This window comes from Ammodytes marinus (assembly GCF_949987685.1).
Source record: "Ammodytes marinus genome assembly, chromosome: 4".
Taxonomy (NCBI): domain Eukaryota; kingdom Metazoa; phylum Chordata; class Actinopteri; order Uranoscopiformes; family Ammodytidae; genus Ammodytes; species Ammodytes marinus.
Genome location: NC_137233.1, coordinates 16778443 through 16922621, shown reverse-complemented (window position 1 = coordinate 16922621; position 144179 = coordinate 16778443). Strand labels below are relative to the sequence as shown.

Below are 144179 nucleotides of genomic sequence, written 5' to 3'. Positions count from 1 at the left end.
TGCAAAGAAACAACAACATAATTCAAGTCGAGAAGAGAATGTGGTAGATTGGGATTTTGATTAAACCAAATTAGCCCAGTCCAATATCTGATGAGTGAATTTCGGATGTATGGCCCGATACTGATATTTGATCAGATCAGTCCCATCTCTATATTTAACTATTAATCCAAATAAGTTATCTAAAGAAATGAACACCAGACAGCGAGGATGGTTAATTAAAACGGGTTTATTACGCCTTTAATACAGGCAGCGCTCATAACCTACGGCTCTAACGTGATATATTTGCTAGTTATAAGATCTAAAGAATCCTACTGTTGAAAAAAATCAAAGTAAAACCAAATAATTTCTCTTTGCAGGCTGCAAGTGGTCCTTCTACATGGCCAGGCCTTCACATCCAAAACCTGGGAAGAACTCGGTACCATGGCTCTCCTGGCAATTAATGGATATCAGGCCTTAGCGATGGACCTGCCAGGTAGGCACATTAACACTTAAAACTAGATTATAAACAAACATTTCAGAATGTTATGTATGATCTGGTACAAAAATATGTTTCTCATAGTTGAGGACTGAAGAGGGCACATTGTATGCTAGTTTATTTACGATTTACACATCCTTACATTTAGCAATATTATGAAAACCGTCGTACCTTTTTATTGTTTTCGTAAACACTGCATTTTGTATACTTGCATTACAAAGCTTAAATTTGGTTTGACACAATCATCACAATTACTAAATGGACCCCACATCAATCTGAACAGAGGTCTAATGAGCCTGTGTCTTTTCGTCCTCAAATTCTTCTTCTCCTTCGAGGTTATGGAAAATCGCCGGACTCAGAGGCTCTGAAGACCGACCAGAATCGGGTGGACCTCCTTTCAAGGTTCATGGAGTCTTTGGGTGTCAGGGCAGCTGTGCTTCTCAGCCCCTCCATGAGTGGACACTACTCCATCCCCTTTCTAATGAAGAACAGCGCTCACCTAAATGGCTTCATCCCCATCGCACCTGTCGGCACTCGAAGTTACACTGCACAACAATACCAAAAGATTGAAGTGAGGGAGCTTAAGACTGTGGAGAATAATATGTTTCAATAGACATGAAGAAAATGTGCCATTAGTTGTGTGTTATCAGAGTTAAGAAGTTTTTGGTGAACTGTGTCCATTATGGGGATTACGCTCGACTGAGGCAGTGTTAATTTTGGCAGCAAATTCTGATTTAGTCTTAGTCTTTTGAATATCACACCATTTAGTCTTAGTCCTATTCTAGTCATCTAAAATATTTTAGTCTTAGTCTAGTCTAGTCTACTAAATATAAGCAGATTTTAGTTTGACTAAATCTACAGCGGACTTCGTCGACTAAGTGTTTTTCTTAATTGAATGGTATTAAGGTTTGAATATGCAATACAGACACAGATTTAATGGTTGTAATACAAAACATGTATTCTATTTCATTAGTAATAATCTCACATAAAATCAGTGTACCTGACTGGATAGGGGGGAGGGGGGGCTTTAAGAGCCTGTGCCCGGGGGCCCATTATCTCATGATCTGTCTATGAACCAACTGGATTCCACAATCTTTTTTCTTTTTGCGGGGAGCATGCACAAGCATTATTTATAAAATAAAGAAAATATTTTAAAAAAGTGGGGGGCCCCACACTAGGTCTTGAAACGGGCCCCGAGATCGCTAAGGCCGCCTCTGGGCAGCAGCACGCAGTTGAGGTGCTGATAAATTTGAGCAACTGCGCCTTCCTTTAAGCAACACTGCTGCCGCTGTGTGTGTTCGGACTTCTTTTGCATCAAAGCCTTTTAGATAATACAATTAGAGGTTTTAATTGAACGCTGTCCATGCGTCGGAGTTGATTGTAACTTAAAAACAGAAACTAACGGACGGAGGCGGCAGTTTCACATGGCTCTGTGTACTCAAACTCGAGACAGAGCCTACTACAAACAGATCGCGGAATTTAGCCGTTCCCCTAGACATCGTTAACGGGCAGGATATCCCTGACTATAATTTTTGTCCATCATACCGCAGAGTTTTTCAGCACAGCGGCTCACTCCACCCGCTCACACCTGCGCGGTCTCCCGTCGATTTTCACCGACACAGGGTTGAATTCGCTGCTTTGCACTGATTGGATTTCTTCCCAACTTGTCCCACAAAAAGAGTAGTTCTGATTGGATCTCTTCTCCATTCGTCCCGCCCTAACAGTTTCGTCTAGTTCCTATTCGTAGACTATAGTGTCAGTTAAATTAGTCTCAGTCTTCGTAATCACATCTGCCTTTTTATTTAGTTTTTATTTAGTTTACGTCCGTGAAAAAGGTTCGTAGACGAATATTTTTCGTCATAGTCTTAGTCTACGAAATTAACACTGGACTGAGGTATGACCAAATTAACCCACAAGGGGGCCCTAGGAGATAAATGAACAGTTGGCCTCTGTTAAACTGCTGATCTTGCTTATCTCTGTGCATTGTGAATGTTAAACACTTAAATGATTGTTTTCATGGTTGCTTTAATTAGAAAACATATATTTTCTATCTGCAACTAATGATTATTTCGATTTATCCTCTTTTTATTTTCTTGATTAATGGTTTGGTATATACAATGTCAGAAAAGTGCCTGTCCAACAAGACATGTTCACATTGCTTGTTTTTCAAGTCAGTAAAAACCAAAACACGTTCAGTTTACTTATTCTCTTAACATTTTATATGTGAGCTGAATGACTGATGAACCAGAGGGAAAGAAAACATGTAGATTAATCGAAAGTGGAAAAAAGTCAGTTGTATTTGCAAGTTGGCCCAAGGTAGTCTGTGCCCTTATTTACTTTTGGCCATATTTCCATCTTCAGCATGAGAAGGTTCTGCAGTAGTTTTACGAGAGCTACCAACTGCAGTCTATCCATTTACAGTTGATGTTATCTGATATTGATGTATGCATATGTGAAAACCGCTTACGCTTTAGTCTCACAGTCTTCTCACTCGTGTGTTTGTGTGTGTTTTTTTCAGACTCCAACTCTGATTGTGTTTGGAGCCCTGGATACAAATCTGGGTGCCCAGTCCCACAAGAACCTCATACAACTTCAGAATAACTTTGTGCTAAAGTTGGAAGGAGCTCGCCACGCCTGCTACATGGACAAACCCAGAGAATTTCACCAAGGATTGATCGACTTCCTGAGCAAACTGAAGTGAGATGTGTGGCTGAGGATGAAGAGGTTGCAAAAAGATGAAAACGAAAAGAAAGAAGAGAGAAAAAAAGATGGATGGACACTACAGTAGTCCCGTAATCACTGGTTGGGTGTAGTAACAGTTTTCCTCAAGATCGGCATTATTCTCATATCAGCTGAAACACAGAACAATGGCATCAGAGTAGTTTTTGATACATGGAAAATGGCAATTCAACCTTGTAGTGGCAGTTAACATTATGGTAGGTCAGATTTTTCCAAAATAAAGTTGTTGTTTTTTCAGTTTCCCATAGTGTCACCCAAATATCCAAGACCAGTTCACTTCAGCTACTTTTCATGTGTTTCATGTATCTCTCTGCATGTTAAAACATGGAATGTGTTTGCTTCACTGTTACCATTTTTGTAGGTGACTCGTAGATAACTGTAAATATGCCTATGTAGCAGGTGTCTGTGTTTTAAATAGCTTTTGTTCACTTCACATTTGACTAACAGGTTTGTAAATTAAGATAGGGTAACAAAGAACTGATTCCAAGAAAATCTCATGCTGTAGTAGGCCTACTCTACTCAACAAAATAAAACAGAGTTGATACACACTGTTATAGAAATTGTATATACCATATAAAAGGATTAAATAAAAAACAAACAAAAGCTTACGTTTGCTTATATTATTAAGTTATAACTTATATGGGTTAGGGTTTAAAACTAGAACTGTGGGTTTGGTGTGTTTCAGTTGATAAAATGCCATGTTTTGGGGAACTGATGGTATTTCTTGTACTTACAGTATATAACTAACTGAGGTACGATTGTAAAAATGTTCTTGTCTTGAGCCTTTCCATTTTAAGCTTAACACTTTAACTTGACAATTTCAGAGGCAAATATTAATTAATATTATTATTATTTTTTACTCCAGTACAATTTTCTAGCATTTATCTGCTATAGTTACTAGTTACCTTTCAGATTAAGAATTTATAAGTACACAACACTAATCAGTGTATGAAAATATGATGCATTGTTGCAAATCAAAGTACCTAGGTGTATAAAGTAATCAAAATTAGTTCCACAAAAATACACTGAAATGCTGCTTATGTGAATAATCATTCAAAATATTTTAACGCTAGTAGGCTACTTATAACATTTTGAATGCAGACCACAGCAGGACTGGTAGGTACTTTTACATTGTAAGAATAAGCAGGTAGAACAACCCGATGGTAATGCTATTGGTTGTTGTGATAATTCATTTGCACCTTTTTATAACAGCAGTTTTAACATTTGTGTTCAGTGATCTGAACAAACGGGTCAAGCAGATAAATACAATATTGACAGAGGAACAGTTGGAGTTAGATGAATAATGTGCCTGTCCGTTTCATGAGCAGGATTTTTTTTATTATTCCAACAGTTACATCATAGCCCACTACTACTAATATTAACACTAAATAATGGCTATTAAAAATAACATGGTTAACAGTTGAAGATGTTATTTATTTATTATAATATAACCTGCATGATGAAATCAAATAATTTTATTTTGTGTGGTCAGGCAACACACAGCCCAATTTCATGTATATTTCCCTGATGTACTGGTAATATATTTTTTTTAGACTCCTAAAAACAGTTTGGAAAATGTATAGTGTCACGTGCAGTTATTACGCAGCAGAGTAGGACCTTTATTTTGGAGAGCAGGAACAGGCCTACTCAGCAGTGCTGCTCTGCCGTCCACATGACAAGCCAATTGACCGCACAGGGTGAGTGCTGAGATTATAAACTCGCTATAAAAATCAATAATAAAACAAACCTACGCTGTCCGCCGCCCTATGATCCTTCCTTACTATCGTCAGTTTAGCTAGTTAGCTAGCTGTCAAGGCGTAGTCATTTTTTATTTTCTACAGATTAAGATAGAATAATAAATTGACTGAAAGGCTAGCTAGCTGTTTTAGCTTGTAAACGGTCAGTGCAGGTAACCTCAGTTAACTATCATCTGACAGGGCCTGACACACCTAATCGTATAGTGTGAGCACGTCGAGCGTAGGTGCTTAAATCTATAATGTTCATGTTATGTTTGTTGTAATATGATACTTTGTGTGTGTGTGTGTGTGTGTGTGTGTGTGTGTGTGTGTGTGTGTGTGTGTGTGTGTGTGTGTGTCTGTATTTTTTCATGGTTTTATGTTTGTGTCCTCAGAGGAGTAAATAAATATCTACCATGCTGCCAGACAAAGATGGTCCAGGTGTTGGAGGCGGACATAGCTCCCCTCACGGAGAAGACCCCTCTGTGAGTCTGTTCAGAGAGTATCTCCGCCTCAAAACTGTCCATCCAGACCCAGACTACGGTGAGATATATCACAGTATGCTGAAATATTTTCCAATGAGCTTCGCAAATGCCTAGTTGGATTTTTTTTAGCTATTTTGTTGGTATTTAAGATTAAGATCCATTTTCGATTAGGTCAAAGTCAAAACAGCTGTTGGAATATGCTTCTAAATTGGGAACACAATACAATACACAGTATATCTCTGTTGCGGTTTTTACTTAGAAAAATAATATAACTGTCAGCTTATATTACTTTACAGTGTTCTCCAATATACATCTGTGTTGAAGATAAGTTGAAAAGTAAATCCTCTAGCTGAGAAATAAGAAGGCCAGTGTAAAATGTATTTGCCTTTATCACTTGTTTCATCTTATGTGCTATGATTGATCAAAGTCCATTTCTTATCTGCATCTGTTAGACATTAGCGCTTACTTGTTATGTATTATGACGTTTTTGGTTCTTTGGTTCGCCTCTGGCCAATGCAATTGCATAGTTGAGCATCTGAGATGGTTTTGTGTTAAGATTGGCCAGCCTCACTATCTATGATAGAACACTGTTTCTCAGAAGCCATTTTTGTCAATGCAGGTTAAAGGTATAGTGTGTAACATTTTCACATGAATGAATGTCGGTTACATTCAAGCTATCGCAAAATGAGTTGACACAAAGTTGATTAGGCCTATCAGCTCTACAAAAAGATCTCTGCATTTCTCAGTATGGCATTGTTCCAATTTTGTCCCAAGAAGTGCCAATAAAATGTTTCAATTGTTGATTCTACTGCTAAGAAAGAACCTGGATATACAGCAGAAGCATTTGGGAGCCCATAGCAGTGAGAGCTGGGGATGGTAGCTGGTTTTAAGAACCTTTTTAGGTAAATTTTCACACACTGACCTGAAAATTAGTGTGAGACTTTCACCTATAAGTGAAAGCTTGATTTCAGCGACTAGCTGCAACAGGAACACTGACTGAAATTTTCCACAATTATTAACTTTTATAGCAACTGTTTTATTATTCTGTTTATTCATTCATAGATGCTGCTCTTCGGTTTCTGGACAGAATTGCGGAGGAGCTTGGGTTACCCATGAAAAAGATTGAGGTGTGCGTCAGTGTTGGTAATCTTATTTGTGTAGCTAACATTAAAGGTGAAGTAAGCGGAATGGTCAGTTTAGCTAACTTCCTGTCAGTTACTGCAGTTAGCAGTCCCCTCTGTCGTCCCTACGTCACCACATTAATGCACTGCGGTCTTCAAGCAGTGAGTTATCTAGCATCATCTCAGATCCATAAGTGTGATAAAACATGATAAAAATCATCAAAACAGACATTGGGAAGGATTTTTACCTACTCCGCCATTTTAGGCGCATACACATTCACCCATCTGTCGCTCTGCGTGTGCACCGTCAGTGAGACGGGTGCCGGTTTGTAGCATTCTCTCTTCTGATAGGATACCAGTTTCGGATCCCAGAAAAGTTTATTTGCCGATTACATGCATAGCGAGTGACTGAGAGATCGGCTTTATGAAACGTGCACACTATATAAGTGATCACTGTATGAATAAAGAGCGATCTAACACTTATACTAACGTAAAGAAATCGCTTACTTCACCTTTTAATGTTCATACTATAAATACCCTACAGAAATTAGTAATACTTCCTCTGTTGTCCTCAAATGCCATTCCCTCTCCTTTTTAGGTGTGTCCAGGCAGAGTTGTGTCTGTAATGACATGGGAAGGGACGGACCCATCCTTGAAATCTATCTTACTGAATTCCCACACAGATGTTGTACCTGTTTACCAGGTGAGACGTCAATCTCTGTTAATGGTGTTGCAATGGTGTTATTCTCTGTAATACACATGGGAAAAAAATAGATGTGATATCAATCTCTTCTCCAGGAACATTGGAAATACGATGCTTTCAGTGCTTTCAAAGATGCAGAGGGCAACATTTATGCCAGGGGATCACAGGACATGAAATGTGTAACTATACAGTGGGTATAAATGGCCTTGATAACTTGTTTTATTATAACAGGATTTGTGACCTTCACTTTTAATGATGTTCTCTGTCACCTGTTTTAAGATCCGCTCACTAAGCCTCTGTGTTTACTGTCAGGCCTTAACTTTGCCGTTTCTTTTTCTGCTCCCCTCAGGTACATCCAGGCAGTGAGAAGACTGAAGGCAGAGGGACGGAAACTGATGCGCACTGTGCACTTAATGTTTGTCCCCGGTGAGATATTTGATTGTTCCTCTATTTGTATTTTGTTTTCAGAGGATTTATATGCCATTGGTCAACCCGCACAGATGTATCCTCTAGTTAATTGAAATTGCCCGATAACGGCACAAACTGGTACCCGGGCTTTGCAATTTGTTATTTTCCAATATTAGCTCCACCCAACTTCAACCTAAGCAGATGTTCAATTCGAGGTTGAAATTATCTGTTTGGGTGTGCAGAGCCTTCAACAAGAATGTAATGTATTGTTCTTCAAGACTCCTGACTTAATTAGCAAAAGCCTAACTATGTGCTTGTCAACAACCACTGTGGCAAATTAAGATATTAACGAGTTAACTTAAATATATGTGTTTTATTTCATTTCAGATGAAGAAGTTGGAGGTCACAAGGGAATGGAAACATTTGTGAAGCACCCAGAGTTCCTAAAATTAAACATTGGCTTTGCACTTGATGAAGGTAAATAAATAACCTGTGTCAACATCTTTTAAAAGTTTCAGTGAACATGAATTTCACGCCCCCTAACCAAAGAGCACAATGTAAGTTACACAAGGACTAGTTCCAAGAAGCTCTCCAGTTCTTTGTTTTTTCATTATCTTTAAAAAAACAAACCTGATCATTCAGTAACAAGCAGTGATGTCTGTTATTTTGGCTCCATATAACACAATGGATTTGAAATGTTGAGGCAATATTATGTGCTTTGAGCATAGATTTTTATCTTTGAATTGAGATATGATTCATTTTACATCTAGCTTGGATGAATGGCTTCGAATTTAAAAATATTTATATTTGCTGTCCACACTTTGGTTTTTTATCTGTTTCTAGGACAGCTCTGTATCATTAATGCTCTACTCAGCTGATAAAAGGCACCACGTTGACTCTTAAGTGTGACGTTTCATTGAGAATCTGTTGCTTGTATCCATCAAGATTACAAACAAACAAGTGACCAGATCTAGTTCACTAATGAATGAGACAAAGATAAACCTCTACCGGATTAGTTGGAACCGCCCTATGCATACCACCTCCTCTGTAAAACGTGATTCTATAGGCTGGCATGGCTGCCAGTGATTTATATATCGATGACATGACTGTTCACAAGACCACATAGTGGATTGTTCTTGAAATCCAAGTCAATCATGTGAGCTGAAAGAGCTTTCATGATATGACTTTCTCAAATGAAATGAGGATCTTTCATGTCAGAAACATAGCCTTGGTACGGCCATCACTGTCCCAGTAAGACGTGGCAAAAATTATTCATGTTCTCATTTCAAGAAGGTTAGGACTATTGCACCGCGCGCACTGTTTACTCATCTTCCTAAAATCCACTCTGCTGGTAGACTGCTAACAAACAACACAAAGACGAGAACACATCTTTCCAGTTTCAGCTGCTATGCACTGGCTCGGGTTCCTCCTGAATTGATTTTAAAGTCCTTAAGCCCGTTTACAAAGCTCTCAAAGGCTTAAGACCGGCCTACATCACAGATTCTCTGTCGCCTTATGTTCCTTCACGAGCCCTTAGAACTTTTACTGCTGGGTTTCTCGATACTCAAGAACCCACCTAAAAGAAAATTGGAGAGGCAGCATTTTTTAGCTATTCTCCCAAACTGAACAGCCTTCATAAAAGATAATAGAGAGGCAGGCTCTGTTGAATAGTTTGAGAACATATCTTTTTAAACCAAGCCTTTCCCAGAAGCCCCTCGTCAAATGTGAATGCTGAACATGGAGACATACAAGTGGCTTAAAGAAGATTTTTGTAATCACTGATTTATTATTTTATGGCCCTTTCTTTCAATGATTGACACCTTTTTAATGCATTTAAATATAGCAATATAAAATATTGCTATATTTCAATGCAATCTTATCTTATTTTTTGCTATTACTGTTGTCATGTCTATGTTTCATGTAATTTGACACATCTAATGCATGTCATTTTTTAATTGTAAAGCTCTTTGAGGTGCATTTCCTGTATGAAAGGTGCTATACAAATACAGTTTATTATTATTATTTGTCCAATGGTTAGTGTGTTTTTGTTTATGTGTTCTGTAGGTCTGGCCAACCCTGGAGAGGCCTTCACTGTGTTCTATGGAGAGAGGAACCCCTGGTGTAAGTAAAAAACGCATACAGTTAAAGATTTGCAACATTTAATTAGATTCCAGGACCCTTTGAAGAACGATAAAGTACATCTTGAATCAAGCAGAATTACTTCTGCTTCTTTCCAGGGATTACAGTCCATTGCCCCGGTAGTCCAGGTCATGGGTCTAGGTTTGTGGAGAACACAGCTGCTGAGAAGCTGGTAAGTGTCAATGTCTTGCAACCAGTTAGTAAAACGGTTTAATTAAAAAAACCTGTTGATTGACCAAAAAGGACTGTCAGTGACCGTACTGTCTTTTCCTTCTCAGCGTCGAGTCATCAACTCCTTCCTGGACTTCAGAGAGACTGAGAAGCATAGGTGAGATTGCAAAACTTAAATTTATTACACAATGTTTTTATATGGCGAGACAGCTTTTTATTTTTTTTAACTTTGTACATGTTGAAGTCATTTTATGGTGTTTCATTTTGATCACAGCATATTTTTTACACTTGATCAGCAGTTATTCTTCAAATCTGAGCTTAAAGGCTTGAATCCCAACATGAGGTCCCAGTATGAAAGTTAAAATTTTCACTTTTCCTACTGTGCAAGAGTAGGAATCTTCCTCCAAGAGCAATGCCTCAGATGTTTTAATGAACCATTTTGAACAATTAAAATAGCATTTGTGTACAAAGCAACTAACTGCACTGAAAGCCATTTAACAGAATAATGAAACTAAATATTTTTTTGTGAAAATAAACACAAGTCACACGCCTAAAACAGTGATGGGAATATGCAGGTTATGTGTTAAACATGAATGGGAACTTTTGCCGATGTTCCACAAATACCTGGAAAAAATATGCCCTTAATTATCTTAATAAACCTTTTCAGAAAGAATGGTAAAATGTTCATTGAATTTGGCTCCTGGTCATTTGATAGAGATGTCGTTGTGTGTAGTGTTTGTGTCCCAGAGATAATGTCTATGGAGGAAATGTGAGTTGCTACAGAGAAACCACATATTAGTTCTTTGGTACATAGAAAAAAATATTGAATATAATTTTTTCTTCAACTTCTCAGTGTTGGCCTCGCAGAAATACACTTTTATTTCAGATGTTAATCCATCAGTATCGGCTGTGTATTTCAGGCTAAACACCAGTGAGTGTTTCACGCTCGGTGATGTGACAACAGTGAATATGACCATGGTGAAGGGTGGGGTGGCTTACAACGTCATCCCCGCTGAAATGGACGTCAGCTTTGACCTGAGGATACCACCGACAGTAAATCTACAGGTGTGCAAGCGTACATGTTTTTTTTTTTTTGTGTGTGAGACCTGCTAGTGTAGTCGTGCCGACATCTCATCAACAGGCGGATGCGTCTCTGTGGAATGACCTCCAGCGCAATCTTCTTAATACCACACTAACTTATACATTATTATCATTATACCAGGAGTTTGAAAAACAAATCAAAGAGTGGTGTAAAGAAGCAGGAGAAGGCATCACTTATGACTTTGCTCAGGTCAGTTCACTCACACTCCGACACACTCATATATAGAAGTGCTGTTGCTTTGTTCATGTTGTCAAATAGATTTGATTATTTGCCGTCCGTTGCAGAAACATATGAACCAGAACATGACTTCGACAGAGGAGAACGATCCTTGGTGGAGCGTCTTCAGTGGAACCTGCAAGGCAATGTGAGTAAGCTGTACACACTAGTACATCATATGTGTGCTTTCAGCTTTTCTTTCTCTTGATAAGGGGCAGAGGCCAGTACAAGGCAGTCAGATGCCAAAGCTATGTTAGGAACTCACAAATATAATGTTTAGCTTCCCTAAATAAAAGCTACAATATATTGTTAAAACTTTAATCTCAAGCGTGGCTCCATCTAAACATTACTAATTCATTACTGGTTTTATTGTCCTCAGTCAGTGTGTGAATGGATTTTGTGTTTAGCCTTGCTGGGTAATTTTACTGTCTAAACAACAGAAATTACAGGTTTAGTAGATCATAACGTAAGATTTTAGTATTGCCTATTTTTGCCTATGCAACCCTTTTTAATGCATTCGCTCCGTGACGTTTCACACCTTAACTGCAAACGATCACTCACCTCCCACAATCCTCTTCTCGTGTTTAGAGGGAACTGCATTGTCTGCTCTTTCTACAGTCACTCGTCTCAGTTTTTATCTTGTAATCATGTAAACTAAGTCTCATCTCCTATCTCCACTGTAGGAATGTGTCTCTGGAAAAGGAGATATTCCCAGCTGCCACAGATAGCCGTTTCATCCGAGCTGTGAGTACATTAACTGTATATGATAACCGGGATAGAAAAGGGAAAACTAGTAATTTTTAATATTAGACATTGTTGGGTTAAAGCTGCTCCATTTCTTTTTTTTTTCTATGGCTGGTCATTGTTCTGTCTGTTGATTGTAGGTGGGTATCCCTGCCATTGGCTTTTCCCCAATGAACCGGACACCAATCCTGCTGCATGATCACAACGAGTATCTGAATGAGCAAGTCTTCCTGAAAGGCATCAGCGTGTTCGAGAGGCTCATCCCAGCTCTGGCCAGCGTTCCTGCCTGTCCCAACGAGGCTTAGACAAGTCTTCATTCTTAATCCTCTCTAAAAATGTATTTCACTGATGATCTGAATATATAACTTGAAACATTTGCAGAGATTACCAAAGAATAATAACATGTATATCATGAGCCAAAACTGAGCACTTGACCTTTTTGGTATTTTTGATTTTTTTTTATGATTCTCAGGATATAGGCACAGGTAGCTTTGCATCACTCACGTTTTTTTTAATCAACATACTTACTATGTCAACATTGTTGACAGAGTATGCCGTTGTGTATGCAGTCTTAACGAAATATCAGTTATTGTAAAAGCAGTGTTTTCCATTAGTATGGAGGATCCAATTTATTAAAATGTAAAATTGGCTTGGATTGATAATCGGTTCAATCAAACATCACTTGTTGCCACTTTTGAGATTTAGCTTGATTTTACAAATAAGATTCCATATAATTTTATTTAATAAACTAGAATCGAATAAATATATGTGTGCATTTCTTTCATGGACATATTATCTAATGGACATTTGTGCCTGATCCCACATTGACATACAATTTAAAACCCCAAATGAATGAGCAACGGGGTAAATTCTTTTTTTATTGAGCAGAATTTCTGACTGCCTACTGCAAACGCATTTAACCTCCAAACAACCATCTGCTCCAAGGACAGGCGTTAAAATGTACTGTAACTACATCGATAAAAATGGCCAAACTTCAGTAAAGTGCACCCCATAATTACCAGTCCATCCTGGATGCCGCAAAGAGATGTATCATTATGTACGGAGTGCATTTTGACAGAATTAAAGCTGGCTTCACACAAATTGCCCTAAAGGAGGCAAAGAGGCTGAATACACACATTGCTTGCTACACAAGCGACATAGCTTTATTGAGGGAAATGTTGGTTGGTGTGTCCAGTTATTTGGTCGTGAAAAATATCAGTGACTATTTGATGGATTGCCAGGACATTTTGTGCAGACATTCATGCTTCCCAGAGGATGAAACCTACTGACGGGTCATACCTTCACTTTTTCTCCATGACCAGCAAGTTTATGCTAGCTAGATTACACCTTTTGGTGAAATATTATACATACAACACATCTAATCGATGGATTAACACAAGCTTCAGTACATACTCTTATTATAAGTTATTACTTTACTGATCCCCCAACTTTTCCTTTGGTCCACATTTTAATTTGTCCAACATGTATTTATTTATATAGTCCTTTCAGTGCTTATTAGCAAATGTGTTAACATGCTACTCTAAAGTAGAGTATTGGACATGTGAAAACATACTTGCTTTACATTGGCAAGTAAGCATGGTTATTGTTAACATGTAAGCATTAGCTTTAAGCTGTGCAGCTGTGCTTAAGTGCAGTTTGGCATACATTCTAAACATGGTTGTAGACTGTCTTGTTCTCATATTAATGCAGTCAAATATATGTATGTTTCGTAGAATAATTTTTGAATTCTTCAGACAGAAACACAAATAATTGCGTTTTAGCATCTATTGGAGCAAGACAAAGTGTAAAGATAGCCTCCAGTCACTTTCACTGCTTAACCATCCTATCTGAAAGTGTCATGTACAGTCATACAAGAGAACTTGAATAATGTAGATATTGTTGTACCGAAAGATGTTGTGAGATGGAGGCGCAATAAGGGAAATTAAATATGGAATCCTTTGCTAAGGTCGATCTCATCTGCTGTTCAGCTCCCTTTGGAGTCATCGTCCAATTAACAGTGCATGTCTCTCCAAGGGGGACTGGCAGGAAGACTGCACAGTCAGTAATTAGTCTTCTCTCTCCCCAGGACATGACAGCAGTATTAGCACATGGGGCCGTTAGGGAGAAGACTAATAAAAGCTCAACCCACATCCTTCCTCCCAGAGGGGCAGGAATATAGGTGCAGCCTTCCTGTCCAGCATCTAAATGGCTGCAAAAAAAAAAAAAAACATAGATGGTGTTCAAAAGTTCATCAAAGAAACCATCACGTTTCAAGCTTGTCATGGGTTTGCCACATCATCAACGTTTCACTGTCACACTGCTGCAAGGTTCTTCTGTTTTGGGGGTGTTTTTTTTTGCTTGTTATTTTTTAGAAAATAAAAACCCTCCTACAATGTTGCTCCCTCTTACGATCAGGGATCAGGATCAGATTTAATAACAGCAACTCTGAGGCGATGTGAGGTGGGCATTTCTCGGTTAAGGACTCCTGAGCAGGGAGCTCACCCACATGGTGAGATTGTACCTCTTGCAGTCTCTCCACACACATGCCCTGCAGTAGTCTTATCATCAAGTATATTATACTAACAAACAGCTCTCATAGATGTATTGCAGTTAAGGAACCGACCTTCGCTTGTGATGACTGTGGCCTGTACTAAAGGGAGGAATGAAAGGTTAAAAAACACCAAGGACTGAGAAAAAGGTACATTTGTGGAACTGTGAAATACAATATTGTGTGTGTGTGTATATACAGCTCTGGAAAGAAATTAAGAGACCACTCCAAATGTTCAGTGTCTCTCGTTTTACTATTTATAGGCATATGTTTGAGTAGAATTTGACATTTTGGTTTTGTAATATAAACTACTGACAACATTTCTATCAACTTCTAATACATTAATACATTTTTTTTGTCATTAAGAGCATTTTCAATAAGTTATGTAGAGATGAAGATATAAAGAAAAATCCAGATGGTCTCTTATTTTTTTCCGGAGCTGTAAATACATTTCTACATAGCTTTATTTTAGTCTTCTAGGGGAGAGCTGTCTATATTCAGAGATTATACAGAGTATGAAGGAACAAGCATACTAAAAAAAAGAATCTTCCAGCTGGATGGCTTCTCTCACTACTGCTTTTGTTAACTTCAACTTCAAAAATATGCAGCATAAAAAATGTATGATGATTGGATCCAGATTAATTACGGCATTTGGTTGGGTGGGTGGCTCGGGGGATATTCATATCTTTACCTCTAAAACAGCACTGACCGTATGCAGGAAACTGATTTAATTTAGACTGTGACTTCTGAGGATACAAGGTTACATAACTGTGTGTAAAGGGCTGACAGATGGGAGAGAGGCTCCAAGCTCCAACTATTGGTGTACAGTGTACCAGAAGTTACTCACTCTTAACTTTTGTCTAATGAGTCAATACTAAAATACATTTGCCGAGTAACTTCAATTATAAAATTGTTTGACGAATCAAATCAGGTTTATACTATATATTTAATTCCTTATTATTTCAAAGAAGAGAAGATTTATTTCTCATGTTTTTTTCTTCTTTTCAAAATAGCTTGGCTAGTACACCGTATTGCATACATTTGAGGTCTTATCTAAATGCTATTTGCCATTGTGTGTGACCATCAGAGCCATTATTACAGTAATATATTACAGTAATAACCAAAAGAGTTCAGCAGTATTATGATAGGCTCAATATGCAACTGAGTGCTGTCTTTCTCTTTAAACATTCCTGCAGATGCTCTGATCTATATAATGATGTACACAGGCTGGACATGACAGAAAATGCCTTCTTATTGAAATGTATATTAATAATATATTAGTATTGTGTAGAGATTACAATAGATTTTTTTCACACAGTTGTGGCAAAGAACAGTTTCCATGGCCTCTGTTCCGTTTAGTGCTGATGCTCTGTCACAACTAAATGGAATGCAGCCATTTTTGATGTTATTTTATGCATCATACCTGTGTTTAACCTGTCAAATTGTTTGCTGATATGATAGAGGAAAGTCTTTTGACTGCTAAGAAAATTAAGGAGGTGTAAAAAAGACAAATATATTTAATTGATAAAATAGTAAAGGGAGAAACGTATGCATCCTTTATAAAGGCTAGGCTATATATAAGCCTATTTTTTAATCTAAGGCTAAACTATTTATATGTATGTGTCTATATATATATAAGTCAAATGTGTGATTTTTTTTTAGATCAATTGTAAACCTCTTATATTATTTACTAAAATCTTATTGTGTAATATATGTTAGGCCTAAATGTAATGATGGGGATAAAAAAGTAGATGTGTTCACTTTTCCACATGGCATTTCCAGTGACCATTCACATGAGCAGCGGTCAGCCCTCTCTTATATAGACTATGGGTCAGCCTACTGTAGTATGATTGATGACTATATTTGTGCCGATGAAAAACCCCAAGTGGCTCTGCATAGAGATAAATAAAGCCAAACTAGATTCTTCCTCTGTTGCCTGGTGAGCGTGAACGCGCCTGGCTCCAGGAGCTGCTGCTGATGAGAGAGAGAGAGAAAGAGAGAGGGGAGCGGGGGGGCTTCGTGCACGCGCCGGCCCTGTGTGGTGGTGGTGGTGGTGAATGTGGGAGCAGGCGGAGAGACTCTGCAGTGTCTTACTCTTGGCAGCTGCATTTGAGCATCTCCCAGCGTCTGCGATGCCTTCACGGCCAATGCTTGCCTCATCCTCCGCGTCCACTTGACCGCCGACGTCGTTGGGAAACTGAGCCGGACGTTGACACCAGCTTGCTTTTATGCCCCGGAGACCGTCCGGAGCGCTTCTTTCAAGCACCGAAACGCTGTGACGAGAATTGTTAATGGAAAATGGCGATAGACAGAAGGTCTTGCAGCATCGTCTGCTTGGTATCAATCCAGATGATCTTGATTTTCAGCGCATCTTGGCCTGGAGCAGAGGGTCTCACGTTCCCCCAGCAGTATACGTAAGTGACGGTCACGCCGATTGAAAACATAGAGAGGGCTGAGGGGCTGCTCTGTGTTGATGATGGGTGTCAACTTTGGGCTTGTCCACTCAGCTGTGGTGTCAAGAGGAAGAGATGTAGGCTACTTCACTCATCCTGTTTTTATTTGTCCGATGTTATATCATTTGACAGTGTTGGCTGCGAGTACACCGATGTAAACGCTGTTTTTTTTTTTACAGCTCTGTGCTTTGTGAGGTGTAGCCTATAGTCCCCAGTAGCCTATGACTGAGCTTACACAATAACGCTATTAAAATCATCACAGGGTAGGGATATGCACGAGAACAATCACATTTCAGTGTCTCTGTCAGTCAGAACACCTCGATTTGTCTTCTCTTTTTTTTCTTTCCTTTAAAAAAAAAGTTCGCCTTTAGGCTATCTGATGAATTATTGATTAGGCTATCTGGACTATATGTATGTTAGCCTATCCATAGTTACCATGATATGATGAGTTCAACCTTATATTTAAACTATCTGTCACAAATCGAATGTTTGTTTATTTGTAGGCCTATGTAAAACTCTGAATTGTTTCCTTCACATCTGGGAAGCATCTGTTTGAAACAATTTTGTCTTCTGTTCTTGAAAGGACGGATAGATTTTTTCATGACAACACATTTACTTTAAAGTAAATCCAGTGAAAGTTCTAGGTGAGGCCAGCCATGGCTTTTATTGGTTAAAGCAGTTGGAGGCTCATTTAATTTGCCAGGCAACATTAAGTCTGTGCAGTTGTTGCAACAAAAACATAAAATGGCTTCTTTATTTTTTCCCTTGGCGTTCCCCTTGCTGCTCTTGTATGCCAGTACTAGATGTTTCCATGCAGTCTTTCTAGTCAAGACTCAAAACATCTCCTTACTCTCCTGAGAAAACCACTAGTACTGTTGCAGCTTCTAGTTGTACTGCATGCTCAGTGGTAGTTTGACTGAAGAAGGAGAAAGGAGTGGTTTCACAGTCAATGCCATCGAAGGAGATTCAAGAATTGAACATTATCTCTCCATCTTAATCGACCCTGTGTTTACTTCTTAATTCTTCACCTTTAACCCATTACTGTTAAGTACAGCTGGCACTTAACTTGAGACTACAGTTTTCTGGGCCCACCTCCAGGCTCTGCAATCAGGCTGCTCGGGAGGGAGGGAAGGGCCAGATGGTCCACTCATCTTCAGGGTGCAATGTGAGGGCTCTCCGACCAATCACAACTGCAGATCCGAGGTGTATTTACCAATTAGGAAAGGGGTCTATAAATCAGGGAGGTGTGGGCGTGTGTGTGTGTGTGTGTGTGTTTTATGATGAATTGGATTATTTCAAGTAGGGTATATAACAGTTGCCTTCTCCTCCTCCTCTTATTTTTCTGCTGAGTGCTCTGAAACAGCTACATAGCCCTCTGCCCTGGGTCTCTTCATGTAAGCTAAATGAAGCAGAGTCACTACGCCCAAGAACAGCATCTCATTCCAATTAAGAATTAATACTGCAGCAGTGAGGATTTATTCCCCTCTTCGCCCTCTCTCACTTCACCCTTTTCACTCCCTCCCCTTCTGTCGTGACTTAGTCTGTCTTTTGTTTTCTGTCTCGGCTAGATAGATATATGGATAGATATATAGATGGATGGATGGATGGGGATAGATACTCTGCCTTCCATAAAATTGCTGCCAAGATTACATTTCCTGGCTAGATAGATAGATAGATAGATAGATAGATAGATAGATAGATAGATAGATAGATAGATAGATAGATAGATAAAGGCTCTGACTTCTATAAGATTTTGATATTTTGTTTTTATCCTACCTACAGCATTTGCGCTCTAAGACTGCAGCGGAGGAAATGTTCTGCCTTTCCAATCCAGAATTGATAGCATCCTTATACAGACGCTTGAGTTTGGATCCAGCTTTTACTGATATGTTTAAGGCGTAGGTTTGAAAAGATTTACAATTTTAGGGCCAAGGCTAATGATAACGTTATTATAATTGTATTTTCCAATAAGTCGATGAATCTAGTGGTTCTCAAACAAACCGGGAGGGCAGGCGGCCCATGACCACGAGTGGAAAAGACTGTCTTTCTTTACTCAAACAAAACCAATTGTAAAGTGCGGAGTGCAAAAGAAAGCTGGCAATGCTCACCGAGCAGAAGCCTGTGATGCTCTCAAGTTCACTGTCAGTGGAGGGAAAGCCTTATGTCTCTCTTGTCTTTGCGTTTGAGAAAGTGTTTTACATTTGCATTTACATTTACTCTGGAGAAACACATAAAAAGAAAAAAAGACGTTCTAGATAGCGCTAAATCTAGAACATCTTTTAAATTCCATCTTTTCAATATGTTTGCCTTCCAAAGGGTCATGTAAAAGGAAACCAGTAGATCAATCTTTAAGTCGTATCCAGCATGTAAGCGTGCATACACTTGGTGATCAGCACAAAACACAGAGTACTACTGAGGCTGATTTCAATTCATTTTATTTAAGAAGGGGACAGTGCATATTAATAAAACACATGATCATACGTACATAATAAGCCAGAAAGCTACTTTTCATATGTGATCAAAAGCTAGATCAAAAGATAAATAGATAGAAAGATAATATACACACCCTTAGCTGTAAATCTTTCCTCTATCTGGTTCTTATTCTATAGTTCTCGGCTGCTCCACCCTCTCGCTCTCTCTGCCGTAAGTGAATATGGGTCACTTCACACAGTGCTTCTCTGCCTCTGGTCCCAGGGGCAGCGTGAGTGTAGCAGGTAACAGAGAAGAGGCAGAAGTGCGCCGTGCTGCTCAGCGGCATTGTTGGAGTGCTGCCAGAGCTTCCTCAAGTCCCACAGGTCACGAAATGGAGCGCACAGTGACACAACTTTGTATTGTGCTTCTTCTTCTTCTGACTCACACAGTTAAAAGCTGCTTTGAAGTTCTGTGGGCTTCGGACATGGGACACATTTATTAACACAGTTGGATTGTTACAGAGCTGTACAAGCGTATTTTTCAATTAATTTGTGAGGCAACTGGCATGTAATGTAATGTAATGTAATGTAATGTAACTTTATTTGAACAGGGACAGTGTACAAAAGAAACATTAACCTTGTTTAAAACAAGGAGAGATGCATTGTACCAGGTTTTAGCAAACTGCTATTTTCCACCTGTAGTCCCTGGGCAGGTAAGAACAATATACTAAATACTAATACTAAACTAAACAAGACACAATAATATAATAATGGATTGGATTTATATAGCGCTTTTCAAGGCACTCAAAGACGCTTTACAGGGTTCCAGGTTCCATTCATTCACACACAGTCATACTGGTGGTGGTAAACTACCATAGTAGCCACAGCTGCCCTGGGGCAGACTGACGGACCATATCTAGACATGGGATTAAACATTAAAAGGATAACAAGTTATAATGGTATAAATACATAGGATTAAAAAAGTTCACAAAAAACACTACCTTACGTATTTTATAAAAAAAACATACCCCTATCCTAGTTGCACAAAATTCTATATATGCATCATGAATCTAGCCTTTAAATAGGTGGAGTGATTATTTTTTAGTTAAGAATGGTCTGTTAGTTCACTTCATCAACTAATGAAAAAAATATAAATCACATACAATCCAACAAATCAGAGTACAGCAATATACAACTAAGTAAGCACTTTTAATGTGTGAAGCACAAACTGACCTTTTTTACATTTGAAGCAACAGAACTTGGTCTCCCATCGCTGCTTGCATATCTCATGAAATATTTACATCATATGGCTACGATTCTCCAGGCGTCGATCGCATTTGACATGCCTCAAAATAGGTTTCGTACAGTCTGATACAGACTGTGACAATTTGTTTATGGGAACCATCTTGTTTAGTCAGACATGCAATGCACAGAGTGCTGTTGTCCCACAGTGTAAAAGGGGCTTTTAAGCAACAGAAAGGAACACGTGTTGATTTTTTTCAGATTTTTGTGCTATTCAGTGGATTTGTGAAATCTCTCGTCCAACCCAATGGAGTCGCTCCTTTGTGAGGAACAATATTGGTATAATACAAATATAAATATTTTATTCCCATCTAACAAAAACAAATTGTGCGATAATCACAAGATGCTGACTCACCACGAGTGACGTATAATGACTGAAAATCTCTCTGTTCAGTTATAATTTTTATAAACATTTTCATTTGAGCAGCCACTGTGCTCTTAGTTTCAAGGTTGCTGGAATCACAGTAAAACAAATATTTTACTGATAGTTTCAGCCTTCACAGTTTTCAGTAGCTGCTGCTTTTTTTTAGAGCACTCCTCACATTTTTTCCTCCTGCTGCCTCGACTGCCTCAAGCTAAAATCATTTCACGTTGGAATAGTGCTGTGCTTGTCGAAGACCCTTTCAGGCATTCAATCATATCTTGAATGGGCCTTTTAAAGAGATAGTCTTGATGTTGCTGGGGTTAAAAAAAGCATCTTACTTTGTAACGTTGTTCCTTTAACTTGGCTCTTTTCTGCAACCTAGAAGAACATTTTATATCTGTCAGTGGTGTGTGAAGAGTATAGTAATGTACTGAGGCCTTTCTATTCATCATCAGGTCTAAAGTATTTAACTTTGTTTTTTCTGCTCATAATAAAACAAACAGCAAGTAAACATGGAATATTCAAGTATGAGAGTGGAGGTTTATGGCTCGTCCAAAACTAAAAACAAGCCCAACAAACTTAAATCTGCTATTTCTTTTAAACTTGTAACAGTAACAGAGCTTCCTGACTGGTGAATGAAACAACTCTCTGGGCACCCACAGGATTTTCTGGGAATTAAGATTTATTTCCTGGTTTGAATTTTATTTACGTGGAAAGATGGAGAGTTCAGCTTGCACAAAGTCCTCTTTGATCCATTGGGCTGAACAGCAGGATTACATGTTCAGCCAGTGAATAAAGATTGAACCAGAGAAGTGAGGTAGGTGAGAAGCGGGACAATCTTTTTTGAGACTGCTTTCATACAGTGATCTTTTGGGTCTCCTAATGGTATATAGTTGCAAAGTCTGGTCTTACCGTCATTCCATGATATAGCAACTATAGTATTTACTACAGTCTTTTTTCCCCCTTTTTTTAAGCATTCTATTCATCTCAAGCAATTATCTCACTGCAGATAGCACACACCTCAACATAGCATGGACTCAAAATGAAAGACACTAGTTCTTCTCTTCTCTGACATGTGTAGGATTGTGCGTCTCGCTATGTGGGATGAGAATATTCTGTTTCGAAAGGCAAAGATATTTTGGAAGAAAACATACTGACGTTGTGTTGCCAAGGCTACATATAATGACTGTTTTTCCCCATGCTGTACTTAAAAAAGATTCCACTGACTCTGTTCGTGAGGCCATTAAAAATAAGTGAAGCTTAAGGTTCATCACAATGAAAGGTTCTTAGTCAAGTTATCAGTAAGTGAAGTGTTAAAATAAAAAATAAAAAACAATGATGGGATGTTTGCTTTACATTAGCATTTTCATATATTCAAATGATTCTGTGCGCAGAAGCACGTTAATGAACACATTTATGAATATGTCTGCACCATATTCTAATGAGCCTCGAAAACAAGCATTCCATCTGCTGTGTGCTTTGTCCCACGGCCATCTGACCAATCTTGTCATTAACTAGAAATCATTTAGAGAAAGAGCCCTAGCCTATGGCTTATGGTCACTGGCAAAGAACAAAACATTCTTAAAGCTTGTTAATCGGCAACAGAATGTCTCCCAACAGCAGGTAAAACATGTTATTAGGGGGCCAAGCCCGAGTAGGGCCTGGGACCGCGTTTTGCAGAGCAACGCGGTTCCATAGCCCTGCTGGGCAGGGAACCCTATTGTTTTTGCTGGGATTATTATTCTTCTCCGCGTAAAAGTGGTGCTGCAGCCTAAACCGTAAAGGAAGACCAAATGGTAGCGCTTTAAAGATTCGCCGATTAGCTTCCTTGTAATACCTTGTACGTAAGTGATCATAGATCCAAAACTATACATCGTATCAAGACAACATTTTAGAAATATGGTTGTACTATCCTAACGAACATCCTCAAAAACAATTGGAAGATTTCGCCATAATGGGGTGCCAAAAACACAAAAAGTATACATCTCCTTATCCACTTGAGCATCTTTCTCTGCAATTTTTTTGCCTTTTGGTCTATAACTCCCAAACCGAACATCCCACATCCAAAAAGTTTAAATCCCCGGATTCCGTGAAGCGAGGGGCCGGCGCCGCGGACAACGACGCCCGTTCCCGAGTCGCGTGGGAGGCTTGGCCCCCGTTCACAACTGCTTGCAGTTCTAGTTCTTATTGAACAAGAGAAAAACTTCCACTGCAAATGGCTGTTTTCTTCCTCTTCATTCCCCCTTCCAGTAACTGGGTGAAATATTTTCTGTACAAATGAAAGCTACTTAAATAAAAACATGGTACTAATGTCGATCTTTGCTCCGTAACAAGTCTAGCTAACCGGATATCGACAACTAGTACAGCACTCCCGCTAGGTAACAGCGTCAAACTCCTCCCCTTCCTCTTCTCTGCTGAAGCGTACCGTTCACACTCTGCTCAGAATGGGAGACAACTGAATCTGGGTGCGTGTGTTTGATACGGTTTGATAGTATCCAGCTCATAATGTTGCTGCACACACCTGCGTGTGCACACACGGCGCACGTCATTAACGGTGTTGATCAACATCTTTTACAATAGGTCCATGGTCGGCACCAAATTGCACTATTTTCAAAGGACACGTTGCGGCTTCCTGGGCTTAGCAACGCCCAATTGGATCAAAGAAATTAAAACAGGCCAGCCCAGTTTTCCCCCTATACTCGAAACTATACAACTTGGTTCCAGACCATACAGCTAGCTGTAGTTTGGTCTGGCTGTGCGAGACTACTCCGTAAGTAGCTAATATGAAAAAAGGCAAATGTTTGCCAACAAAGTTGACACATAAACTTGAAATTTGAAGATATGTCAATTTTGTGTTCTCAACTTGTCTATGCTGCCCCCAAGTGGCCAAAAAATCTGTTATTGCAGGTAAAGCATTATGGTATGAGTGTGTGTGTGTGTGTGTGTGTGTGTGTGTGTGTGTGTGTGTGTGTGTGTGTGTGTGTGTGTGTGTGTGTGTGTGTGTGTGTGTGTGTGTGTGTGTGTGTGTGTGTGTGTGTGTGTGCTTGTGTGTGTGTGTGTGTGACATATAAAAGACAAATAAAATACACAGTAGGAGTCTACTGAGGTTACTAACCATGTAGTAGAATTTTATACAGCTAAATCTGGCTAAATGCTTTGTGGCACTGCATGTGACATGCTGCAAAATTAAAAAATTAGGACTCAAAACAATAACAGAACCTGTATTGACTGCAGTTCATCGTCTAAAAAGCAGCTTCACAACACAAGATCATCATTGAACATAGCCAACTTTAATTTCTAGTGGCCAGAGATTGTTAAATGACTGTCACTCTCTAGAGCCACCTGTATAGCTCAGCGTATGCTTTGTTTATCCTGGCTCATTAGTTGCTCTTGAGGGGGCTGCAAGAAATGTCATTTGCGTCAACTGATGCTGGCAGTCACAGCAGGTTTTAAAAGCTATTAGCGTACTGGTATAATAAGGATGGAGCAAGTAATAGTATATTTTTTTCTTTTGGAATTTAATTATGAGGATGAGTCAACAAAGCTGATTAAGTAGCATTACTCACATTTCATAGCTCACTTTCAACCTCAGTGATGGATGCAACTGTTGCCAATTTTCTCTCCTATTCCTCTAGTCATTTATTGAGAAGAAGAGTGTAGTCAGTGTTTGAAAGACAAATAGAAATATATATTTTTAGATATATTATTAATAGGGTATAAAATAAGTCCGCAAATCTGAGTTATTTTCCAAAAGCCTGTTCACACAGCTACACAGGAAATGAATGGATCATGGGGGGCTTTTTCATTGTTAGTTGCCATGTGGAAGCATACTTTTTAATATATCTTATAATGTATATTAAATCGTTTGAGTTTCAGAGTACACAGAGTAATTTTTTGAAGATCGTTTTATTATTTTTTTTTCTAAAGGAAGCACTTTTTCAATGCGTGCATGGCTAACCGCTATTGATTGACACACACACACACACACACACACACACACACACACACACACACACACAAACACTGATCTTTTTCATACGTTGTGCAGTGTGACAGTCAGCCTGTGATGTCTATCCACAGGATCATGCACTGGGCCAGGCGTATCGAGCAGGAGATTGACAGAGTCTTTCAGCAGATCACTGGAGCTCAGCAGTTGAAAGGGGTGAGTGTAAAGCCCTCTTTTATCGTATACAGGTCTTACTCATCATAGGGCTGCATACATTCATAAGTTTCTGAGTTTCTGCCTCTCAGAAACCTTTCTGTCTCTTTTTTCATGGTTTTCCCAGATTCCTTGCAGAGAAATGCACAGCCAAAAACACAATGTTTTAATTTTCCCTGGACAGACATAACACTCTCTGTTAGCTTTTATATTCAACACAGTCCGGAATGTTTAAAAAATATATATATTATATATATATAATGAAAGATATAAATATCTTTGAGTTTTGGACTGACAGGAAAACTAATGAAAGTAAACATTGGTTGTATCCCTAAAATAACTGAATCATCTGAAACTTAACTAATTTGTGGAAGATCTGCCAAAAAGCATGACCTGTAAACTTTTAGTATTTGGTCTAATACACCGACTATTACAAGGCAATAATAAGTGTCGGATTTAGATCTAGTTTAGTTATCAAGGATATTTGTAAATAATCACATCAGGTGTCTAGGAGTAAGGGGGTTGCCCCTGGCAAATCAAATGCCTTGAAACCGGACCAAAGATCATCTGTAAGGGACCAGCAAGCCTTGCTCTGTGAAGACATGGGGGGTGTTCCCTCAGCAGAAAGTGACGGCTCGTCGCCTCTCTGTTTGTGTCAGAGCAGAGCAGATGGTCAGCCTGCAGCCTGCAGTAATGCCTTGATGTGAGACTCACTTGTTCATTCAATCATTATTAATCCCTCAATACTCCAGAAACACTCTGGATCTGCAAAAAGCTTAGCTCAATCTTTTTTTCATTTACATGACATGTCATTTTTGATTCCTCAACCAACACAGACCCTGAGCCTCTGTGATAAAGCCTTATTTTGTTTGTTTCTTTACCACTAAAACTGTTTTTGTGTACTTTGGAAAGACTGCTCTATTTCAATGAAATCCCGAACCATGTTCTCCATTTCATTTTGGCGTTTGAGAAAGCCAACGTTATGAAGAAACACAAAGCACAGCTGATGATGATGATGGGATTTTCATTAGTTTTGGAAGTGTTTAGTCATAAACCAAATGGCTGTACCAGATTTAATGGCAATCCACCCAGTTGCTGTCAGGGGATGGCTGAAATCAGTTACTAGGTTTTATCCTCTGGAACCATAAATGTGTCAGTTGAAACGTATACATTTTCACCTACTGGTGGCAGCAGATCATAAATATATGTATCCAGCATCAGTACATCCTGATTCCGGAAATATATTACACAGGACCTGCTTTTTTTCAGACAGCACACAGTGAAACTACTTGTTGGTTACTGAATGTTCCCATCAGTGCAACATGGGCCAAAAAAGCATCAGGTCAGTGAACAACTTGTGGGATGTCAATTTGAGGGCACTCATAAAGTATGTATGCGGTTTGCCAAATGTATTCATTCAGGCCACTGTCTCCTCTCGTGTCTCGTCCTCATCTTCTTTCTGACATCAGGAGGTAGAGATTATAGTCTCTGCTGCACATGTGAAGTCACTTTGTTTCAACCTAAAGGGTACCAGACTTCCTCTACACCACCTGATCTTATTATGGTGTTAAAATTAAAATAAATTAATAATGTGAAATTCTCATTATATGCTGATGATTAATAGGGACAATATAAACTAAAAAGTGTGTGTCCGCTTCTACATGTCAATTCAAATGTACTGTATTGCATTACTCATTGACATCTTTTAATTCCACTGCAAACATTTTTATGCAGTTGTGATTTTTTCGCTTTAATTTTAAATTAGTTGGAAACAAAATAGTTATTCAGACCCTAGGGGTATACTACGAAGCAAACTTGACAGAGCCTGGCTCTCTTTTCTTGATCTGGTTCAACATAACACAAACCCTCCCAGCTCCGAGCTGACTGGTATCATGAAGGCGGTTATCAACCTCCTACGAAATTTCCCTGAGTTCAAATCCCCATACTTCCATACTATTTAGTATGCCAGAAAAAGATGTAGATGTCCCAATACATGCATGTCAATTGTAGTATGCTGAAAATACATAAATGCCCAACTAACTCCAATTTCATTTTGGAGTATGTGTCTTTATTCTTGACATTTCTCGACATAATGAAAAAAAAAATCTTCTTTATCTGATTTTTTTTTCTCCTGTGCCCCTTAAACTCTGCTGTACTCTAGTATGTAGTGTAGTAAAAAGAAAAAGTATGTGATTTGGAACGCAGGGTAGGTTTCAGTTTCAGGCTCTGTGCGCGTCCCCATGAAAGGGGGCGGTTGACCCGTCATTTGACTCTGCTTCTGCACAGAATGGACTGATCTTGTGCTGCTAACTTTACACAAACGGACTGATTGAGAGCAGCTGAGTAAAAAAAAAAAGTTGCTGACTTCAAGACGAAAAGTTTGTCAGTCTGAATTATCACAGAACAGCAGAAAACAGAGAGCCAAAAAAAACTTACTGTCAATAAAGAGAGAATGGAATGCTGTCAGGAAACCACTGAATTGATTAATTCATTTTACAGATCGTTCTCGCAGTGCGTAACGTGATCATATTAAGCAATTAAACGTTGAACTCAGCAGATTTAAACACTACACCATTTAGCCTAATTGATTTGCACAATGATTGTGAATAGGCTACTTTGCTATATTTATAGCACTAGGCCTATTGTCCTACACTTAAGAATGCCATTTAAGTCTGACACTGTCCCAAAATGAATTGACTTGTGGAAAATCACATTAGTTTTGGGCCACATCAAAATGAAGACAATTTTGATTTAGGCTAATAGCCTTTTATTTGCATTTTACAAATACCAATAAATTAAATAGCATATATACAAAACCTGTAGTCTGTATTTTTCGGACAAATATGAATCTACTGTGAGAAGCTTAACCTGCGAGTCTGGGGCGATGTCCAAACTGTCACAGCTGTCACCTGTCACGTCCAAAAAAGTGTATTCATAATTGAATCGCCCTTATCTACACTTGATGTTCCAGTAATATTCGGATGTGATGTAGGCTACTGTACCCATAAAGAGAAACTGAAGGATTGTAGGCTATAGGCCTTTCATATGGTAAACGTCATACGCTACTGATGAAAAGAAAGAAGTCACAGTGAAATAATGTTGCAACCTGTGATTTTATAGAACGCTTCATTAACAGCCAGTGTGTAGATCGCCAGGTAAAATCATTTGAGGTGAGAGCATTGAGTAGTGCTGCATGAAGTAGGCGTTCGTAGGCTATTTTAAATGTTTTACATCAATAACTGAATGCATGTGGTAAAAAGCCGCAGCGCGACGTTACAGTTTACTCTGCTGTAAACCTAAAGTCACGGCTTCAGTTCATTAACTTACTGATCAATAAGTGTACTGATTTAACTGGTTTCCTCAGTGAGAATGTATCGCTCAGACAATATTGTCAGGTCTGTGGGATTTCCAAAGGTTTAGTTTCCTTAGTTAAAGGGAAGCCCTCTAAGAGCCGAATTTAAACTGAAATTCTGGAACAAAAACTGGTCGGAGCAGGTTAGCCGTGCAGCCTCTGTTACCACGGTGATCTAGCCAGGTAAAAAGAGAGCCACCTTTCGTGATACTGAAAACTCTGGCTTTAGACTCAACAGACCTCGCTCAGCCCTTAATCTCTCTTCGTAGTACACCCCTCCTGACTCTGCTCATGCAGATTAAATCTGTCTTCACTTGTCATCCCAAAGTGTCATCCCAGATGTCTCCTGATGACCCATAAAGTTGTCTGGTGTAAGACATCACAAGAAATACTTATGTGAGGATGTGTGAGGATGTTGAAAAAGCCACACATAAGGTCTTCTGAGGTCTAACATTGATGCATTTCCATAATTTAACTTCAGGAACAGAAACTGGGTGAATCTGATTGGTTCAGTTGGCAGTGCGCTTTAAACCCAAGACATAATGTAATGAAAAAGGGCAAAGTTACAGTGACACAGTGCATAAGGCATGACTCACCTGCATGCAATAAAATATGCTGTTGCAGTCTTTTGGCTTAAATAGACCATAAGCTTTTAATTTATTTCAGAAATATTTGAAATTTGTAAGTTGAATTTAGTTTTGTTTTTTGGGACCGGAAAACAAAACTCTCATTATTTAACCCTTTATTAGAGGACATTATTTGGTAGTGGAAATAAAATAATACTTAAATACTTTTAAAATCAGATACTTTTGTACTTTTATATATGATATATGAATATGATGATGTGAAGCTTTTAGGTCGATGTGTTATCTAAATACTCCTTTATACGGTGGCCCTGAGAGCTCACGGCACTGCAAAATCAGAAAACACATGCAAGAAGACAAAACGCAAGCAAATTAACAAAACATCTTCATCAATTTGATAACACATGCGCACCATTTAGAAAACACATGCAAGAAGAGAAAACGCAAGCAAATTAAGAAAACACAACGGAAGTGTTTCCAGAGGACACTTAAAAGTGATGCACATGTCCTACTGCAGATCACTTCAATAGGCTAATATCTGAATCATGCGATCACAATGTTAAAATAAATCAAAAACACTTACTTTTTATGTAATTTTCCAACACCACTGACTGAAATCCGAAATCCGGTGCTTGCAACATGCCTGTCTGGATGTGTGCATCACTTTTAAGTGTCCTCTGGAAACACTTACAGAAGCACTTCCGTTGTGTTTTCTTAATTTGCTTGCGTTTTCTCTTCTTGCATGTGTTTTCTGATGTTGCAGTGCCGTGAGCTCTCAGGGCCACCGTACCTTTATCTGTTTTCAAGAGCAGTTTCATAAATTGTTGATTTCCAAAACCTTCTTTTTCTTGTCTGTAAATGATGAAGTAGATAACTTTGATATGAGTCAAATGCTTGTATTTCATGGTTAGCAAAATATATTGAGTCTGCGTCATTTACATATATAATTTTCCTGTTATATGATTCTTCAGGGAAAAAGGTCCTTCAAGGACATACACACAACGTGTCCATATTTAGATATAGGATGGAACACAACACAAACGCATGAAGCAATGTCTCCCCATTTCAGTATCTAAACACTTAACGAACGACTGCTCTGAAGCTGTGATTGCTCTGAAGTTTTTAACTTTGTCCATTAAAAATGTACAGATATACAATGAAGAAAGACGACGGTTTACTCTGGTGAAGAATCAGCCTCGGAAGATTGTGGAGAAGGTGGCTTCAGATATTGAGAAACTTCTGGCCAAGAAACGCAAAGCACTTGATGTGAGTTTGAAACAAATATCAAACACTAAGTGATACCACTAACTGTCCTGTTTATCTAAATTGATTCTTTAAAATGGATAAAAGTCCATGTTATAATAATATAGTATTACATTTATCCATTTTACTTTGTTTATAAGTGTTTTGGGAGATTCACCGGATGAAGGAGACAATTTGATTTTTTTCACCTTTTGGAGTGCAAAGATGAATTCTGCTGACAAAACAAACGTTTCTTGCAACAGTTGCTTTTTAAGTTAAGTGAAGACAAAGCCTAAGGATTTAAACAATACTTGCTCCAAGTCATTTCTGGAGTGTAAAAGGTCTGTCTTGTTTTTTCATTCCACAGACTTATTGCGTATCCAGTCGACATTTTTTTAAATTGCTGTTTTAATAGCTGGTATTAAACAGAGTTGCTTCAAGATTAAAGAGCAATAACTTTAATCAAATGCTGGTAAACCCTGGGTCTCGCTCATAGAAACCCTTTGTGCTTCAACCTATTCTTCCTTTCATGATTAGAGAAATTGGACTTATCATCGTACCTGCTCCTCTAACGTGAATGTATGTCTGTTTTCAACATGCAGAGGTTAGCCAGTGAAGCAGAGCGGCTCCAGCGAGAGCATCTGTGGCAGGATGGAATCAAGGTAAATCTTCAAATTTTAAATAACGTCTGATTTGAAGTTAAAATATTGTGTAAGTTTTGATGTGAGTGACTGTCACAGTTGATTTTTACAGGTATTATAGTCGGGATTACTTACTATATCTGATCAGTTTGAATGACAGCCCCTTATAGTGATGTTATGCATACATACAAACTCTCTTTAATCATTTGTTTTTATAAAGTCTAAAGCCTGGAAAGTATTTTCTGTCATTGCACTGTTTTAGTTGTTGACTGGTGTTCGGCTCTGTTTCCCTACAGGACCAAAATCAGCACAAGGGCAGATGCTGTTTTAATTCAATTTTACACTGCAAGTCAATTTCTTGCATCCTTGCCTGTTTGCTAATTACCAAACAAACAGATTGGAAAGCCTGTGAAAGCATTTTTATCCAATCAGTGACAACGCAGAAGAGTCCAACCTATATGCTGCAAGAATTAAACATTTTAGTGAACACATTTTAAAACAAGTTCACACAATTGAGGGTCAATATTTTTTCCTTTTATCTCCTGAATCGTGCACTGCAAACCAGTTTCCTCACAGCACTGGCAAAGCTCAACATGAACCCATCTCTTACCTGCAGTTATCTCTAAATCAATTTGGGCCCGACTGGCTGTGAGACCTTCCCTGACCCATAATTAAATAAAGGCTCAGAGTTGTGGCTGGGCAGTAAAGGCAAAAGCTCCGGCCACAGGTTACTGACATGGTGCACAATTGCAAGAGGTTATAAATAAATGATCTAAATAAATAATTAAAAAACAGACCAAGTGCGGATTGTGGATGCAGAAATGCCCTCCAGTTTTCAGCATATGAGTTCACTTATTCTTCCTTCTGCTCTGAACCAACTTCACGGCGTATACTTTTTTGCCTTTTCTCCACATCTGGGCCCCATTCAAAATAAAATAGGGGCCTTAGGATAAGTTTGACAGTGCACACTTTTTAACCACAGATGTAAGGACAGACCTTATGGCTATGTCTCTGGGCGCAGTGACTTCAAATGGTACGATGAAAGAACATTTAAATTGGTCAGCTGATCAGACCCCTCAGCACTCAGCTGTGTGAAACAGATGACTGAGTGCACTCGTCCGTGAGGGTCCCTCGAGTCCTACACACATTGATGCTCCACTTTTCCGCATGGTCTGCTTCATTTGCCCAACAACGTTACGGTTAACTTCATCCTCTCACATGGCCTCTTGCATCCTGCTCCCACGCTCTGAATCCATGTGTTCTTAAAATACACCGTTGGTTTTGCATTTTTTAGCCCATTCATTGAAAATGGCATAGACTTTGAATTAATTATTTTCACTGGCCTTTGTCTGCTTTTTTTCTGTAACTCAGACAATGACCCCTGCAAGACCATGTTAGCCTTACTGTCAGTACTGTTTTATTTGCCACTTTTTCGGCCAAGGATAGGCATCACTGGCTTGGTACACAATGCACCGGAGTAATAGCATAACTATAGAGCCCCCCTTTCTTTTTGATTCAAGATTTGCTGTGAATCGGGAATCAATTGTCAAACCAAATGTGAGATTGGAAACAGGACAAACTTTTGCCAAAGGATTAAACTACTGTTGTACTACAGCAAGAAGACAAACGCAAACATGTCATGTTTAATTGAATTGTAATGTAGGACAAGGTGCTCGATGGAGATAACATTTGGTAATCAGAGGGCCAAAAATAGGGACATAGCAGCCCCCGAGTAGATCTCATGCTCACACTGAAGTGTGTTAGGTCTCTACACAAAACTAACTGTAACAGATGGTGTTGCTCTACCAAAGCCTGACAGCCTGTCTACTGATTCATAATGTCACAGCACTGAGCAGAAAACAATAGCAACCATTTGGCGGCTACAGTTTTGCAAATGTAAGGATTTGTTGCTTTTCCCCACCTACTCTCCTTACTCCTGATGGGGATTTCTCATTATTGTTGCCATTTTACACAAAGAACAGAAAGTGAATGTTTATCCATATCATTTATGTGAGGTTTACGCATGCATCTAACTGTCCATCAACAAATTGATAGACATTGTTCTTGTGAGAAAAAGAGCTATGGTGCATGGTTGTAATCTCTGTTTGAGCGTTTCTATGGTGATTCAAGTGGCTGTAAAGAGTTAATTATCACCATTGTAAGAAGCAGCATGTGTTACTTATAGACAGATGATGATTTTGTTGATGTTGTTTTTTTAGTTGACATTGTCAAGTCAGCAGTGAAAAAAACACTCAAATCAAATATTTCATTGATTAATTTTGTAACTAGTCTGTAATGAGCTATCATCATAACAGACGAAACCTTCATTTACACACTAAACCTTAATTCTACATTCCTTTAATCCAATTCCTTTAATGTTATTTTTCTATTTTTTTTTGCAAATAGCCTTTGTTATCCTAAAATAAATTCACCTTTAATCCATATTTAAGATAATAAGAGCAAGATACATGAAAGAAGTACAACAGTGATTTGTTTTGGGGATTGCAATAGTTAATCTGTAGTAAAGATTAATAATAATCTTTATTTGCAGCCCTAACGTAGTACCCTCCTCCATGTGTCTATGACTTGTACGTACATAGTACTGGCCGTCCTCATTCTGTTTTCACAGTTTGCCATCATTACGTCCTCCTCATTCCGGCATCTGTTTTCTCCTAGGAGCTGGACATGGCTTATTATGACTCAAAGGCAGAGCTGGATTATGTGAGTAGGGGAAAAATAAACTGATTTATTTTCTTTGTTTGTGTTAACTGAGGCCATTCGGCAGAAGGAGAGTTCCTTCATGTTTCGCAAATCAAGAGTGTCTTTAAAAGAATGGAATTTAACAATTCAAAGAAAAGATAGTGTTCGTCATAATAGGGCCAATGAAGAGATGAGGGTTTGTGTGACACGCCTACTGTCTCGTGTTCTGGTAGTATTCCATGGACGGCGAGGGAGAGGTGGAAAATCCTTCGCACATCAAGCTGGAGTTTGTGTATGATCCAAACTTCAAAAACAACGTCAACTATTCCTACACAGCCGTTCAGATTCCCACAGATATTTACAAAGGAGGCAAGTAAAGCTCTTGGTTGATTGTTTGTTGCACAGCAGCATAGAAACATTTTCCATATTTGTGTTTTCATTTCATTAATATTTTACATATTTTAAGGAGCGTATCCAAGAAGTTTTCCCCCCTTTTTCTCCATCAGCTCCAATCATTCTGAATGAGTTAAACTGGACGCAGGCACTGGAGAAAGTGTTCATGGAGAACAGCCAAGAGGACCCGTCGCTGCTGTGGCAAGCGTTTGGGAGCGCGACGGGTGTCACTCGCTACTACCCAGGTAGGTTTGATCCACGCCTGCGCTTCCTAGACTAAAGTTGAATAAATGGATTGAGCAAGGTCTAAGTCAAATGTATTCATGTCATCTTTTCATTTCATCAGCCTCTCCATGGAAAGCCCCTGACAAAATTGACTTATACGACGTCCGGAGGAGGCCCTGGTACAGTATGATGCTTCAAAAGCACCTCACAATAGGTTTAAAGGGTTGAAGAGCTACATCCTCTCTTGTCCTTTGTCACAGGTACATCCAGGGAGCCTCGTCCCCCAAAGATATGGTCATTCTTGTCGACGTGTAAGTAATACATTGAGTTCCTCTGTAGCATCCTCTGTAGCAGCACTCTATTCATAACAACTACAGCTTGGTCTTCTGGGTTTCAGTAAATGCTCTGCTAAACTGAAACATACAGACCTGTATGCACTGTAGATATTTATGCTTGTGTTTGCCAGTATCTCTGTGTGTGTATCCATGCATTGTGACTGAGATGATATGGTTTTCCTCAGGAGCGGCAGTGTCAGTGGCCTCACCCTGAAACTGATCAAAGCGTCAGTGATGGAAATGCTGGACACTTTGTCTGATGATGATTATGTCAATGTGGCCAGGGTAAGTATCTGCTACACATACGGCCTCTCCATCATTTCACCTCTCTCTATCCTGGCTTTTGTTGTACTTGTACCATTGTAATTTCAGTATTTAAATATGTAAGCTCAAACTGTGTATCCTGTTGTGTTTCAGTTTAATGAGAAGGCGGAGGCCGTGGTTCCCTGCTTCAAACATCTCGTCCAAGCTAACGTGCGCAACAAAAAGATCTTCAAGGATGCAGTGATGCAGATGCAGGCTAAAGGCACCACTGACTACAAGTCTGGATTTCACTTCGCCTTTAACCAGCTTCTAAATGTAAGTCACATACTGTATTGACTGGGGATCATGTCAACACTAATGTGTCCACACACTGTTTCACTGTGTTGACAAACCCCACTGTTCTTCTCATGAATCTCCCTCTAATGTATTTTTCAGAAGACAAATGTCCCTCGGGCAAACTGCAATAAAATAATCATGCTGTTTACGGATGGAGGAGAGGACAGAGCTCAGGACGTCTTCATGCAATACAACTGGCCCAACAAAACGGTTGGTGTCTGCTGATTATGTAATCATAACAGACACCTCGCTGACAAAACCAGCTTTTTTAAAAGTAGGCACAGCTGTTTCTTAATCACCTTCTGCAAACTGAAACTGTATTTGTCCCTCCTAAAGGTTCGAGTTTTTACCTTTTCTGTGGGTCAACACAACTATGACGTCACACCTTTACAGTGGATTGCATGCACCAATAAAGGTGAGCCGAATTTCCTATGTAATCCTCTCGTTTTTTTCTGTTCACCATGCCACATCCTGTAGAGCAGTGGCTCTAGCAACGTTAAAGTTGCTTGGTTCAAATTTGCATTCATACTTGCTCTACTTTGAGTTGCAGAAGCTGTTCTTTTGAAACCATTTATCCATGACCTTAAGCTGACATTGTCAGATGTTTGTTTATTACTTTTACAAAACTGTTCTCTGCTGCTGTTTCTTTAATCTACTAAGGATCCTCATAAAAAAATGTGGATATATTTTATTAATCAAAGCATAATAACTTGTTTTGGTTGAGTTGGTAAAGTTTTGGTTCTTAATTGAGCTTTCCATATTCCTACAGAAATACCCTCTGGTTAGTTTAGGAATAGTAAATACAATTGGAACATACAGTACATTAATGCTATGGAATGTTTTCAGAAGTTAAGGCATGCAGTCTGTACCTTGCTTTTTGTGCTGTGACCAAACAAGATTATTGTTATAAATTGAACTATTTGGAGTTTTGGACATAATGGGCTGTGCCGTCCCACCACCAGACCAGCAACAACGGTAAATCGGGCAGATGTATTTTTTAGCCCCACTCAGTCCATTCTTTAGAAGAGCCTGCTGTATACTAATCAATGTTTAGACAATAAATACATACAGATAAATAAATCAGCTTAATGTACAGTTTAGTGCACTGATCCTGCTAATGGTCCTGCTGCCTTTCAGATGTGTGAGAAGAGCAGTGTTGCTTCTCACAAGTCTCTGTTCGCTCACGCACAGGGCACTTATAGGCTGGTGATTAGATGATCAGATTTGCTCGCGGCTGAGAGCTGACATTGATCTCTCCAGGAGAACTTGTGTCGGTGAGGAGGCTTTTTTGCTGGTGTAGTGAAATTGACCTAGCAGCACTGAGAACACATCTGCTTTTTGTTCACATGGAGCCGTTTTTTTTTGGTTGGGGGAAGCAGTCGTTATTATTCTGACGCGGTCTGGATCCAAACTGAGGGAGAACAAGTTGTATCTGATTGTGTCCATAGATTGTTGAATGAAAATTGGGAAAACCAGATCTTAGACGTCAGAAAAAGCTCACAAATAAGTTGTTTCCTAGGATTCCGATTCTGATGAGTCATAAATGTTTCAGGCTCTACAGGAGCTTTAAGGCTGTCGGCTAATTTAATGGTCTTGAACTGTGTATATATCGTACAAATAGAGAAAGTGTTCTTCCTATTTAAGCTTCCTATCTGTAGCAGGTAAGTGTCTGAGTCACTGTTCTAGTAACATCTAGTAAAATCTGGAATATTTATGATCACCAGTCCTGTGTTTCTTTCAGTTGGCATCGCTCACACATGCTCTTCCTCCCTTTCCCTATCTATCTTTCTTTTTTTCTCATCTCTCTCTCTCTCTCTGTCTCTCTCTCTCTCTCTCTGTTTGTCTTTTTTCTCTCTGTTGCTTGCCAGGTTACTATTTTGAGATCCGTTCCATCTGTGCTATAAGGATTAACACCCAGGTGGGTTTGTCTAGTGCCTCTGACACAGCTGATCCTCAATCTCTGTTTCTTATTCTCCGTATGGTGCTCCCTCTGTTGAAACAACCACTTCCATTTGTCCACAAAACCCATTTTCCCCCATGGCCTGATATTTTTTTCTGTTGGTTTTGAAGCCACAGCCGGTCATGTGTCTGGTTTTGTTCTGTCAGGAGTACCTGGACGTGCTGGGACGCCCCATGGTTCTGGCAGGAAGCGATGCCAAGCAGGTTCAGTGGACCAATGTGTATCAGGATGCTTTGGTGAGGCTCCATGACCCTGATCAAACATAGTACTGTAAAATGCAGAACACCATACAGTGTACAGTATACACACTGAGCAAATGAGCTCTGTTTACATGATTTGTCTTTGTAGGGTCTTGGCATGGTGGTAACTGGGACTATGCCCGTATTTAATCTCACTATGGATGGAAACTCACAGGTAACACAACTGAAAGGTTGAATTCATTTTCTATGGTTATGGCCACTTTCTCTTTTTGCTTGAGGTGATATGGCGGTTCAGAGGCAGAATTTAGCTCTGTTTAATGGCATTAAATACTAAATAATGCCTACCGTTTTTAAAGGCATAGTTTGACATTTTGGGGCATTTGCTTATTTGCTGCTTGGTTGATACCAATGACATGACCGTACGCTAAATAATACTACTGCTAGGAGAGGGAAGCTTAGCTTAGCATAACGACTGAAAACTTGCTTGCATGGCTCGGCCATAAGGAAACAAAATCTGCCTCCCTAAAAGCTTGTTCATTAATATGTTGCATCTTTTTACTGATGCATTTTGGTTTTACGGTATGATACATGCCATAACTATTTCTTGTCTGGGTGCAGTGACTATCTGGTGCTAAGCTAACCTGATGCTGGCTCCAGCTTTACATTTAGCAGACAGACATTATAGCAGTATTAATTGTCTCATCTTATCTAACTTAAATTAAAGTTTACTTTCGCAAAATGTCAAACTATAACTATATCAAACTCTTCCTTTAACTAACCAGACATGTTGTTGCTTTTGTCCGTCCAGAACCAACTGATATTGGGTGTCATGGGAGTCGACGTGCATCTTGATGAAATAAAGCGACTAACACCACGGTATAATGTATGTACCTCACATAAACACTATTATTAGTCAAATGTTCTACATTTGCATTTACCATGTACAGAACCGGCTGGCACCTCACTGTTCTTCCCTTCTTTTAAAACATGTTCTAATCAGCTTGGAGCCAATGGATACATATTCGCTATTGATCCAAATGGGTATCTTCTCCTTCACCCTAATCTTCAGCCAAAGGTGATGTATATTCAATCTGGCAAAAACTGTGGGTAGCAATGAGTTTGAGGCATATGGATTGAATGTTAGTGTAATGGTATTTTTTCTCGTTCGACTTCTCTCAGCTCGTGAACTTACCCGAGCCTGTGACACTGGACTTTTTGGATGCAGAGGTGGAGGACAGCAACAAAGAGGAGGTGAGCAGCACTAAGTGCCAAGTAGACCTGAAAAGGTTTTGTTTTCAGGCATTTTCTGCCCACGTGGAATGTTTTTGTAAAAATGTTTTCATTATCTAGATCCGTCGACAAATGATTGATGGTAGACCGGGTGAAATGCAGGTCAAAACTCTGATCTTGTCCAACGATGAGGCAAGTAAATTCCCTTTCTGAATAGCTTCACCTCTTTAGTCAGACTCTAGCTATCATATTGATTTCACTCAGACATGCTCACTTTTTTAATCTAGGGTACGATGAGTGATTTTAAAAACATTTTGTACATCAGTTATGATACAATTCAGCATTAAATTTGACCTGGTAACACACATACTCACAGATTTACAGATATAATGCTGTCCAGTCGGCCAATAAAGCATTCTGCTCAGTCGGTTCAAACAAGTTATCTGAACCATTTTTGGAATTTAAAAGTAAAATTTTAATAAAATGTATTCAAAATCTGAATTATAATAGGGGAGAATGGGGTAATCTGAGACACTTTTTACATGTGCTCCCCTCTAAGCAAGCTAAAATGATTTATCACTCACATTTACACATTTCCCATTAATTCAGGATGTTTCCTAGAAATGGGCATTAGCAGAATTTATTCAAGACAAAGGGCAGTGAAAATATGATTGTTATAAAAATTGTTATGTGTCTCACTTTACCCCAGCTGTGGGGTAAAGACAGACCAGAGAAATCAAGGGGGTAAACTGAATCACTTACTTTTTCAACTCTGAAACTACCATAACGACACAAATTGTAACAGTTCGAATCCTGAAAGCTAGCTTGAAAACCAAATATTACAAAACTAATGTCGGACTAGTAACATAATTATGGGGTTTGGTCAATTTGGCAAAACATTTTTCTAAACACTGGAATGTAACTCTGATCAAATACAACATATAATTCATATTCAATAATTAACATTCAATTGACAGATAGAACCAATTAGATTAAAACACAGTCTGGGGGTCAGAACACAGGACCCTTAGAGCCAGCTAGTGTCTGGGGGTCAGAGCAAAGGACAATCAGAACCAGAACAGTCTGGGACTCAGAACAGGACTAGACCCAGCTGTCATTTTCCATCTTTTGAGTCTTTTTTTCTGCATTTGTTATATTAAAGGTCACTCTCCTGTCCCTCACATACATACGTGCCATACCATGCCCTTGCTGACACCCCTTCAACCATCAACCCCCACCTCCAGCCCACATTGTCTTTTCAAACTAGTCTCCTTGCTACTTCAAATATAATGGATTCATTAAAAAAGGGTACAGACACTGTCTCACTTTACCCCACAGCATTTGTCTCACTTTACCCCACTGCCACAATTTGAGAAAAAACTACCTCTCTCAGCAATTCAGGCTAAGCTTCAGTTATCATCATCACATGGTTTCATATGTTGGTAGTTCATCAACATGTGTGATAGAAGTTTTTCTACCTGAATCAATTTGATTAGGCACAACAATCGATTAAGTTGACAGCAAGAACATTTACTTTTACATGCAAAAAAGACATTTTTGTGAAAAAAACATGCTTACAACATCACCATGAGGTCCTCTCTTTCATGGCCAAGGGGAAATGAGAGGGGCTTGAAAACATATATCTCACATGACCAAAAATGTGTTCCGTGTACTAGATAAAGGGGGTGTCTCACATTACCCGGTGTCTCACATTACCCCGTCCTCCCCTATAATATACAGTATATAATATGTATATAAATGTTAGTGTTGCAGCACATTTTTTAATTTTGATCAGAGATCAGGCTTTTATTGATCTCCCTAAGATTTGGGTTTTTTGGGTTGAGTATAATGCTGTGTCTTTAAACAAGTTTCAAGCGAGGTTTTATTTATGCGAGAGAAGGGTGAAACAAACACAGCCAAACCTCGAAAAAATTATATCACATACTATTTGCGCATAAAGTGAGAGAATGTAAACTGTATCCTGTTTGCTTTGGCTGACTGAAGTAAAGTCAAATGTCTCCTTAATTTTAGCAATATATTGATGAGGCCTTCAGAAGTTATACCTGGACTCCCATCAACGGTACAGATTACAGGTGAGCAGTTAACAATTTGAATTAAATTGCAATCAAAATCAACTGCACACACATATGGATAGATTTAAGACCCTTCCTCATTATGTCTTGTCATTCACGTTCTTCCGTATTGGGATGCCGCTACCTGCAGCCTTGGCCTGGTACTACCCACCTACAATGAATACTACATCCAGGCAGACCTGAGTGATGTGATGCTGCAGCTCCAGTGTGAGTACAGAAATAGTTTAAAAGATTTGTTTATACATGCATTTTATTTCTGTAATTTTAGGTTGCCTTTTACATATCTGGCAGGGGACAACAGATGAAAACTAGCCTCTTAGGCTAACTCTGGCTCACTTACATTTTGAATGTTGATTAGTGTGCAATGTCCCTGAACTAAACCAATAAAATAAAAAATAAAATAAAAATTTACTTTTATTGAGATGTTACACAAATATACGATCACATATCTCCACCTGTCTGTATTACAGATATGCAGTCGTTGCTGCCCAGCTCCTTTGAATCAGCAGGACACGTGTTTCTTGCTCCAAGGTGACCCCCGTCTCTATTTGCTCTTTTAATTAGACTCTTTCTTTGTCTGCTAGCATTAATCCTTTTCTCGTTTTTTTTTCAGGGAGTACTGCAAACGTCTGCATCTCTCTGACAACAACACCCAGTTTTTGCAGAACTTCCTCTCACTCATGCTTGAAATTTCCCCAGAATCTGATGAGTGTAAGTGTGTCAACAGCATTTAATAGTTCACTGCCTCTTCTAGGGATACACAGATTCAATCATTTACTTGTTTTAATGTCTCAGGTGACCAAGGCCTCATCCACAACCTGATTTTGGACTCAAGGATTATAGGGCAGCTGGCTTCTCGGGTTTGGAAAAACAAGGATCTGAATTCGTGAGTCAGCTTTTTGGTGCTGTAGAAAGCATTCTCACACACACACACACACACACACACACACACACACACACACACACACACACACACCACCCACCATGGTTGAAAAAATTGCCTTTCAGAAAGAGACACCTCCTGTATATGAACAGTGAGCTACTTTGTATGTACGGTATTATTTTTTTTTTTAATATTTTTTGGCATTTTTATGCTTTATTGATAGTGTAGAGACAGAGTTGAAATGGGGCAGAGAGGGGAGTGACATGCAGAGGATGACCGCGGGCTGGAACCGAACCCGGGTCCGCTGCTGGCCGAGGCCCATGGGGGGGACGCCCTACCAACTGAGCTAAGGGCGCCCCCGTATGTACGGTATTTGAGTTAAAACAGCTGGCAAAGTCTAAACTAAATGTTACAGGTACGGCTTCCTGGCTGTGTTTGCGTCAACTGATGGAGGAATAACACGTGTTTTTCCTAACATGTAAGTACTCATTTTACAGATTTGCTTTCTATAATAATTTTTTTCCCTTCAGAAAACATTTTGTGATTTATGATATTTTTGAACAGGGCTGCTGAATCATGGGATGAGGATCCTGAACCTTTTAATTCAAATTACTACAGAAGGAGCCTAGACAACAAAGGCTACATGTTCAGAGCTCCATCCAGATTGTGTGAGTAACTGCAAACATTTCTTAAAGATGAAAATAAAAATAAAGTGTGTGTGTGTGTGTGTGTGTGTGTGTGTGTGTGTGTGTGTGTGTGTGTGTGTGTGTGTGTGTGTGTGTGTGTGTGTGTGTGTGTGTGTGTGTGTGTGTGTGTGTGTGTGTGTGTGTGTGTGTGTGTGTGTGTGTGTGTGTGTGTGTGTGTGTGTGTGTGTGTGTGTGTGTGTGTGTGTGTGTGTGTGTGTGTGTGTGTGTGTGTGTAAATAGACATTCAGTAGCCGGTGGGGACCATAAATAGAGCTATTGACATTCAAATTAATGCAATTTTGCACAAGCTTGATCATGGCATGAGTATGTAGGACAAAATAATCTTGTGGCTTTAATCTGTGTGTGGACCACCTATCTCAGGTGACCACCGAGGTGTGATTGAAAGGTTTGAGTTGAAATAATTTTGTTCTGTATATTCATGCCAAGGTGAACAATGAAGTACAACCACAAAACGATGGTTAATTTCAGTTGAACATAACAAACAAAATTCATCATATTTGTGACATAAGACTGTGACTTTTTTTTTAATCATGTTTTGTTTGTGAACAGCCTTGGAAGACCCTATAGGTGCAGAAAATGGCACCGTTGGAATTCTGGTTAGTTCAGCTGTTGAGGTTAATTTAGGGGGCAAACTGCTCAAACCTTCAGGTAAGAAACATACTTTTACATAGAAAAAAAACATTTCTCTATTGTGTTATCATTTGTCATGTGGGAATGCTTTCTTTATTTAAATATTCATATTTAGGCTGCTTCTGTTTGTATTCTTTTCTTACCAAAACAATGCTTCCTGCTGTCTTCTTCCTGTATTTGCTCTGACCATGTGGATTATGTCGTCACTCAGTGGTTGGAGTGAAGCTGGATTTAGAAGCGTGGGTGGACAAGTTCAAGATCCTGGCCAGCAATGTATCAGACAGTCAACAGGGATCCCACAAGGTACAACACCATGCCTCTAGTTACTTATACTCACAAGTAATTACTTAATTTGAGTGTATTTACTGTAAAGGAAAAAAAAAAGTGTCTCATCATTGTCCTGTTACTCATTTTGCTGCACAGTGTGGACGCTCCAGAAGTTGTGAGATGGACTGTGAAGTTAACACTGATGTAAGAAAGTGTTTTATTTCATTGTCACATTAACACAACCACAAGTCTGTATCAGGGAATCACAATCACAATGTTCAGAAGTTAAATCATCCTGTCCTCCTGTCCTTAATAATCTTGTGTTTACTAAATTGTCACTAATAAGAAACAGATGTAGGACCAGAACAAGATTGTTGTTCCCACTTGTTTCTCTTTCAATCAGTCCACTGTATTCATATTCATGTATCCTGCTATTGAGTGATTAGGTAAAGAGTTTAAAACTGCTGCTGCTGCTGTATTTGTGAAGCCCTTTTGATGTGAACCGTGTCTTGTTATCTGTAGGACCTCCTCTGCTATCTTATTGATGACGGTGGGTTCCTGGTTATGTCCAATCAGAGAGATCACTGGAAAAAGGTGCGTATTTGGGTGTTAATTAGCTTTACATTTATCCTGTATGACCTTTCTAAGAGGAAAGCACACAGCATGCCATTTTCTCTACGTTTTAAAAGTAATGCAAAAACCAAAGGTATAAATATTAAAGTGTGTAAGTGAGCAGATTTCAAGTTTTAAAGGATTTGATTAACCATGTTGTAGAAAATTGTGTTATTGTTGTTGCACGTGTAACATCATATTTGTATACTCCCTGGTTTTAGAATAATATAAATATTTCTTGTTAGAAGATCTTTCAACTCGAATGAATTCAGCTTACGTCATCACATCACATTTACCTTCAGTTCTTGCCAGTTGAGTCCAGTTGTCACTGCATAGCCAACATATAGAGAGGAAATCAGATAGCATCAATACACTTTGTTAAACCACTGTGTGGTGCTGTTTCCTCTGATGCACTTCCATTACTTTCTTTTATCCGTCACAGATTGGTCTTTTCTTTGGTGATGTGGACCCTTACCTGATGCACGCACTCTACAACAACACAATCTTCAATCGGCGCCAGTCTTTCCACTTCCAGTCTGCCTGTGAGCCAATCAGCAGCAGCCACACTGGTGCAGCACCAAGGGGCATCTTTGTGGTAAGAGACCACCTGCAGATCAAATTAGAAGATTGTGGGACTTTTTATAACTTGTTTAAATATGTTTCAATACTCTCTGTGACTGCTCTCTGTTCATGCAGCCGTCCATCACTGACATCCTCAGCCTGGCCTGGTGGACGTCCTCCATGGCATGGTGAGACTTGGTTTGCTGGAAAATAAATCAAATTACACAGAAAGCATGTGAGCTGCCCTTTTCAAAACAATCTGGAAGGCCTTTTCTTTTTTCATGCTAAACAGCTGCAATTCTGCGCTCAGTTATTCTCAGCTTACTGTTACAGAGCTATGACATGTGTTAACATGTGTTTTACTTTCTCAGGTCTGTGACCCAGCAGCTGCTGTATGGACTGGCATACAACAGCTGGCTTTACCAAGGTGGATTTGTGCATCTTAACATCTTGTTCGCTCAAAAGAAATCTTGAATCAGTTCATTTGCATAGATATTTATAAAGCTCATTACTCTTTGAATTAATGTAAGAAAATAAATATTACAAATTTTACAGATACAGATTTTTTTAATGACTAACAAGTAGTTAATTTGCATTTATCATTTATTTTTGCCCTTATAGTTCTGATCTCGTTAAAAAAGGAAGATTTATTTTAACAATGAAATGTGTTGAATATGTCAGTGATCTTGAGAAGCAGGACAAAAGACTGTCTTCAATGCTGTTATGTTTAAAAATTAAAATATTTCAAATTGTAGATGTTATTAGGGATTAAGAATAGAATATCTGGAGCACAATTATCCCCTTAAATTTAATTTTATCATTATTATGTCAAATATATGACATCTGTTATCTTCTCACGACATCCAAAACAATGTGTCCACAGAGAAGGTTTCAATCTTTCATATGCAATTAAACCTATTCAAAATGTACTTTAATGATTAAAAAGAGCTTTTTTCATCAAAAGCAACACTAAATAATCACTTAAAACTGTTTTTCTACAACACATTCATGTTTTGTAAGATTTCGAAGTGGTGGGACACTTTTTGTCAACACTGTCATATAATCCATTAAAATGTAATAAAATCAGGGGCAGCTGTCACTATGAAGGACCTCTTGTCACATTCTACCTCTGCAGAGTACATTAGAGTCAGACCGGCTCTGATAAGTGTTGTAGTTTTAAAATATTTTAAATTCCAAATCTTGAAAGTCCTGTGTCACAACCATGAAATGTCAACACCGACTTACAATTTATGAAGAAGTTATTTGAAATGTTTTGATAATTTTATTTTCCTGAAGTAGTTCAACTAGCACCTAACATCAACAGAAAAACCAAATGGCACTAGATAAATTCCATTTGTTTTGTTTAAGAAACGTTAAATACATCAACACCGTCAGATGTCTACTCCGTCTGAATTCCTGTCTGACGGTGGTGACAGGCCAATGACGGAGTTGACATTCAAGGCATCATATTTGGGTGGTTTATAATAAGTTATTATAATTATATTAAAATATAGAAATACGGTTTAGTTTATCTAATACTCTATTTATGGAAACTCTCACAATCTTCTTTTGTCATGGATGATTCTTAAAAAAGTAAAGGATGATATACAAAATGAGGCGATTTGGTGTGAGGCTGTTAGAGCTAGTCTGATTGAAAGACTGCAATTTGAATCTTGAATTAATGCTCAACCAATAATATGCTGTTATAAAATCACTGTTATTGATTATTCTACGTATTTGATGGTTATCTGGGTTAAATCCATAACATATACTTGTCAACTCCGTTAGATATACTTGTCAACTCTGTCAGATATGTGTCAACTCAGTCAGATTTATATTATTTTGATAACAATACATAATGATATTTCATAGTTGTTGAGGAATGGTTGGTCATATGTGAAAATATAACCAGTCACCTAACATGAGAATGTGTTTCGAAATTTGAAACACATCTTGATTGCTGTTAATTTTAAAGTAAAAATTGTCTCGATAAGCCTTAGGCTTCTTCCGTCACCCTTCGGACAACACAAATTAAGATGTATGATGTGAAAGAGATAATTGTGTATTGTGTGGAATTGTCCGAAAGAATATTAATAAATAAATAAATAAATATTACACAGTTCAACAAAAGAACATAGAGGAAAATCAATACAAAAAATGCATATTCAAATACATTTTGAAAATATTTTTTGTGGCCTCTGTCAGTCTTGGTGAATATTTGTGATCACTATACATCTCATGGGTCTAGCATACATTGAGGGAAAATGTATTTGTGTTTTTGGTGTCTGGGGCTGTTGACACAAAATAAGGAATGGCAAGGTAAAAAGCCCATTTTGATAAAAAGGACAAAAGCTGGGAGGTTGTGTCAAAGCTTAGCTCAGTAGCTTAGTATGTTGGATACATATATGTAATTTAATTCGCCTAAACATAGGGTTTGTATTTTTCTCAACATTGCACCCTGTTTTGTCCCACTTCTCAAGAATCACTGATGTAAATTGCTCAATTACAACCAATTTGTTAAAAAGCAAAAATTCAAATGTTATGTACATGATATGAAATTCTAACTCTGAACTTTGTGTTGGTGTCCTAGATGATGTCCTGGTAGAGGGTTTTGAGACAAAGGAAAGCAGCTGTGTGACCATCCAGAGCCAGTTCTACTTTACAAACACAACCAACTCCTACAACGTGCTGCAGGACTGTGGAAACTGCTCTCGGTGGGTTTTTTGCACTCTCATAACTATTCTGTTCATACTGTGTGAGCTTGTTTAAAGCCATCACTGTCTCCCACAGGCTGTTCCATGCAAAGCGGATAGAGAACACCAACCTCCTCTTTGTGGTCGCTGAGACGCTCCCGTGCAGCTCATGTGAGATAGAGAGATTGACACTGGTCCGGACAGAGTGTATCCTTTAGCAACATTGTGCAGAAGCAAGAAATATCATTAACCTAGTGTGGCAGGTAGGTTCACTGCACACGTATAGTCCTTTACAAAAGACAAACAGTTCAGGAGGAGAATCCATGTGAAGTACTGAGTAACGCACGCTATCGTAAAGGCCCAGTTTCCTGCTTTGACTACAGTGCCTTAGTGAGTAAACACACTATAAGTATGGCATATTATATATTATATATGTGCGCCTCAATCATGAGTGTGTGATGAGACAATATGAGTACAAAAAATCTAAGAAATATTTTATAGAAACATTCAATTTTAACAAACAAAAAACATTTCCTATGTTCAACTAAATTATTTGCGTTTTTGCTGTCATCCACATAAGCAGATAAGGTTAAGTTTCCTCACTTTAGTTGTAGTCATGTGACCTCCCAACTCTATCTATCTAGTTGTCATGGTTTGTAGCTATCTTATCTCTTCCAGATTAACAGCATAGTTAGCTAACTTCCCAACTAATCTGTTTAGCTAACTTGATGATTCCAGATGCAAAGCCGAGGCATATTAATTAACGTAGCTATTCGAAAAAAAATCAACTTCCATAACGACTACAATTAAATAAACCTAAGACATGTTTCCTTAAACAGATTTGATTGCGTGTTTGTGCGAATAATAGAAAATTCGCAAATTAATTTACTGAGCTAAGAATAGATTCTTGTTTGTTTCAGCTTCAAATATAACTTTCATTTTGTGGTAATAATGTCTCTACAATATTGAATAAGTAAGCTTAGACAATATTGTATCTGTGCTCAAAAAGTCCCTTCGCACTCAGAAATTAGGCACAATATTTTATTTTCACGTAAAATTCATGAATCTTTTGCTCTGGAAAAAGGGGAACTAACTGTGAACTCTTGTTGCAGGAAAACACGTCAGAGTGTGGACGGGGTCATACACTGCAGTCCTCCATAGGAGTCCTTCTCTTGATTCAGCTCATTCTGCATCTGTTTCATCTCTGACACGTGCAAACACTCTAACTGACATCTTTCATCTCTTTGGGTTTAGGCTCGGATCTACTGAATATCAAATCAAACACCAACTGCAAAATTCCTCTTTTTTGATAAACAAACGGTCCACAGCTCATTTGTTCTATGCTGATCAGCTCTTAGGGCTTTTCTGCCTTTTTGCTTAGGCATTTGTCGGTGTTACAGGCCTTTAGCGCAAAATATACAAATAAATGTATTGAGTGTGCATGCTACTTGAACTAGTACAAGCATGTTTCAGATTTGTGCACACAGGCTTTGTGTGAACAATCATCAAAAAAACAGGGAGGCAGTCTGAAGCGGTCTCTCTTGAGAATGAGACGAGACCCAGTGTCTCTATGAGATTACCTTTATAAATAAAGTTTAAATAAATAAAGAAGAACTTTCCCATATTTATATAATGTTGGGAAGTTTTACCTATAACAGTATTTTTTGTTAAATCTTAAAATGACAGTGATACATTTTGTGAAGTAAAAACAGTAATATTTCCCTCTACAATATAATGGAGGTGGAGTATTAAAGGCGCTCTGTGGAGTTTTCTTGTAAACAAAGTTTCTGTTTACAATCAGCAACAACAACTATAAAAGAATAATTTTTTAGGTCTAACAAACATTTTGAATGCATTTCCTGCCTCATAAAGACATTTTGAGACTGCTTTGTTTACAATTTTGTCTGCGTGCTAGTGGTCTTTCCTAGCACATTGCAGTCATTCTTGGCATATTACTGCCACCTGCAGATCAGTGGTAGTATAAGTGGGTCACTTATCACCAGCATGCTTATGCACGGACACAAGAACAGGAAAACAGGGGCCCAATTACAGAAACATTCCTCCTGAGCGCTATACGTGGTCAAAAACTCCTGAGGGTACCTTTAAGCAGTGTTAAATGGAACTTAAGTAAATTTCAAGCAACCACAACACTGTAAGTATAGTGCTTGGGTAAATATACTTTCCTCAATTGAAAATGCAATGCTGCACACATCACCACATGCCCTGGGTGGAGACAATATTCTGAGTTTTTAGATTTTTCATTGTCACTTTTAACAATATGAGGCCTGCCTCAACCGTTGACTGTTTACATGGATTTACAGTTTCTATACTGGGTAAAGCTAAAGCTATCCAAGGCATTTGCACAACTGACCTTTTTACATTTTGCTGGCCGCACATGGAGATAACTGCCAGAGCATGAAAATATAGATAAATAATAGTCAATAATTGGACAGAAACTGCTGCCGCTTGAGCTTCACAATTCAGACTCCCTCACAAATTTTACTTTGCTGTGCTACTTATGACAACTTTTGCTTCTGGTTTTGTGAAATTAAATGAGTGATCTTCACCATTTTATTGTTTGCATATCCCTTTTAAATGTGTTTTCAGTTGTATCATGATAGTAGATCCGGGCCTAAACCTCTCATTCACTTCAGTGTCTTTCAATCCACCTCAGACCTTTGCCAATCATATCATACATGACATGATGACCCAGAATGACTTCATATGACCGGTTTAGATCTTTAAATCTAACCACATTTCAGACAGAATTTAAATGAGAAGTATTTTTCCCCCTTATAATATTTTCTTAGAGCACAACCGATGAGAAAGTTTTAGACATCCAGCCACATTTTGTGACTTTTCATAACATGAATAAAACCTATGTGCAGTTTCTTAGTTTCTAGTCAAGGTTTGTTTAGATACATGTTACTATCATCATGTTACTATCATGAAGTGCTTCCAGATGATAAGAATTGTTAAAGCCTGTAAAAATTAGACAAACACAAACTAAAAGCATTAAATCCTAACTGTGATTGTGTTAGACATGTAGTAGTGGAACCTACAAACCACCGCATGGTTAGCGCAATACCGCTGTGAAAATTGGATATTTTATTCTATTAGTAATTATCATCATCATCAATTTATCATCAAATTTCCAAGCAGTGTTATCTGTGGAGTCTTAAAGCACACAACACAATTGTGTAGCCAGCGTGTTTTCATATGTACAACATCAGTTGTTTGATTGAAGGGAAGCTCTTTGTCACACTTTTTGTATCTTGTATCACCCCTTTAGTCATTCAAACCTGAATTTATGCACTTATGTATGCTTTTAGATGAGGAATGTAGCTTCTGCACAGCTTTTAGTGTTTTCAATATGTTATATGTGCAGCTTTTTTGGCCTGTTGAGAATCCTCTAAAAGAGAGGATTCACTGTGGCAGAATATTAACATTGTATCATTCATACCTCATCACAACAGTGACGTCTGATTCAGTTGGAAGCTGTAAGCCGTAGCAATTTAACCACAATGATAAATCATACCGATCCCAGACAGCGTGTTTGGGATCATACTGGAGTTAGAAGTGTTGCACTAAAAAGTCTTTATTTGAGGCTGAAAAACTAATTTTTCTTTGATTTCATGTGGATACAGTTTTTACAATATATTTATTGTCTGAAACAGTTTGAAACTCAAATAAGCAATCAGTCAGTTTCAGTGGCGTGCACAGACATTTTGGGGGGCAGGTGCTCAGTGCAAAAAAAGGGCACAATTTATTCTATCGATGAATGACCAAATCATTTTAAGGTTACTTGTACAACCCCGATTTTCTGGAATAATTTGGAGACACAGAATTACCAAAAAGCAGAAAGAAAAAATGTACGTTTGAAAAAAAAAACAGTCGCCCAAAATAATCCCTTATCCAGGAGCTCCTTCTCTCTTTGAAGTCTTCGTTAGGCCCCTGATCTCTGTATGCCGCCACCCCCCCCCCCCCCCTCCCTCCACGAAGATCAGGGGCCAGTAATATATATACATTTTTTTAAATAACATTGTTCGAGGCCTTCAAAGATCAGGGGCCTATATTGAGCCAGTAAAAATCATCATTATTTTCTTTATTTTTTATTAATCGGGGCATTGTTATCACACACATTTAATCATCGAGTATTTATAGATGGTCATGTCAGCATGGGCAAGATACACTGCTGATTTTTTTTTTTTTTTTTTAAGGGCACTTGATTGGTCCAGGGGGCAAAGGGCAGGTGCCCAGGCACCACTTGGTGTCTACCTGTGCACGCCCCTGGTCAATTTAAACTGTTGTAAAACGGAGAAAAGCATCAAGTCCACAGTGACAATGCTGGTACAAGCACATTTTTGGAATTTTCTCTACAATTACTTCAACTACTTTCGTTGATGATAAAAGAAAAAGATTTTCTGGCGAAATATCTAACTAATTATACAGAGTTTCAGCTGTTATACATATTTTATGTCAGGCATACAGGTGACAGGCTTTATTTGCAGTGAGCAGACTGTTAAACAGGCTGTATTCACCAAACTCTTTATCTATTGCTTCATAATAACAAACAAGGATGCAGCATATGTGATGTGGAAGCACATTAAATGTGTTAATAGTTGTTTATAGTTATATTTAAGATCCTCTCTATACATGGTTTAAGACATAGAAATCCTCATAAATAACGTATATGACATACTCTTAACTTCTCCACAGGCCACATCACTCTTGTGTGTTGCATACTTGACCGTTATTGGCTCCAAACTCTTTGTGATGTCACAAATCTGGCTTGTTTGTTCACATAAACTTAGATTTAGGATGAACTTCGATGAATGTTAAAACATTCTTCTATTGTCAAACTCTGCACGTACACTGTTCTGCACAGTGAAGTTCAAACTTTGACCGGAATAACAATAGCCATGACACAGTTTGGAATCGAAGGGGGACTTTAAATTATTAAAAATTATTTAAATAAATTCTGGTGAAAAATCCCTTATAATGCGTCACTGTCTTGTTTGTGAGGAGTTCTGCATGATAAAATCCCCTCAAACTTTTAATCACAGTAATTCATCAGCCCCTGGTGTCTTCTTGTTTTACCATTTGAGCTTGTTTCTGAGTTAATGGGTGACATTTCAAAACAAAACAACAACAAAAACAGCTTTGTTTGACAAAATATTGATGAAATGCTGTTTCTGTCCATCTGTCTGGTTTTCCACCCTGCAGTGCCTTGTTGCACTCCTTTTGGATCTTAGCCGTCTGGATGTTCATCCTGCAGGCCCTGCGAAAGACATACTCAAGTTTTTAAGGGTTGCATGGGTTCAACTCTAAATGGACTTCTTGGTCAGAAAATAAAAAAAGATGCTCTCCTTGGACTTTTGAAACCTTTTTAAAAATGGAGCCTAGCACAGATGTGGAAGAGCACAACCAAAGTGCGTTGAGCAGCCAGCCTTCAGCTTTCTGCCGTCTCACGGACAGACGTGTCAAAATGCAGAGGACAAAGCCCTTTGCTCCTCTGTTACAAGTCTTTTCTCTCTACACTGTGGTGGTTCAGCCTGGCATCAAAGCACAGACACTGTCCATTTCCACAGATTTCCTTTCGTCCCGTCTGCACACTGTATAGACTATATTTGAAGCCTGCTTGAAAAGTGTACTTTTTCCGATATGACTGACTGAAATGAGGGAATGTTAATGTACAGTATAGCTACTTTTGTGCATCTCTGCTGTACCCAAGCATGGTGGGGACCCAGAGAAGCAGATTCAAGCTAGAACACTGTTTGGAGGGGACCTCAGCAAAAACACTGCTCTAAAGAAACACAACAACAACAAAACTTTTACTCTGATACCTACAGTACCTATGGTATTGAATTAGTCAAACAACACAGTTGTACAATGAAGAAAGGACATTTTGTGAAACTCTTTATAGCTTACAATATATTACTACTGTTGAGGTCAGTGTTGTAGTTTTGTTTTAAATTACCGGTATTTATTTGCATGAAATTATGAACAATTTACAGACTTGTGTACATAAGCTAATGGATATTTTACATTCCTGTCCACATCCAGCTCTCCATCACTGTGGGGAGAGGAGATGACCACTTTTGGGGTGATGTGGAGGTCTCAGAGCTCTTTGCTGTGTGTGTATAACGAACTAACTATGCTGAACGTTTGACTTCAGTGAAGCCTACAGTAACTGTCAGCTTTTATAATTTAGGTATTTTGCAGCAAGTTAAAGCAAAGACATGTTAAGAGTTATGAGCAAAATACTGCCTGATTACACCGTTGTCGTTTATTTAGGGGGGAAAAAAGTGAAAAACGCTGAAAGTGATGTATGCATTTATAGGCTGTATAACAAACCATCAAGGCAGTGGCATGTGTGGGTCGACCCCTTTTATTGAACTTTGTTTATGAAATGCGTATTTCCTTTTATCAGTTTATTTATTTATCTGGGTATTGTGAATGATATTTGCATTGAGCAGAAAGAAATCGAATGTGTTTAAAGCTCGCGAGGGCACACTTAAGCAGTTTACAAAAAAAATTGCATAACAGACAAAAAACATATGTAATGTATGTCTATGTCCTTTTTATTTACTGAGTATCAGAAACCAAGAATGTGATTGTTTCTGCTGTAACTGTGCTTTTCATTTAGCTGACTTCGTTTACTCGGGACAGTTTCCTCTCTTTGTGCCAGTCTCCAATGCCACCTCATTTTTGTACAGACGATGTGAAGCAGTCGGCAGACCGTGAAAGGCTAACTTTGTAAAGATTTTGTCAGTAACATTACAAAATGGATATTTAAATGTTTATAACTTTGGTGATTAAATGCTATTGATATTTTTCACTTCAGCTCGGAATCATTATTGTTCTTCTCTGATTTGATTCTAAACCAACTCTGCACTGGCGATTCCACACATTGTCAAACCATCATAACATCTGTATAAACTACAACGTTATTCAGTCAAATACACAAAAGTACACTTATTCCCATTGCCAAAACACTTCCTCAGGTGAAAGATTTTTTCCAATTAAGTCCACCGGCTGTTCTGCTATTTACTATTTCATTAATTAGATACATGTTGTATAATATTTAGAGTAGCTAATCTCTCTTTTGCTCTCTTCACTGTTAAACATCCCACTAATAAATCGAGATTAAACAGAAATTAAGACAATATGAAGGAGTACAAAAAGTACACAGTGATTTATCTGCAGGTTATTTAAAAAAATAAATAATGGTTGGTTAACTGGCTAACTCATTCAAGCCCATCACAAGTATATATCCTCCTGTCCTCCATGTATTTACATTGTTGTTTTGGCCTATACCAGCAATCACAAACCAAAATATGTTCAGCTTTGAAATGATATTAAAACAGGAAGATAAAAAGCCAAACCAAATCACCTGATGAAGGTCTAGCACTGAAACGTTGCAAATAAAGTATTCTTGCAAGTTAAACAGTGCCTACATTATTCTGTGGGTCTGCCAATCCCTCTCCAGTGCACCTGTTTTAAGAAGCAGAAAATCCTTACGTTTGAGAAGCAGGTGTGGGAATAAATCTTAATTTTATACTCTTGTGCTTTTTAAACTTATACACTTTTGTATGTTTAGTAACTTCACATTCATTCACCATTTGTAAGTGCACATACATAACACAACTGTATATGCAGAGGCAGGCCGTTTCAGTAGATACTTTGCCCAAGGTCAGGGGAGAACTATTTGTGTGGGATGAGCCAGCACATGACAACCGGCCTAGCAACGACCCCACACCCTCCCTTCACCTCTCTTATGAGCAGGGTAGTGTAAAACATGAAATGTATTGTGGTGGTTTTCAGTAGTCTATAATATCCAGAAGGTTGCTGACTGTATGTCTAAAGGTTAGGGTCACTGGGGGAGGATGAGAGCACTCCCTAGAAGGACTAGTATATGTCTATTTGCAGATATAATACACTTGATACCCCCCACACATGAGAATATAAGACACTGTTCTGTAACTAATGCCTCGTTTCCACCGAGTAGAGCGGGTCGGATCGGAGCGGCTCAGAGCGGGACAGCTCACTTTTAAGAATCTCGGTGTTGTTTCCACCGCCGACCCTACCCTTACTGGCAGAGATGGGGGTAAGTCACTAATGTGCAAGTCACAAGCAAGTCTCAAGTCATAACCTTCAAGTCTCAAGCAAGTCCAAGTCACTGTGGTGAGAATCAAGCAAGTCACAAGTCAAGTCATTGCTCAGGTCAAGCAAGTCACAAGTCAAGTCATACAAAAATCATATTATCTAACCCAGTTTCTACATTTAAAAGACCTGCATTTCACAGTTCTCTTCTTCATACCGTCATCGACAACATCATCCTTGAACTACAATTGAATTATTCTTGGTCTGACCGAGGGGTCTTCAACTAAAATTGAAATGGGTCCAGTTGACAACATTTTCTTACAGCAAAGGTCCGAATCTCATAATGTCTGCATCCAATAGCGACCCCTTATCTATCACATATGATCAACACCGCACATTTCCTTTTCTTTCAACCACATTTAGGCTACTTTAAATTTTCAAGTAGCTTACTTTTAACATGGAAAACAAGAAAGGCAAATAGTAACAGATAGCCTACTACTTAGGCTACACAAAACAGACACTTAAACCTGCAGTGTGTAGAATTTTGGGTTTTATTTCCTAGCAGATTTTGTAGAAAGTAATTATAATATCCATAAGTACATTTAATTTAGTGCATAATAGCTGAAAAAAATGTTTTGAATTATTTATTTTTCTCTTAGAAAGGGTCTCATATATGTCCATATTTCTGCATATTTTGGACCAAGGCCTAGTGCCGCCATCTTGAAAGTGTCATAGTTGGAATGTCATCAGGTGCATTGTTTAAAATTTAGAATTGTTCTTGTCCTTGAAGGCCACTGTAGCTTCTGTTATTATTCGAAAGGGTTGGGGTTACCCAGGGAGCGTTGCATTCTAGAACTTTCTAGAACTTTCTTGATGATGTCATATTACACACTGCACCTTTAATCCCCATAATGCATTTAGAATAAAACAGGGCAAGGATCTGCGCTATGGCAAAAATATCATATCACCTTTTATTTTATGGCAGGATCACATTTTGATTTATCCCGATTAATTAATTTTTCATACTGGGGGGCGAACTGTCATAACGGGCAGTTTGCTGTGCTGTCGGTGCGGGTGCGGCGGCTGTGAGCTGTCGGAAGGAGCCGGTGAACGTGGAAGGTTGAACTGCATCATATTAATAACCGCTGTTTTGTCTCACAGAGATGCTTATATAAAGCCTACAGTCCGTGGAGGTAGGGCGCTCGATAAGGAAGCGTGCGTTATCAAGGCAGCAGCGCTGCAGGAAACGCTCGTTATTTTCGTTTTCTTTTACAAGACTTCCCGGGGCCGCTACAACGTGAAAAGGGAAGGGAAGAAGGCGCTACATATTTACTGTGATAAGCGTGTGGGAGGCTCACGTGAATTACTCTTGGTCTAGCCCATGGACATATAAAGAAAGGTCTAGCCGCCTCCATGACTGCTGCTCCTGTGTTGACCTGCTGACGCTGTTTGTCCGTGCAGCGCGCTGCGTGCATTGCACTGTAAAATGACCCGATCATGTTTCAAAATAAAACATAATTTCTAACGTAATCTAACTTTTAAAAATTCAAGTCATTTCGAGTCATCCGTCTCAAGTCTAAGTCAAGTCTCAAGTCATGAAGACCAAGTCAAAGTCAAGTCGAGTCTTTTATCAGTGTTAGTCAAGCAAGTCTCAAGTCCTCAAATTTGCGACTCGAGTCTGACTCGAGTCAAGTCATGTGACTCGAGTCCCCCATGTCTGCTTACTGGTAGGGCGGGGTTTAGGCTGGACTGCGATAGCCGACGCCAGAATGTGGGTCAAACTATCGGGCTGTGGGAACAACTGTGGTCAAGCCAGCGGTCTCTTGTTTTTGCTTGGTCAAACCAGCCGCTTCTTTATTTATTCCCCCCGTGTTGTGAGCACAGAGACGGCTCGGTGCAACTGATAGAGACAGTGAGCGAACAGCACTGGCTGTGGCAGCTACGTGACATCGTAGCAGTGGGACACAGTGTAGCCAACTGATTCATTTAATGACGAGGAAAAACACCACACAATAAACAGTGCCGCGCTCACATTTTCGCCAAAACTCTCTTCACTCTAGCCGAGGTGACTACAAACGGCGGAGATGATTCAAACCAGCCGCTTCTTTATGTATTCCCCCCGTGTTGTTGTGAGCGTGTATTTTACTACTATCTATGGCGTAAACACACAGAGACCGCTCGGCGCAACTCATAGAGACAGTGAGCGAACAGTGCTGGCTGCAGCAGCTACGTGACTATGGGACACAGTGTAACCAACTGATTAATTTATTGACGAGGAAAAACACCACACAATAAACAGAGCTGTGCTCACATTTTCGCCAAAACACAAGACTCTCTTCACTCTTGCCGAGATCTACACATGGCGGAAATGATTCTTTCGACCAATCAAATGACGGCAGTGTGTAGCTCCGCCTTCTCATGCATTTTCGGCCCGCTTTCAGGCCGCTAGTACCCCTACGGAGGAGTACTGAGATCGGGAGCGGCTCAGAGCGGTTAGGTGCGCTTAAACCGTACCCTACCCAACTTTTGGCAAATGAAAAGCCAAACTACCCGGACCGAACCGCTCCGACCCGACCCGCTCTACTCGGTGGAAACGAGGCATAATGAGCAGTGCCATTGCGGCCTCAGCGTGCTGCTATGCTACCATGAAATCCTATGTCTGATGTCTGATGGAAATCTCTTCTGAAATAAACCTGAAACACACAATGATGATTGTCCAGTCTCACCCTTTGTCTTGGTCGCAACGGGGAATTCGGCTACCACATTTGGCGTCACGATAACGGATATAACAGGAACACGATGAGTCTACCTGTACTTGGACGGAAATCATCTGATGAAAAGGAAATGCAGAACGAAGTGGGAATCCCAGATGAACGCTCAAGTTGAAAGGTTCATGTCTGTTCCAGTACCTAAAAATAACTGAGAACTGCTACGGGAGATGAGGTGTAAACGGCTGATGTGCTCTGTGCCAAGTTCAAGGTCACGGCGTGAGCGTCCGGTCTGGGGGACTAAACACAGAGGCTCCGTTATGGCCAGGTATCCAGTAGTTCCACTGTTATATGAAAGAACCGTGTGCTTGTTTTATTGACTGAGGGTGTATTCACACATGCTGTGTTTAGTTCGGTTGAAACGAACTCAGGTGCACTTCCACCTTCGGTGCGCATCTTTCAGACAGGTGTGAATACAGCAATCGCACTCGGGGGCGGACCAAACAAACGCTCCGAGACCCAGCTGAAGAGGTAGTCTCGATGCGCTTCAAAACGCACTCTGCTGCAGTTCGTTTGTGGTGTGAATTTGGCCGGACTCGATCCGACCCAATTGCAGGAAGCACTGCGCCTTTTCTTTCTTTTCTTTTTTAATAAATCGCCATCAGCTTCACATTATGGGAAAGTGTTGTTGTCGCCATTGTTAGGAAGATTAGTTGTGGTTTGACCGGGAGCCCCGAGCGAAAATATTACATTTGATAATGATGCGTGCGGATCAGCGATCAGATGGAGAGGAGCGTCTCCCGTAGCCTACAGTGCCAACAGGTTCACGCTGCGCTTTGCATGAAGTGTGTGTTTTTATTGTTCTTCCCAACGGGACCGTCAATACTGTCCCCGTGTCAGTTTGGTGCTGAACTGCGCCGAACTGACACCCAGCTGATACACAGCTTAATCAGCTGTGTTTCAGTTTGAGCCTATTCTTCACGCGAGTCGCGCGTCCAGCAGCAAAAATACAGTAAAAATGATGTTTCACATCGTAGGCTAGAAGCCACATAACGTGGCATTGTCATAGGGCTACATATTATAAACATATGAAACAACAATAATTAGATTTTTTTCTTCTTTATTTATAGGCTAGATGTAGGCATTTTTATTATTTTTAACTCCATATTATATCAATGATAAATTCGCAGTTTTTACTTCGTTCTTCCTGCTTCTCTCCACCCCAGAATGTCTGTCCAATGAATGAATGACCTTAGATCACGTGTGGTTTTGCTTCGTAATGCTGGTTCACTTGCAAAAGGGGCAATATGAAAGTGGACCACACCAAACAAAAAAATCCAAATTCTATTTGGTCTGGACCAAAGCAAGTGAACTAACGGACTTTCCATGTGTGAATACACCCTAAGACTTTGGGAAAAAGGCTGGACTGGATTCAAGCTTGTTACGTCGCTCTGTGCTTTATGTACGCTAAGAAAATGAGGGAAAAGATTGGAGACCAATGTCTGTCATCAAGAAAGCTGACTGCTCGGTGTACTGCCCCCGCGCTGTCGCAAGTGCATTCCGTGGTCATGGCTGATAGAGGAGATGGCCAAACGCATACCAACCGCATACCAGCTTGGACTTTCCTGGGCCGCTGGCCAGCAAAATTCCACGTCTGGCGGAGTCTGCCAATTTTGAAATGGAGGAGCCATCCTCTGTGCCAAAGTTGGATGGACTACATTTCCCATGCAAGCTGATCACGCCTAAAAATATCTGAACTTGAGACTACTGAGAGACTCAGCTATCTTGCTATGCTGTCGTCTTGGCAGGGGGCTCCCTGCTCACTGTCTTAACATTATCATCGTTCAGGGTTTAAGCTGTTGCATTGTTGGTCCCATTCTTATGTAGTTTTGCTGCAGTAATGTGTTACACCTATGCATTGTCTTCTACATTACTCATAAAGAGTGTTTCTGTGTTTTCTTGGAGGTTTCTGTTAGGCCATTCAAATATGTATGGTTACATCTCGTTTTTGGTTGATGAAGTTTCATCAAAATGGAGGAATGTGGTGGTTTTCAGTAGTCTATAATATCCAGAAGGTTGCTGACTGTATGTCTAAAGGTTAGGGTCACTGGGGGAGGATGAGAGCACTCCCTAGAAGGACTAGTATATGTCTATTTGCAGATATAATACACTTGATACCCCCCACACATGAGAATATAAGACACTGTTCTGTAACTAATGAGCAGTGCCATTGCGGCCTCAGCGTGCTGCTATGCTACCATGAAATCCTATGTCTGATGTCTGATGGAAATCTCTTCTGAAATAAACCTGAAACACACAATGATGATTGTCCAGTCTCACCCTTTGTCTTGGTCGCAACGGGGAATTCGGCTACCACAGTATCATATGAATATCAGCAAGAAGAAGACGTCATCGGGAAGCCAAGCCTAACATCTACGGCCAGCCTCTAACACATAGTCAACCAATCAGAAATAATGTATTTGTTTCCATATAACACTATGTCCCACCATTTTGTCTTCAGTCTTTCTGGGGACGCTTTTTGAGAACCAGTAAGCTCCATGTAGGCCTACATGTTTCTGCTCACTCAATTTAGATAATAAACCTTTAAGCTTTGAAATAAATCTTCTACTTGTTTTTCCTTCTTCAACTCTGGTTAAAAGAACATGAAATATTTTTCTAACACAGGAACCACTTATGTCTTTTTTTCTTTATCTTTAATCATCTCAAAATGTCTCAGGAATTCAATTATGTCGTCCTGGCCCCATACCATACTGTGGGTTTATAATAGGAACTGAACTAGAGATAATCCTACTGTATCTCTCAATCATACTTTCATTACCCAATGCAGACAGACTGGGGTATCAGCTGTCGGTGATTAAAATATATGAGTTTAAGACGGCTTGGCAAGGACCTAAAAAAGGAAGTCAAAAGTCAAGCAGCTTGCATGATTCATTGTGTGCATTTGCTCTTCAGTGTCTGTCAGTAAACATACCAAAAAGGGAAGCTGATGTCTTCAGAGGAAAGATGATAGGCCTGGATGGAATTTGTGGGATGTTTTAGCTCCTCTCATTCACCAACAGTTTTGCATGCCAGCTACTCTCAATGTTCTTGTTTGGATTTTCTGTCCAGCAGGCAAAGTGCCTCGTCATGTGTAATACAACTTCTTATTTAGCTATTGAAGCAGACCATTGGTGTTTTGCAAAGTAGTGTGAATCTTGTTATTGTCGTTCATCATGTGAAGTATAACCAGCAGACCTCAGAGGCTCGCCTCTCCTAAACTGAACATCAGACCCTGTTTCCACCTGGGATTAACATCTGACTTTTTGAATCTGGTTACAAGTGGCCAGCTCTCAGTCCGTGTGTTCCCACTTGTATTTTCAAATGTGACTTCTCTGTCTACTTGTGATCCGATTCCATTTACCCGCGCTGTATTTAAATCAACACGTAGCCTACATAATTTCCGTTTGCATTGCTGTTTTTAACCGGTGGGGTTCAAACAAGTAAACATACAGGGCTGTACAGTGCCACAGTTTTAATCGCATTTGCTATTAAAATGCATTAAGCCTGCATGCGAAGATAATTACCAGTCTAGGTTGACGAGATAGGCTACTGTCTCATTTAGACAAGGAGGAGCGATGCACAACACTGCTTAGAGGGCTCTACATTAACACTCGCCAAATGCGGGAAATATCATAGATAGTATATAAAAGTAAAAACTCTTCGGCGAGTAAGTTATTACGCCACTTTGGCTGGTGAAAGATGTGTGTTTGCCGGGCGGCTTTTCTAACGTCTGCTACGCTCTTGTCACCACCACCAGTACACGGCTTTAAGCACTAAATACTTTACGTGCGAACAGAATATTTCCTATGCGCCTTCACGTTAAAAGCCTGTTACTAGCCAAACGCGAGTTGACTTTTATTTTTAAGCGGGTTAAGAACAGGAAGTCGTTGCCTTGCAGCTCTCCGTGTTTTCAGATTTACGCAGTGAAATGAAACCAGAGGACAGCTTGTCATTTGCAATACTGGCGGATGCAACTAACGTTCATGAGACTTCTATAAAAGCTGCATGAACGCCAGTGATGCACTTATAACGTATTTCCGCTCAGACAGGGGGCAGCAGTTGAGTAGGAGGTCCCTAAAGTGGACAAGAGTCACATTGGTGTTTCCACTACCAAATGAATGCGGACACATCGGACACAAGCGACGTAAACCACCTCCGAATGTGGTTTTTGTGATCCGATCTCAATGCGTCTTGAGAGTGTTTTCACCTGTAGTTAAAGCTTTATTCATGTGATCCGATTACAAAAGTCAGATGTTAATGCCAAGTGGAAACGGGGTCTCAGAGACACAGCACACATGAAGCTTTCAGCAGAGGCAGGGACTGATGTAGGCCTAGGTCTGCTGCAGAACATGACTTCATCCTATGGGGTAAACTGTTTTCTTTATTAGAATTGATCAAACCATCAGATGTTGTTGCTCATAAGTTTTCATTCGTCTTTTTTCATTTAGTTAAGCAGATTGAATATGATTAAGTTTATTCTGCATTATGTGTGATAATTTTTCATCAAACGTACAGTAGGCTTAGACAATATTCAACATTGAGTTTCAAAAATATGATCTACTCTACTACACTTTTAATAATGGCTAAAGTAGGCTAGGCTACTGGATCTTAGGCTAATAATCCCTGAATCCATCTGAAAATTTGTCATGACAAAATCTACTTGAGATAGCTTTATGAAGTAGGCCTAGGCTAATGTGTGACAGGAGGACAGAGACCTAAAGCAGATTTAGGCTGTTTTTGTGAATGTCTCTTACAGAGGAAATTAATTAAGTTAATTTAAGGCTTAAGACTGTAGGCATTTGTTGTATAACTTCTGTCATAGGCCTACGGAGTAGCCTACTTTGCTGTGTGTGGATTCAAGAAACTTAAAAATAATAAGACCAAAATAGAACTTTCGAAATATACCCAAGAGAGACCTCTGACAGTATAGCCTATAAAGTGTTGTCTGGTGCCACAGATTCCACAGCAAACAGGTGCACTAAGAGATTAGTGTTGGGAGATAAGCAGCTGGCATTTGTCTCAGTGTCTATAAAATGGCTCCCTAAAGAGGAAACACACACGGTATCAGAGCTTTAACCCACAGGATTTGTAACACTTATTTGACCTCTGTGCTGTCAGGGCCTAGTGACTCTGATGGTGTTGTCTTCCTAACAGGTCCGGACTGGGACAATCATTCAGGCCGTGAAATATATACATTTTCTTTCTCCAAGTGTACTTTGTTTTTGTGGTGAAAAAAAAGAAACTTTTACGGAAGGTAATATAATTTATTAAATAACAATCTAGGATTGGGAGTGAGAGCAGTTCAATGAAAAATCATATTGTATGAGTCTCATTTGTGTCGCTCAAAAAGGTTGCAGATTATTCTTCAGCCTCCTTTACCTAAAATAGATAGAACATGGAAAGAAAAAACAATGAATGACAGGACAACTTTGCAAAGAAAATAATTTTGTCTGGTTCATTTAGAATTAAACAGTCACAGCAGTGTGCTGATGCAGGTGAAATCTTGAAAACAACATTAGCCTAGGAAACCAATAATGTTCACCACGTGTTTTACTTACTTTTCCAACGTCTCGACTCTTTGACCTCAGTTTGTTGACCTGGGACTCAGCGATGTCAGCACGTTCCTGAGCTTCCTCCATCTCGTGCTGCACCTTCCTGTACCTGGACAGGTGAGTGTTGGCCTGCTCCTCCTGTGAGGAAATTCAACACTGGTGTGAACAGCCGTCAGGACTGAGGTAACACAGATGTACTGATTCTGGTAATTGTGCTTTAGACAGTTTACAAGCAAACTGGAAGTATGTTGTTGTATTTTTCTTGGTAGAATTATAACAAGTTTTGGACTTACAGCCTCCTCAGCTTGTCTCTTGTAGGCCTTCACTTTCAGTTGCAGCTTGTCAACAAGATCCTGAAGTCGGGTAACATTCTTCTTGTCCTCCTCAGTCTGCAGTTACACAAATTCAAGATTGAAATTGATCAATAAATACTTGTCACACAACTGTACCAAACGATAGGAAAAGGAAATACTGCCCACCTGATAGGTGAGCTCCTTCACTCTTCTCTCATATTTACGAACACCTTTGACAGCATCGGATCCTCGCCTCTGCTCGGATTCAACTTCTCCCTCGAGCTCACGCACCTGCAATATGAACAGTGTGTGCCATTACTGGGAAGAAGAATAAATAAAAATGTAGGTCAGACTGCCGATTACATTCATCTTTACCCGAGATTCAAGTTTCTGGAGCTGCTTCTTGCCGCCCTTCATAGCCAGATTTTCAGCTTCATCCAGGCGGTGCTGCAGGTCCTTCACCGTCACCTCCAGGTTTTTCTTCATCCTCTCCAAATGAGCACTGGTGTCCTGCTCCTTCTTTAGCTCTTCTGCCATCATGGCAGCCTGAAATATTGAAGAACATGTTTTCTGTTTGCCTACTGAAGTCCCCAACACAAGAAATGCTTGAGTACACTGGTAAGCACTGACATTTTATGCACTATTCTTTGTGTTCAGTCACATGGAAATGCGTCAGAATGACTCACATCAGTGATGGCCTTCTTGGCCTTGTCTTCAGCGTTTCTTGCTTCCTGGACGGAATCCTCCACTTCACCTTGGATTGCGACAAGGTCCGCTTCCAACTTCTTCTTGGTGTTGATGAGGCTGGTATTCTATTAAACAGGCAAATAATGACTTTCCATGTGTTGAGTTATAGAAGAACTAAGTATAAATTCTCATCTGTCAGCCTTTTGAGCATACCTGAGAGTGCAGCAGTCCAACGCGCTCACTGGCATCAACCAGCTCCTGTTCAGCCACTTTGCGGCTTCTGTCAGTCTGCTCCAGAGCAGCTCTCAGCTCCTCGATCTCAGCCAGCATCAGGTTGTTCCTGCGTTCCACCATGGCGACCTGCTCCTTCATGTCCTCCTGACCTCTGATAGCTTCGTCAAGGTGCAGCTGGGCATCCTGAACAAATAATAAATAGCTATTTACAATGTCTAAATAAAGTAAACTTTGCCTGCAAAAAAAGAAGTCCAAAAAGCCTTCTTACCTTCAGCTGTCCCTGCACGTTCCTCAGCTGTTTCTGGGCTTCAGATGCCTGTCGGTTGGCATGGCTCAGCTGAATCTCCATCTCGTTGAGGTCTCCCTCCATCTTCTTCTTGATTCTCGTTGCATCATTCCTGCTCCTGACCTCAGCATCCAAATTGCTTTGCATGGACTCAATCACTCTCTGGCTGTTCCTCTTGATCTGCTCAATCTCCTCGTCCTTCTCTGCAAGTTTCCTGTCAATTTCGCTCTTGACTTGGGTGAGCTCAAGCTGAACACGGAGAATCTTGGATTCCTCGTGCTCCAGGGTGGCCTGTGAACAGTGACCATTATCAACTAAAGAACAGAAATGCGTCTTTATTAAAAATGCGTCACAGTGAAGAAAAACAGAACTGAGTTGTCAAGCTGAGTCTTATTTATATTTTCTGTCTCAAAGCAGCAGCATATACAGGAATACAAATTATGCAGTATTTTAGATTTTGGTATAAATATTTATTCATATTTAATTATCCAAAACACCTGCAGCCAATTTCCAGCCACTAAAATGATTGAGACGAATATTTGGTTTTACCTCTGCCTCCTCCAGTGCAGTCTGGATCTCTGTCTTCTCACCATCCACTGTCTTCTTTCCCTTCTCAAGCTCATGAATCGTCTTACCGGTCTCGCCAATTTGTTCACTCAAGTCTGAGATCTCCTCTGTTGGTGCACATTCATGAAGAATACATTTTAGAATATTGAGCAATGGAAAATCGTGAAGTATTAGAGATTCTTCAGATAAATTGACTTGGGCATATCATATCAGTTGGGCAAAACAGGAAATTGTTTTACGTTGTAGGTTCTTGTTCTCCCTCTTCATGGTCTCGAGTTGGTCCAGAGATTCTTCATAGGAATTTTTCAATTTGAACATCTCGGTGCTTAGTGACCGAGCCTCCTTCTGAGATCCCTCCAGCTCTGCCTGGCACTCCTCATACTTTTGTTTCCACTCTGCAAGAACCTACAGAGTACAAAAAAAATTAGTTTTTAACTTTTGTTACCTCATATTACCAGTCAAAACTGTATGGTTATACAAAAATATATGACTCATGTGTTTCATTTAAGCAGACAAGGCATAAAAAGAAGTCTAACCTTGTCAAAGTTCCTTTGCTTCTTGTCGAGGTTTGCAGCCATAGCGTTAGCTCTCTCCACATCGATCATCAGGTCCTCCACTTCACCTTGCAGCCTCTGTTTTGTCTTTTCCAGAGAGGCACATTTTGCATTCACAGCCTCGATGGATTCTTCTGCATCCTGAAGACGCTGGGCGAGCTTTTTCCTGTTAAAACGTACAGTAAGCAGGTTCTATGATGATTAACAGAATCAATGCATGTGGAATGAATGTGATTTCAGGACTGGTTCATTACTTAGCCTCCTCCAGCTCCTCAGTGCGCTGAATGGCATCAGTCTCATATTTGGATCTCCACTGAGCAACCTCGCTGTTGGCCTTGGACATTGAGCGCTGCAGCTCAGCTTTGGCCTCCTGCTCCTCCTCAAACTGCTCTCTGAGCAGGTCACAGTCATGACGAGAGGACTGAACAGCATGAGCCAGGGCGTTCTTGGCCTGTCATCCAAATGAGCACCTGATTATTATTTTACATGAATTGTCTTGTGGCCTTTTCCTCTGCAATTATCCTGCTGATTTCATTACCTTAACTTCCTCTTCAACGTGCCTCTTCAGCTCCTCAATCTGCTGAGTGTAAGCCTGCTTACCTCTTGTCAGTTGAGAGACAAGAGATTCTTTCTCCTCCAGCTGACGCACACATTCACCTAAACAAAGAGATTAGTCAATTTAATATACATCCTTTAATATACATCATTGAGGTTCCGCCTTTTTAATAGTTTTTTATTTTTATTTTTTTCTCTGAAGCACTTTGAGATTCTTGAATACAAAGTGCATAATAAATAAAATTTATTATTATTATTATTATTATTATTATTATTATTATTATTATTATTATTACATCCGAACAAGTTTGCAACAGCTAAATTAAATGTATATACAGATTTTACAATACTACAAGAAAGGTTTTGGTCCTGGGCAAATAAATATAGTTTGTAAAGAGTGAAGGGAATGGAACAGAGTTATGAAAAATAGCCGATCAAAGTTCTAGTTTGATTTAGTTACAGTATCTTAAGTAGGAAATTATTAGATATACATAATATGAAAACAAGTGTAGTGTAATGCCATGATTCTACCAAATCGGGTAAATTAGGTGTCAGTTTGCCCCACCACGTTGCAACTAAAGACAAACCTCAAATTGGATTTTATTTTAAATATGCCATATATTAATAATTAAAAGCATATTCAGATACCACGTGTGGCTTAATTCTGAACTTGTAAAAACTAGATTGTGTGTAAGAGGTTCTCAGAATATAAATATGGAGCTTAGCAACTCCATGAAGGCATAGATGATACTTGATTGAGATTGTTTAAGATGTTGCTACTAGTAGCATTTAGCCTCATAAAGAGGACTGAAGTATTACCACTGAATAAATTGGAGTGGTTAAATTTCAAAATGCAGAGTGTCGTTTTTGTTTTATGAACAAGATATTCATACCGTTTTCCGTTTGAAGTCGTGCTTTTTGTGCACTTAAGTCGTTTAGCTGACGAACATTTTCATCGTTCTTGGATTTGAGCTCACTCAGTTGATCTTCTAATGTCCTGCACAACTTTTCAAGGTTTGACTGGTAAAAGAAAACATGTATTAGTATAAAGATATCATCATTATTTGTTTGCTCTCTGTAATAAACTTTTGCACTTTCACCTTTGATTTGGCCACATTCTCCATATTGCTACTAAGGTCATCGATCTCCATCTTGTATTCGCTCTTCTCTTTCTCCAGCTTCTGTTTGACTCTCTGGAGGTTGTCAATCTGTTCTCCCAGCTCTGCCACACTGTCAGCTTGCTTCTTGCGGAGAGCTGCAGCGGTGGACTCATGCTGCAGGGTGGACTCTTCTAGATCACGACGCAGCTTCTGAAACTCGGCCTCACGCTTCTTGTTCATCTCAATCTGAGCTGCCGTTGCTCCACCAGCTTCTTCCAGCCTCTCACTGATCTCCTCAAGTTCCCTGGAGAGATCAGACCTCTGCTTCTCCACCTTGGCACGAGCGGCCCGCTCAGCCTCAATCTCCTCTTCCAGCTCCTCAATACGAGCCTGAAACACACAAAAATGTACTGGAAATCTTTCAAGATATCTGAATGTTCCTATTGACATTGAATAATGCATTAAATTATACCTGAAGTTCCTTTATCTTTTTCTGCAGCTGGATTCCAAGAGACTGCTCATCCTCAATCTTACTCAGTAGCTGGCTTGTCTCAAAGTCCTTCCTGTAGGAGACAGAATCAATTCAGCACATTAAAGTTCCGTTCAAAAGCTGCCTTTAATGAAATAATTTACTTGTTAGGTAGGTAGACTGATGGATAGATGAAGATTGTTTACTTCTTTATTTTCTCATCTGACTGCTGCTTGTCATTCTCCAGATCCATTATGGATTCCTGGGCCAGTTTCAAATCTCCTTCCAGCTTCCTTTTTGCTCGCTCAAGATCCATGCGGAGCTTCTTTTCTTGCTCCAAGGAACCTTCAAGCTAGATATTTCATTAAATGAAAGTTATTAGTTTATTTATAACAATTTATAGTTTTAGTTCTAAAATATATTTTTTTTCAACAAGTTTTTTGCTTTTTAAGTAGATCACTCACATCATCCACTTGCTGTTCCAGCTTGGTCTTGGCCTTTGTCAGAGTGTTGACTTTGTCTTCCTCTGCCTGCAGATCATCAAGGGTCTGCTGATGGGCCTCCTGGAGGGCTTTCTTCTCCTTAGTCAACTTGGCAATGGTTTCATCTTGAGAAGCCATTTCCTCTGTGAGGTTTTTGACCTATAAAAGCAAAACAAAACATTATTTGTATTTCATTTTATTTAATTAACTATGCATTTTTACACTCTACACTGGAGGACAATACAGTGTGAATCATAATATTGTAACCTTGTTCTCAGTTGCATGCTTCTCCTTCTCCACTTTGGCCAGGGTGAGCTCCAAGTCATCAATGTCTTTCTTCAGCTCAGAACACTCGTCCTCCAGCTTCCTTTTCTTTGCTGTCAGCTCAGCATTCATTTCCTCCTCATCCTCCAGTCTCTCAGACGTCTCTTTGACTTTGGCCTCAAGCTGGATTTTTGCTTTGATGAGCCCCTCACACCTTTCCTCTGCATCACTGAGGGTTTCACCTTCCTAAAAAAATCAGTCAATAAGTTATTAATTTGATGTTGGATAATAAGTAGATGCACTTGAGGTGTGATGAACTTACAGACTGCACTTGCAACAGAAGGTCATTTTTCTCCTGCAGCAGGGAAACCATCTTTTCCTCCAGTTCTTTCTTCTTAGACAGAGCCTTTGTTAGGTCATCTTTGGTCTTTGTGAAGTCTTCTTTCATTTGAGCCATCTCTTTTTCACTCTCTGCACTCTTCAGCAGAGGCTTAATCTTAAAGTACAGCTTCATCCATGGCCAGGTTTTGACATTCATGAATGCGCGGATGTTGTACTGGATGGTGTAAACGGCCTCTCTGATGAAAACAAAGATATAATTAGAGTTAGAAAATCTCCCTGCGGATTTCAAAAATCATGTTTTAAAATTTAGACATCAACAACATAAACATTACCTCCTCGCCATCATCTTGACAAACTCGCATCTCGTGAGGAAAGCTCTGCAGAGAGCCTGAGTCATTGTGACCAGCGCCGCCAGTTTGTCATCTCTCAGCTCCTCCAAAGTTCCCAGCAGACCGGCTTTGAAGAACACCTGAGTCAACAAATTCACATTATTAAGTTATTCATTATTTATTTATTATATAGTTTATCTTATACTTCTTTGAAAATAGTAACATGGAGGCACTTGTTACTCTACCTTGGTGTGGCCAAACTTATACTGAGTGTGGTCTACATCGATGGATCCCAGCAGTTTCTCTGAGGCCTTCTTGTTGTCAATGAACTGGCCCTCTGGGATGACACTAGCGTTCAATACTTTGTATCTAAAAGTAAACATTTCATTCAGTTAGACACACTAGCTGGAAGGTAAACATTTTCCAATGACTGTCAAGATTACATTTCGACTACCTCTGCTTGAAGTCAGCATATTGGATTCTGCTGGGGAAACCTTTCCTGCAGATCCTGATACCTTCCAGCACACCGTTACACCTCAGCTGGTGGATGACCAGGAAGTTCTCCATGAGACCTTAAGGACATGTTAAGTTCAGTCTTGTGTTGCATAAGTATGACATTCTTTTAAATGCACAAATGAATACTGATATTAGGCTTACCGGGAGTCTTTGATTCATTTGGAATCAAACAACGTACAAAATGAGGATGGGTGCTCCTTAAATTGGTCATCAGCTTGCCTAAATTCTCCTGGAATATTGAGAATTTGAATTTTTACATTATAAAAATGACAAGGCCTATTTCCCTAATTGTTACCTTAAGCTTTAATAACAATAATAATTCTTATCTTTCTATCCAATCTTTATTTGTCAATAAGTGGCTTAAGCATACATTGTATTTAGAGCCAGACCGATTTGGATTTTTTGGGGCCCATTCCAATTATAGGAAGAAAAAAAAAACGATAACCAATTAATCGGCCGATTACATTTTTATTTTTTTACCTCAAAATAAACTGTATATTAAAAAAAAATCTTTTTTGAACCCTTAAATATAGATATATAAAAACGTTGTGTGCAAGAATGTGTACAAGAACTTTTTCTTTATTGTAATATGCATTGTCTAAAAAAATAAAGTGTTACAAATATTTCTAAAATGACATGGGGCATTTTTAAACAAAGACATTAAGCATTTTATCTTACTGTAAGTCATTAACAGTCAAGAGATGACCAATGCCTTTGCTCTTGGTTGCAGGGGGAACTGTTAATGTAGTGTAAATGAATCCAATGTATTACAACATACTTGATGCTGCTGCTGTAAATAGGCTATAGCCTTAATGCCATTCATTTAGGCTACCTCCAGGGCAGCAATGCACTTCAATAAACACATTGCTTGATAAAAAAAAGGATGTTGATCATTCTGAGATAGCCTTTACTCGGCCGATTAAATCGTCCGGCAGATTAATCGGTCGGGCTCTAATTGTATTGTAGTTTTGCAGTGAGGCAGTCTTTTGTGAATCTTACCCTAAAGAGAGCAGATACCGTTTGGAACGATCCACCCTTTTTCTTGGCACCCTTTTTCCCACCTGCATCAGCTGTGGACAAAAATTATGTTTGATTATTAATTAGATATGTATATATGAATATATATCTTGTGGTGAGTATATATCCATGTAAACTGCATTATTACGGTATACTCGTGCTACAACACAAGAGAACGCCTCCAAATTGTGATCTTTAAAATGTAATCCTTACCATCTGCTCCGGCATGAGATACATAAAGTAGAGCCAACAGTTTGACATTAGATTTCTGGTACAGCTGAACCACTGAGTCGTTCAGGGGGTCCTTGTTTTTGTCGAGCCATCCGGTGATGTTGTAGTCAACAGTGCCAGCATAGTGCACCAGAGAAAAATGTGCTTCAGCTTTGCCTTTGGTAGGTTTTGGCTTTTCAAAGGCCTTGGTTTTACCAAGATGCTGGTCATACAGTTTGTTCTTGAAGGTGACATCTGAAGCCTTGGGGAACATGCACTCCTCTTCAAGGATGGAGAATATTCCCATTGGCTGTCATGATGAAATGATCATTTTAGACAAAAGCGTTCAAGTCATCCAATAGTTTTCTGTTTTTGTAAATATACAGCATGTGGCTCACCTTCTCAATCAGCTCAATGCAGGCAGCCAAGTCCATACCAAAGTCAATGAACTCCCAATCAATTCCCTCTTTCTTGTACTCTTCTTGCTCCAGGACAAACATATGGTGGTTGAAAAACTGTTGCAGTTTTTCATTGGTAAAGTTGATGCACAGCTGCTCCAAGCTGTTATACTAATGAAATCAAGATATCAAAGTTCAGAAAAGGCCTTAAGTAATATTAAATACACATTTCTATAATGTGTACTCTCACTTTTAAATGAAGCTGCATACAATTATCTAGTATCAACCAATCATACTTACATCAAAAATTTCAAACCCAGCAATATCAAGGACACCGATGAAAAAGCTTCTGGCGTTTTTGGTATCCAGCATCTCATTAATTCTGACCACCATCCATAAGAACATTTTCTCATAGACAGACTTGCAGAGAGCTGAGACGGAATTGTTGACCTGATTTTACAGATACAATGATAAAACAATAATAAATATGTTGTAAGAATAAAATCTTTAAGGGGTTAAACAGTCTGTGGAATTACAATTCACTGTATGTCAACAGTTTACCTGAGGCACGGTCTGACCCTTAGTCACAAACTCGTTTCCGACCTTCACTCTTGGGTAGCAAAGGGCCTTGAGTACGTCAGCCGAGTTCAGGCCCATGAGGTATGCGATTTTATCAGAAACTGATAAGAGAAAATTGAGACATATTATATAATTTTAGAGAAAATACAAAAGCATTTAATGCATAACATTTCTTTACAAAAAGTGATACTGTTCATAAACAAAAAGAAAAGCAAACTGCTACACACCCTCACTGCCATCGGGCTCAGCCTGCTCTTCACGCTGCTTCTGCTTGAACTTCAGTGCTCCATGGTGCATCACAGCTCCTGTCAGTTTGTATATGCTTGCCTTCTCATCTCCAGTGAAGCCCAGGATGTCAATAGCAGTCTGTAAAAAAAAGTAAGGTAATTAATTCTGCTCTTACGAACCAAATTTAATAATTCCCAAATGCATAGTTTTCAAAGGGGTGGATTTAATTATTTTCTTACATCAGTGGCAATGAACTCCTCAGTGTCATCAATACTCTTGACAGTGATTTCACCCTGACTGATCATGGGATAGTCATACGGATTGGTGGTGATGAGGAGAGCCTCTGACAAAAATAAAGCACATGTGTTTAATTCTTGTGAGGAAATTTACATTGTACGGCAGATAGTGAATTACCTTATTAAGGTGTGCCTTAAGGTGTGGCTAAACTCTTGGCCCACTTATTTTTTCCATTTTTTTAATGGCCTCCCTTTTATTTGTTCTGAATTTTGTGTTCATATTTACATCTAAAACGGATTTATTACAGAAGATCAGCTTTGCAATCTGTTTGTAATACACAGCAACACAGCTAATAAAACACTATTCAATAAAACTTAATCTCACACAGACATGTGTTACTTGCCAAAGCATTCAATCCAAATCCGATTTGTATTCATGTGTTGAATGCCTGTCTTAATGGTCCGCCACTACAACGAGTTGAACACACCAAATACCAGGGCCTGAAGGGATTATTCCCAATAAAGAACTTCCAACATAAAACAGAAATGTCTCACCTATCAGCTCAGGTTTGTAGCCTGTCATGAGCTGGTAAAAGATGTGGTAGCTCCTCTCAGCAGACAGCTGAAACGTCACTCGAGACTTCTCCAGCAAATCTGCCGAATGCAAAATTAAAAAACAGTCATTTTTGTTCAATAAGATGATTGTACAGAAACAAATCTGCTTCATCATTTCTAGTCTTACATGTTTCAATGTCTGCTGAGGCCAGCTTTCCACTTGATGCAAAATGAATTCTGATGAATTTACCCTATGTAAAAGAAGACTGTAGATTAGAATGATATCGTGTTTCATTCTGATATTGTTTAAAAAATACTTAACAAACACTTACAAAGCGAGATGAGTTGTCATTCCTCACAGTTTTTGCATTTCCATAAGCCTCCAGCAGGGGATTGGCTGCGATGATTTGATCCTCCAGAGACCCCTTTGTTCAGAAAACCAGTAAGTGGGAAAAAAAACAACAGCAAAAAAAGCAACAGAATGTCGGAGATCACATTTAATATATCTACTCCAGCTTTTTTAAAGACAAGATGTGTTTATTTACCTGCATTTTACCAGCAGCTGCCTCTTTCTTTCCTCCAACCACTGCGATTGTCGCAAAGTATTGGATGACACGTTTGGTGTTGACAGTCTTTCCTGCACCGGATTCTCCACTTTGGGCATAAAAACAATAAATTATCACCAGGAACATCTGGTTTTAGGGGAACTGAACAAACATGGAAAGAAACTTTTGTTCAGGGTTCTTGTGTATACTGTCCAGTCAAAATTACTTTATGATGTTTGGTGTATCTTAAAAAAATACAGTGTAAATAAATAGTGTAAAATATTATCAAACTTACGTGATAAGGATTGACTGATTCTCACGGTCTGTTAAAAAAGATTGCATGTTTGTATTAATTACGTAACGTTTCGGTTTTAACTCTGCTTTGTGGTTATATGTGCATTATTAGGATTGCTATCTTTTCAAATGATCATGTTCTTTTAAATTAAAAAAACGCAAAGTTTCGGCACATTTCTGACACACCAGAGAGCATGAACTGATAGGCGTTATCAGAGATGGAGAAGATGTGGGGTGGAGCTTCAATCCTCTTTTTTCCTCTGTATCCTGCTACAACCCCTGAATCGTACACTGGGAGCCACTTGTAGGGGTTCACAGTGACACAGAACAGCCCGGAGTAGGTCTGCAAAGAAAGCAAGGGTTTTTACTGACACACGTCTTCCTGCTCACATGTTTTATCTACTCATGTGATGATAAGGTCAAACTCACGTAGATCATCCATGCTGCATAGCGCTCTTTGAGGTTATACAGCACAGAGGGCTCACTGAGATGTGTCATCATGGCCATGTCCTCAATCTTATCGTATTTTGGAGGGTTCATGGGGTGGATCTCTGTGTCTTTTACGGTGATTGTCTGTTCCAGGGACAAATTAATGTTTGAATAGAAGTTATGAATAAATATGTTTACCTTTTTTTTTTTTTAATAACAGAGAAATCATAGCAGGCCCACTGAACATATTTTTCATGGCAGGACACAAGACATGAAACAACGTTTTTTAAATTAATTGTTTTCCTCAGATTGAAACAGAAAAAAAAACTTCACACAGACGATGACACATTTGTTCACACTGACTGAGCAGTTTGATGGTAACTGTAAAATTATATAAACGTTTAACACGTTTTTATTCCCTGCTATAGCGCTCACCTTTCCACAGATAGTATCAACGGTGGCTTTGCCGCCCTCTCTTTTAGTAAGCTTCCCCTTGAGGTACATCTCGTTGCTAATTTCAGTCACAAAAAATGCTGATTTAGCATCAAAGGGAGTGGTTTGAGCTTCAATCCTCTCCTTTTCTGGCTTCCGGAGGAAAATGGCCGCCGGGCCGAAGCACTCCATTTCAGCGTCCCCCATGATGCTTTACTGTAGCAGAGGAAACAAGACAATCCTCATGTATTTTACATTTCAGGAAAATAGATAGATGGGTGCTCAAGTAGTCAACAATATCTATTATTACCATAGATACAAATTATGCTTTACCATAAAGATTTGTTAAATACAGGTACACGGTAGCCTACTCATGTTGAGCCTTTACTGCAAATAAGTAAAAATGGGAAAATAAGTGGTTTATTCAAGTCACTATTTCTTATCTGTTTTGCATCTTCAAGTATTATGGTAATTCACTCCTTGAACAAATGCTGTTAATGTTGTATTGAATGTCACACTCAAATGAAAAACAGAAAAATATCGGAGAAAGTAAATTTTACTCGTTTGTGGAAAAAAAGCTTCATTTGATCTGCTGTTTATAAAGAGTGACATCAGTGTTCCATCAGCTCGTTATTCTCTTTGTTAATGCCATGCCTTCTGATTTTCATCTTCAGATACCATCATTAATGGTGTAAGATACACAATATCACCTATGTTACTGTAATTGATATATTAACCATTCCACACAAGGTAAAGGTTTAATTAACCCTTGGATCAAATCTGATTTATCACATATAAACTCACTAAACAGCAATAGTAAAATAAATCAATTACCTTCTTCCCCGCCCTCTGTACAATAAGATACTGATGGTTTGAAGATTCTGAAGAAAGAAACAAATGCTCTCAATTACCAACTGTAATTAAATTATTTCATATTGAAAAAGGAACTTACTGTACACTGAAGTCTTGGCATACACACAACAGTTCTGTTTTCACTTTAACATGTCTTGCAGTAAGTGGTCATGCCCCACATTGTTCTTTAAGCTGCTGGTTTTCCTCCTGCTAATAAAAGACTGTATCTCACTCACCTTGACTGGTCGCCTGTCAGTCCTTGAGGGAGTCCAGCCTCCTTTCTTATATAGAGAGATCAGTGTTCCCTTAGATAGATTGACTTGCTTTATTTGGTCATGCATTGTAATGCTCTCTCCTTGAGTTTTTTTTGTGTATCTAATTTGATATTTTACGTCTAACGTCTTGTGACTGATCAAAAGAGATAGTTAATCACAGATTGATCTGCTGTCACTTTTATAGAGGCAGCCTTTAGACAAGGATACAAATTTAAATGGGAAATAAATATAAATGATGTTGATGATTATGGTTAATTGGTGTATAATGTCGAAAGCGCGTTAACGGTGTCATCAACACATTCACTGGGCTTTATTTACAAAAACACATAAGAACAGAGTGTTGAGGTGATGTTTTTCACTCATATGTATCCAAAGGATTTGTTTAAAATAAAAGCAACAATGTCCTATAAGGGCTGCAGTACAAGGCGAGACAGAGCACATGAAACAGTTGCCTCAATGTAAGCTATGTAAACTATTTTACTACAAGAATACTGGTGCCACACAGTTAAAGTGGAAAATGAATTTGAAAGTGTATAAATAGATGAAGACAATTACAAAACTTAGTGTAAATATTGTTCTGGCAGGCATATTCGTTACTGAAGTTCAGACATTGTTATGGTCTTTAATGTAATCTCCTTAATACACCTTGGCACTGCAGAGGATCCGACTTTAGCCATGGAGAAGCTCTCATATGTCACTGGTATTCTGTAGCAGAAGCCTTGCAAGTCTTTCCTGTGACAAAGGAGCAGAATTGGGCCTGCCAGTTGTTAATGTAAGAACTTGTGAAAACGATGATACCTCATGATAGCTGAAATGTTCCCTTAAGTCTGTGTCTTGGGAAATCTCAAAGTTAATTACATTTTGTATGCATTGGTGAAGGACATTAGAAAGCAATAACAATACTCATATTTATAGCTCTTTAATATCCTCTGTACATGAAACAAAACATGCATTTTATGCAAAAGTTATTATGTCAATGTTACATCTTGTAAAAACCTCAGCCCTTGCTGAAAATAAAAAAATATCACAAAAGTGCCTATTTGAAATGAATGACATACAAATTGTTTTTTTATATATACAAAAACTGCAGTTTGTTATTCTTCCAGCACAGTGTTATTCCATGAAAACCTCCTAAAAAGACATCACTATACCCTTGGCTAATAATAATGCCTGTCGGAGTGTCTTATTATCTCATCATAACAACTGAAGGTGTCAACCTTGTAGCAGGGCTTGTGTTTGAGTTAATGTGATAAGATTATGAATCTAACAACATCAATGACACTTTGAGTTACATATGTATGTATGCCACTTTACTTTGCCCTATTTAGCAATAAGCAGTTTAAAAACATTGAGTCACTTACTCAATGTTTTTAAACTGTGTTGAATGTATGATGTAGTTGTATGCAATTATAAGTGTTAAATTAATTAAATATGAATATGAATGTATTTGTCAACTAACTATAAATCCTCCTTTGGGCACTCATTTGTAGAGGGTGTATCAACAGAATCCTATGGTAAAACACTGTAATAATAAATGTGTGTATGTTCATAGGAGAAGTTAAAATATTTCAAATATTAATTTAAATATATATTTTACATTAATAAACACGAAAATGGCCTTATAGCTGTACACTAAATTAGTGGACCAATTTTATTAAATGTAAAGTTAGTGTTACCCAAATGTCTGTAATGTTTATTATATTATATTTTCACACAGTTAACAACATAATACATGATATAACAGATCTTCTATGCCAACATTTTCAGAACTGTTTTTCTATTATTCAAAATATTTGCAATTACAGAGGAACAATTCAGCCTCCAAAATCATACTGTATTTCTAGACTGTCAGACAGACAGACAGACAGACAGACAGACAGGTGATTGCAGGAGGAAACCCTTTTTTTTACCCATTACTAGTCAGCACGTCTAAGTCGTCCACTGTGTCTTAATCAGAATTTTTCAGACACATTCTTCTGCTGCCTCTCTCTACTTTCAGTGCTTTTGCTCTTTTCAGGTTTTATTCTGTCAAACACAGTACGTAATGCCAGAGTGGTGAAGCGAACCCAAGCTATTTCTATTGATTTTGGTTTGGGATGGAAGGAGGTGTGTAAAAGCCATGATGTCATTTGGTGCTCCCATAAGTGTGCTTAGGTATCAACACAGTCATTTAAATAACATCTAAATACCTACTCCTCATGTTGCTGTTGCAGACACATGCACACTCAAGTTAACAATTTAACAAGGCAGTAATTAACCTTACAAAATGATTGCCAATGATGTGAAGAGTCGAGTTTTTGCTCACTGTTCACTTTCATTAGTATGCAAGGTCGTCTAAGAAGCTGTCTGGAGGCGAGACAGTGTCAAATTTCCAGTAATCCCCTGCTGAATGTTCTCGAGCACAGTCTGTGGAGGCTTGGTTTAAACATTGTTTTGGACCACGACTGAACCTAGAAACTCACACAACATCCTCTGGCTGGGTCTAGTGGAGGTCAAAGGGCTTCAGCTTTCTAAGGACTGCCGTCTAAGAATCTGAGCTTGTGACCATGGTCACACTTTTGGTGCCACATAACACAGGGAGCTATTAGAATAGTGCAATAAAGGGGCAATTTTAAAGCTTCATACGGATTTTCTTAAGACCAATTAATATATCTTCAAACACAAACATATTGGGTTGGACTCATACTGTAGAAGTCAAACATGCATGGAGATTCTCAAATGATTGACCAGCAGTGATGTAAACAGATCACAGGACAACTAAATCTAAGATTTCATTTTGTTTGCTTAAGTTTTGTCTTTTTAGGAGTGATTAGACTTCTCTCTGAATGTAAGGGGCTCAACCGGCCGGCAATGGATCAACCGCTGTCCTAAATCCTTGTGTATTTTAATTGTTTCTAACATTGTCCCATTGATACAATCATATGAAAAAGTTTGGGAACCCCTCTCAGCCGGCATTATAATTGACTCTGCTTTCACAAAAAAAATATAAAAGTGGTATGTCTTTAATTTACCAGGAACAGCTAAGTACTGGGATGTTTTCCAAACAAAGATTTTTTGAAAAGCAGTATTTGGTTGTATGAAATAAAATAAAATGTGAAAAACTGGCTGTGCAAAAATATGGGTACCCTTGTGGTTTTGTTGATTTTAATGCCTGTAATAGCATGTAAAACTGATTAATTTAAACACAAAGTTGGTTGGATTATGTTGTTAAGCCTTGAACCTCATAGAAATGTCTGTTTAATCATGAGAAAATGTATTTTAGGTGCCTAAATGCAAGTTGTACTTCTCTTTGACTCTCTGCTGAAGTGAGACAGAATGGGATCATCAGAACTGCTCCCAAAAGATCTTAAAAACAAAGATTATTCATTATCATGGTTTAGGGGAAGGCTACAAGAAGCTTTCCCAAAGGTTTCAATTGTCAATTTCTACTGTAAGGAACGTTGTCAGGGAATGGAAGGACACAGGCACAGTTGCAGTTAAACCCAGGTCTAGCAGACAGAAAAGAAAAGTACAAGAGCGGCATATGCGGCGGATTGTGAGAATGGTTGCACACAACCCAAAGATCACCTCCAAAGACCTGCAAGAACATCTGGCTGCAGATTGTGTATATGTACATGGTTCAACAAATCAGTGCAATTTGCACCAAAACATCTGTATGGCCAGGTGATGAGAAGGAAGCCCTTTCTGCGCCCACGCCACAGATACAGTTGCATGGAGTATGCAAAAGCTCATTTAGACAAGCCAGATTCATATTGGAAGAAAATGCTTTGGACTGATGAGACAAAAAATAAGTTATTTGGTCTTTATAAAAAGCAGATGTTTTGGTGCAAATTGCGCTGAATTGTTGAACGATGTACAGATACACAATCTGCAGCCAGATGTTCTTGCAGGTCTTTGGAGGTGATCTGTGGGTTGTGTGCAACCATTCTCACAATCCTCCACCTATAACGCTCCTGTTTTTTTCTTGGTCTGCCATGCCTGGGTTTAACTGCCACTGTGCCTGTGTCCTTCCATTTCCTGACAACGTTCCCTACAGTCGAAATTGACAATTGAAACCTTTGGGAAAGCTTCTTGTAGCCTTCCCCTAAACCATGATAATGAATAATCTTTGTTTTTAAGATCTTTTGGGAGCAGTTTTGATGATCCCATTCTGTCTCACTTCAGCAGAGAGTCAAAGAGAAGTGCAACTTGCATTTAGGCACCTAAAATACATTTTCTCATGATTAAACAGACATTTCTATGAGGTTCAAGGCTTAACAACATAATCCAACCAACTTTGTGTTTAAATTCATCAGTTTTACATGCTGTTACAGGCATTAAAATCAACAAAACCACAAGGGTACCCATATTTTTGCACAGCCAGTTTTTCACATTTTATTTTATTTCATACAACCAAATACTGCTTTTCAAAAAATCTTTGTTTGGAAAACATCCCAGTACTTAGCTGTTCCTGGTAAATTAAAGACATACCACTTTTATATTTTTTTTGTGAAAGCAGAGTCAATTATAATGCCGGCTGAGAGGGGTTCCCAAACTTTTTCATATGACTGTACTTGTGTGTATTCATTGTTTATGTGTATGTATTAAACTGAATTGATTTGACATTTTGGTTGAAGATTAGTACTAAAACTGTGAGAAAAGAAGAGAAGACTCTGCAGATTAATTTAAAAATACCAGAAAAAAATGAATTCCTTTTTATAATTCATTGTTTAATGCAACTAAAAATGTTGGTATCATTTGACAGGATGAACTTTTATTGACAGACCTCATAATTTTGAGATTAGCTTGGTAGTAATGTTTTTAATGTAGTTTATAAACCCTAACCCATCATTCCTCCACATATATTCGAAGAAGTACTTTTTTTTTAACACTTTCACCCTTGATATTTTCCAGAATAACACCTCTGCATTCCTGACAGTATAACAGGTCAGTGAAGGGGCTGAGGTGTCTGACCGTCTAATCTCCCCTCTGTGCTGCTAAAAGTCAAAGGTTTGAATACGAACAACAGCTTTATCTGTTGGTTGAACCCCTGCTGTTTGATGTTTTTGACCTTCCTATATCACCTATTCTGGTAGATGTCGTGACTAGGCCGGTATAGCTTTAGAAGTTCTCTGCATCGTGCTCCATAAGGGGTGTCCCAGTTCATTTGACAGACAGTAAACTCTATAACCTTCGGCCACGGCTCTATTGTCCAATGTGGAATTTGCAGTGAACAGGTGATTAGATTTGTGTCTACAGGTTTTTCGGGAAGGTCCCTTGTGTTGTCTCGAGGGTGTGTATGTATTTTTAAACCCTTTCTTTAAATGGTCCTGTTGTATTGTGTGCTATGACAGATGAACTGAAGACAAGGCCGGGCCTCAAACCTGACCTTCCACTAAGTCAAGTGTTTGTTCGCCATACGCGGCAACGAGGGGATCATGTTATATTATGTAGTACTTTACATTCTTTCCTTGTTGAAAGAGGACACTGGAAGGGTGAAGACGTGGCGAGGGCATTATAAGCTAAATACTGAGGACTTCACACCTTACAAAACAGGCCAATATATTCAATAAAAATGTGAAACTTGATCTCTTATGCTCCTGGGTGTGCTTATTTGGAAGAAATGCAAAGATAGCTCTGCAATGTTCTCACAGTTCAGCCATTTGTCACTGCCTCAAGTCGTTGGAACAACCTTTGATATAAAACACTCCCTTAGTGATCTCAGTGTCCTGTTGATACAAGGGCACTGTTATTTTAAACTCTCAAATGCGAGTACACTTAAGGAAGCACAATTCAAACGGAACAAATTGGTCTACTGATGCTTGTATAAATATTTATCATCATTTTAAGATTTGAAAATGTGTGTTTATTTACTGTATGCCTAATAGTACTGTTTTAGCTTCCTACAAGCAGCAACCGGAAAAAACAAAACGGAATATACAAGCACTTTATCCAATTTGACATTTCTATGATGGTCCAACAAGTTTTCGGACTCAAAACATTATTTAAACTAGTAATAGAATTACAGTACAATTTTTTAATAATGACAGACGGCACACAGTATATCGATCAGTAAAAAGACATAAACTGATAATGATTATCTTATCATATTAGATGAAGTCTTATAGCAGCCTACTACAATGTCGATATGTTGCTTAATAGAGTGAATTTTCCAGAAACGCAATTCAGATTCAGATGTTCTAATGAAAACTGAGATATTAAAGGGTAAGCAACCTCTGTATAAATGGTAAAGAAAAGTCTCTGATGGACAAATGCATATCTTATACTGTATATTATCCCATTACTCAAACATATCTGGAAGCGTTCATTTCCTCAAGATAAATGTATATTTCTTCTTTTCTCCCAACAACAGCCAGGTCGGATCAATCTCTTTTTTATGTTTTGGATTTTCTTGTTTTTTCTTATTAATATACAGTATTTTTTTATATTTCAATATTCAGGGATTTAAGAATTTGCATTTGTTGTGCATATGATAGGGGAGAGTGGGGGGAGTTGAGCCAGTGGGGAAGTGCCACTCCTTGATTCTAGAAAACTATAGAAGAATATGGAAATGTGACCACCTATTTAAGAAGAGCCATCCATTTGACTCATCCTGTAAAGAAGTGAGACACATGGAATAAGATATAAGCACATTTAAGCTAAAAAACTGTTATTTGCCTTTCAAAGTAACATTTTCATGATCAAGGTTTTTGGATTATTGTGTTTGAACAATTAGACAGACACGTTTGAAAACATTTGACACATGTTTTAGTGCTTTAGTATGCTACACTTTGAGTCTATACAGTTGCACGATGTTAGCCCTAAACTGCTGCATCATGCTTATTATCCAAAATTCTGAGGTTGGGGTGATTTGTGCCAAAGGGCCTGGACTGAGTCATAAGTAAGTAAGTAAAATGTATTTATAAAAGCACGATTATAACAGTTTGCACTGTCCAAAGTGCTGTACATAGTGCATTCAGTAGGTAAAAAATTAAGGCAAAATAACAATAACAAAAATAAAAGACATAAAGCCCAGACATCCACTTATAAACACAGAGGTAAGATAGTTAATGGGGAGGAAAAGCCAGGGTGTACAGATGGGTTTTGAGCCTAGATTTAAAGGCAGAAATGGAGGGGGAATCAGGTGGCAGTTGGTTCCACAAGCACAGAGCAGCTAGTGCGAAGTACATTTCTGAGAGTTTTGCCAGTGGCATATGCTGGTCACCAAAAATAAAGTGAATTTACCCCGCACGGGGGGCAAGTTGTGCCACAAGACAAGTTTTTTTCCGAAAGCTATATTTCTTAAACAGTTTATTTCAGATCCAAAGTTATTGTTGACGGGGATGCACCACATCCTGAAATACAGTATACATACATATTTTAGTTGGGAGGCGTTACTGTCAAGGCCTCACTTTAAAGTCACTTTGAGTAAAAAGTGGCACAGCTCCCCCCACTCTCCCTAAATAAACTTAATCTTTAAAAAAATATGATACATTTTACTACTTGCTCAAGTCTTTAAAATGTGAAATATCTTCAGAACAGCCAACAAGATTCATTCTGTCAATAACTCTTTTTTTAACTGACTATATATCTAGAAATGTACTTCAACCTATTCAAAAAGCACTGCTTGTGATGCACATCAAGTATAATTGGTCAGAATAGTGGTGAAGTGTTCAGTTAGATTGTAATCATTGGTTATTCAGTGGAAACCAAATGTTGTGTTTTATTTCTATTGCTTGGATCCATATTTTAAAAAGATTAAATGAATGTATCATTGATATTAGACTACAGCATGGTTTCCTTAGCATAGACATCAGTGCTTGTGTGAGAGCAGAATTATCGCTTTGTGTTGTGGTTCACTAATAGGTCTATTTTCATCACAGGACCACAACCTGACACGTTGAGACATATGTTTTGAGGCCCATAAAAAAACTGTAAGGTGACTTGACTGCCAGTACCATTATCGCCATGAAGAACAGATTTGCAGTTATCTTAACCTAGTGGACTTTCACCTGATAACAATCAACAAGTTGACAACCTGATTATTTCAAATGGAGAAGCTATGCTGGTCATATTTGGATAAAATATACATCATTTACATTCATTGTTTATTACCTGTGGTACAATAAGCAAGCAATTATGTTCTCTTGATAAAGGTTTGATGATTTTTGATGACCTGATAACTTTTTAATTTTTTTAAATGCAATAACTGTAGTAAATGTATTTTGATGTAGCAGCACTAAGCAGCAATGATAAAGGAATCTCAATGTATATGCTGAGGGTAAGTTCATTTTGTGATTAGATTTTTAGTTTTTCTGTATACTAGCCTAATTTTAAAGGATATAAAGCTACATTTCAACATAGCTGCTTGAATTGTTCATCATGGATGACCAACTCTCATATGATATCTGAATTAAGAAACTAAGTGGAACAAACAGCTAAACAGAAGAACAAAAAAACTGTTTCAGTTGCTAGTAGATTTATTTCATGTCACACACTCGACACATCAGACACTAATCATCATATTGTGTGATTTCTTGTTTGGTGACTCTTAAGGACAATGTTCATTCTTCAGCCTCCTTCCCCTTTAAATCAATACAAAGGTAACAGTGTTAAGTTATTGGTTGAAATAAGATGTTCCTTGAATCCCTTTCATTATGATGATGATTATTATTAGTTGTTATTATTATATATTGAGGGAAATTTTTACTGAATAAAAATGATTATACCCTGATGTCACGGCTTTTGGCCCTCAGCTTGTTGACCTGGGACTCAGCGATGTCAGCACGCTCCTCAGCTTCCTCCATCTCGTGCTGCACCTTCCTGTACCTGCCCAGGTGAGTGTTGGCCTGCTCCTCCTGTGAATTCACACAGATAAAGAAATTACTATTGGCACAATCTAACTTTTTTACGAGATGACAGTCATTGACTCATGCTGCATCATGCTGTGAGTCCTCTGTTGTAAAAAAAGGTGTTACTGGTGTGACGCATATTTGTGTTGCATGTGTCAAATATTTCACACTCACAGCTTCCTCAGCCTGCCTCTTATAGGCCTTCACTTTAAGCTGCAGCTTATCCACCAGATCCTGAAGTCGAGCAATATTCTTCTTGTCTTCCTCGGCCTAGAGGCGGTATACAGTACAGTGTTTGAGACCGATATAAAGCGAACTCCATCATCCCGCCGTGTTTTAAATGTAGCCTCAAAACCATCCAAGAGCACAGTACATTCCCACACATACTACATCTTCCACATTAAAGCCATTTCAGAAAGACTGACAAGAGCAAGTACAACAACTAGGCAAAAAATACAGAAGATAAGAATTTACATATTATGATTATCTTTGGCAGCTCTGTTTATGCTGTTCAATCACTCCCATCAATCAAGTACATGCAGGAGTTACTCATCATCTAAGTTTTTCCTAGTGAAAACCAGTTTTACATATTAATAAATGTCACACATGTGGTCATCAGAATATAAGCGCATAACTGCATGTATTTATAGCTGCAATGGTTGAACGGTTTATTTTTAGCTTTGGTCTGCTACACTTCAACATGTCAGAGTGGAGCTTTAGGTGTATGATGGGAATTAATGCCCTCTAGTGGTGTGCAATAGATTCTACATCCAGTTTGTCTTCAGCAGCAGAAATATAAAATATGCTTGAGAAAAAAATATGGTGCTATAATAAGCAGTTGCTTTACTGTTTTATTAAATTGAAGAAGGTGTACAGTAAACTTGTTGGTTCTTTGTACCTGATAGGACAGTTCCTTAACTCTGCGTTCATACTTGCGGACACCTTTCACAGCTTCAACTCCACGTCTCTGCTCAGCCTCGACCTCAGAGTCTAGCTCTCGGACCTTGACAATCGAAATTCAGATTTTGCGTGACAAGACTAAATGTGCTTTAACAAATAATAAAAATGTATTGTAAAAAAATATATATTATTAATGTGAACTTACCCTAGCCTCCAGTTTCTGGAGCTGCTTCTTGCCGCCCTTCATAGCCAGATTCTCAGCTTCATCCAGGCGGTGCTGCAGGTCCTTCACCGTCACCTCCAGGTTCTTCTTCATCCTCTCCAAATGGCAGCAGGTGTCCTGTTCCTTCTTTAGCTCTTCTGCCATCATGGCAGCCTTAACATGGAGTAATTGTTAGAAGAATGATCAAGCAAAATAAAGCTATTGTGCTATAGATTGTTTTTCCATTATTCTGTTCCAAAGTTACCACTGAAATGTCTCAAGGAGATATAACATTGAGTTCCAATCTTAGACCTAATGTACTAGCAGCTGGTGTTTTAAATCAGAATAAGTAAGCAGTCCACATGCTTAAAATATAAGACAGGGCTCACATCTGTAATGGCCTTCTTGGCCTTTTCTTCAGCATTTCTTGCTTCCTGGATAGAATCTTCCACTTCACCCTGGATACTGATAAGGTCTGCTTCCACCTTCTTCTTGGTGTTGATGAGATTTGTATTCTTGAGGGAAAAATATATAGTGATGTTCCCAACTTGTTTTAATAAATGTACTAAACATACTTGTTTTTAACAATGCTCATAAAATACCTGAGAGTGCAGCAGTCCAACGCGCTCGCTGGCATCAACCAGCTCCTGTTCAGCCACTTTGCGGCTTCTGTCAGTCTGCTCCAGTGCAGCTCTCAGCTCCTCGATCTCAGCCAGCATCAGGTTGTTCCTGCGCTCCACCATGGCGACCTGCTCCTTCATGTCCTCCTGACCTCTGATAGCTTCGTCAAGGTGCAGCAGTGCATCCTGAATTCAAAATAAAACACATTCGATTAGGCAAACTACTTCTATCTTTGGTCAATGTAGCTGTATTTTTGTACACACTTATATGTTATTTATTGACCTTCAGCTGTCCCTGAACGTTCCTCAGCTGTTTCTGGGCTTCCGATGCCTGTCGGTTGGCATGGCTCAGTTGTATCTCAATCTCGTTGAGGTCTCCCTCCATCTTCTTCTTGATTCTCATTGCATCATTCCTGCTCCTGACCTCAGCATCCAAAGTGGTCTGCATGGACTCAATCACTCTCTGGCTGTTCCTCTTGATCTGCTCAATCTCCTCGTCCTTCTCTGCAAGTTTCCTGTCGATTTCGTTCTTGAATTGGGTGAGTTCAAGCTGGACACGGATGATCTTTGATTCTTCGTGCTCCAGGGTGGCCTACGAGTATTAAGTACACATTTGGTAGAGATTTGCAGTATATTCATAATTTCAGAGATCCTAATTCAGCTTTTTCTTTTCAAACAAGCAATTTTAAATACCTCAGCTTCCTCTAGGGCAGACTGGATTTCTGCTTTCTCATTCTCTGCTGTCTTCCTCCCTTTTTCCAGTTCATGAATGGTCTTTCCAGATTCACCAATGTGTTCAGTCAAATCTGTGATTTCCTCTGAACAAAATACAAAATGTATAATGCATTAATAGTTCTCTGTCAACAAAGTTAACTGTTGTAAATATATTATTGCATCAGTTCTCGAGCTTGTGTCTTCTATGAAGATAAGAGCCCAGATTTTCATATAAAAAAAACATACATATCCCTAATGTAAAAATATTACATCCATTTCCAATATTCAGCAAGTTTTTGTTTTTCATTTCAGGAATTGTTTCCTTACGTTGCAGATTCTTGTTCTCCCTCTTCAGCGTTTCCAGGTGGTCTAGAGATTCTTCATAGGAGTTTTTCAATTTGAACATCTCAGTGCTTAATGACCGAGCCTCCTTCTGGGATCCCTCCAGCTCTGCCTGGCACTCCTCATACTTCTGTTTCCACTCTGCAAGAACCTAAAAGTACAAAAAACGCCTCAGTGGTTTTGTTCATACCATATTTCCTGTCAAAACTGTATGGTTAAACAGAAAATATCTAACCTTGTCAAAGTTCCTTTGCTTCTTGTCGAGGTTTGCTGCCGTGGCGTTAGATCTCTCCACATCGATCATCAGGTCCTCCACTTCACCTTGCAGCCTCTGTTTTGTCTTTTCCAGAGAGGCACATTTTGCATTTACAGCCTCGATGGATTCTTCTGCATCCTGAAGACGCTGGGCGAGCTTTTTCCTGTTAAAACGTACAGTAAGCAGGTTCTATGATGATCAACAGAATCAATGCATGTGGAATGAATGTGATTTCAGGACTGGTTCATTACTTAGCCTCCTCCAGCTCCTCAGTGCGCTGAATGGCATCAGTCTCATATTTGGATCTCCACTGAGCAACCTCGCTGTTGGCCTTGGACATTGCGCGCTGCAGCTCAGCTTTGGCCTCCTGCTCCTCATCAAACTGCTCTCTGAGCAGGTCACAGTCATGACGAGAGGACTGAACAGCATGAGCCAGGGCGTTCTTGGCCTAATAATCACATGATATATAACTTAGCAAACAAAATTATCAAGGAATACATCAGATACTTTATTGCTAATTTAACAGAATACTGTTGTACCTTAATTTCTTCTTCAAGGTGCCTTTTGAGCTCCTCCATTTGGTGAATATATGCCTGTTTTCCTCTTGTAAGTTGTGAAACAAGAGATTCCTTTTCCTCCAACTGACGACCAAATTCCCCTGATTGCAGAAAGGTTACACAAATATGTAAAAAATCATAAACATATTTGATGATTTTTTTTCAAACTAACAGTGTAATGTTTTCTGATTCAGGGTATTTTATTTTTCTCATCCCAGACGTTCACAACACTCACCATTTTCAGTCATCAGTCTTGATCTTTGAACGTTCATATCATGCAACTGACGCACATGCTCGTCATTCTTGGTCTTAAATTCACTTAGTTGATCCTCAAGAGAACGGCACAATTTCTCCAGGTTTCCCTACGGACACAAATCAACAAGATGTTATGGCAAGTGGAGATTCAATAATTATGTACGCAGAAGAAAAACATTATTTGTTGTAATTATGATCCTTTAAATAAAAGAAACAGTCGTAAATGTTACTTTTGATTTGGCAACAGCCTCCATATTACTGCAGAGGTCATCAATTTCCATCTTGTATTCGCCTTTCTCTTTTTCCAGCTTCTGTTTGACTCTCTGGAGGTTGTCAATCTGTTCTCCCAGCTCTGCCACACTGTCAGCTTGCTTCTTGCGGAGAGCTGCAGAGGTGGCCTCATGCTGCAGGGTGGACTCTTCCAGATCACGACGCATCCTCTGAAACTCGGCCTCACGCTTCTTGTTCATCTCAATCTGAACAGACGTTGCTCCACCAGCTTCTTCCAGCCTCTCACTGATCTCCTCAAGTTCCCTGGAGAGATCAGACCTCTGCTTCTCCACCTTGGCACGAGCGGCCCGCTCAGCCTCAATCTCCTCCTCCAGCTCCTCAATGCGAGCCTGGTATGTAAATAAAAAAGAGAAGGTACATAGTGGTGTTCAAATAACCTATATGCGAAGCCTAATTTCAAATGCTAAAATGTTTAGCCCATACATTCTCACGTTACCTGCAGTTCCTTGATTTTCTTCTGAAGTTGAATACCAACTGCCTGTTCATCTTCCATCTGGCTCAGAAGATGGCTTATCTCAAAGTCCCTCCTTAAAAATATAATGAGACTTGTTACATACTATTTGGTATTAGGGAGGTCATCATTGAATTGACAGTATTACTTACTTCTTTATTTTCTCATCTGACTGCTGCTTGTCATTCTCCAGATCCATTATGGATTCATGGGCCAGTTTCAAATCTCCTTCCAGTTTCCTTTTTGATCGCTCAAGATCCATGCGGAGCTTCTTTTCTTGCTCCAAGGAACCTTCAATCTATTGTGTTCACATATGGTGTAATGAGTTCCAGTGGAAATATTAGGAAAACGTTGGTGCACTTCATTTCAAACAAACTTCTTACATCATCCACTTGCTGTTCCAGCTTGGTCTTGGCCTTCGTCAGAGTGTTGACTTTGTCTTCTTCTGCCTGCAGATCATCAAGGGTCTGCTGATGGGCCTCCTGGAGGGCTTTCTTCTCCTTAGTCAACTTGGCAATGGTTTCATCTTGAGAAGCCATTTCTTCCACCAGATTTTTAACCTAAACAGATTGTATAAACACAATGATTTAATATTGATCACATTATGTTTCTAATGAGCATAGTTAAGTGGTCCATAATGGAAGACATAAACCTTGTTCTCAGTTGCATGCTTCTCCTTTTCCACTTTGGCCAGGGTGAGCTCCAAGTCATCAATGTCTTTCTTCAGCTCAGAACACTCGTCCTCCAGCTTCCTTTTCTTTGCTGTCAGCTCACCATTCATTTCCTCCTCATCCTCCAGTCTCTCAGACGTCTCTTTGACTTTGGCCTCAAGCTGGATTTTTGCTTTAATGAGCCCCTCACACCTTTCCTCTGCATCACTGAGGGTTTCACCTTCCTATATTTGATAGGATATTTAATTTAGGTAATATTTACTTAATTGTATACACCAGGATCTCTGAAAAATGTATTCAAATAGCAGGACTGAAATAGCTATTACTTATTTTTAACGTACAGACTGAATTTGTAGCTGCAAGTCGTTATTCTCCTGCAGCAGGGAAACCATCTTCTCCTCCAGGTCTTTCTTCTTAGCCAGAGCCTTTGCTAGCTCTTCTTTGGTCTTTTCAAAGTCCTCTCTCATTTGCGCCATCTCTTTTTCGGCCTCTGCACTCTTCAGCAGAGGCTTAATCTTAAAGTACAGCTTCATCCATGGCCAGGTTTTGACATTCATGAATGCACGGATGTTGTACTGGATGGCGTAAATTGCTTCCCTGGTGACACAAGACACAGAAAAAATAAGTACATTGTTAATACTTAAGACAGTAGGACTGTTGGTGAAAAGGTGAACAGTTTCTTATATACCTATATTAACCTAAGTATACCACCTCTCCACTGCTCTTTCCCCAGAGAAGGAAAGAGATAATCTAGGCTATCTGATCAAGAACTAAAGTTAGGTAGTCTCTATGAGACACCAGACCCTTGCATTTTAATGGAAAACAAACTCTGTCCAACACATTAATTAAGACCAAGTTCCTCACATTACACAGCTTCACACACAACTGTGTGAGGTTAACTCTCGGCTTAGTATCCAACTTTCTGCTCCAGAAAACTATTCTTGTGCCTAGAAATACTCCAACACACCCCCTGTCTTGTCTCTACATGTAAGCGTTCAAACTAGGCAATCAAACTACGAAACATTTCAGCACACATGTAGAATGATCCCCAGTTTTTAAAACTCACTGTACAGCAAACAACACTCAAGAGCTTTGTGAGGTAAAATATAATTTTCATCTGTTAATCAAATGAGTTCGAATTTTTGCTTTTTACGTATCATTGCCTCATCCCAAACATGTAGCTACTTTAGGTTAGGTCTACCTTCTCTGCATCATTTTAACAAATTCTCGTCTCATCAGGAAAGCTCTACAGAGAGCCTGAGTCATTGTGACCAGCTCAACCAGCTTCTCGTCTCTCATCTCCTCAAGCGTTCCCAGTAGTCCAGCTTTGAAGAATACCTAATGACAGATATGATGTTAACCAACAGTTATGTTTGAAGCTACACAGTGGTGTTATTGTTTAATGTCTGTAATTAAAGTTATTCTGTTAATTTACCTTGGTGTGTCCAAATCTGTACTGTGATTTGTCAATGCTTGTGGATTCCAGTAGTTTCTCTGAGGCCTTCTTGTTGTCAATGAACTGTCCGTCAGGAATGACACTGGCATTCAATACTTTGTATCTGAAAGGATTTACTAAATTAGATCATCAATAGAACAGAAGCAACTTAGGTAGACTTAATAGGCACAGGACTAGCCACTGTACCTTTGTTTGAAGTCGGCATAGAGAATTCTGCTAGGGAAGCCTTTCCTGCAGATTCTGATACCTTCCAGTACACCATTACATCGCAGCTGGTGGATGACCAGGAAGTTCTCCATGAGACCTTAAACAGTAACAAGGACACCCAATGATATAGACTTTGTTTTAACCATAGATAGTGGTTTTAACCAGTAACTATAGAACAAACAGACTAACAATACCATTTATAAAATGTGAGTAAGTTATGGTGTCATGAGCTCATTATATTTATAAAAAATAAACAAAAAACATGTATTTCTGTGACGAATCTGAGACTTTTTCGGGACTTACCTGGTGTTTTTGATTCATTGGGAATAAGGCAGCGCACAAAGTGTGGGTGAGTGCACCTGAGGTTCGTCATTAGCTTACCAAGGTTTTCCTGTTGATGGGCAAAATGGATATTATTTCTGATTGTTCTGAACGTATTCAACTGACATGACCACACTTTCCTACATGCTTCATAACATTTAGATAACATAACCCTACAGCAGAAGAAAAATAAATGGTGGGAAATAATTTACCATAACATAAAGGTTTCAGTCTGTAGAGGTTGAAAGGGAACATATCTGTGGTTAGTCTGAACTTGTGCATATCAAAATTGAAATTATGTTTTTCTTTTTACCTGAGAGAAGTATTTAATTAATAAACATTTGAAAAATAATCTGAACAGGAAATCAGTGCCACCCCTTGTCTCCTAAATCCCCCCAAATTAAAACACTACCATGGTCTGTAGCATACCTGGCATGTTACAGGATTTTATTGAATCACAAGTCACTAATAAACTGCATGAAAGCTTGGTGTTAGTTGAGCTGCAGAAGGGCAAACCACAAAATGTCTAATAAAAGTTCAAATAAAAGTTACCCTGAACAGAGCTGATACTGTCTGGAAGGAGCCACCTTTCTTCTTGCCTCCTTTCTTTGCACCTTTACCATCTGTAAAAAACATTTGCAGTTTGTTCTATTTATGTGTTTTAGCTCTTTTTAGTTTGGTATTGATTCTGAATACCCCCACCCCCCGCCACCCCCCCCCCCCCCCCCCCCCTTCTTCCCTTTGAGAAACATGTTGTGTATTATCTTATATATAAAACATACCTTCTCCTGAGGCATGAGATGCATAAAGGAGAGCCAACAGCTTGACTGAAGACTTCTGGTAGAGCTGAACCACTGAGTCGTTCAGGGGGTCTTTGTTCTTGTCGAGCCATCCGGTGATGTTGTAGTCAACAGTGCCAGCATAGTGCACCAGGGAGAAATGGGCCTCAGCTTTGCCTTTGGCAGGTTTGGGTTTCTGGAAGGGGGCACTTTTACCAAGATGCTGGTCATACAGTTTGTTCTTGAAGGTGACATCTGAAGCCTTGGGGAACATGCACTCCTCTTCAAGGATGGAGAAGATTCCCATTGGCTGTCATGATGAAATGATAATTTTAGACAAAAGCTTTCAAGTCATCCAATAGTTTTCTGTTTATGTAAATATACAGCATGTGGCTCACCTTCTCAATTAGCTCAATGCAGGCAGCCAAGTCCATACCAAAGTCAATGAACTCCCATTCAATTCCCTCTTTCTTGTACTCTTCTTGCTCCAGGACAAACATGTGGTGGTTGAAAAACTGTTGCAGTTTTTCATTTGTAAAGTTGATGCACAGCTGCTCCAAGCTGTTGAACTTAAGATAAAAAAGTAAAACTTTCAGTGTGCTGGTTCACTCTGCTAAACTAAGGAAGTGCAATTTGCTTTACTTACATCAAAGATCTCAAACCCTGCGATGTCTAAGACACCAATGAAGAAGTTTCTGGGCTGCTTGGTGTCCAACATCTCATTAATTCTGACGACCATCCACAAGAACATTTTCTCATAGACAGACTTGGAGAGAGCCATCACTGAGTTATGAACCTAACAACGGAAGGTTATGGTTAATCAGATTAAGTGGTATTTTATATTGACTGATTTATGTTTATAAATTATTATTTTCTTGTAAATTACCTGTGGCACAGTTTGACTTTTAACCACCATTTCATTGCCAACCTTGACTCTTGGATAACATAAAGCCTTGTGCATCTCGGCGGAGTTCAGGCCCAGGAGGTAGGCGATTTTATCAGCCACTGATAACAGAAACCACAAAGATTACACTCATCAAGAAAGTATACTAATAAGCTACAAACAGAATGGGTGGAGAAATGATTTTGACAAAATCCATCAATTCATTCTTTGCTACTATTTTTGATGTTGGTCACTTTAACAGCATGATAAGTCATCTCAAACAAATCCACAGGCAAATCCTCCAGCAAGTCTAGCATGAGCTCCTTCCAATTATTTGAACTCTCCATTGTACTTAAGGGCCAACAGAGCCTGTCATTCGCAAATTTAAAAGAGTGATTGAATTAATAAAAGTTGAACTCTGATCAAATGTATGCCATGAAAAAAACATCACATTACGTTAGTTATTGGTAAATTGGTTGCCCATCTATGATAAGACTTAGAAATGTTGCCACACCCTCAGTGCCATCGGGCTCAGCCTGCTCTTCCCGCTGTTTCTGTTTGAACTTCATGTTTCCATGATGTACCACAGCTCCGGTCAGTTTGTAAATGCCTGTCTTCTCTTCTGCAGTGAAGCCAAGGATGTCAATAGCAGTCTGCAGAATTAATAATCAAAACACAGATATATTTGAACATGTTTCTCTTACGATATCTACAATATTTGTATCTTTCAGTAAGGGGTTCTCATTATAAACAAAGGCTTGCTGTTTCCCTGTGTGTTATTCCAACAAGACATCAATAATGACATCTCATGTCTTTACATGTGTACTCACATCAGTGGCAATGAACTCCTCAACGTCATTGATACTCTTGACAGTGATTTCCCCCTGACTGATCATTGGAAAGTCGTACGGGTTGGTAGTGATGAGGAGAGTCTCTGAAAATGTTTTGTTATATTTTGTTATAAAGACTCAGGTGGCACGTGTATTTATTCAATACAATGATATATGATATGCTATATTTGCACACCTAAAAGCTCAGGTTTGTGGCCTGTCATGAGCTGGTAAAAAATGTGGTAGCTCCTCTCAGCAGACAGCTGAAACGTCACTCGAGATTTCTCCAGCAGATCTGCAAAACAAGGCAAAAGCTTGTTTCCAATTTGTTCTTTCATCAAACTGTCTGGATAATGACAGGCTGGAAGCTTACATGTTTCAATATCAGCTGAAGCCAACTTTCCAGTTGTTCCAAAATGGATTCTGATGAATTTACCCTGCATTAGATAAAGCAGTTTTCAGTGACAGTTTAGACACTTCGCTACTGCACACAAAGGGTGCATCATAAATAGCCGGATCACACCAACAAAAACACCATGCTTTTGAACCAAGACTTACAAAGCGAGATGAGTTGTCGTTCCTCACAGTTTTGGCATTACCATAAGCCTCCAGCAGGGGGTTTGCTGCAATGATTTGATCCTCCAGCGACCCCTTAAAAACAATGTTACATGACATGGATTTCTTTTTTCTTTTTATAGATATCATACATAAAAGCAGTTTGTCACATTATTTACCTGCATTTTCCCCGGAGCTGCCTCTTTCTTTCCTCCAGCCACTGCGATTGTCGCAAAGTACTGGATGACACGTTTGGTGTTGACAGTCTTTCCTGCACCGGATTCTCCGCTAGAATGCAGACAGTTTCATTACACATGTTGTTTGTTGTAAGTCAGACATGATACAACACTAAATAATTAGTCCAAATAAATAAAGCTGTTATTGCAGACACATATAAAAAAGTATCTCTCTTGTGCATTGACTTACGTAATCAGGATTGACTGATTCTCACGATCTGTCGAGAGAATAAAATTTGAACACACATTTTATTATTGCATGTATTGATCTTCAATAGTACTGCATTAAATGTTATGTTACACCACACTTACTTAAGTAAGTGTACTTGAGTAAGTGTGGTGGACAGAGGAATAGCGATATAAAGACCATGATACCTTGGAGCATGAACTGATAGGCGTTATCAGAGATGGAGAAGATGTGGGGTGGAGTTTCAATCCTCTTTTTGCCTCTGTATCCTGCTACAACCACTGCATCATACACTGGGAGCCACTTGTAGGGGTTCACAGTGACGCAAAACAGCCCTGAATAGGTCTGTTTTAAAGAAAAGGATCGCATATAAGATTCCAACTTCATGCTTGTATACAGTACACTTGAATTATTTTTAAACTGGTCTTACGTAGATCATCCATGCTGCATAGCGCTCTTTGAGGTTATACAGCACAGAGGGCTCACTGAGATGTGTCATCATGGCCATGTCCTCAATCTTATCGTATTTTGGAGGGTTCATGGGGTGGATGTCATCATCCTTTACAGTGAGGGTCTACACCAAAACAGTGAATAATTAGTTCAAAGAATGTGGAGCAGTTTTTAAAACAAAGTGTGAGGATATGTATGCATTGCCTTCATATGTACTGTATTATATGAAAATGGTTGGTTAAGTACCTTCCCGCCCTGAACTTCAACTGTAGCTTTGCCAACCTCTTTCTTAACAAGTTTCCCCTTCAAGTACATTTCACTCGGCTCAGCCACGTAAAATGCAGTTTTGGCATCAAAGGGAGCGGTTTGAGCCTCTATTCTCTCCCTTTCAGATTTTCGAAGGTATATGGCAGCTGGGCCAAAACACTGCATGTCTGGGTCCAAACTCATGGTGTCTCTGTAAAAAAATATGTATTAATTAAATAGTACAATTTGCTTTCAGTCAATTCACAGATGCAAGCACATTATTTACCTTTTTACTGCCAGGTGATGCAGTTGCTAGGTGGATACTAAAAAAAAGTACAAGTCCAATAAGAAAGTGCAAGCCTCATGAAGTCAGGAATCAGCAACTATGTGTAATCTTGCAAATTTACCGTTCTTGAACCACCATTTAATTAAAAGCAATGACCACTGCAGAAAGACTCACCTTGGTTTGCAGCCTGTCAGTCCCAAACTTCTGACGAGCCTGGGCTTGCATCTTTTATACTGAAATGTCTGGACCCCAAGCGGGAAAAGCCCTCCTGTTTAGGTCACTGATCTTATCTCAGTAAAGAATGACATCATGTCTTTCTCCACCTCATTGCCGCAACTGCTCTGACCTTATCCTCTGTATTACAAAAACAAACATTAAACAAACCCCCATATTAGGATGGCATATTCCAAAAACAAACCAACCAATTGAAACTATGCATTTTAACATTTCAATATGTCATACATTGTGGAAATTGGCTTAACTACATGTAATATTTGATAGTAAGTTTTATTTCGAGTTGATATAGAACTTTTTCTTATACATGTAAATAAGGAATAAAGTTGCTATAAAATACATCTTTTGAAAGACTTTTTACAGTATTAACTTCTCCATCTGCATGCACACATTTACATTTGTAATACAATCAAATAAGCCTTTTGCAGTGGCATTGTTTGAAATATCTCTTGAGCTTAGGACCAACTGTTTGGTTGAAGCTAATTTAAGATTCCATTATGGTCCATTATCCTGTTTTGCTTTCTCTCCAAAGAAAGAGGATACTCTGGACCCTGTGGAAGTATTCTCTTGTGGCGTGATTAAGTTCCAATAAAAGGTGATATTCAATATGTCTGGCTTTTCTTTACGGTCATATTTGGACTCAAAGCAAATATAGCCACCAGCTCATTCATTTTAAGCCTCTGATAATTACATGTCAGATGGTTTCAGCATTCTGTAACTAACTCAGAAAAAATGTCCAGGCTGGGAGGCTCCTTATTCTTGGTTAGGCCTGTCAGTATTATGGCACAAAGTCATCAAGTTTTTTTTAACGTGGTTCAAGTTGAGGGTTATTTCTTTCTTGTTTTGTTTTTTTAGTTTTTTCGTCTGTAGTTTGATGAGCTTGATGGGTGCATGGGGCTGGCAGTTCTGGGTGGGCCTCTGATGATACAAAAGCATGTGTTGTTAAAATTTGGAAACAATTGCCACTCGTATGAGGTATATGTGACGTGTAGTTCATGGCACTTACACTAAATATAGTTTAGAGAAAGAAAAAAGTAATTTCTTTATTTACTGTGCGCTTTCTTAACTAAAGTATTTAAGTAAGTGCAGCAAAATGGTTGTCAATGATGGCACGTGATGTTAACAACGTTCGGATGTACTTTGCGTGAGATGCATTTTTCATGTGGGAAAACAATTGTTTTAGAAATTAGGAAGCTCACGTGACATTTTTGAATTCCAAAGCAGCTAATATTCCCTTGTGTGCAATAAATGAGACATTTTTGTGCAGGTGCACATATGTGTGTGTGTGTGTGTGTGTGTGTGTGTGTGTGTGTGTGTGTGTGTGTGTGTGTGTGTGTGTGTGTGTGTGTGTGTGTGAGAGAGTCTGTGTGTTACCATTTAATAATACTAGAGAGGGGAGTAAGGGGTGAGGGAAAGAGAGCTTGAGAGGGTTGCTGTTCTTTAGTTCACACCGAAACAGAAACGTTTTGAATATTGTTTAAAATATTAAAATCAGCAGTTTCAAGTTAGTTAAATACTTAAATACATATTTTTAGGGAAGATTAGGGAAAGGTGTAGGTAATCTTAAACTAACCTACTAAGGTGAGAAAACATTTTTCAGTAGCTGTCACTCAAGAGACCGCGCCCCTAACTATTCATACATTTTAACCTCCAATGGAATAAAAACAAAAAAATTCACACCCCTCAGTGTTGTCATGGAGATATGACCTAAACATACAGACTAGAATGTTTTTTTGTACCAGGCCTTAAAATTTTTTAATAATACTGTGAAAACGGCATATTTAACATTAGTCAATGAGAAATTGATCTGTTTTGAAACCTTCCCATAGTGGCCACTCGGTGAACTGCAATTTTTGTCACTTCCGCATTGGACGCTAGTAGAACTTGCTGTGGCTGGGGCTTGTGCAGTCTGGCTGAACGGGTTTCGGCAGTGTCTATTAGCGCTGGCGTCGGCTACCAACGCTGCGCCTCCACTTCCTGTTGCTGGCGTTCCCGTATTGAGCTCCCCCTCAAACTAGGATACAATTCGCTCACAGTCAACCTGTGTGCGTCTATGCAGTGCTCTCCCTCACACACACACACACACACACGCACGCACGCACGCACGCACACACACACACACACACACACATACACGGTGGGAGAAGTCACATTACTGTAGACACGTTACTTTTCTTTGGTGATTTACAGGACAACTGGCCGCCGTTGATAATGTTACCAGAGTTAACACTGCGTGACTTGTTAATTCCCATTAAGTTATCCCGTGAGCTCCTCGGGGGTAAAGTGTATAGTGTCTTGACATGCTGGTGAGAAAGCAACACACTATGTGTATTCCTTTTGTCTTAATATTTTTTTTGTGGGTTTTGCTGGTGGGATTTAGCCATTTCTCTGACAGCCTCTGGACGTGAAGACGTTCCATCAAAAGATTTCCCCCCCGGCACTATTTTGCATGGACACCGCTGCTGCATCCCGGGCTCAGCCCCGCCCTAAATGATTGTGATTGGTTTAAAGAAATAAAAACAGGCCAGCCCAGTTTCCTCCCGAATAGACGGTTCTAAATGGTGTGATTCCAGACCATACTACTTGCTGTAGTTTGGTCTGGCTTTGCAAGACTAGGGCGGTTTTTTCTTCGCATATTCATTCATGCACCCCCCTGTTGAGCACAGGTGGGTGGAGAGAGCATGTGGCCGGCGACAGCGTGTATGGCTATAGGCCGCAGCCGGACCCTTCTCCCCAGAGGCGTCACTGCAGACTGTGTTGAACACTTGCTGAACACCAGTGGTCAGTAAGCAGATAGCCAACAGTAATGACTGAAAGTAGGTCAGAGGGCAAGTGTAGAGATGAGCTGAAGGTAAGAGGCTGGATATTGTGGCATTTCATGAAATCCGCACAATGTCTTCAAATGTAATTACATGCAGAGATGTGAGTGCATGAGCCTGTCAATGAATGACATGAAGTGTGCTTAATGCAGAAGCTCTGGTCTAGTTTGTTTATGAGTGGTGCATTTGAATTGAATCATTAGATGACCACTTACCTAGCCTTTTTATGAAACAGCATCGCATGATTTTGGTCCCCAGATGTTTATTTAATTAAAGCTGGGGTATATGATTTCTGATTGGTCAAAGTTAACATGAGCTGTACACTTTGACCAATCAGAGCAAGGCTCCGATTCTCTGTTCTTATTGGCTGTTGGGACTGTCCATTCACTTTGGCACGACTTTGTTGGTGTAGAGCGTGTCAGGGAGGGACCAAAGAGAACAAGTGGAGCGGTTGAGGTATTTGAATTCGAATCTCTATCCCAACTGCCATTTTCTCCCCAAATCCTCCACCCCAGCTTTAAGTGACATTCCTTGTTATAGTGGAGTGTATGACTATTTTTATCACAGAACTCTTCAATGTAAGAGACATTAATTTGAACTTTTTTTCTTGAATATACTCTACCAGTATAAACCTAAATATAAAATGTTATATAGTTTATTTTTATTTGAATAAAATCCACATAAATTAAGATTGAATTTGAACTCAATTCAAATGACTATTGAATGTTTTATATAACACATGTAGAGGAGTAGTGGGTCTCTCTGCACTTTGCACAGTACTGTATTTGTATTTAGTAACATGTTTGTTTATGTATTGACATGTGTTTAATTATGGTTATTTGTCTCCCCTACAGTTAGGTGGTGTTCTACATTACAGATGATTGTCCAGTTCTTCACTTCACCATAGGCTACTGATGACTATATGGCTCTACTCCCAAGCCAACACTTCTTCATCAACAAATCTGTATTTGAAGTCAATACAATTGTGCTGTTAGTTGTTCAAACCAATGCAATAGAAACATGTGTAAAAACCAATAAAAGTAATTTGGATGATTTAAAAAAAATATTTTGTCTGTATTATATAACTTCATCATTATGTTTTCATACTTACGGGTAAAATTGCAAGTATAAGTTATTTAATTAACTTTTAGTAAAAACTGATTAGCAATACCTACTTAGTACTTAGTGTTTAGCCATCTTTCAAACTTTCCTTTGATGTTTGTTTCAGTTGACGATTAGTAGATGTTCCATCACACTCAGGTGTCCTTTCTTCTTCTTCCCTTTCATGTGTACTGTAGATGAGGATAAATATGGCATCAGTGAGGTAGTTTTGTTTTTCTTTCTATGTTAGTTAATTTGTTTTCTTGATTGGAGAAAGGGAAACGCTAGCAACATGTACAGAACAGTTTGTGAACTAATAATAAAAGGCACACACAAGTTTACTCTGCATTTAAAATAGTGAAATTATCTTATGTTTAGTCACTATGAAATAGTTTAAAAGGCGTGCACCATATTTGACACAAAACTTTTGGTTATAATGAGTAAAACATCCTTTAAAAACAGTACCATGTCTTCTGTGGCTCTGGAGGAGCTTTAACAAAAAAAGTTTAATATGATGTATTAACAGTTGTCTCAGCTGGGGTTTCAGAAAAAGATTGAACACAAAGCCTGCATCACAAAATATGAAATGTAGGACCCAGAATTTTTGGAGTTCAACAAATACTGTACTACAGTCAGGATTTTTTCCAGCTGTTTTAATATTGAATATTCTCCTTATAAAGGAAAGGTTCACACTTTTGTGTAAAGTATGTCTAAGGAGACACTTGGTGTTTAAAAGACCGGTTACAGTATCTGCTTCATTTTTCGAACACATTACTGTTAACTGGATCGGTTTGCAGCTAAGTGTGAAGCGGCTGGGATGAGGATCAGCACCTCTTAATCTGAGGCCAAAGTTCTCAGCAGTAAAACTGATGGAATGTCTACTCCGTGTGGGGAGTCCTTAACCCAAGTGAAGGAGTTCAAGTACTAGGAGAGATATCACCAGGTGCTCATAGTTACTAATAAGTAGACTCCAGTTGAAGTTGGAAAGTCATTGAAAAAACGAAGCACTAGGGCTTACTCCAGGCATTCACGCACAGAGCCAAGAATAAGTAAAATGCCTTTGATGGTAAGGGTATATCAAGTTTTAATATAAACAAAAGCTGACCGGTTTCGACCCACACTATTGTTTTCGTCTGAGCTAGACCTCGGGGTCTTGTTCGCAAGCGAAGGGACAATGGTTATCTTCAGAATAAATTGTATTCTTTACACAGAGCGTTTTGTTGAACTTGTCCCCCCTCAGAGAGTCACACGCAGCACTCTTCCATCAATTGGGGACATCTAAATTAACAGATGCAGGATCTGGGCGTCCTGCTTTATGTAAGAGCCTTTCCACCCTGCATTCGAAGGCTTAAAGCCAGCTTCTTCCCAGAGGCTGAGGCTCATGAACTCTGCGCCTCACTAACTGACTGCCTGACCCGTCTGTCTCACTACTGCTAATGCTGCTGTGCTGTTCTGTTTTTATAAACTACATTTTTAATATGTAGACTAAAGTTTGTTTTTATTTATGGTGCCTATTCATGAATTCATAGGTTTTGCATATAATCTCAGGTATTAAGTTATTCTAGTTAGTGATTTATTTATTCTTACTGTCACTTTAATTCTGTCACTATGGTATGCTGCTTGAACTGAGTCACAAGTTTCATTCCTTTCATGTGCTTACATGTATTGAATGACAATAAATAAACCTTGAACCTTGAACCCTCCTTTACATTTGAAGGGCATTACAAAGGGATCTCTTAATTGCCAAAATGAACAAGAAAAAATATTATAGCAAGCATCAACTGTTTCAATGTACAGATGGGCATTGAAGCACTGTTTTTGGACAGAAAAAACTGTGAATCTATCCTTGAATTAATCTCGTGAATTTCCCTTACTTTACGGTAGTGCAAAGCGAAATCTCACCCCTTCAACAAAAACATAAATTCCATATTAATCATTGCCCCCATGCGGCAGATAGGCGATTGAAGCCTGAGAGGATTATTGAATGATTATGAGGGTTTATACCCGTCTATACTTGATGCATTACATCAGTTCCATCGAGGAGGTGACACATAACTGTCTTGTAACACAACTCTGCAACAGGCTTTACTCGATTTATTTTAGTTGCACATTTCAGATCTCTCAAAAGGCATTCATTTAAATAATCTAAAATATCAGTTCAATGTGAACGGCTTTTACAACCATAGAGTTTTATATACAAGATAGCAATTAACACAATATTCCTAATCTAAGCAATGTCAGTGGGTTCAGAACTGGAAGAACAACGCAAACATATATACAAACATATTTAAACACACCTGCAATGTAAAGCACAGGCAAAGGTACAAACGGTGAAGTACAGTCATATATGTATCAACACTTCTGAATATGAATCATATTTTAGTTACGATGGACTGCAGGGTGTTTCTCCGCCTTCTGTTCAATGTGTGGTGGGAGATATTCGAACATGCCTTATGGCTTTTTGACCCTGATTGCAACAAAGTAAAGATGAAAACATGTGTGAATTCATATTCATACAAGAGTATTTACAATTTTGTATAATTAATAAATCATTTTAGAATACTTGTCTACTATTTATTGCACTAAATAGGAGTTGGTGATGTATTGTAATGCGACCAGAGAAGGATGGTGACAGAGAAGCTGACAATATAAGATGCATGTTTGCACCTTTGCAACTTGAGGCTCTCTCTGGTGTTAATAAGATGCCAGTGACCCCAACTACCAATATTAGTACACACACATTCTTGTTATGGTCATTAACACCAACAGGAACCAATAGCAACCACCTCTTAATACTGCTCATAAAGAAAAGTTTGTTTCGAGTTACTGCATTAAGGTATACAATCAGCTTTTATCAATCAAGATGTCACAATCAAATCATTTCTTAAATAATTTCATACAGAAACTCACTCAGTGACATGATGGTGCCAAAAGGAATTTACATGAACCCAGTAGCTTTCTAAATATCCAGTATGACTAATACACTGCTGAAGACAGATGTCCCTTTCTTTCCCCCTCGTCTTCTCAAACCTTAATCCCATGAGATCTACTGGAATGAAAATGGACAAGTAGCAAGACTTTAACTTCAACACTGAGACCTATTTAAAGCAAGGTCACAATATATATATATATATTTTTTTTTTGGAAAATCTTTAAAATTACAACAATAAACAATGATAAAGTGTCACTGGTTTTTGGAGTTGTATTTAAGAACAGCTAAAGGTAAACATGCATTGACATATTCAAAGAAAATATTACAATATACATCCTGAATTATGAATGACACCAAAGCAGTCAGCAAAGGTTCTTAAAAAGGACAACACATTTGTCAGATCGTGAAGGACCTAAGCTACTGCTGAAAAGTTAGGGACCTTGACATACGCATCCATTTTTTGTACACAAAAAATGTAGGTGCTGAGACTTTTGAAACATTTTACTGTTCTAAAATAACCATAAGTACGATTGCAAAAAGTGTGAATGACAGAGCACAACATACACTTTAACCTAAAAACAGGTTTTAAAAGTCAGTCTATAGTCAATTGGTTTACAGGTGAAGTGTAGCGCACAGGCACATCAACACCTTCCTATACTGTAGAATTTAACCTTTAAAAATAATAATATGATAACAATGCATACATATAATTATAATTCACAAACATGTTTGAAAAATACTTAAAATATACATACTCACCATATCAAACATGGATGCTAATTTAATTGTATATATGTATCCATATTATTTGTGGCTAGCCTGTACAATAGAATGTTACTCAACACTCACCTTGGTTTGTTATCCCGAGCCCAGTTGTTGGTACTTGACAAGTGGAGAAACTGTCAGACGAAGATCAAAGGCCATAAAAACACAATAAGCCTCTTGAGCATGTGGCATTTAGTCTGAGCATCAACACAAGCCTGCTGCTATATTTGAGTTTTGCCCTAAACTGATATCAGAGCAAGTATCATGTAACATTGAAGACAGAGGCTCATTATATCTGGTTGGCAACCACTTTAGAATGTCTCCTTCCAATTCAATGCCTTAAGTAGAAACCTTTTCCAATGGAAATAGTGTCTAAAGCCTGTCTACCCACACTTCAGTTTTGCCGGCTCTGTGCCACTTTGTTGGCAAAAGCGCTTTGCCACACATGCACTGGCCACATGACGACGTCTTTTATACCATCACATACTATAGACTTTCAATGAACAACAGAGCTTACAATTGAATCCCCTAAAAAATACTGAACTGTGATATACACACAAAACAACTTTTGGTGAGTTGATTTTATAAAACACAAGAGAGAGTAGCGCAGTAGTCTATCACTCACTTGCTTTACTGTCTCAGTCTCCCTTGTGAAGAATTCAAAAGGAAGAATAACAGCTGTGGGCACTGTTGTGCAACTGTTGTCCCTTGGCAATCCTTCCTTTTCTTTGAGCTTGGCTCTCAGTTAATTTTTTGATAATTTCTGACTTGTAAGGACTCTGAAACAGTATATCAGTGACTTTTCAAAGCTTCCCCAAAGCATGGCAAGGGGTTACTGTTGTGCCAGGGAGCACAAAAGAGATTCATTAGTCACACCTTTGGACTGTCTTACTAACTCACGACTGAACCTACTTCGCATCTTTACCTTATTTGTACAACCAATTGTATCCATGAACAGAGCAAACTGTTAATATGCATGTTACATTTACATGTACTAAACCCCTAAGTTAAAGTTTTCGAAAAAATAAAGAAGTTACTCCCATTGTTACAATCTATGACAAAGGTCATTATCAAAGTCAATGCAAAAAGCAGCCAAATAGCCCAAAGCCATTGCCAAAAATCACAGGAATATGAATACTGAAAATTAAAATCCCAACACATTTTAAGCCGGTCAATGTTCTGGCATTGAAGACATCCCATAAACTATAACCACTACTGTATTAGCATCATACCAGGTGACATGACCAAATACAGCAATACACACGTGATAGGCTCCCATCACTCTATATAAAACGGCACAGCAAACCTTCACAAAGAACAGACAGCCAGCAGAAGGTAAGTTTTTCAGTAGCTCAGATGTATATAGAACTAGTCCAAAACAAGATATTATACTTTTACCACTGCCATGCATCTATTATCAAGTGAATATTGTGTTTTAAATATAGAAGATATATATTGATGGATATAGGCATGTTGAATGTTTAATCAAAATAGTGCCTTTTTTCTCCTCTTATATCAAAATAGAATGTGTTGAAGTTTACTTTCAGGGATAGCCTTTGTGAACTTTACATCTTTGCTGCTTTTTTCAAAGGTCTCCTTCAAAATCTTTCAGAAAGAACCTGCTCACCTGGTGTCATCCAAGGTGAATAAGGCTTTATATTTGTCTGTAGAATATCCTAATATAATATATGGTTTAATTACCAGTACATATACATATGCCAGCCAGCGACCCATCAGCAATACTTGTTTTCTATGAATATCACAATTTTCAGAGCCAGTCGCTACCTGTATTTAATACATCTTTTAACTACAGTAATAGATATTGAAGAAGTCCCCTTACTTGGACAGCCATCTATCTTTTTTCCTGACATTTTTAATAAATTACAACTGTCTTGTTTCCTCTGGTACAGTGAAGCATCATGGGGGATGGTGAAATGCAGTGCTTTGGCCCGGCGGCCATTTACCTCCGGAAGCCAGAAAGGGAGAGGATTGAAGCTCAAACCGCTCCCTTTGATGCTAAAACATCATACTTTGTGACTGAAGTCAGCAACGAGATGTACCTCAAGGGGAAGCTTACTAAGAGAGAGGGTGGCAAAGCCACCGTTGATACTATCTGTGGAAAGGTGAGAACAAAGGCAAAATTATTAAAAGTTGAACAGAGCATAGACATATTAATGTAGAATGGTGATTTAAAGTTAATAATTGAAAATAAAAAATAAAAGTAAAAATTTGAATGACATTGTACGAGAGAGAGAGAGAGAGAGAGAGAGAGAGAGAGAGAGAGAGAGAGAGAGAGAGAGAGAGAGAGAGAGAGAGAGAGATTATACAAGAAGGCTACAACACATGACTGATGCCCTCATAGCTTATTTCTGTCCGTCTTCTGTCTCTTTGACAGACAATCACTGTTAAAGACACTGAGGTCCACCCCATGAACCCTCCAAAGTACGATAAGATTGAGGACATGGCCATGATGACACATCTCAGTGAGCCCACTGTGCTGTATAACCTCAAAGAGCGCTATGCAGCATGGATGATCTACGTGAGTTTTATGGAGGAGAGCAGTAACTTTAATAGGATATACATGTTTTTGCAGAAACATATCTAATCCTTTCATATTTCACTCTCTTACAGACCTATTCAGGGCTATTCTGCGTCACTGTGAACCCCTACAAGTGGCTCCCAGTGTACGATTCAGTGGTTGTAGCAGGATACAGAGGAAAAAAGAGGATTGAGGCTCCACCCCACATTTTCTCCATCTCGGACAATGCCTATCAGTTCATGCTCCAAGGTATCAGTCAGTGTTTAAGCTTCTCTGTGTGTCCAGAAATAGAAGAAGTCAACTTCTAACTTTTGTACGCCTATCGGTGACTTTCAGATAGAGAAAATCAGTCAATCCTGATTACGTAAGTTACCATTTTTATATCATCTTCTTTGAAGTATTGGTCACTTTAGAAATATAAAAAAATTTAAATTGTATTCATATAAAAAATATCCAACCCAGTGGAGAATCCGGTGCAGGAAAGACTGTCAACACCAAACGTGTCATCCAGTACTTTGCGACAATCGCAGTGGTTGGAGGAAAGAAAGATGCAGCTCCTGGAAAAATGCAGGTAAATTACACAATATTAATAAAAAATTTTGCTTGAAAAGAAACAAAGTATTGTATTGTAGTAAGTGTTGACAAAAGTGATGTTATTTTAAGGGGTCACTGGAAGATCAAATCATTGCAGCAAACCCACTGTTGGAAGCTTACGGAAATGCCAAGACTGTGAGGAATGATAATTCTTCACGTTTCGTAAGTTATTTTTGTGGATTACTTTTGTATCTTTCTATTCTTTTCTAAATAGTTTGATTATCTTTGTTATCAATTATCCAATGTGACATGGATTTAAATGTTAATCTGTTTTTACAAAGGGAAAATTTATTAGGATCCACTTTGGGTCAACTGGAAAGCTATCTTCAGCTGATATTGAAACATGTAAGCTTACTGTATTTGTGAAACTCATCCAGCATCATCTTTCTTATAGTTTACTCATTGGACTGTGATTCAAGGCTTTTTATCACAAAATAAATCCATACAGATCTGCTGGAGAAGTCTCGAGTGACGTTTCAGCTGTCTGCTGAGAGGAGCTACCACATCTTCTACCAGCTCATGACAGGCCACAAACCTGAGCTGATAGGTGGGAGATTAGTTAATAATATTGTCAGCAATTCTACAGCAAGTGAAATACAACTATATTATGTTATTTTAACATAAGTTTTTCACTGTTTCCCCAGAGGCTCTCCTGATCACCCAAAATCCATATGACTATCACATGATCAGTCAGGGTGAAATAACTGTCAAGAGTATCGATGACATTGAAGAATTCATCGCTACCGATGTAAGGATGACAACTTCACATTGATGACTGTACTTACACCTACTGCATATCCCTGTTCACTTGAATGGTTAATATTTTAATTTAATGTACTAAAATTAGGGCCACCGCTCCCTATACGCAGGGTACACAGAGCGCGTAGGGCACCAAGTGCCTGGCCACCCCCTCCCCCCCAAAAAAATGATATATATATATATTTTTTTTTTTTTTACAAAGGAAAGAGATGATCCAGGGCCCCCCCAAAATTGAGGTTTCTTAATAAAAAATTACATGATAATCATTACATTACAAAAAATATATAAATTAGTTATGAACAGGCCCATTGTTGTTTTTTCTTAATTGTGTAACCTATCACTCAATTTGGGAAAATTAGATGTTTCACCCAATTATAGGCTACCCAGCTTTATCAAGCTGTTTTTGAATGGCGATTCATAATGGCAAGCGGGGTCAGTGGCAGCCAAGGGGCAAGGGTGGGCCTGCCCACCCAATCAAAAGTGAAGAAAATGTATTTTTTATTTTTTCAGCAATTTTTTCAGACATTAAAATATGTCTATTTACTATACAAGGACCATTCATGGCTTCTGATTGGGTGGGCACTGCGACAGCCCACCTCGAAATTCACTCATTACCAGTTTTTCTGTGGTCACCTGTCAATCATGTCCACAGAGCGCAGTCTGTCCTTTGCAAAGGCAGTTAGTAGGATACTCTGCAACTTTTTTCACACGTTAAGCTGTTCTTTCTATTAAGTAAATGCTGTTCGCAAAAACTCAACACTACAGCAAATGTGCCAAAAAGCAGTCGAAGAGAAGGGCGCGAGCATCTTTGTGCTTTTCTCTTTTTTTTTGGGGGGGGGGGGGGCAGACACAGACAATTTAAGCTTAGGGCACCCAAAAGCTTAGCAGCGGCCCTGACTAAAATTATTAACATGTTATTATACTGTAGCTCTGCATCAAATCCTACCATTATAAAGCTTATACATTTGATTTGTTTTAGTCGATGAGAACCACTCATTAATACATTTGAGTGGTTGATTCTACTAAATTGTAATTTTTGAGGCTGTAATAAAGTAGTTTTGGTAGTGCTACTGGATTGCATTATATGAAGAGGTGTTTCTGTTATATCCCCCAGATTAAGGCAGGGGAATATTAGTCTCAATATATATTTTAAACAACTACTAGTGTCTTTCCAGACACTTCGGCTGTGATTTATATTAAAGGGATTGGGTGACGTTGATGTTAGTCCACATAAAACTTTGAGGGTCATCAGTATTTCTAATAAGAGATATCATACAACTGTACAAATCATGCTGCTTTTTAGTTTAAAGCAAAGTAAACGGCATAATTATAATTGTGTGTACCAGATGATAAAGATTACTGTTGTTTAATTTGTTTTTGTTTACTTCCAAGAATGATATACTGTAAGTTATTGTTTAAAGATGACTCTTTACTTTACAGACTGCTATTGACATCCTGGGCTTTACTGCAGAAGAGAAGGCAAGCATATACAAGCTGACAGGAGCTGTGATGCACCATGGCAACATGAAGTTTAAGCAGAAGCAGCGTGAAGAGCAGGCTGAGCCCGATGGCAGTGAGGGTATGAAACTCAATAGACAGTCCAGTTCTTGCCACATGAAACAGAACTTTTGATTTGATGTGAAGTACATTACGTTATCCAATAATGGGTTTTAAAGATGACTATTTGTGTTCTTTTAGTGGCAGATAAAATCGCCTACCTCCTGGGTCTGAACTCAGCTGAAATGCTAAAAGCACTATGCTACCCCAGAGTGAAAGTTGGGAATGAATTTGTCACTAAAGGTCAAACTGTCCCGCAGGTATGGGATGTCAAACACACATACACACTCAAAAATAAAATACATAAAAAAGACTGTTGATCATATGTCTTGCTCAATGCAACCATGGCTCTCTTACAGTTATTTGGATCTTGGCTTTTTATGCGTTTAACCTGGCTCTTAAGTCCTGAATTGTTTGGGGAATTTTTATCAAAATCCTTGTTAATTTTTGTTATTCATTTATAATATCAGGTCAGCAATTCCGTCTCGGCTCTCTGCAAGTCTGTCTATGAGAAAATGTTCTTATGGATGGTGGTCAGAATTAATGAGATGCTGGATACCAAAAATGCCAGAAGTTTTTTCATCGGTGTCCTTGATATTGCTGGGTTTGAAATTTTTGATGTGAGTATGATTGCTTGATACTAGACAATTGTATACAGCTTCATTTAAAGGTGTAGTCAGCAATTTTGGAGAACGCTTGTTGTCAAAATCACTTTTTGTCAAAATCAGTCAATCTCTCCTTACAATCTGCTACCTGGCCATAATTTATGCATGTTGAAAAAAAGTCCAGAGTTAATACACACCCAAGGCTCCGTAAAAGGTTACATAAACAAAGGGTATGTACACAAAGGGGCCCATTATTCAAATTCAAATTCAAATTTAAATTTATAGCTAGCAACATGCCTGTTTACAGAGCCTAGGCTGTGTATTAACACTGGATTTTTTTTTATTGCACAGCATTGCTGACTCCACCTTCAATTCTGAGAGAACAAACTATTTAACTTGTAGTTTAAATTACTTAAGGCCTATATCTGACTTTTGATATCTTGATGTCATTAGTATAACAGCTTGGAGCAGCTGTGCATCAACTTTACAAATGAAAAACTGCAACAGTTTTTCAACCATCATATGTTTGTCCTGGAGCAAGAAGAGTACAAGAAAGAGGGAATTGAATGGGAGTTCATTGACTTTGGTATGGACTTGGCTGCCTGCATTGAGCTGATTGAGAAGGTGAGCCACATGCTGTATATTTACAAAAACAGAAAACATTTGGATGACTTGAAAGCTTTTGTCTAAAATGATCATTTCATCATGACAGCCAATGGGAATCTTCTCCATCCTTGAAGAGGAGTGCATGTTCCCCAAGGCTTCAGATGTCACCTTCAAGAACAAACTGTATGACCAGCATCTTGGTAAAAGTGCCCCCTTCCAGAAACCCAAACCTGCCAAAGGCAAAGCTGAGGCCCATTTTTCCCTGATGCACTATGCTGGCACTGTTGACTACAACATCACCGGATGGCTCGAGAAAAACAAGGACCCCCTGAACGACTCAGTGGTTCAGCTGTACCAGAAGTCTTCAGCCAAACTGTTAGCTCTCCTTTATGCATCTCATGCCGGAACAGACGGTAAGCATTACATTTTAAGGATCACAATTTGGAGACATTGTCTCGTGTTGCAGAGTATAATAATGCAGTTTAAATGGATATATACTCACCATAAGATATATATATATATATATATATATATATATATATATATATATATATATATATATATATATATATACAGTATATATATCCAATTAATAATTAATAATTACACTTAATTGTTGTCCTACAGCTGAGGCAGCTGGGAAAAAGGGCGCCAAGAAAAAGGGTGGATCATTTCAAACCGTGTCTGCTCTCTTTAGGGTAACTGCCTCAAAACTACAATGCAAAGCATGCTAATGCCACCTTATTGCCAAATAAAGCCAAAGGTAACAATTATGGGGGGGGGGAAAGACTTGTCATTTTTAAATATGTAAAAATCCAAATATTTTAATATTCCAGGAGAATTTAGGCAAGCTGATGACCAATTTAAGGAGCACCCATCCTCATTTTGTACGTTGTTTGATTCCAAATGAATCAAAGACTCCCGGTAAGCCTAATATCAGTATTCATTTGTGCATTTGAAAGAATGTCATAATTATGCAACACAAGACTGAACTTAACATGTCCTTAAGGTCTCATGGAGAACTTCCTGGTCATCCACCAGCTGAGGTGTAACGGTGTGCTGGAAGGTATCAGGATCTGCAGGAAAGGTTTCCCCAGCAGAATCCAATATGCTGACTTCAAGCAGAGGTAGTCGAAATGTAATCATGACAGTTATTGGAAAATGTTTACCTTCCAGCTAGTGTGTCTAACTGAATGAAATGTTACTTTTAGATACAAAGTATTGAACGCTAGTGTCATCCCAGAGGGCCAGTTCATTGACAACAAGAAGGCCTCAGAGAAACTGCTGGGATCCATCGATGTAGACCACACTCAGTACAAGTTTGGCCACACCAAGGTAGAGTAACAAGTGCCTCCATGTTACTATTTTCAAAGAAGTATAAGATAAACTATATAATAAATAAATAATGAATAACTTAATAATGTGAATTTGTTGACTCAGGTGTTCTTCAAAGCCGGTCTGCTGGGTACTCTGGAGGAGCTGAGAGATGAGAAACTGGCGGCGCTGGTCACAATGACTCAGGCTCTCTGCAGAGCTTTCCTCTCGAGATGCGAGTTTACCAGGATGATGGAGAGGAGGTATTGTGTATGTTGTTGATGTCTACCATTTAAGGCTTAAAGTTTTTTGTTGACTGTAACGTTATTTACACAATTAAGACAGAATTCTATTATATCTTTGTTTTCGTCAGAGAGGCCATTTACTCCATCCAGTACAACATCCGTGCATTCATGAATGTCAAAACCTGGCCATGGATGAAGCTGTACTTTAAGATAAAGCCTCTGCTTAAGAGTGCAGAGAGTGAAAAAGAGATGGCGCAAATGAAAGAAGACTTCACAAAGACCAAAGATGACCTAACAAAGGCTCTGGCTAAGAAGAAAGAACTGGAAGAGAAGATGGTTTCCCTGCTGCAGGAGAAAAATGACCTTCTGTTGCAAGTGCAGGCTGTAAGTTCATCACACCTCAAGTGCATCTACTTATTATCCAACATCAAATTAATAACTTATTGACTGATTTTTTTAGGAAGGTGAAACCCTCAGTGATGCAGAGGAAAGGTGTGAGGGGCTTATCAAAGCAAAAATCCAGCTTGAGGCCAAAGTCAAAGAGACGTCTGAGAGACTGGAAGATGAGGAGGAAGTTAATGGTGAGCTGACAGCAAAGAAAAGGAAGCTGGAGGACGAGTGTTCTGAGCTGAAGAAAGACATTGATGACTTGGAGCTCACCCTGGCCAAAGTGGAAAAGGAGAAGCATGCAACTGAGAACAAGGTTTATGTCTTCCATTATGGACCACTTAACTATGCTCATTAGAAATATAATGTGATCAATATTAAATCATTGTGTTTATACAATCTGTTTAGGTTAAAAACCTGGTGGAAGAAATGGCTTCTCAAGATGAAACCATTGCCAAGTTGACTAAGGAGAAGAAAGCCCTCCAGGAGGCCCATCAGCAGACCCTTGATGATCTGCAGGCAGAAGAAGACAAAGTCAACACTCTGACAAAGGCCAAGACCAAGCTGGAACAGCAAGTGGATGATGTGAGTAATAATAACAAATGGTGATTGCGGTCCCCTTAAAAAGGAAAATAAGGAATAATGCATAAACCTTGTTAAAACAGCTTGAAGGTTCCCTGGAGCAAGAAAAGAAGCTCCGCATGGATCTTGAGAGAGCTAAAAGGAAGCTTGAAGGGGATCTTAAACTAGCCCAAGAAACCATTATGGATCTGGAGAATGACAAGCAGCAGTCTGATGAGAAAATAAAGAAGTGGGTGTAATTTAACTCATCATTGTATTCAATGATATTTTGTCCAGAACACAGTATCAATGTCTTTTAGCCAAAGAATATACCATATTGAAAAACCGACAGTCCTTTTTAAATACTGTTCTGCATTTTCAAGTAAGCACATTGATTAAACCAATCAAAGTCATTTACAGTACTTATTTTTTCCAATAAAGTAATTGTTATTATAAAAAGGATTTTAAAACTCACAATAGACTATCAAGAAATTGATTTCTCAATTTTGCAAACTTTACGATGAAAATGAATGCTAGATGTAATGTTTATGCATTTTGGTTCCCTCACAGGAAGGAATTTGAAACAAGCCAGCTTCTTAGCAAGATTGAGGATGAACAATCACTTTCTGCTCAGCTTCAGAAAAAGATCAAAGAACTTCAGGTTGGTACAGAACCTAATAGTATCTAACACGGTTTGTTCTCAACTGAGTTTGAATAGCTCAGATGAGCTTGACATAAAGACAGAAATATATTTTTATGTATTTATATCTTTACATGTAAATATCAGGCTCGTATCGAGGAGCTGGAGGAGGAGATTGAGGCTGAGCGGGCCGCTCGTGCCAAGGTGGAGAAGCAGAGGTCTGATCTCTCCAGGGAACTTGAGGAGATCAGTGAGAGGCTGGAAGAAGCTGGTGGAGCAACGTCTGTTCAGATTGAGATGAACAAGAAGCGTGAGGCCGAGTTTCAGAAGCTGCGTCGTGATCTGGAAGAGTCCACCCTGCAGCATGAGGCCACCTCTGCAGCTCTCCGCAAGAAGCAAGCTGACAGTGTGGCAGAGCTGGGAGAACAGATTGACAACCTCCAGAGAGTCAAACAGAAGCTGGAGAAAGAGAAGAGCGAATACAAGATGGAGATCGATGACCTCAGCAGCAACATGGAGACGGTCTCAAAATCGAAGGTAAAGAACAAACATTTCACTTGCAAATGAGACAGAATGATTATAAAAACTGTTATAATGCTGCCTTAATTTGGCTAAAACTTCAGATTAACACCATTTGTATGCCTTCCAGACAAATCTGGAGAAAATGTGTCGTACACTTGAGGATCAACTGAGTGAGTTGAAAACCAAAAATGAAGAACATGTGCGACAACTGAATGACATTGTGGCACAAAGGGCAAGACTGCAAACAGAGAATGGTGAGAACATTATATTTGACCCAATGTAGTTTCCAACTATTCCTGATCTCATACTTCCCATGCAATGCACATATTTGCAGTTGGTTGAGTGCTACCACTTTTCTTAGGTGAAATCAGTCGCCAGCTGGAGGAGAAAGAAGCCCTGGTCTCTCAGCTGACGAGGAGCAAACAGGCTTACACCCAGCAGATTGAGGAGCTCAAGAGGCACGTTGAAGAGGAAGTCAAAGTATGTGCACTTTAAAAACACCCACACAGAACTTCATTGTTAAATGATTAAAAAATATTCAGTTCCAAGCTTAAAATTAGACAAATTTTAGTTGTCAAATAATTTCTCTGTTGTAAGGCCAAGAACGCCCTGGCTCATGCTGTTCAGTCCTCTCGTCATGACTGTGACCTGCTCAGAGAGCAGTTTGATGAGGAGCAGGAGGCCAAAGCTGAGCTGCAGCGTGCAATGTCCAAGGCCAACAGCGAGGTTGCTCAGTGGAGATCCAAATATGAGACTGATGCCATTCAGCGCACTGAGGAGCTGGAGGAGGCTAAGTAAGTTATTAAGATTTAAACTTTTCTATCGACAATTACTGACAGTAAGTAATAATATACTATATTCTTTACAGGAAAAAGCTCGCCCAGCGTCTTCAGGATGCAGAGGAATCCATCGAGGCTGTGAATGCAAAATGTGCCTCTCTGGAAAAGACAAAACAGAGGCTGCAAGGTGAAGTGGAGGACCTGATGATCGATGTGGAGAGAGCTAACGCTATGGCTGCAAACCTCGACAAGAAGCAAAGGAACTTTGACAAGGTTAGACTTCTTTTCAAGCCTTAAATGAAGGCAGTGACATTTTTTATTAATGAAAAACATGGGTCCTTTTTTCAGGTTCTTGCAGAGTGGAAACAGAAGTGTGAAGAATGCCAGGCAGAGCTGGAGGGATCTCAAAAAGAGGCTCGTTCTCTCAGCACTGAGATGTTCAAATTGAAAAATTCATATGAAGAGACCTTGGACCAGTTGGAGACTCTGAAGAGGGAGAACAAAAATCTTCAAAGTATGCAATATTTTAAAATGTATACTCAGATCATAAACACCTGAATGAACTCACTGTGAAGTGACAGTGGTTTTCATTGTGGAGGGTTTAACAGATTATATTACTGATTTTCCATTGTACACTCAGGCCATCACCTTTATAGAAAAATCTGTCACATACAGTGCTTTGTATAAAGAAGTATCAAGAGTATGCCCCCTAGTGAGTCAACTGGTTTATTGTGCATGGCCCATGATTTCCAAATAACATAAAATGTTTTACAGTTTATCACATTTTCATATGAGTGTATAATAAATTATATTGAAACGTTTACAAAGGAAAAAACTATTAATTCTGCTTACACCTACTTAAATAACAACTCATATCTTGTTTCTTACAGATGAAATTTCAGATCTAACCGAACAAATTGGTGAGAGTGGAAAAACCATTCATGAACTGGAAAAAGGGAAAAAGACTGTAGAGTTAGAAAAGTCAGAACTCCAGACTTCACTTGAAGAGGCAGAGGTATTGTCCAACAAAATGTATCTAATTAACTACAAATGTGTATTATACTTGCCCGACAGAATATATATTGATTTTTTGTCCAGGCAACCCTGGAGCACGAGGAATCCAAGATTCTCCGTGTCCACCTTGAGCTCACCCAAGTCAAGAGCGAAATTGACAGGAAACTTGCAGAGAAAGAAGAAGAGATTGAGCAGATCAAGAGGAACAGCCAGAGAGTGATTGAGTCCATGCAAAGCAATTTGGATGCTGAGGTCAGGAGCAGGAATGATGCAATGAGAATCAAGAAGAAGATGGAGGGAGACCTCAACGAGATGGAGATTCAGCTGAGCCATGCCAACAGGCAGGCATCTGAAGCCCAGAAGCAGCTGAGGAACGTTCAGGGACAGCTGAAGGTAAGAAGGCTTATTGGACTTTTCTTTTTTGCAGGCAAAGTTTACTTTATTTAGACCACTTGACGAAAATGTTTGTATTATTTGTTCAGGATGCCCTGCTGCACCTTGACGAAGCTATCAGAGGTCAGGAGGACATGAAGGAGCAGGTCGCCATGGTGGAGCGCAGGAACAACCTGATGCTGGCTGAGATCGAGGAGCTGAGAGCTGCTCTGGAGCAGACTGACAGAAGCCGCAAAGTGGCTGAACAGGAGCTAGTTGATGCCAGCGAGCGAGTTGGACTGCTGCACTCTCAGGTAGATTCAAACAATGATGTGAAATACCTGACAATTGAAAATCAAAGAATGTAATCCGAACATGTATATGTTTAGAATACCAGCCTCATCAACACCAAGAAGAAGTTGGAGACTGACCTTATTCAGGTCCAGGGTGAAGTGGAAGATTCTGTCCAAGAAGCAAGAAATGCTGAAGAGAAGGCCAAAAAGGCAATCACTGATGTGAGTCATCCTGACCCATTTCTTTTTAATTATGTACATTAAACAGTTATTATACAGTGCACAACATGTCAGAGCTTAACATTGTATGTTATAGGCCATTTCTCCAATGAATCTAGCGCTATAGCATTTGAAACATTAGACACATTTAGGCTTACATTCATTATGTATGAATTCACATTTCAGGCTGCCATGATGGCAGAAGAGCTGAAGAAGGAGCAGGACACCAGTGCTCATTTGGAGAGGATGAAGAAGAACCTGGAGGTTACAGTGAAGGACCTGCAGCACCGCCTGGATGAAGCTGAGAATCTGGCTATGAAGGGCGGCAAGAAGCAGCTCCAGAAACTGGAGGCTAGGGTAATTTTCATGACCACTAGCCTATTCATATTTAATGTTCACGTTTCACTTTTTTTGTAATTGCTTTCTTCTGCATTCAAGGTTCGAGAATTGGAGTCTGAATGTGATGCTGAGCAGAGACGCGGTGCTGATGCTATCAAGGGTGTGCGAAAATATGAAAGGAGGGTCAAGGAGCTCACCTATCAGGTAAACTGCTTTTTACAATTCCAAAAGTTAAATTACTAGTTCTCATAACAACATATCATAATGAAAACAATAGGCTTAAGCTGGTATTACCTTTACAATGTCCCCTGGCTCCTTGTAACAACAGACTGAAGAGGACAAGAAGAATATTGCCCGACTTCAGGATCTGGTGGACAAGCTGCAGCTGAAAGTAAAGGCCTACAAGAGGCAGTCTGAGGAAGCTGTGAGTAGACATGATTCTCATAACGACACGCATTGGGAAAATGGCAGTCAGTCCATTTGTTTTGACTTCACTGTGGCTTATTAAACAGGAGGAGCAGGCCAACACTCACCTGGGCAGGTACAGGAAGGTGCAGCACGAGATGGAGGAAGCTCAGGAGCGTGCCGATATCGCTGAGTCCCAGGTCAACAAACTGAGGGCAAAGAGTCGGGAAATCGGCAAGGTAATAAAGGAACTACCTAGTAGATTAAGTACAATCAAGATTGTAGAAATTCATTTGATAATAAGGATTCAGCATTGCAATGTGTTTTGGATTTTGATCGATCTGGCCAGATGTTGATACATGCACTGTTTTTTTCATTTCAGGCCAAGGATTCAGAGGAATGAGGAAGAAATTGTGGTTATGCAATGACAAGAAGTCATACAATATGAGCATCTTGTTACTTCTTCTTGTTACATCTTGCTGTTCACTCATGTATGTTAAGCATGCTATGATTACCAAAAGCAAATAAATGGTAGAGTTTTCATCTGTTATGTCTGACTTTTACTGCTTTATTGATTTCTAATGAATCTTTCTGGCATACTGACTCACTCTGGTGCTTGACAGGTAGATAGACAAGTACAGTCATATGAAAAAGTTTGGGAACCCCTCTCAGCCGGCATTATAATTGACTCTGCTTTCACAAAAAAAAATATAAAAGTGGTATGTCTTTAATTTACCAGGAACAGCTAAGTACTGGGATGTTTTCCAAACAAAGATTTTTTGAAAAGCAGTATTTGGTTGTATGAAATAAAATAAAATGTGAAAAACTGGCTGTGCAAAAATATAGGAACCCTTGTGGTTTTGTTGATTTTAATGCCTGTAACAGCATGTAAAACTGATGACTGTAAACACAAAGTTGGTTGGATTATGTTGTTAAGCCTTGAACCTCATAGAAATGTCTGTTTAATCATGAGAAAATGTATTTTAGGTGCCTAAATGCAAGTTGCACTTCTCTTTGACTCTCTGCTGAAGTGAGACAGAATGCGATCATCAAAACAGCTCCCAAAAGATCTGAAAAACAAAGATTGTTCATTGTCATGGTTCAGGGGAAGGCTACAAGAAGCTTTCCCAAAGGTTTCAATTGTCAATTTCGACTTTAGGGAACATTGTCAGGAAATGGAAGGACACAGGCATAGTGGCAGTTAAACCCAGGCATGGCAGACCAAGAAAAAAACAGGAGCGGCATAGGTGGAGGATTGTGAGAATGGTTGCACACAACCCACAGATCACCTCCAAAGACCTGCAAGAACATCTGGCTGCAGATTGTGTATCTGTACATCGTTCAACAATTCAGCACAATTTGCACCAAAACGGAGACGGAGCGAGCACTGCGGAAGGCTGAACTGGCTGGGATTGTTGACGAATTGATTGGGCGTTTTGATGTAAAAATCAAAGAGAAAGTTGCTGCTGGTCTGAAGCCACTGATGATCGAATTGAAGGAACTTCAAGCCGTCAATGTGAAGAAAGATCAGCTCTTGAAAGAGCTTGGAGATAAAATTGATGATCAAGAACAACAAGCAAAAAACAGAGATGTGATAATAACTGGAATGGATATTAAACCAAGGTCGTATGCAGGTGCCGGGAATGGAGAAGAAGAGGGCGATACAGGGAATGTAACGGTGGAAAAACAAGTGGCAATGTTTCTGAGAAGCAAAGCCATTAATCTGGATCTAGAGAACGTGGAGTCCTGTTTTCTTCTCCCGAAGGGAAAATTCGCCAAAAAGCGTGCTGTCATTCTGAAATTTGTGAGTAGAAAGCATAAGATAAATCTGCTCAGTCAAGGAAAGAAGCTTAAAGGTGAACAAATTGGAATGAGTGAAAATTTAACCAAGAGAAAGGCTTATCTGGCCTACCAAGCGAGAGGGTTAAAAAAATGTGGACAGGTCCAACAAACTTGGACGAGAGATGGAAGAATCTTCATCAAAATGAATGGAGCTACACCCGAAGAAGCCAAAATTGTGCAAATCAAAACGGAGGAGGATTTGGATCAATTCCGGAGGGACGAGGATTAAAGAAGGCAAAAAGCATGGACTTTGAACTAAAGGGATTTAAACTGGTTTGTGTCAAAATATAAGGTTTGAAATCGTAAATAAAATGTGCTCTGCTATTGATAACCTAATGGAATGTGTGACTATTGAAATTCAAATGAAAGATACATGTTAATTATCAGCTGTGTGTTCAGAACAACCGATTCAAAATTGGAAGACTTTCTCTGACTGAAGAATTTGTAAATACACTGCATGTTATGGGACTGTAGTCGAGGTCAGCAGACACACTGACTGTTTTGAATACTGTTGCAGATGTGTTTAGACCAGCCTTTCTCAAACTTGGGGTCCCGACCCCAATTGGGGTCGCGAGATTATTTCTGGGGGTCGCCAAATCATTTTGGAAATATATATATATGCGCAAAATTAATGTAGCGTCCGACCGGACGTTAAGGACGACGAGCGGTTGGTCTTAAACAGGCATTTTATCACTCAAAACCAGTGACTGTCGGCCGTAACTACACCAAAACAATAACAAAGAACCTGTCCACTAGTCTCATGTCTGCCCTTCTTGTTCACACATAAAAAGACACAGCTCTCTCTCCAGTCCTCCCCGCTCCTCACCTCATCACAACAAACGGCCACACGCGTTCACAGACAGTCTGAAATTGCAGAACTTAAACTTGAACATTAGGCTACTTAAACATTATAACTAGGGTGACCAGATGTCCCCCTTTGTGCGGGACAGTCCCGCATTTCTATCATTTTTCACCCGTCCCGCAAATTGAGACGTTGTCCCGCATTCTTACCGATAGTCAGACTCCAATTTTTGAAATGCGTGTTTTATAATCTGGCATTTATCAAACAGTTGTGTGTGGAGTAGTGTTGCCACCATCGGCGTCGGCAGACCCTTTTCACCGGGGCACGTGCCCCGTTGTGGATCTGCGGTGCCTGGGTATGCCTGGGGCACTGATTTTTTAATTAATTAATTTCTCCTTGATATCGACTTTTTGAACCTGTCCAGCACAGCGTCAGCGACCATTCACTCCGGCCGGCGTGAAGTGAAGTAAACAGTAACGGCCTCCACACACATCCTGCGTCTACCTCTGGAGCGCGTCGCGTTACCTTACTGCTGCCTCTCTTGGACTTTTCTCGGACACATGCAACGTCTCAGCAGCTGCTGCTGCTGCAGCAGCGCTGCTTCTAAAAGCCCTGTCTTTCTACATAGAGTTTTCATAGATAATTCCCATTAAAAATGTCATCTATGATGCATATGATTTATATTGAGTCTGGACAGTAATCCGTTCGCCCCATTGCCATTTTTTAAATTTTTTTTTGCCATATTTTCGCTTGTTGGAAGTTTTATTTTGAAGGGGACACACCAGGAAATGGTGAAACTACAGCGAAAGCTGCCAGTATGAAGTCAATATGACTCAGCAGAGTATTTCAAAAATCACTTTACTGCTTTATACGGGAGAGAGAGAGGGGGGTGTGGTCGGGGAAGAAGAAGGCCGTAGACACAGATCAACGGAAAACTGTTGCGCTCATCATGATCTTTTTTATTTCTTCACTATATTGGATCTCTATATGTGTCATTTATCCAAAAATGAAATGCCAGAACTAATTGAAAATTAGGTTTTAAATCCCTCGGATTTTGACTAGAGTGAATGCTGCTGGTATGACTGTCAGCAGAGTATTTCTCTATCAGTTAAAGGCCTACTTCACCGGTTTGAATATGAAGGTGTATTGAATTCTGAGATCCTATGTAGTATAAATGTGCAAATTTTTTTTAAATCCGTTCATCCTAGCCTGAGAAAAGGCAGAAAGAGTGTTTTTTTAATCCTATATTTCTCTTTCTCGTGACATCACAGAAAGAGAAATGTAGGGTTAAAAAAAACGTACTTTTTAAATATTAATATTAGGATGAACCGATTTCAATTTTTTTCGCACATTTATACTACATAGGATCTCAGAATTCAACACACCTTCATATTCAAACCGGTGAAGTAGGCCTTTAAAGCACAGAGACGCGAGAGAGACGCGCTGCTCTCAGAAAATAAATAGGCGAGCCTCCTGAGGTGAAGGGGAGCGTCGCTGCAGACGTGCCTCCGACGCGCCTGCAGTGCGCAGTGCGTCTGAGGTTGGATGTGTGCTCGCTCTACATTGATTTCTGTGACAAAAAGTCAGACGCAGACGCGAGGTAGACGCGCAGTAGAGGTAGGATGTGTGTGGGGGCCGTAAGCGTTACATTTTTATCCTCTGGAAGCATAGAATGTCTAACAGCTGCAGTTGTGAAAGGACATTCAGCGTACTGAGACGCCTTCACACTTGGTTGAGGAGCACAATGGGGCAAGATAGGCTTCATCATCTTGCCATCATGTCGGTTGAGCGAGGAGAACTCTCCAAATTAAGCCAGTCACAATTGATCGACAGCTTCGCAAAAATGAAGCAGAGGCGCTACCGTTTACTGTTAAAAAAATGAACAGCTCCCCTATCTTTCTGGCCATGATATACACACCTCATAGGATCATCACCATCACACCATCATAGGATGGTCTGAAATAGAAATGATAAACACAGACATGTATGTATGTAGAGGTGTTTTTTTGTGTTTCCTTTTACAGTTGCACATTTCAAGTTTTCAGTTTTCAAGTTCATGTTTGCTGACAGATATTTAATGAAGATACGCTTTATGATAATAAATAAGTGCTATAAAATATTTGCTCGCGTGCTTGCATTAATTATCTGTGCCCATGCTTTTTTTAAATAAATAATTGCCCAAAAATTTTTTAGCTCGCGCGCTTCGCGCGCTCGCATTTTTTTTTGGTGCCCTATTGTGCCCCTGTATGGTATTGGGTGAGCTGACGCCCCTGGTTGCCACCCGTCCCGTTTTTCCCAGAATTGTTCTCTTTTTTCACCAGCTGAAACCTCATTTGATTTCCTTCGTTCAGTAGTTAAGGCCGTTTCACACGGGCCGAGGCGTTTGTTGCGCCAACTAATGCATTCTCAATGGAGAGGCGAGCGGGGCCGGGCAGAGAGAAAGTGCAGCGGGCAGGGGCGGTCTCAACGATCTCGGGGCCCGTTTCAAGACCCAGTGTGGGGCCCCCACTTTTTTTTTTTTTTTTTTTTTTTTTTTTTTTTTTAAATAAATAATGCTTGTGCATGCTCCCCGCGAAAATAGAAAACAAGATTGTGGAAACCATTTGGTTCATATACGGATTATGAGATAATGGGCCCAGAATGGCCCCCCCTCCCCCTGCCCCACTCCTCCCTATCCCTATTCAACAGATAAAGGGTGGATAGCTACTTTTTATGAACAGTATAGAATTTACACATAGAAATCTTATTACTGTATGTGTGAGGGGGTCTTCAAGGCCCCTCATGAAGCCCCTAAGACAGAGCTAATAATGCTTTAGTTTTGCACTTGCTTTTCTATTATTCACCTACTAGTTGAGGGGCCCATGATGATTTATTTCCTTATTTTAGGTGATTCCTTTCTGGACCCTGTTATTGACATGAGTGACTGAGCTCTTTGACAATGCGACATGTAAAGTTACTATCAGTATTTCTGGCTTAGGGCCCCCTTGGGCCCCTGGGCCTGGTTGCATGCAATTTTCTTCTCAAAGTGCACCAGATTGATGAATTTTACTTTAAAAGGTTGCATTTTTTTCTTCCGGGGGAGCATTTTTTTGTTTGCAGGCTGTTATGTGCTGCTGAATCAACCAAATGGCAAATCATAGTAACGTTATAAGCAAAGGGGAAGAATAGCAATGTTTATTTAAATTTTATTTTATTTTAGACTGCCTCGATGCATTGATATCTCACATTGTCCCACATTGTCCCACATTGTCCCACACAAACGTTGTCTTTGTCCCACATCTGGTGAATTGGGATCTGGTCACCCTAATTATAACAGTCGCCTAAGAGTTGTTACATTAATACTAAATTACATAATTTCAAACAGTTGTTTTAGTTGTGTTCTGCTTCATTGAAATTCATTTCTAAAATTAATTGTATCAACGCGGCGTTTGTATGATTTTGATGTGTCCGCGTGAGATTCTGGTCAGTGAAGCAGTCGGGGGAAAGGTGAAAAAAGGCGCGTTGTTGTTTTAGCCACAGATGCAGAAAGTTTGCTAGCTAGCTGAAAAAATGGAGCGATGGCTTAAAAGAAAAAGTATTCCCGCACAAGACTTTCAGCAGCAGCAGCTGCAGGGATCCCAAGATCAGCCACCAGAACCACCACCTGAGAAACATATGGCACTGGAGCCGACACCGGGGACTGATAATCGTTTCAGGGTCCGTAAATATCAGCGCGACTTTTTGAAATATGGCTTTTCCTGCACAACAAAAAACAGCATTGACTACCCACAGTGTGTCATTTGCTCTGAGGTGCTTGCACAAGAGAGCTTGAAGCCAGTAAAACTTAAAAGACATTTAGAGACAAAACACCGCAGCTTAATTGATAAGCCAATTGATTTTTTCCAGCGCAAGGAGCAAGAACTAAAAATGCAAAAAACAGCGGTGAGTGAATATTCTACAGTCCCTGCTAAGGCCCTGGCAGCTTCATATGAAGTCGCGTATCTGGTGGCTCAATCGAAAAAGGCTCACACGATCGCGGAAAGTCTCATCCGTCCCGCAGCTGCAATGACAAGAGCAATGCATGGGGAGAAAATATCTAACGCTCTTTTAACTATTCCCCTGTCAAACGACACCCTTCGGCGCCGCATTCAGGACATAGCAAATGACATTAAAGATCAACTCATTGACAGATTGAGTAAGAGTGGAAGATTTTCCCTGCAAATTGATGAGTGCACAGATGTGTCAGGAGATGCGCAGCTGCTGGCCTTTGTGAGGTACAGCTTCGAAGGGAAAATGCACGAGGATATGTTGTTTTGCTCATCAATGGAGGGAACATGCACTGGACGGGACATTTTCAACAAGCTCAACAGTAACATACAAAAAGAAGGACTGAGATGGGAGAGCTGTGTATCTGTGTGCACAGATGGAGCTGGCAACCCAGTCTCACAGTGAAATGTAAAATAGGTACATTGGTCCACAGCGCAAAATGTAGAGATTTCACAATACAGGCCTTGAAATTGTGAATTACCTACATTTGTTCCCCCTATTCATTTCTAATGGCCAGCGTACATGTCACGTGACTTTCAAATCCTCCCGGCCGAAACGAAACCCAAGCTGTGACCGCCATTGCCCCAGCTTTTATTCTGCAGATTTTTAAGATGTATAAGCTATTAAATGGGTTTTTGATAACATTGTTAGTGAGAAATGTGTGTCTTACTCTCACAATCTTCACTCAGTGAATGTATACGATGTAGTTTGATGGTTATCACGAATATTATTCTGGACATCGCCAAGAAAATGTAGAAATACAACATTTATTGGTTGGTTGATATACTGGTTGCTATGCTGTTGCTATGACGCTCCTGGCGCTGCCTTAAACCGGAAACAGGAAGCGTTTGAATTATTATTATTTCTTTGCTGTAAATGCTTAATTTGTTGTTCTCTCATTTAAAAAACACATGTTTATTACAGAGGAGGGATGACGTCTACAGAGTCGCCTGCTAACAGCTCCCGTGACAGTTATGAACGTTTTATATTTTCGTTGTCACGAGGAAAGCCAATAAAGAGAGCAGAGCTCAGTCATCCTCCACGGTCAGACAGGAAGTGAAGCGATAAATTACAAAGTAAAATCAGTTTGACACTTCCGGTTTCACCATATGTAATGAATTTAGCTTTCTTGATATGTCATTTAGAGCGATCTGATGATTCTGATCACTCGATATTGCGGACTTTACAGTTAAAATAGCAGGAGAGATCACTTTGCTTGCTTTTTAACCTCTGCATAATCTTGTGGATTAAATTACTTTTTATTTTATTCATTATTTTACATGAAATTACCTTTGAGGGATATCCTTGACACCTATTTTTTTCTCACCTGCACACTTTGTTACCTTTTACGTTGTATCTTATTTTCTATTGTCTATATCTTTTTAGTTTTTTTATTGTGCAAATAAATTAAATCAAATCAAAAGCATTACACCGGAAACAGGAAGCGTTTTGTTGACTTTCGTTTTTTATTTTTATTTTATTCTTTGCTGTAAAAGCTTAATGTAACTGTTAAATTGTGTTCTCTAATTTTTAAAAAACATGTTTATTTAAGAGCAGGGATTACGTCTCCAGAGTTGCCCGCTTATAGTCCAGGCAAAATAGCGTTTTTCATAGAATAAATTGTAAAAGAATTTTTTTCAGCTCAGATCATTTCTATGAGGTGTCCAGAACAACATACTAAAAGTCCTAAGAAATCCTAGTTGGGGAAATATGTTTAATTCTCATCAATCCGAGATGTGTGCCAATAAGGCGAAACACCAATAAATCCCAATGGGGCTATTTTTTTCCTTTAGTCCTATCAAAATGAAACTTTACACAATGAAAGTATCAATGAAAATTTAAATGTTTTGTATTACAAGTTTCTTTGAAAATGTATTTTAATATGCAAATGAGCTATACACTAATCGTACACGCCCAAAATAAACCCAAATAGGCTTAATTTTTTCCTTTACTCCTACCACAATAAAACTTTACATAGTAAAAGTATACATGAAAAGTAAAACATTTTGTATTACAAGTTTCTTTTTAAATGAATTGGAATATGCACATGAGCTCCACACTTATTGAATATCCAATCATCGTACTGCCAATGGGTGATGGCGATGCTGCTTTTAGACTGGCCTCTAACCTGAAAAACTGCCTGGCTTACTTATAACAGGTGCCTCTCATGAATTAGATTCCCCCCCCCCCCCCCCACCCCCCCAGCTAGTGTCATTTTTTACTTTTTTCAGTGCCATTCCCTTTCCAATGCCAAATAGACGAGACGTAGAATCACAGCCTGAAATGGCATGGAGAAAGAGGAGATTGTCACACACCTTGGGACCAATTAACTCGCCTTTTGGAATTGTATTTATTTTGACTATCATTAATTAATTTTTATCAATACCAGTATTTTTTATATGAAATAACAGATTTTTGTTTATCAATTCCACATTTTTCTTTACCGGAAATCAATTGTTAAAACTGATAAAAAATTAATTATTTGACAACTTTTGTATGTGCAAAAGTTTGTGAACCCTGAGCTGCATTGCTTAAATGGAGCAGGTAAACACAATCAGGTGGGCCAAATTGAGTGATGAAATGGACCAATGTAATGAGAGATCTTTAGGGAAGTAATTGGGCGGCACCAGATAAAACAGAGATTAAACCAGGTCAGTGTAGGCCCACGAAAGTGAACCCATACAGATTAGACATGCCAAAAGGGAAAGACAATCTCAGAGGATCTCAGGAAGAGAGATGTGATGTTGCACATTTGTCTGGGGACAGCTATACATTAATTTATTTGGTTCTTGTGCCATAAACAGCTTGTGTGCATTCAGATCAGTATGATGCAACAAGAGTACTAACAAGTCTGTGTCATCACCTACTGAGACTGTGTCTTTTGTTCTGGCACAGGCAATGGCAGTTTGGACAATGAGCACATCTGCATCGTGCTTTGCATGGTTTGTGATACACCATTTTTTGTCTTACAAGTTTCTTTGAAAATGAATTTTAATATGCAAATGAGCTATGCACTAATCAAATATAGGCTACCCAAAATATATCTGCATAGGCTTCATTTTTACCTTTACTCCTACCACATTAAAACTTTACACAATGAAAGTCTACATGAAAAGTAAAACATTTGTATTAGAAGTTAACTTATATTGGTCAAGGCTTTCCAGAAGGGGTTGGTCGAACGTCAGAACAGGGGTCACATCATACTGCAGAGCTTGAGTTGCCACAAACCTCAATGTTGAGTATATGCAGGATTCATCACTGGGATCAAGATCAATCATTGGAAGTAATGTTACTGAAGCTCTCCCAGGGTGTTCATCTAGAAGATGCAGGATCTGCATCATACCAGACCATGATGGCCTTTGAGAGTGAAGGAGTAGGGATGTCTTCCACAAAACATCCAGCTGTGATGTTTTGTTATCTGCTGGCAACAGAGCCAGTGGCTGATACACAATAGGTTCACGTATAGGAGGAATCATAAAGTACTGAATGTGTATGCGACCAACCGCAGCAATATCTGCAGCAGTCACTTGGATCTTTAAAGGAAAAAATGAAGCCTATGCGGATATATTTTGGGTAGCCTATATTTGATTAGAGTATAGCTCATTTGCATATTAAAATTCATTTTCAAAGAAACTTGTAAGATAAAAATGGTGTATAACAAACCATGCAAAGCACAATGCAGATGTGCTCATTGTCCAAACTGCCATTGCCTCTGCCAGAACAAAAGACACAGTCTCAGTAGGTGATGACACAGACTTGTTAGTACTCTTGTTGCATCATGCTGATCTGAATGCACACGAGCTGTTTCTGGCACCAGAACCAAAGAAAGCAACAAAAACAAGACGGATATGGTGCATAAAGTAGACAAAGGAGTTACTTGGTCCCAAGGTGTGTGACAATCTCCTCTTTCTCCTTCTTTTCGCCATTTCAGGCTGTGATTCTACATCTCGTCTATTTGGCATAGGAAAGGGAATGGCACTAGCCTGGAACTCCAGACCTGCCACTAGGCGCTGGCAAATTAAATGTGCTGCGCCTGTTGGTCTGGGCACTCTCCATTGAAGCTCATTAAATATGTCAAGAAATCCTGAGCTGCGTTTTAATTGGTTCTATCTGATATGGGCGGGCCAGAGCCCTATGTATGGTGCTCTGGGGCCTCGACCCTTTACAATTTGGAAGACGGCACGCAAATCTTTCATTAGCAAGTAAGAGGAATGTTCTGTTTTGCTGACCGACCGCGGCAAAAGTTTGATTTAACAGTTAACCCCGCTGTTCACTAAACGAACAGGGCTTAATACGTCACATTGTTCATTGCTCTGATTGGATGTAGTGCCATCAAATTGCGTGCAGTGGTATTTGAAGAGACAAATCTAATTCATGAGAGGCACCTGTTATACCCCTGGCAGGTAAGCCAGGCAGTTTTTCAGGTTAGAGGCCAGTCTAAAAGCAGCATTGCCATCACCCATTGGCAGTACGATGATTGGATATTCAATAAGTGTGGAGCTCATGTGCATATTCAAATTCATTTAAAAAGAAACTTGTAATACAAAATGTTTTACTTTTCAAGTATACTTTTACTATGTAAAGTTTTATTGTGGTAGGAGTAAAGGAAAAAATTAAGCCTATTTGGGTTTATTTTGGGCGTGTACGATTAGTGTATAGCTCATTTGCATATTAAAATAAATTTCCAAAGAAACTTGTAATACAAAACATTTAAATTTTCATGGATACTTTCATTGTGTAAAGTTTCATTTTGATAGGAGTAAAGGAAAAAAATTGCCCCATTGGGATTTATTGGTGTCTCGCCTTATTGGCACACATCTCGGATTGATGAGAATTAAACATATTTCCCCAACTAGGATTTCTTAGGACTTTTAGTATGTTGTTCTGGACACCTCATAGAAATTATCTGAGCTGAAAAAAATTCTTTTACAATTTATTCTATTTTTGGCCCCAAAATGCCTTACTTTGCCTGGCCTATTACACCTCCCGTGACAGTTAGGAACGTTTTTTTTTTCACGAGCAGCTCCCATGAAGCATGGATGCGATGCCTATGAGTTCATGGCATGGACATATAAAGAGTTCCGAGCTGTCCGCCGGTGATGGGCCGCATTTTTTCAGCTTGTGACGTCATCTGAATGGGCGCATTCCATTTTCATGTCTGCACCAAGCTGAATCAAAAGGCCACTATGTTTGTTTTATAGCCTGCTATTGATTTTAATGTAATTTCATGTGGCTGATTATATTTATTATGAAATAAAATATATTAAAAACATATATTATATCAGTTAATAGGCCTATTGAACCAAATCATGAGTGTGTGTGTGTGTGTGTGTGTGTTTGAGTGATAGTGAGAGAGAGAGAGAGAGAGAGAGAGAGAGAGCATGGTCAATCAGACTGAAGACTATGTTAACAGTGAGTGAGTGAGTGAGTGAGTGTGAGTGAGAGAGAGAGAGAGAGAGAAAGCATGGCCAAATTGACTAAAGACTGTTAAGAAATGTTTCATTGCATGCCCCTCATTTAATCCCTGCACTCTCTTCATAGGCCTATTTTAATGAGATATTCAGAATATTCAGCAGTTGAGGGTGGTGGCATGCACCATGCATGGCACAGTTTTGTGCCATGCATGTTGTGGGAGGAAGATGATCGAGATGGTTGTGGATTTTTGGAAATGGAGCACTAGGCCGAAAACAATAGGATGCCTGGCTACTCGAATCCTGGGGGAAGAGGATGAGATGGTGGAGGGCTACAGAGACCTGCATTTACTTCTACAACAGACTGCAAATGTAACATGGGGGTTGTGCATGGAGGGACAGAGCAGACTGTACTTCATGAGCAAATCATTATTTACCTATTTGGGCCCATAGTTGGTTGTGGAGAGAATGATAATTCACAAGCTGCTGAAGATAATGGACAGCACTGCTCCTTCAGCTATTCAACCACTACAGAAAGTCATTCCTGCCAACTGCAATACAATCCACAATAACTGCTGCTTCAATGCTACAATTTCCCTATGGCAATAAATAAAGTAGGCCTACATTATCCATCTACAAATCCATCCATCCATCTATGCAGGTATATTTGATTTAGGCCTGTATTTTAGATTATGCATAGCGTTCTGCATTATAATCTCTGAAAGTGACATCCTTTGGATTATTATTTCCAAAAGAAAACAAATGAGCAAACAAAAAGCTTCATTTTCATTATTGGGCTTTAAAAGTGATCAGGGGCCTATTTCAGTAGCTGGTTTTGAGTCAACCCAGAGTTTGTTCGCTCTGAGTTAGTGGAAACTCAGGGTTTTCCGTTTCAGGTAGCAGGTTCAGCGCAACCGAGAGTCAGTTACTGCGGCAACATACGCCGTGGGTCTAACCTGCTGGATAGGTGGTTAGACCTACCCTGAGTTTGTTTTCACTTTACGCTGCAGCTCCAACTGAAGAAAGAGTGTCACTGTCACACGCGTCCCTGTACAGTTTGAAGCAAAATCACTCCATAGAAATCTCCATCGGGATGTTTTTATCATTTCCTGATGATTTTACGTTTGACCGATCATTTATCTGATCAGTAGCCTTGTTCTCAGTCCGTTCATATAGGCGGCCACCTTACACATCGTGACATGCTCTACATTCAGATTAATAAACCTATTTGTATTGTTTTTAACTGGACTTAATTGTCTTTCACTCCCCATTTTAAAGAAGCGACAGTCTGTTTACTGCACAGTGGGCTATTAGACTATAGCTTCCCAACATATTATACAGCGAATATAAAACACTGTCAGAAATGCTGTGCCGCGCCAGCTTTATACTTTACTGCTGATATGCGTAACTTTTTTAAAATAGACTATGGCTTCTCATACGGAAGCGAAATGATTGCTCTGTTTTTTTCTGAATTGCCGAGGAGATTAGATCAGAGTTATGTGACAATATCCCTGTTAATTCTTCTCCATAGGCTACCATAAACTCATTCGTTAATATTTCTAACTCCAGTGGGAGTGAGAAGTGGAGAAGTGGGAGGATCACGCATTTGTTTCTTCTGTTTCCATGGTGAATCATGTTATCAGCGATCCATTGACGATGGCTTTTATGCACACGCTCCACCCAGAGTGAACACGCTCAGAGTTGATTGACCCAACGCTGATCCACTGTTCTGTAACCGAAAACCCAGAGTTACTCATCAACCCTGCGCTCTGAGTTGACCAACTCAGAGCGCAGGATTAAACTCAGAGTATGTAAAACCAGCTACCTGAAATAGGGCCCAGAAGATCAAAACCTTGCCATAAGAACACCAACTGAATACATCGCTGGAAAGGTCTTAATGTTGTCAGTGTAAAGATTCTACGACTCTACATTTAAACACACCTACAATTCACCATCATGCTTATTATTTGATTTAATTTATTTGCACAATAAAAAAATAGGCCACAGAAAAATAAGATATAAAGTAAAAGGTAACTTGTGCAGGTGAGAAAAAAAATGGGTGAAGGATATCTCACCTCAAAGGTAATTTAATGTCAAATAATGAATAAAATAAAAATTATACAGAGGTTAAAAAGCAAGGAAAGTGCTTTTTGTTAGCACTTGCTATTTTAAATAATATACATATATTTTGCAGGTTTCATACCCTTCTATTTTAAAACGCTCTATAAGTAGAAGACACCACCACTCAAGGGCATGTCCGTCTAAAGGAAATGCAATGAAGAGAGTAAATCATGATATATATTTCTTCTCTTCTCTCTCTTTATGATGAATGTAAGTTTGATTTAATTTATTTGCGAGATAAAAAAAAAGGAGGTGTAAGCGGGCAACTCTGGAGACGTAATCCCTGCTCTTAAATAAACATGTTTTTTAAAAATTAGAGAACACAATTTAGCAGTTACATTAAGCTTTTACAGCAAAGAATAAAATAAAAATAAAAAACGAAAGTCAACAAAACGCTTCCTGTTTCCGGTGTAATGCTTTTGATTTGATTTAATTTATTTGCACAATAAAAAAACTAAAAAGATATAGACAATAGAAAATAAGATACAACGTAAAAGGTAACAAAGTGTGCAGGTGAGAAAAAAAATAGGTGTCAAGGATATCCCTCAAAGGTAATTTCATGTAAAATAATGAATAAAATAAAAAGTAATTTAATCCACAAGATTATGCAGAGGTTAAAAAGCAAGCAAAGTGATCTCTCCTGCTATTTTAACTGTAAAGTCCGCAATATCGAGTGATCAGAATCATCAGATCGCTCTAAATGACATATCAAGAAAGCTAAATTCATTACATATGGTGAAACCGGAAGTGTCAAACTGATTTTACTTTGTAATTTATCGCTTCACTTCCTGTCTGACCGTGGAGGATGACTGAGCTCTGCTCTCTTTATTGGCTTTCCTCGTGACAACGAAAATATAAAACGTTCATAACTGTCACGGGAGCTGTTAGCAGGCGACTCTGTAGACGTCATCCCTCCTCTGTAATAAACATGTGTTTTTTAAATGAGAGAACAACAAATTAAGCATTTACAGCAAAGAAATAATAATAATTCAAACGCTTCCTGTTTCCGGTCTAAGGCAGCGCCAGGAGCGTCATAGCAACAGCATAGCAACCAGTATATCGACCTGAAAGAAATGTTGTATTTCTACATTTTCTTGGCGATGTCCAGAATAATATTCGTGATAACCATCAAACTACATCGTATACATTCACTGAGTGAAGATTGTGAGAGTAAGACACACATTTCTCACTAACAATGTTATCAAAAACCCATTTAATAGCTTATACATCTTAAAAATCTGCAGAATAAAAGCTGGGGCAATGGCGGTCACAGCTTGGGTTTCGTTTCGGCCGGGAGGATTTGAAAGTCACGTGACATGTACGCTGGCCATTAGAAATGAATAGGGGGAACAAATGTAGGTAATTCACAATTTCAAGGCCTGTATTGTGAAATCTCTACATTTTGCGCTGTGGACCAATGTACCTATTTTACATTTCACTGTGAGACTGGGTTGGAGCTGGAGCTATGCAGGGGGCAAGAAAAGGTTTGAGGGCCTGCGTGTTGGAGGTAGCCCCCCATGTGAAATTTCTGCACTGTATGATCCACAGGGAAGCGCTTGCTGGCCGGTGCCTCGAGCCAGAGCTTCGTGATGTTCTCCAAACATCAGTTAAGATGGTTAATTTCATTAAATCACGGCCACTGCAAAGCAGACTATTTGCCACACTCTGTCAGGAAATGGGATCAGACCACGAAGCACTTCTCTTTCACACAGATGTCAGGTGGCTTTCTCATGGCAAAGTTTTAACGAGGCTATTTGAACTGCGTGAGGAGGTCCGCATATTTTTATCAGGCTGTAGTTCTCCCCTTGCTGACTATCTGACTGACCCAAAGTGGGTCGCGAGCCTCGCATATATAGCCAGCATTTTTGACAAACTAAACAGCTTAAACTTGTCCCTACAAGGCCCAAACACAAATGTCCTTATTCTCTCTGATAAAGTCACGGCATTTAAGAGAAAGTTGGAGCGATGGGCTGCGCGAGTGGACGGGGGGAGTGTTGAAATGTTCCCAGAGCTGGAGGACTTTATGGATAGTTACGATATATCCATTCAAACTATGAAAGGAATGATTGCCTCTCACCTCAGAAGCCTGATTGAAAGTTTCAGGAAGTACTTCCCAAATGATGACACGCCGGAAAAGTACGACTGGATACGCCAGCCTTTCACCACCTCCACCGCGCATCACCTGCCATCAGAGCTGCAGGACGCCCTGCTCGATCTCTCCTCTGACCGCACATTACAGACTGCTTTCTCGGCATGCGCACTGGAAGAGTTCTGGTTGTCAGTTTCAACAGAGTACGCAGCACTGTCAAAAGCAGCAACCGATGTACTGTTTCCATTTGCATCCACATATCTGTGTGAAAAGACCTTTTCTGCGCTGACATACATGAAAAACAAATACAGATCGCGACTCCTTATTGTTGATTCTGATCTCCGAGTGGCTGTTTCTAACATAAAGCCAAGAATGCAGCTGATCTGTTCAAACAAGCAGGCCCATCCATCACATTAAATAGTGGTAGTGATTGAGAGTCTTTAGTTGTTATTACAAAATGTTATGACGTTCTTTTTCATGTTTAAGCTCTCAGCAACATATATGTTTAAAATGAAACACGGGCTGTTTTTCTAGTGTGTTTTGTTGAGGCTTCCTAAATAGCACACTCTGGTTATCGTTTTATTTCGTTAAAAAGAAAAAAGAAAGTTTGTGTGAGGAAGCTGTGTAGCTTCCTAGCGTATTACTATTGTGGATCTTTAAAGGCAGAACTCGCTGCAGGTGATCGGTAAGAATCACACAGATGTTCAAGTCCAATTTGGTTTATTATCTTCTGCACCACCACATTCACAATCCAAACTGTCTGATGATTAAGTGGTTCTGTACAAGTACACAAAGGTATAAACAGGTCAGTAACTGAAATATGTAAATAACACACAGGCTACTGACTAACATACAAATAATGGAGAGAATGGATAAACGAAGTGGCAAGGTTTATGAGCAGCTTAAACAACCCTATTAAACATTAGTTGAACAGCACTGCCACCTAGTGACCGCGTATACATGTGCTAGCTGGCCACAGACGTAACTAGGCTACTAGCCGAAATATCACGTGCATAACCCTCTGTTCAGCATTAGCGAGACGTCATGAAATTGACCGTTAACATATGAGGATGCTATATAACATACACGAGTAATTGCGACGTTGCATGTGAGCACAAACAACTATAACAGGTCGCTACACACACAGAATACATGTTTTTACCAACTATAGAATGGGAACAGTAGCTGCTAGCATGCAGAAATACTATTAGCTTAACGAACGTTGGCATCATTCACTTAGCAGACACAAAGTTCACCAAACACTGTAAATAAACAGGGATAAATCTAAATGTCTCTGACTCACTTGCGCTAGACGCACCTCACGTCAGATGACAGGTTTGGGTGAGTTGTGACCGCAATATCAACCGTTTTCCGACTCACGGGGAGCGGCTTGACCAGCTGGGTAGAGTCCGTGAAAGTGAAACTTAAGAGCTCACTTCTGAAATGTAGGGAGAAAAACGTCCGCTAGGGGGAGCCTTTTTCACAGCCGCCCCCAGATTTCTAAGAGGAAATCTGAATAATACAAAAAAGGGGCCCTTTGGGTTTGGGATAACAGACGAACAGTCCAAGGGCAATTGTCAGTGTGGGCTCTGAAGATCATTCTGGCAAAGCAGGGAGCTTAATGATACGAGCCACTGGGCGTGTGTAAGTGCGATCACCAACCTTCACGTCGGCAGACCTCACCTTGCCATCAAGTCCTGGGTAGATGCGGGTTACCTTTCCCACCGGCCATAGTGAGCGAGGGGACTGTGGATCTAGTATCATGACAGCTTTGCCAATGTGTAGGTCTGGCGCTTCTGTGTGCCATTTCTGTCTTGCCTGGAGGCTGGGAAGGTAGAACTTGATGAAGTTCCTCCAGAAATGGTCAGCAAGAACCTGACTATGACGCCAGCGTCTTCTACCAAGAAGCTCAGACTCATGATATACCACCTGCGGTAAGGATGCATCTGGTCGTCCGATTAGCAAGGAATTTGGCGTAATGGGATCAGGATCAGCGATATCTGTTGATGTATAGCCTAAAGGCTTCGAGTTGAGGATTCCTTCGATCTCAATGAGAAGTGTCCTCAGCACCTCGTCCGTCACAAGCTGAGCGCCAAGGGTGACTTGCAAGGCTTGTTTGACTGAACGGATTTCGCGTTCCCAACAGCCACCAAAGTGGGGAGCACTAGGCGGGTTGAACCTCCAGTTGATCTGTTGGGGTGCGAGCTGAGCTTGAAGATCTGGTTGAATGGCTGCGAATGCCTCTTTCAGCTCTCGGTCGCCGCCTCTGAAGTTGGTCCCCTGGTCGGAAAGCAATTCAAATGGCTTGCCTCTCCTGGCAATGAACCGCCTTAAGGCCATGAGAAAGGTGTCTGTGTCCAAACTGGAAAGGATATCAATATGCACAGCCCGGGTGGTCATACACTTGAAAATTATCCCCCAGCGTTTTTCGCTTCTTCGGCCGATCTTTATGGAGTAGGGGCCAAAACAGTCCACACCAGTGGAGAAGAAGGCTGGCTTGTGCAGGCGTAGCCTAGCGGGAGGCAAATCGGCCATCTTCGGGATTTCCGGCCTACTTCGCCACCTCCTACACTCGGTACAGCTTTGTTGATAGCGGCGGACGGCCTCTCGCCCCCGCAGGATCCAGTATTTGCGTCGAATCTCAGAAAAGACTCTTTCGGGGCCAGGGTGATGCAGCTGTTCATCAAAGTCTTTGATGATCAGCTGCGTGACCGGATGCTTGGCGTCGAGCACAATAGGATGGATGGTTTCTGGCTCAAGCTGGCTGCTGTGGCGCAGGCGGCCGCCTACCCGGATAAGCTCCTCCTGTCCATCAAATTCTGGGGAGAGCGTGAGGAGGTGGCTGGTCCTAGGCACCGGCTTCCCTGACTTCAACTGGGCCAAATCCGTAGGGAAGCAGTCTAGTTGCACTCTCTGAAGAAGGGCGGTTTGGGCCATTTGGTAATCTCCAGCTGTGAGGGCGTCATCGGCCGCCCCATGTAGGGAGTGTGCTGTAGCAGTTACTAGTTCGCTGAAGGTTGTGAACTGTGTGGGATCAGGTATAGGGGGTGCAGCTGGTACAGAAGTGAGTCCACAGAAGGTCGGCTTTTTTAGCTCCTCAGTGGGGGCTGTAGCGGTTTGAAGCTGTGGAAGCACTGGCCACTGTTCGGAACTGCTGACCAGGAAGGGTGGTCCGTGGCTCCAACGGCTGTTGCTAGTTAGTGCAGAAAGTGGCATACCTCGTGTGATGTCGTCTGCAGGGTTGGACGCAGACTCCACATAACGCCAGGTGTTATCAGCAGTAAGGTCCTGAATCTCAGAGACTCGGGTGCCCACGAAGACTTTGAAGCGGCATGAGTCCGATATGAGCCAGGTGAGTACTGTGGTAGAGTCGGTCCATAACACAACCTGTTGGATGGGGAGAGTTAGCTCAGTGGTGAGAAGTTTGGCGACCTGGGCTCCTGTCAAAGCAGCACATAGTTCCAGGCGTGGGATGGACTGTTGCTTTTTTGGGGCCACCCTTGACCGCGCAGTGAGGAATGCAACTTCTACCTGACCATTGGGGCTCTCAGTTCTGAGGTATGCCACTGAGCCGTATGCCTGCTCTGAGGCGTCGCAGAACACGTGTACTTCACGCCGATTTGTAGTGGAATCCAGCTCAGGGCTAGTATAGCATCTCGGCAGAGTGATGCTTGGCAGGTGCGAAAGCTCATCCTCCCACTCTTTCCAAGCGTGCAGCAGGGGCTCGGGTAAAGCTGGGTCATCCCAGTCTCGTTTGTTCTCCCACAGGTGTTGGACCAGGATTTTGGCTCTTGTAGTGTACGGCACAAGAAACCCGAGGGGGTCGTACTGACTGGCTAAAACCTTGTAAATCGATCGCATGGTAGTCTTATCTGCTCCAACAGCTCGAGACTTATAGGACAGGGTGTCCGTTTGGCAGTGCCACTGAAGGCCAAGGGCTGATTCCTGTTGGTCTGGTTGCCCGTGGGAAATCCACTTCTCCGCACTAGCTGATCTTATCTCTGCAGGGAGATGACGAATGGTGTCTGTGCGGTTACTGGCCCATTGCCGCAACTCGAAGCCACCTTGAGCCAAAAGAGTCTGTAACTGGTCCACCAGGGCTCTGGCATCCTCTTCTGAAGCTACACTCTGTAGGCAGTTATCTACGTAGAAGTAGTTCAGGACTGACTTCCTCGCGGCATCACCAGGCTGGGTGTGGTCGAGGATGTGTTTTTGGAGCGCATATGTAGCACAGCAAGGGCTGCAGGTGGTGCCGAAGGGAAGCACTTTCCATTCGTAGATTGTGGGCTGCTGTTCACGATTGAGGTTCCTCCAGAGGAAGCGGACAAGGGGTTGATCCTCTGGGAGGAGCCTGACTTGATGGAACATACCACGTATATCGCTGGTCACAGCAACTGCATGTTCCCTGAAGCGTAAGAGGACAGCCAGCAGAGAGGACCCCAAGGTCGGGCCAGGGAGCAAGAGCTTGTTCAGGTCAACACCTTGGTACTCGAAGGAGCAATTGAATACTACACGGTGCTTCCCGTTGTGTTCCACCATGTGGTGGGGAATGTACCAACTGGTTGGTGAGGCTTCTGCAGCAGGCTCCATTTTGACCACGTAGCCGGCTTGTTCCAGCCTCTGTATCTCTCCGACGTATGCTGTGGCCAGCTCTGGGGTTTTGGAGAGCCTCCTCTCTGTGCTTCTGAGCTGGGGGAGTACGGCCTCCTTGGGTGCATGAATTTCAGGGAAGTTCTTGACACGAATGAGGGGAGTGGCGTAGCGGTAAATTCCATCTACCTCTACCCGCTTGGTCTTTGTATCCAGGCAGTTAAGGGCCTCTACGTCCTGTCGTGACCTCGTGCATGCCTTTTCGCTCCGCCAGGGGAGCACGTCCATCTGCCAAAGCTTTTCCACTTGTTGGTAGAGGTCTGCTGGTGGGGCCCCATAGGATACGAAGTGGCAGTTCTGCTCCGTGAGGTGCTGCTTGAGCTTGTAGGTTGGGCCCTGAAGTGCCCATCCGAGGCAGGTCCGGACTGCCACCGGTGCCCCGGGTGGCCCCACACGCACTGGCTCCGCAGGAGTTAACAGGTGGGGGTGATCGGAACCAATAAGTAGGAGTGGGTGAACGCTCTCAAACTGTTGGATAGGCAAGTCTCTCAGGTGTCTGAACTTCCGTTGCAGGGCTTTGACTGGGTAGGTGTGCTCTCCTAAACCCAGGGTTGGTGCAGTGAAGGCTCCCTTTATGTGGAAAACACGTTCGGGGGAGCTGGTTGGTGAGATGCTGAAGGAGACGGCCGCCCCGTGAAGCGTCTGTAACTCCTGTCTCACTGTCCGAAGGAGCAGGTTTTCGGGTTGACCTCGAAGACCCAGCTGCTCGGCTGCTGAATGGAGAAGCAACGTGCGCTCTGAACCGTCGTCCAGTATGGCGTATGTCTCCAGCGTTTGATCTCCATGCCTGAGCAGTACCTTACTGACCTTGAGGAGGACGCGGGTTCCCTTAGGAGGTTTACCTATGTACAGGACTTCTTCCCCTTTGTTTGGGTGAGCAAGCTTGTCAGGGCCGGTTAGCGTTGGCACAGGCTTGTTGCTGTTATCGGCTTTGCTGGAGGGCTTCCCACTGACCTCATGTAGGGCAAGCAGGTGCCGATCGTTGCAAGTCCTGCAGCACATTTTAAGATCACAGTCTGCTGCTCGATGGTTTCTACCGCATCGCCAACAGCGGTTGTTGGTTTGGATCCAGGTGCGCTTCTGGGTGGCACTGAGCATCTTGAAGTTATCACAGTTGTTGAGTGAGTGCTTGTGGTTGTCACAAAATGGGCAAAACTTGTAAGTGGCTTTACCGTTAGCTGGTGCCTTAACCTGTTCTCCAATGGGGGTGCCGTCCGTCTCCAGCAGGAGAACTGAGGCCTTTGCAGATAACCTAGTGCTTTTCGGATCTTTGCGCTTAGGGTTGACGTCCGTCCCTGGGCTGCTGCTATACTGCGACATATCTTCCTGGACCCGGAGTTCGTACTCTAACCAGTCCGCTAGGTCCAGGAGAGTGGGGATTGGTACCGTCAGCGGGTGGATGAAGCGTCTGAAGTTAGATCTCAAGTCATGTGGTAGCTTCCCCAGTAGGCGAGAGACATGTGACCCACAGTCCAGTTCCACTCTTCCTTTCCTCCCCAGCTGATCCAACATGCTTACCAGAGATCTGACCCGCAGGGCAAACATCCTGAATGACTTGATGTCGCCGCTAGCGATGTTGGGGCCGTCCATGAGCTCGGCTATGCGCTGTAGAGCCAGCTGGTGCGGTTGCCCAAATTGATGGTTCAACGCTGCCATGGTATCTGTGAAGGGGTAATGGGAATTGCTATATGAGTCAGCAATGAGCAGAGCTTCCTCCAGTCTCAGGTGATCCACTAATATTTGGAATTTGAAGCGTTCGGTGGCGTCTCTAGGCAGGATGTTGTCCAGGGCCAGTCGCAGTCTTGCAAACTCTCGTGGATTCGGATGGGTAAAGTCAGGGATGTTAGGCTTCGGTCCCCGATATGTCCGCTCCTGACCGCCAGGTGGACTCTGGCTTCGGTGCCTGGAGTAGTGACGCTCAGGTGAGTACCCATGCCCGTTCCGTGAATAATGACCATCTCTCGTAGAGCCAAGATGAAACGATACATATCTGCTCGCTGGGCCCGGGGGGGACTGATAACGGTCTGGAGAATAGCGTCTTGGTGATGGAGAATAGTAACGATCATCTCCGTGACCATGAGTTGTGGGCTGTGAATGGCGCTCTCTGCATGGAGATATGTTGTATCCATGGCGGGGTGAATGGTCGTCTCCACCTGAGCGGTGACGATGGGTCTCTGAGGAGATAGCACGTTCCCGGCTGTAGTCAGAATGTACGGCTGGTGAACGGGAATGACGTGTCTCCCGTTGCATGCTTTCATCCCTTTCTTGATGGGGGGTTAATGGGTTTCGTGGTGGCATGGCGCCTCCGTGCTGAGCCTCTCTGTGGGGTTGCACCGCTTCATCAATGTTCTGTTGCTGACGATGCTCCGGCTTGGAATAACTGTACCCGCTCTGGGCTCTGAGGGCGTCATTCTGTAGCCTAAGCTGCTGCATTGACGCTAGAAGACTCTGATGTTCCCTTTGAAGCTTCTGATACTCTGTCTTCTCTGTAGCATTTGGAGCGTCATATGTATCCACTACTGTCCACAGCGGTGAGCTACGGCGTTCCGGACTGCCTGGTGTTATAGAGCATAAGCCTGGCATTCTATCTTCGTCCTCTTCATCCTCTTCTTCGTGATGAGAAGTTGGATGTAGTGAGATGGGTGGTGGTGCTGGTCTGTTCGGTACAGATACGATGTAATCCTCAAGGTAAACGGGGCGGGAAGACTTCCGCCTGACACGTGCCTCATGCTCCGTATCTGCTTGGTTTGCCATCTTATCTGCAGTGGGCTCTAAGATCCGGCTCGAAGGACCATATGTGAGGAAGCTGTGTAGCTTCCTAGCGTATTACTATTGTGGATCTTTAAAGGCAGAACTCGCTGCAGGTGATCGGTAAGAATCACACAGATGTTCAAGTCCAATTTGGTTTATTATCTTCTGCACCACCACATTCACAATCCAAACTGTCTGATGATTAAGTGGTTCTGTACAAGTACACAAAGGTATAAACAGGTCAGTAACTGAAATATGTAAATAACACACAGGCTACTGACTAACATACAAATAATGGAGAGAATGGATAAACGAAGTGGCAAGGTTTATGAGCAGCTTAAACAACCCTATTAAACATTAGTTGAACAGCACTGCCACCTAGTGACCGCGTATACATGTGCTAGCTGGCCACAGACGTAACTAGGCTACTAGCCGAAATATCACGTGCATAACCCTCTGTTCAGCATTAGCGAGACGTCATGAAATTGACCGTTAACATATGAGGATGCTATATAACATACACGAGTAATTGCGACGTTGCATGTGAGCACAAACAACTATAACAGGTCGCTACACACACAGAATACATGTTTTTACCAACTATAGAATGGGAACAGTAGCTGCTAGCATGCAGAAATACTATTAGCTTAACGAACGTTGGCATCATTCACTTAGCAGACACAAAGTTCACCAAACACTGTAAATAAACAGGGATAAATCTAAATGTCTCTGACTCACTTGCGCTAGACGCACCTCACGTCAGATGACAGGTTTGGGTGAGTTGTGACCGCAATATCAACCGTTTTCCGACTCACGGGGAGCGGCTTGACCAGCTGGGTAGAGTCCGTGAAAGTGAAACTTAAGAGCTCACTTCTGAAATGTAGGGAGAAAAACGTCCGCTAGGGGGAGCCTTTTTCACAGTTTGCGTTAGGCCTATTTGTTTACATTTTAACCGGCTCAACTACCAGCAATATAATGGGATGTAGCGAGCATTGTCGGTATGTTACTGACGTAAAAAGTTAGCCTCTTGATGCTGCTTTATGTTTTTGAAAAAATCCAAAAGTGTTTAAAAATAAAAATGATAAAGAAAGTCATAGCTGAAGTGTGGTCATAAGTGTTTATCTGATTTGTAAATTGCGACGTAGCGGTGTATTGATCGGCGTTGTTCCAGCACCACGGACAGTGCTTTATCCATTATCCATTATGCGGGCGGGAAGGGGGGGGGGGGGGGAGGGCGGCGGACGGAGTGGGGTCGCGGACAGCAGTGCATGTTAAATTGGGGGTCGCGGCTCAAAAAGGTTGAGAACCACTGGTTTAGACTACTAGAGAAGAAATGGACAAGGCCATATCTGCATTGTCACAGGCAGAGAGGAAAATAGAGACCTAAAATTATCTGTGTATTAGAATGAATCTTCTTAAAAAAAAAGAAAAAAAAAATGTCTTACTGTAGTAGCTGTGTATCTGTGTATCTGAATCTTATGGCAGTGGGGGCGGGACCCGATAAGCCTTTGGCTTCTCCTGCTTCCCTTCGGACGATAACACAAAGTAATATGTATGAATATGCAATGAGAAAATTATGTATTATGTGTAATTGTCCGGAAGAATAATAATTAAAAAAAAATATATATATATTATATTATATTATATTATATTATATTATATTATATTATATTATATTATATTATATTATATTATATTATATTATGTTATGTTATGTTATGTTGTATTGTATTGTATTGTATTGTATTGTATTGTATTGTATTGTATTATATTATATTATATTATATTATATTATATTATATTATATTATATTGTATTATATTATATTATATTATATTATATTGTATTATATATAAAAATATTATTTTATAACTTGTCCTCAACCCAAAATATGTATCGCTCCCAAATTATCACTTAAAACAATTGAACAATTGACATTACATTAATTGAACAACAATTTATTGTCCAAATGAGTTGAAAATGTTTTTAGTAACTAGTAGGTAATGCATAACTATGTAGTAG

General features: G+C 39.8%; 6 protein-coding genes across 9 annotated transcripts in view; 4 read left to right on the top strand and 2 right to left on the bottom strand.

The window, feature by feature from the left end:
- Window positions 1-3788, top strand: part of abhd14a (abhydrolase domain containing 14A) — a 6176-nt gene extending 2388 nt beyond the window's left edge. For both annotated transcript variants that reach the window (XM_080025743.1, XM_080025742.1), the window contains exons 3-5: window positions 357-472; window positions 811-1046; window positions 2994-3788. In XM_080025743.1, coding sequence (XP_079881869.1) covers window positions 357-472; window positions 811-1046; window positions 2994-3176 — 535 coding nt within the window. In that variant the 3' untranslated portion in view covers window positions 3177-3788. The remainder of the gene's footprint in view (window positions 1-356; window positions 473-810; window positions 1047-2993) is intronic.
- Window positions 3789-4831: 1043 nt separating this feature from the next.
- LOC307249001 (aminoacylase-1-like) lies at window positions 4832-12726 on the top strand. 3 transcript variants are annotated; one of them, XM_080025588.1, is made up of 15 exons: window positions 4832-4911; window positions 5346-5493; window positions 6498-6562; window positions 7155-7259; window positions 7355-7449; window positions 7609-7685; window positions 8055-8144; window positions 9732-9788; window positions 9905-9978; window positions 10085-10134; window positions 10898-11042; window positions 11200-11268; window positions 11364-11443; window positions 11979-12039; window positions 12180-12726. In XM_080025588.1, the coding sequence occupies exons 2-15, from the start codon at window positions 5367-5369 to the stop codon at window positions 12342-12344; spliced, it is 1260 nt and encodes a 419-aa protein (XP_079881714.1). In that variant the 5' UTR covers window positions 4832-4911; window positions 5346-5366; the 3' UTR covers window positions 12345-12726. The 3 variants fall into 3 exon arrangements, with proteins under 3 accessions (XP_079881714.1, XP_079881713.1, XP_079881715.1); XM_080025587.1 differs by having other exon boundaries at window positions 6498-6574; XM_080025589.1 differs by lacking the exon at window positions 4832-4911 and having other exon boundaries at window positions 5449-5493; window positions 6498-6578.
- A 4159-nt stretch (window positions 12727-16885) lies between these two features.
- On the top strand, window positions 16886-49698 carry LOC307249979 (voltage-dependent calcium channel subunit alpha-2/delta-2-like; the record flags this gene model as incomplete). The annotated part of the gene is made up of 38 exons (XM_080026896.1): window positions 16886-17001; window positions 25198-25279; window positions 30362-30478; window positions 31057-31116; window positions 33772-33816; window positions 34029-34164; window positions 34302-34433; window positions 34535-34592; window positions 34674-34724; window positions 34934-35033; window positions 35166-35327; window positions 35448-35558; window positions 35685-35763; window positions 37217-37266; window positions 37455-37544; window positions 37657-37722; window positions 38317-38391; window positions 38509-38583; window positions 38688-38759; window positions 38859-38930; window positions 40770-40831; window positions 40962-41038; window positions 41302-41362; window positions 41445-41542; window positions 41627-41717; window positions 42130-42192; window positions 42279-42382; window positions 42971-43069; window positions 43263-43354; window positions 43475-43522; window positions 43841-43912; window positions 44373-44525; window positions 44627-44679; window positions 44863-44918; window positions 47082-47205; window positions 47282-47391; window positions 47492-47574; window positions 48297-49698. 38 exons carry the CDS (start codon window positions 16886-16888, stop codon window positions 48390-48392), a joined length of 3291 nt encoding a protein of 1096 aa, XP_079883022.1. The 3' UTR covers window positions 48393-49698.
- Window positions 49699-63308: 13610 nt separating this feature from the next.
- LOC307249591 (myosin heavy chain, fast skeletal muscle-like) lies at window positions 63309-75418 on the bottom strand (the record flags this gene model as incomplete). Its single annotated transcript, XM_080026389.1, has 39 exons — window positions 63309-63437; window positions 63617-63748; window positions 63904-63999; window positions 64090-64194; window positions 64279-64449; window positions 64590-64715; window positions 64804-65007; window positions 65093-65401; window positions 65660-65784; window positions 65917-66082; window positions 66214-66397; window positions 66486-66682; window positions 66770-66888; window positions 67680-67806; window positions 67887-68276; window positions 68359-68449; window positions 68562-68707; window positions 68820-68996; window positions 69105-69347; window positions 69424-69679; window positions 69776-69912; window positions 70018-70141; window positions 70227-70344; window positions 70430-70517; window positions 71288-71358; window positions 71519-71825; window positions 71914-72084; window positions 72214-72363; window positions 72475-72593; window positions 72720-72858; window positions 72960-73063; window positions 73512-73610; window positions 73699-73762; window positions 73844-73936; window positions 74057-74165; window positions 74352-74379; window positions 74537-74693; window positions 74780-74923; window positions 75215-75418. 39 exons carry the CDS (start codon window positions 75416-75418, stop codon window positions 63417-63419), a joined length of 5811 nt encoding a protein of 1936 aa, XP_079882515.1. The 3' UTR covers window positions 63309-63416.
- Window positions 75419-81983: 6565 nt separating this feature from the next.
- LOC307249147 (myosin heavy chain, fast skeletal muscle-like) lies at window positions 81984-96405 on the bottom strand (the record flags this gene model as incomplete). The annotated part of the gene is made up of 38 exons (XM_080025783.1): window positions 96313-96405; window positions 96071-96227; window positions 95886-95913; window positions 95645-95747; window positions 95463-95555; window positions 95278-95341; window positions 95101-95199; window positions 94905-95008; window positions 94589-94727; window positions 94078-94196; window positions 93838-93987; window positions 93590-93760; window positions 93195-93501; window positions 92965-93035; window positions 92395-92482; window positions 92071-92188; window positions 91864-91987; window positions 91630-91766; window positions 90770-91025; window positions 90410-90652; window positions 90141-90317; window positions 89910-90055; window positions 89743-89833; window positions 89246-89635; window positions 88996-89122; window positions 88743-88861; window positions 88455-88651; window positions 88183-88366; window positions 87933-88098; window positions 87585-87709; window positions 87175-87483; window positions 86874-87077; window positions 86661-86786; window positions 86275-86445; window positions 86068-86172; window positions 85344-85439; window positions 85047-85175; window positions 81984-82046 (listed from the first exon to the last, which is right to left on the bottom strand). Exons 1-38 carry the CDS (start codon window positions 96388-96390, stop codon window positions 81984-81986), a joined length of 5574 nt encoding a protein of 1857 aa, XP_079881909.1. The 5' UTR covers window positions 96391-96405.
- A 10229-nt stretch (window positions 96406-106634) lies between these two features.
- On the top strand, window positions 106635-118952 carry LOC307249385 (myosin heavy chain, fast skeletal muscle-like; the record flags this gene model as incomplete). The annotated part of the gene is made up of 39 exons (XM_080026071.1): window positions 106635-106838; window positions 107111-107254; window positions 107347-107503; window positions 107591-107618; window positions 107717-107825; window positions 107918-108010; window positions 108130-108193; window positions 108297-108395; window positions 108493-108596; window positions 110048-110186; window positions 110306-110424; window positions 110635-110784; window positions 111223-111393; window positions 111482-111788; window positions 112003-112073; window positions 112212-112299; window positions 112385-112502; window positions 112587-112710; window positions 112816-112952; window positions 113063-113318; window positions 113395-113637; window positions 113730-113906; window positions 113987-114132; window positions 114453-114543; window positions 114670-115059; window positions 115172-115298; window positions 115406-115524; window positions 115642-115838; window positions 115913-116096; window positions 116172-116337; window positions 116714-116838; window positions 116922-117230; window positions 117320-117523; window positions 117599-117724; window positions 117908-118078; window positions 118160-118264; window positions 118389-118484; window positions 118573-118704; window positions 118848-118952. 39 exons carry the CDS (start codon window positions 106635-106637, stop codon window positions 118866-118868), a joined length of 5811 nt encoding a protein of 1936 aa, XP_079882197.1. The 3' UTR covers window positions 118869-118952.
- Window positions 118953-144179: the final 25227 nt, after the last annotated feature.

Excerpts from the sequence above, each read along its gene's own strand:
- LOC307249001 (XM_080025587.1), top strand. The coding sequence starts at position 5,367 with ATGCTGCCAGACAAAGATGGTCCAGGTGTTGGAGGCGGACATAGCTCC. Across the intron at positions 6,575-7,154 it reads AGATTGAGGTGTGCGTCAGT|GTGTGTCCAGGCAGAGTTGT; the intron begins GTTGGTAATCTT and ends TCTCCTTTTTAG. Across the intron at positions 8,145-9,731 it reads TGGCTTTGCACTTGATGAAG|GTCTGGCCAACCCTGGAGAG; the intron begins GTAAATAAATAA and ends TGTGTTCTGTAG.